Below are 125,283 nucleotides of genomic sequence, written 5' to 3'. Positions count from 1 at the left end.
TTTTTTACCATATTGATCTTATTTTAACATAATTTCCCCTCTTCTAGAAAGAGATCGAGTTTTCCCTCTTACATGGTAGAAACTATCTAGGGTTTTCTACTAGAGGGAGAAAACAAATACAAGTTGACTGACAGACTCAGTGAAAAATAAATAAAACCTAAAAGGCACTGCTCGGTCTTGCACAGACATCAAAATGTGCTGAAATGTTGCTTTCATTAGATATTCATGTCGTGCCTGATTTCACAGACATGGAGAAGCACACCACGACACCGAAATGCAGCCATATTATAATCCATTCCAATACTTTCATCTGGGTAAATAAATGATACATGACTAGTCCTTCCATGGGACCATCAAGAATACTTTTTTTTATTTATTTATATTATATATAAATATATCAATCAGTTTTTTACATATCTTGATTAATTTTCACAAATTTTAAAATTAATAATTATTATATTAATAATTACAGAATTTGAACTTCAGAAAAAAAAACTAGCTTTTAATTTCAAGTTGCTACCACTGAGACACCTCGCATGCAAATTGTTGGGCTTGTGATGTTCTTCGTTATCAAGACAGATTTAGAGCATTTCCTCTTGATATTCCCAGCTGATCAAATCTATTAAATTTCCTCAAGTCCATTTCTTTATTATGCTATATATCAACCCGAGAGAGCGGCCAGCTAGAAAGGTACGCGAGGACCGACAAATTTGCAGTTGCCATAACCAGATTTCTCGTCGAGGGCGAGCAAATCCATACGTGTTTTATTCTCGTATATACTGTATTCATTGCTGTGACTTGTGTTTACGTGCAATCACGGACATCAATGTTTAGGAGACAGTGAAGGCAACTTACAATCTTGTTGACCATCCACGACCCTGTCTACCTTCTTGTCTCCTTGTTACAGCCTTTGTTTCCACTACTGCTGATTTGATCACCCCCTTTTTCTCGTTTCCTCCAAGAGCTTTGCATTACATGGCCAAGGGTAATCGTCCTAACATTTCACTTTTAATTTATGCAAGATTCATCCATAAACCAGGACCTGTCTTCGCAAGTGAGTGTATTTTTCACGTAATATGGTTGAATTGTGTCCTGTAAGAACATGGAAACGTTGAATCGAGAGTAGGGTTTTGCTTTTATAAGCTTTTCTCTAGACAAACGAGGCTTTTGATACCCTCCCTTCTCTCCTTTCCTAGCTTTCTTTGTCAAAAGAAACCAGCAAAAGTATCGACTGTAGCGGTAAATTAATGTTAAGAATCAAAGCATTCCTTCTTAGACCCATTGGTATCTCCATTTTTCTTTAAAAAAATGGAAGGCCTTCAGCTGATACGTTTTATGATGATTTTTTTTTTTTTGTAATTTGTGTCATATTTCATCCAGTAAAATTAAATTCATTCCTGATTGTCGTCCAGGCCTTCATCAACATATTGCATTCAGGAAAAAATAATATTTTTTCTCAATTTTTTAAAGGATTTAAACGGGAGATGCGGATGACAAGACAAATAGAAAATTTCCACTTCACGAGGGTTTTTGTAGAGTTCGGCGATTCAATTTATCATGTAAATGCTGCATGTTACGATTGAAGTTATGGGTCACCTCTCTCTGTTTTATTTTATTTGTTTATATAACTGATGAAATGAAATAATTTTTACCACAATTACGGGTGACTTCAGGACAGGACAACAGTTTAATTCTGTTTCAAAGCATGGGCGCTTATGGGCTGTGATTGTGATACATGATAATATAGTAATAATTATTTTTTAAAGTATTTTTTATTTTATATTAAAATAATATTTTTTAGTTTTTTAAATTATTTTTAATATTATATATTAAAATATAAAAAAATATTAATTTCAAGTAAAAAAATAAAATAAAAATTAAATTTTTTAAAAACAAACAATCTTCCAACAGATCATGGAACCATGTAAGAAGAGGAACAATTGTCAAGCCCCCTTGTATGATGAATACGTATGGCTTGGCTTGTGTTCTTATAAATATGGTGACTTTTTTTAATGTTCGTGGTCCTCTAGGGTATGGGGTTGCTAATTATGCGGGCCCATTAAATGGATTTTGATGCTTACTCGTATTTACTCTCAAGAGATAAATATGAAAAGAAAAGAGAAATTGTGAGAGAAAATAAAATACAAATATATTTTTCATTTTAAATAAAAACATGCTCATCATTTTTTAATAAATCTCGAATTTGATTTTTTATTTTAACATCTATCTCTCTTTTTTCTTTTCAAAAATAAGTTTATAGAGGAATTGCATGCACTATAAAATTCTCTTTCAGGTCCTTCATTTATCATCTTAGATCATATTTGTTTTTGTGTTTTAAAAATATTTTAATTTAATTTTTATTTTTTTATTTTAAATTAATTATTTTTGATGTTTTCATATTATTTTAATATGCTGGTATTAAAAATATTTTTTTAAAATAAAAAATTTATTTTAATATATTTTATTTTAAAAAATAATAACAACCAGCTTATTATAACATTATAGGCATTTAGATTGTGAGCTGGGCCGCATTTTTTTCCCAATAAATCTCCGAACTAAGCCCATTCGAAAACTGTCGACAGAAGCTGGACCATGAGCATGCGTGCTGGCTACAGACCAAAGACAACAACTTTCTCCCATTGGCCCAATGGACTAGAAATTGCGCAGCCCAGATAAGATTCTGAGTGTGGTAACGGTTGCTTTTCAAATAGCTTTTCGTGCCGAAAAACATGTTAATAATATTTTTTTTCATTTTTTAAAAATCATTTTTGATATCAGCACATCAAAACGATCCAAAAAATACAAACCGCATTCAATTTTAGTAAAAAAAAAAAAACAATTTGAATTTTTTTGAAAAGCCCCGCAATGCCAAACAGGCACAAACATGAAAACACATTTGAGATGATCATAACAACAGATTTGCGCAATGCACACTAAGCCTGATCTTAATCTCACTGGAAAGAGAGGGTGCAGTGCGAGAAATATGATGAAAATATATCTTAATCGTGTTATATTATTCTCGGAGTCCCACGAATAAGAATTCTAGAGATAATTACAGAGATTCGAAGGATAACTATATTATCAATACATTACTCGTAGAATAAGAATTCTTTGGATATAGAATTTAAAATTAAATCAAACACTTCATTCTTTTGGTCTTTGACCTAAAATCCGTGGGCAGGAAGGAAATAACGGTAAGATGGCCATGAAAAAACAAGAAGCTTCCCCGCCAAAAGTACCCCACTGCTTCACCCAAAATTAATCCGGAACCTAAAAGGATCCTTACTGCACGGACTTAAATAAGAGGGTTGGGAACCCGAAAGGCAAAGGAAAGAAGCATAAAAATCCTGACGAAAGAGATGTTTACAGAAGGAATAAGAAGAAGCGAATTGTCAGCAGCCACAACAACAAAACGATCAAAAACTTTGAATAATGTCTCTGTGAGTATGGATGATCTGACGGATGATCTGCTGCTTGAAATTCTACTTCGACTTCCATCCGCAAAATCTGCCATTCGTTGCATGTTGGTCTGCAAACGGTGGTGTTCTTTAATCCCTACTCGTTCTTTTATTACCCGATTTAAAACCCACCATACCAATGAAAAGAAGAAGAAAATTTGTGATTATGATGCTGCATACCAATGCCCCCTCAGTGTCTTCATTACTACAGAAATTGAAGATCCAGAAGATGGTATTGTTTTGATTACTCCCAATGATGAGCTGGAAGAGAATCTATACACATTAGAATTTCTTCCGAAGAAAGAAAAGTACGTTTCTGTTAAGGCATCATGCGATGACTTACTATTCTGCCTGGCAAGTGACGAGAATTACACTGTCACGAATCAGTATATCTGCAATCCCTTTACAGAGAAATGGCTTCTTCTCCCTCCACCTCCCAAAAGAAGCAGCTATACGCCACGTGGTCTGTCGGCTTTTTCTGGGCTGGTTTGTGAGCCAAATTCTCCGGTACGGGATGTTCAAGGACAAGAATATGAACCGCGGTTTAGGGTACTGGAGTTTACTCCAATATCAGAGCTTGATGCTTGTATGGATGTATATTGTTCTGAAACTGGAAAATGGAATGAAGTTATTCTCTCCGGTCGGCAGTACGACTCTTTCCTCAATGTTGTTTCACATGATGGAAAGTTGCATTGGTACAACGGCAGTGATGTTGTCACTTATGATCCCTTTGATGGTGGTCAAACTATTTTCATTGATGGATCTGAAATTGTACTCTCACGGTCTGACCCTTGGATCAATCGTAGTGAATGTCTTGGGGTATGCCGAGGGTTTTTGCGGTGCATGCGGTTGGAATATGCAGTTGTTGGCGGTGATGATGATAATTTGAGTGTTTGGGAGCTCAAGGACTATGAGAGTAGAAGAATGATCTTGACACTCAAAATCTCCTTTGATAACATGATCTTCAAGGACCCTGACCTTCGCCATGTTAGCATGTCATCTATGAGTATGTTCGCTCCAGAGGCAACAGCTTTCCACCCAAACAATAAGGACGTGGTGTGCTTATTCGTGTTTCCCCACTTCATCTTGTGCAACATACAAAGCGGAGAGTTCGAAATCATCAATCCGTCTCTATACGGAAAAGAGCAATACGCCTACAAAGTCTTGCCAATTGCGCTCCCTTGGTGGCCAACACCAGTTTCAACGATTCCATAAAATGCATATCTGTAGTGATGCAGTAACTTTAGTTTTATCTCCTCTCTTTTCTCTTAAGCAGCATCCAACAGGTGTATTAATTAATTTGATCCATTTCTGATTTATGAATTGAGGTTTCGACTATGATTTATGCTATGTTATACTCTTCTTTTAGTACCAGGTTTCAAGACTGACAAAATATTTGCTTTCTTTCAATATTCGAATGTGTTCTAAATCTTCTCATTTAGTAGATTCTACTGCATTCTTTCAGTTTCATGCTTATGAGATTGTAAACTTCTCTGTTGGTTCCTTGTCTGATTATGTTCGCGAATCATCATTTTTTAAGGCAAGAATCTGAAGCCAACACCATAAATTGATGTGCTGTTGAGACTTCCTAGCTGTTAGCATATATTTTCAGCTACCTTATTCCCCTTTCTAGATTTTACAGGCCTTACAATCTATTGTATAATATCTCAAGCACTTGTATTTTCAGAGTCCGTTGGCTGGATATGGTCACCTTCTCAATACTTTCCTGGAACCTTACGTCTGCTGATTTTCATGACGACAGGTTTTTGGAGTCTAGTTAGACCTTGTGCCGTATTCATAGTTGAACTTAATTCCCATTCTTTCAGCAACCATTCACTGCGAGAATTCAGACATTCCAACTCTTACCACTGTTACAATGATGCGCTCCTAGAATCATGAACAAGAGGAGTAAAATCTATTATATTTTGCTAGGGGTGAAATTCTAGATATAAACATCGTCCTAGATATATACCCCTCGGGTAATAAGAAAATCTCAGGCACTGTTTAATAACATGGTAGACAAAAGAATTTTCTTACGTTGTATAAAAATATGTGATCGTCTGACAGAGTTTATCCACTAATGAAGACAGGGTGTGGTTTTGCTAGACAATTTGGCAGTAGCCAATATCAGCGTGCTGATTCAGGTACAACGGCTCCTAGATGATAATGATGGTTTGAAGCTTAGTGCGAGTGAAAGGAAGCAAAATCTTCCAAGCTCTCCAACCTCATTGGCAATGATTCTGATGGAGTGAATACTATCTTATTGATCTGCTGCTAAACAATTCAAGTCTCAGGGGCAATATAACAATTCAAACAACGCGAGAAAAGGGAAGAAAACGCCTCAATTCAGTGTTGTGACTTGAACAATCCCAACATCTGCTGTAAAATCAAAAGCATAACCGCCTTCTCTTTCAATAACTTCGGGGTGATACAATCACTTGATCATAAGAATTTTTGTTTCGCCCAAACGGCCAAAATCATTTGCCAAATTGATATAGAACAGGCATTGGATATAGAAAATTCACGTGAACTATACAAAATGTATGCCTAATAAAAGAGCTACGTGCATACAGAGGAAGAGATTTACAAGATTTCTCACAATAATTAAAAAGCCAGACAGACGTCGTTGATCATCCATCACCACCTGTTCTGTAAGAAATGCTGACGGAGAGCGGTGCAGCACTGAGAAAAGGGACCCCTAGCCTTCAGGAGCGGGAATTTAAAGCAACTATCTGCCTGAAAGTGTCCAGGCCAACGTTAGTCACAAGGGAAATAAAGGTGGCCGAAAGAGCAAAAGTGCCGTTACTATAGAGGCGGCGCCAGCAAGAAATTGCAGTTGAACCACACCTGGAGATGAAGCACCATGGCTTCGTTGGTACATCGTAGTCTTGTTCACAAGTGGGAGCTCCACCCCATCTTTTCGCAACGCCAGCAATTTCTGGCTGAAATTTAAAAAGGAAATACTTGAAGTTTCCTGATACAGGGCTGCCCTTTCAGCGTAAAATAATCAAATGAAAGTGGTTTAGCCATTAATTGGAAGCCACAGCTTTCACATTTACATCTACAAGGTGGATCGTTGCTTCTAATGATCCATTCCAACTCTAGGTTGACCAAGATGGTAACTTTTCTACAGAGAATGATTGATAAAACTGTTCATGTTTGCTGTCAATGTGGCAAACAACAAACATAATCCTCCAGTTCAACCCTGAACAGCAACACAACTAGGACGATCTTTAGAGTACAGGTAGGCTAACATGTTTGTTTCAACAAGTACTTTCAACTCAGAAGTCAATTGTTCGAATGCAACTAGACTAATTCCCATGTACCTTCGATGGAGACGATTCTACCACAGCATTTTCTTTCCAAAATGATTGCTCAATTATGCTGTCAATCACTCGCTCAAACTTTAGCAGATTTACCACGACCCGTTGACTAATTCTAGCACATTATGACCAGTCCAAATTCACATGCCATCATTTTTATTTTTTTTTGTTAGTTAACTGGGTTAAATCATTATTGGTTGCTAATAAATTGTGTCGTTTCAAACATTAATTCGGCCCATCATTCGTCACTATCACTCCTCAATTATAAACTCCCTGGCTACTAATCATATCCACAAACACAAATCCGAAATTTCTTGAACTTGACAGATTGTCAACCCACTGCCATTACTAAAATTACTCAACTATCCTCAAATAAACATAAGATCATCAAACAATATAAAATCATTGACGAAGTTAAATTAGTAAATTTACCTGGTATAAGGCAATGGACAAAATATGATATCGTAGTCTGTAGCGGCACAGGTGTACGTGCTGGTCTTGTCATCATACGCGTAGCTATAGGAGCGTGGGCAAGCATGTTTAAAAAACAAGGAATACACGGATGGTCCACATGTCTCGGGCGTAGCATACCCCTCACTGCAACAAAATCTCGGGTCACCAAACGCTTCACAAGCGCTTCTACACGCCACCGCACCCTTGCCGCCTGTCGCGGGGGACAACCTCAATTCCTTCGGACACGCGCCATTCAAGTCAATCAAGCACCCCGTCGCGCCACAACCTCCGCGTGTCACTTTCTTAGGGATAACCAGCATAGGTAAATTATAACCGTCCACTAAGCTGACATCATAAAAATCTAACCCATCAGCACCGTTCAAGGTAAACTCCGCCAACGTGGCAGGTGGTTGGGCCCCACTACCTAAACACTCAACTTTACCAGACCCGCAATCACCTGTGAGACATGAAAATTTGCCAGTCCGATCTTGGGAGCAAAGGGTCCGACCCCAGACCCGACCCGACCAAGATCTTGGAATCTTAACTGTTCTTGATTTACCGCTATTGAGGTAAAACCCTGTAGTAGGGAGTTGTGCTGTCCCTGCGCCAGATAGCAAACCAGGCCATATCGTGTGCCTACACTTGTTGATGAATTTGAAAGTAATCGGTTCTACTCCTGCAAGAAGAACCAAGAAATCAAGAAACTGGATTAGTTTAAAAATTGGAAGATAAAAAAAGAAAATGGGTTCATGAAGTTAACTGGTAAATTACCAGAGAAAGAAGAGAGGGAGATGAGAGTGAAAAGAGTGAGAGAGAGAAAGAGATGATCCATGAAGGATTGGGGAAGATCAAGGAGAACGGGGAAAGGAGAGGTTTTTTGCGTTAGAGAGTGAGTAAAGAACTTAACTTTATTTCTTGTCAAGGGTGTGTGAGCTTGTGACTTTTTTGTTTTGTTTTGTGTGGTCATGGAAGATGACTGTTAACTGTTTAATATTTGGTAAGGTTGTAAATTTTATTTTGTTTTGTTTGAAATGTTAGAAACATTACATATCAATTTAAAAAATAGAATAATTTTTATTTTATTTTAAATCTTGGTTTGTTTTGAATTTTTTAATTAAATTCTACTTAGAATATTCAAGTTTCATTCCACATATTTTGTTTCTATTTTTGAAAAGCTATTGAATTAAATTGAATCTTGTTCAATTTAATTAATTAAACCATTCAATTATAAAAAGTTTTTTTTTCATTACTATTTTCATTAAAAATGATATGAATTTTTTAAAATTAGATTTATCGCTAATATATATATTTATATTTATGTTGTTTTTTTTAATATTCATACTTTGTAGGAATTTGAGCAAAACAATGGATGTTTTAGATTCTATTAGCCTTGATAACATTGACCTAACTTTATATTTAAAATATTTTTGTTAAAACATTTTACTTTCATAATATTTTGATATTTTATTTAAGTTGAATTACTTTAAGTTAATATCTATTTAATCTTGACTATTTAGAAATATTTTAAATTTTAAAATTATATTTGTTTGATATTGTATTTGTATTGCATAATTTATAATTAATTTATCTTTAATTTAAATTATGTTTGTTTTATATATATATATATATATATATATATATATATGAACAAGTACAATTCCGAAATGGCACACCGAAATATTTCGAAACTGAAACATTCCATTATAATTAAAAAAAACAAAACACCTACTGAAATAAAATTAACAACTTTGATATTTGGTTGCTTAGTTTACAATTTTTATGATGTTATTGGGCATGTGGAAACTATTAGCAAGAAGTAGTGGTGGTAAAGGAATCCCTACAACCTGGGCCGGCTAGGTGTTTCAAATGCCGAGACTCAAGGCCCTTGTTTGGTATCTATGTCTTTTAAAAAGTATTTAATAATGTGATGAATTGGATAGTGGTTGGTTTTTAAAGTATTTTTTTTAATAAATTAAAATAATTTTTATTTTATTTTTTAAAAAATTATTTTTGATATCAGAACATAAAAAATTCGTTAAAAATATTCTAAATTATTTAGAACATAATTTCAAAGAGCACTTAAACCTTTTACTTTATATTTAAACCAAAATAGCTAAAAAATCATTGAAGAAAAAACAAAGGTTAGCAAAGAACTTCATGATTCATGCTTTATTTTTCAGAGATACTAATGTTTATTTTCAGAGATTTATGCTTCATTCTTTTAAATATTTGATAATTGTTCAAGGAATTTATTTAGGGTTTTTTTTATTAGATAGAAAATTATTTCTTGAACTTAAGTACAGTGGACTAGACTCATAGCATAAATATACCGAAACTAGCACATTATCGATCATGAGATCATATGTTGGTAATTTGTGTGGAATATTGTCAGATTGATTTTATATTTTAAAAATATTTTTAAAAAAAATTAAAATTTTTATATTTTTAAATAAAAAATATTTTAAAAAATAATTATTACCACACTTTTATTACTCCTATATCAACATAGGATTATCCAAGTATCTAGCATGCCCTAAATGTCACTAAACCTCATAATTCATATAGTGATCTGAGCAGGAATTCAAGCAACGCAAAGAAAACCAACAAGACCATGGTTGCTTGTACAGACAAAAACCCATATTAAATATATCCCATTTTGTATCAAAATCATTCATGTGGGCACGTTTTAGGATATATATATATATATATATATATATTAGATCCTCTGTTCAATCAAAGTTCAGTGATCGGTTTTTACTTCTTGTGATCCTCGTTACACACACAAACGAAAAAAGATAACGTTAATTCTTGTGAGAATTACATGGAAATAGAGACAGTCAAGGCACTGTTAATACCAATAATCTGTCACGGAGTATTGATCGGAGACTGTACCTCCGATCACCGGTAAACAGTGAGCCGGTGTTTTCTGTCATGGTTTCAGTTTTAAGTGGGGAGTTTGAAGGCCAGCTGAATAATGGTTTGAGTGAGGAGGGAATAAAGCTATTTGGGCCAGGCTATAGAGTTGGCGATGGGCGCTTCTCTTAACTACTCGGGCTGTAAGCCATCAAGTTTAGGCCAATTTCTTTTTAGATTACAGCATGTAAATTAATTATTTTTTAAAATATTTTTTATATTAAAATATATTAAAATATTTTTTTATTTTTAAATCAACATATTAAAATAATTCAAAACATAAAAAAAATAAAATTTATTAAAAACACGAGTTGGCTCACACACAGCCAGAAGATAGTAAATTATAGAATTAAATGATAAATGAGTTTGCTTTACATGTCATGTAAGAATTTTTTATATTAAGAAATTTAGGTGAAGTTTGTAATATAAAAAAGTAACTATGAACGCACTAGTTGGAGTAGGATGAATTACCTATCAAAAATTATAATTTTTAAAAAGTTGAAAATAGACGTGTAAAGGATTATTTTAGAGTACTTTGATGATTAAAGGAAAAAGAAAAGTTCCAAATATGAATTTTTGTAAATTGTAACCATGAACGTCATAATGACATTTGAAGATGTAGTTGATTTGTGTTTGAAAACTATATTTTAGAAAGTAGCAACAATAATAATAATGGTCAAATCCAAAATAGTATTATAAGTGTGACTGTATAAAAGTAATAATGACAATTTAATCCTCACTTGATAGATAATAATATGATATAAATGTTATTAAACTTAACCTAAATCTAAATAAATTGGTATATTATTATTGAAATGTTTAGATATTTATATTCTATTTATTATGTTTAGATTTTAGTTATCTATATAAGCATTCATTAATAGTTGATTAATATTTAATATTTAATAAAAAATAAAATGGGAATATATATTTTTAAAAAGTGTGTGGGTGTGTGTTTAGGAAAGGGAAAGAAAAGGGGAATATAGAGTCATATCAAAGACCAAGAAGTTCTAATAAGACACAACGAAATACTTTCTTGTGCTTTGGACCCAAAATGCAGCTTTAATGGGTAAGAATAGGGGCACAGAGCGAACATGCCACTGGCTGGCTCTTTCGATATAGGATTCTTGGATTCAAAAAACTGCTACCAAAATGGAGGCCATAAAGGGAAGTTTGCATGATGGTGTTTGTTGATCAATGGACTGGGAATCGACGTGGGCAGCTGATGCTCAAGTGATGGAGTTGACCACGATTACAAATCATCAAATCAACTAGGGCAGCATCATCCCAAGTCAATGTAGTTTCTAATCCCATGCCCCTTTATGTGCCTAAAGGCGAGCAAAGGTATGATTTCTGATAAAAGAAAATCAAAACTCAAAAACACTGTTCGTTGTAGAAGGAGTTGAAGGCCTAAAGTTTTAAAAACTGGGGACCTCAATCATTGCTGAAGAGGAATTATATGCAGAATTCTTCAAAGAAAATCTCTCCACATCCGACCAAGAAAAAAAAAAAACAAGAACTAGATAGAAGAGAGGTCATAGGATGTGAATATCCAGGGAGTTGATTATAAAACATAGTATCTTGTCTAAGGTGGCATTCACATCATTGAGAGAGGATTAATGTTTCAAGTTAATAGATGATTATGATTAACTTTCCCTTAAGCAGAAACAAAGCCGTTGTGTTTTGTATCCTTACTGCTGTGAAAATCACAGCAAAGGATGATTATTGTTCATCATAGGTCATAACTTTAGCACGACGTATCGCCATTGTGATTCATTTGCTTTTTGCAGGCATGGCGTGCTAAATTCCATAACATGTCAATTCTAGATCATTAGTTAGCTTGTCTCTGTGTCCATTATAAGGATGGTTTGAGCCATTTTGGAAAATTTTACTGTCGTAAATGAAAATTATCACAGAAAATCCAATGATACATCTCTTGTCTAATGGCCCCCCAATTTAGCGACTGCAATATACATTTCAAAGGCACAGTTTTTGCACAATCAGCATGCGATGTCCATACATGATACATGGTGTTCGTTTCAATCACAGGACATTGTAGGACCCTCCATCTTCCTCTCATGTCTCAAGTGCTCGATCCATCTGTTCGAGAGAGAGCCCTGGAGCAGCTTATGAGATGAAAATTATTTCACAGTTCAAAACAGTACTGTCTTCGATGTGATTTGGTAGGTTCCACAAATTTCCCTAGAAAATAAATATTCTGGTGACAGTAGTTTACTTCTCTCAGGCAGGGAGTGAATAAAAATTACAGCTGCACGCAAGACAGTAGATGTTAAACTAGCTACTACTTAACCTTGAGAAATGATGCCAGAAAATGGTCAAGAGCCTTCACCATAGCTCCCACAGACAAAGCGAATCCAGATTCATTTGAATCAAATATAGATAGACACATCAGAGATTATAGTCTCTGTACATTCGGAATGCTTGGATGTTCTGGTGGAGGACAAAGATGACGCTAAATGCAAACACGCAGGCAACAGTATATGGTGCTTTGCACCACACACCATTGGTCAAAGGAGACACAGTCCACAGAGAATGTTTCTGGTCCCAGTTACTCGAGAGCATGACCGCTACCACGAATTGATAACTATGGAGAGCCCCAACAAACCCCATGAATATGTTCCACAACATCAACACAACAAAGCTCTTTTTTACACCTGGAGATGTCATGCCTTTTTCTTGATAATTTCAGCAATAGGTGGATGGGTATTTTTTTTCTAATTAATATATAAAAGACAAAATAATCATGTTGTATAATCATGAGATGAAAGGTAATCAATAATCTCTCCAGGCGACTCCTTAAAATTCAAAAAGAAGGGGCTGGTGAAGAAAATACTCCTTAAGGAGGAGTGGAAAATGTACAGTAGGGATTTTGAGCATAATTCTTTGGTACGTCAAATAATTATATTTCTCTTTCATTTTCTCTAACACCACACCTCCTGTTACTTTTTTAAAAAGAATGTAGTGCCATGGTTCAGCACGCTCTCTCTCTCTCTCTCTCTCTCTTTTCACTCTTTTTCTCTCGATTTTAATCCCTGTTCATATACAGTTTTTGTACGAGCATGCATGTATACACATGCTATAAACTCTACATGCTTGGCAAAAGGTTCAAAAATACAAGACGTGTATATTGTTAGTGTACGTAGTATACTCTACAGCTAGGGCTCGAAGAGGTGAAGAGAATCTAAATGATGAGAAACGAGAAAAGTGTAGAGAAGAATGCCATCAGTCAGTGAAGAATACTGGCAAATATCCAGAGAATTAGAACAATAAAATAAAGGAAGGCATTTTCCAAGGACACATGATCTAGCAAAGCCTCCACATATGGTCTATGTATTTGTCCTTAATGTTTAGGATTACACAAGTAAATAAGTCTCCATGTAAACAAGGGATTTTGGGGTTTGGGCTCGGAGTAGAGAGAGAGAGAGAGAGAGAGAGAGAGAGGCTTCTCGAGTTTACAAAGCTTGGAAGGCCATGTGCTAAAAGCAGCTTTCTTCTTCTTGTAAAGCGACCACGCCCGTTTGCCTGCAATCATGCGGTCTACTTTGTTATAATTTCTCTTCACATATTCCCTCGCTTATTTCCTTTTTTAATTTTTTCTTCTTTCAACCCTCCCCCTGTGCGCCTTGTTCTTATACAAATAATTTTTTTTATACCACACTTGCTTCCTATTTACCAATGTTATTAAACTCATAGCTTAGTTAATTCAAGATCTAATTATGTGGAATAATTCAAGTTAACTTAAATTAATTTAAAATAATATCATTTTTTTTAAGAATTAAAATGATATATTTTAAAAGTTTCTTTAAAAAATTAAATTAGATCTTAACCGGGTTGATCAGATCATTAGTTAAATCAACTACAATAACTCCAAGTGTAATTTCTACCTCATAACCCTTATCAACAACCTCAAGTAATGGATTGAGTTGTGATGCCACCGATACAAATAAAGAATTAGAAAGATTTTTATTCCTTTCCTGTGTGTGAAAAATATGGAATATTTAAAAATAATGGTGCATCAATTCATGCATAGTACATGTGAAAAATCTTGTACCTTGTGCACAGTCCATGTGAAAATTTATGTTTTAAAATCTGAACACCGTTGAGCAATATTAGCACCAATGTGCCGACATGAATTGGCCAAAATGCAACTCCATGTAAGAATAGAATTATGGAGATTAAATTAACTATAGGTTAAACTAGGCGTGTACAAAATGACAACAATAATCAGCTCGGGAAGCGTAGAGAACCACTCGTGCAGAGAAGCCACCCACGCTCTCCAAATAATTACGCTTTAGAGAAAAGCAATTGTGTTGTAGAAAACAAACAGAGGTAATAGATTTTTGTAAAATCAACTTAGTGATATGTGGAAATGTATTTGTGATTATTTTTTAAAATAATTTTTATTTAAAAATATATATATATATATATATATTATAGTTTTTTAAAAAAATTTATGACGTCAATACATTAAAATAATATGAAAATATTAAAAAATATATTAATTTAAAAAAATAAAATAATAAAAAAAATTTCAATTTTTTTTAAAAATACTTTTGAAACACAAAAATAAATAGAGTTTAATAAGCAATATTATAAGACGGAAACCGGCTCAATAAAGTTAATCCAGTACCCGATTAATTCAGGTTTAACTTAAAATGGGTTTAAAAAATTATATAGGAATTAACTTAATTAAATCGGGTATAATTTCACGAGTTAATCAAATCAATTGGGTGGAAGAATTTTTTTTAAGAAATCAAACTAAATTTTTTAGACTTGAATTCACCCTCTAACATACAAAATCAACTTAATGACTCTGCTGATTATACGATAATTGTAGATCAACTCATATGTACTGCTATTAACTTAACCTCTAAACTAATCTTAGAGCTTAATTTTAGTCAAATAGATCATAATTGCCGATTTGCCAGGATCACGAAGAAAAACCAAAATAACAAAAAGGGGCTCAAAAACCATTATATTTCTTCAAAAAACACAGGAACTTTAAAGCTCCAAAAAGTTGATTCGACTCTCTTCCCAAAACCCCGGTTATCTAAAATACCTTTCAAACACAGCCTTTCCCACCCCTCAAGAACTCCTCTCCTGTCTTGTATATATAGCACCTCTACAATATGCTTCTCTTCACTTCCATTTCCATTTCCAATCTCAAAAACCCTTCTTTACTGTTTACACTCTATCTTTAGCGGTGCTTGCTACTACTATATAAAGTCACCACTTGCATTAACAACGAGTGAAAAGTAAGTGAGAGTGAGAGAGAGGAGGAGCCAATGGCTACTGATAAGGCTGTGGAGACAGTGATAGTAGGTAACTATGTGGAGATGGAGACTGAAGGGAAGCCTAAGGACATGAAAGCAAGGTTTTCCAAGTTCTTATGGCATGGTGGTTCTGCTTATGATGCTTGGTTTAGCTGTGCTTCAAATCAGGTTAATTTTCTTTATTCCCTACAATCTTTCTTTCATACTTATAGGAAATTAATGCTTTTCTTGACGAGTTTGCTTGTTTTTTCGTTTTTTTTCCCAGGTGGCTCAAGTATTGCTTACATTGCCTTACTCATTTTCTCAACTAGGGATGCTATCAGGCATCTGCTTTCAGCTCTTCTATGGGTTGCTGGGTAGCTGGACAGCTTATCTAATTAGCGTACTCTATGTAGAATACAGAACAAGAAAAGAAAGAGAGAAGGTGGATTTCAGGAACCATGTCATCCAGGTTAGTTGATTGCTAATTTCAACTCTCTATACAAAAAGTACAAGACAGAATTTTCTTATACTCCTACAACTTGTTAATCCATGTCCTAACACGGGTTACCATGTTTTTCTGTGTATTAATTTTATAATTCTCAATACAACAGTGGTTTGAAGTTCTTGATGGCCTCCTTGGAAAGTATTGGAGGAACGTGGGGCTGGCTTTTAACTGCACTTTTCTTCTGTTTGGATCTGTAATTCAACTCATAGCTTGTGCAAGGTAACTGGGACTCTAAACACGAAACCTGCCCCTTCTTTAACTCTTGCTTTTAACTTTTTCCTCGTTCAATTTCAATAAAATATGGGACTCTCCACAGTAAAGAATCACCAGCCTGACCATTGGGTTTCTTTAATTTTTCTGCAGCAATATATATTACATAAATGATAATCTAGACAAGAGGACTTGGACTTACATCTTCGGGGCTTGTTGTGCTACCACAGTGTTTATTCCTTCATTTCACAATTACAGAATCTGGTCGTTCCTTGGCCTCGTTATGACTACTTACACTGCTTGGTACCTCACCATTGCTTCCCTCCTTCATGGCCAGGTAATTGGCTTTACACTTACCCCATTTTAATTTATTTGTTCTTGACATGCTTTAACACACCATTTTAAATACCAAGTACGAAACAAAGAATGCATGGATTTTCATGCAATAGAGCCATGACACGTTTCCCATCACCTTAGGACAACCTGTCCTTCACATGTTCGTTGTCTTTGAACTCTACAAGACCAGATCCTTGTTGTCCTATTATTGTGTTGCCTTAAGCTCTTAATTAATAGTATAATGCGTTAATGATGGTCATTAACGGGGTGATCATGTGTAGGTGGAGGGTGTTAAGCATTCGGGTCCAACCAAAATAGTTCTATACTTCACTGGGGCCACAAACATTCTCTACACATTCGGGGGACATGCCGTTACTGTGTAAGACAAACCTTGATTTATAATTCGTGTCTTCTACGTTATTTACAAAATTAATGTTTCTACTTTTCTTTGAATTGTGTTTATTAATGTCTTTGCGTTTGAACTTGGCCATAAATTATAAAAGGAAAATAAGAATGAAATGTAAAAGGGCTTAACGTCATTGTGAAAATGACGACTCCTTCACTTGCTAGGACATTATCTGACCAAGCGATCATCTAATGACCAACCTCTGTGTATGAGCTTTAATGGCTGATTTTTTAATACCCGAGTTGCCCTCCTTAGGCGTGGGAGGCAAAAGGTCTCTGTTTCACTGGGAACCCTACGACATGCTTTTTAATGTAGAAAGCCAATCATCTTTTCTATCTGTTGCTCTTGCTTTTATTATTAGAAGATGCCAAGAGGGGTCCGGTTTTATCAGAGATTCCTCTGTGTTAGATTTATGGTTGAGAGGTAAAAAAGTAGAAAAGATAAAAGACAAGATTGTCCAATGCCTCCTTTATCTCTCCATTAAAGCAAGAAGAACCTCATTAATTTCAGATGTTATTGTTGTCCTAGCTAGAGCTTGTCCTCAAAAGCCTACAAAAATGATGACTGATGGGATCTAAGATCACTGCTCTTGTAATTAGGCTCTTCACTGGGTTACAAGTGATGAACAAAATGGGATGTGGTAAGAACCAAAATAATTTTACCACTTGGTGAGGGTAAATTTAATATTTACCCGGGCCAGAAAGAAATATGGAGGCCCGCAGAAGTATCATGTTTGTAAAAATGACAGTAGAAGAAAATCTCAGTAGCTTGTGTCCCATGATAGCGAATGATTCCCTTCCTTCTTTGGTTTGATAGAAATGTTATCATGAGTCCAACAAATTTAACTAAAGAAATGAAGTTTTGGTGAGACAGGGAAATAATGCACGCTATGTGGAAGCCTCAGAAGTTCAAGGCCATATACTTACTGGCTACTCTGTATGTTCTGACTCTGACACTCCCTTCAGCAGCAGCAGTATATTGGGCATTTGGTGACATGCTTCTCAATCACTCCAATGCCTTTTCTCTTCTCCCAAGATCTCCCTCCAGAGACATGGCTGTCATTTTAATGCTCATCCACCAGGCATGCACGTACACTTTGCTTATACGTATATTCATACACACATACGTAAATAAATAAGTAACAAAGTAGTATTTGTTTCGTGTGTTTGCAGTTCATAACATTTGGGTTTGCCTGCACACCATTGTACTTTGTGTGGGAGAAAGCAATAGGGATGCATGAATGCAAGAGCTTGTGCAAAAGGGCTGCAGCCAGATTGCCTGTGGTTATTCCCATTTGGTTCCTAGCTATTATCTTCCCATTTTTTGGACCCATCAACTCCACCGTTGGATCACTCCTGGTTAGCTTCACAGTCTATATCATCCCTGCCCTAGCGTACATGTTCACCTTCAAGTCATCTGCTGCGAGAGAGGTACTCTGCCTTCTTTACATTCTGCCAAGTAGTACTCCTTTACTATCCATCTCATCGATTCGTACTAAACCTAAACATGGAGAATGCCCAGCTTTTGTCAGACACCATGATGTCAAGGTTTGACTGTACAGAGTCAGCGAAAGAATCAAAACTCGTTAATTAATGTCGACCAAAAGAATCATTAATTAGGGCTAATGCAATGAGTAAACGGCAAGAAATGCAGATGGTAGCGTGTGGTCACATTCTAGCAGACCAGACCCGGACCATTCTCCTAACCAGATAATGATATAATTAGGATCATGTTGTCCAAGCCATCTAATGCCATGATACTTTAACATTCAAGCCATTCGAAAATGATATAATTGGCTTGCATAAAGGAACGAGATATGTGCTGCACCACCGAGGCAGAGTATCTAGCCGTACCTGATTCTTCATATCTTGTTTGTACTCTATTAAATTGTCTTGTCTTGATGGACCTTTTCTATGTCGTACAGCTACAAAAATACGCGGGACCCTGAGTCCCCAAGAACAGAAAGCTTTTATGCTAGCCCTTATGATCCGATTCATTATTGACCCAGAATTGCAATTTGGCCATTGTGTAACTCTGTTTTTGTGCTTGCAGAACGCGGTGGAGCAGCCACCGAAGTACATGGGGAGATGGGTAGGGACATACGTGATGAATTCATTCGTGGTGGTGTGGGTGCTAATTGTTGGGTTTGGATTTGGTGGATGGGCCAGTGTTACAAATTTCGTACACCAAATTGATACTTTTGGGCTCTTCACAAAGTGTTACCAATGCCCACCTCCAACAATGGCGCCATCGTTGCCACACCTTAATGCCACGGCAGCTCCTCCACCTCTCCACCACCCACACAACCTTACTCACAGCCCATGATTTTAGCCACTTCGAAGATTGCTAACTCCAAAGTTCTCGTAGTCATCTGGATTCCACCCCTTGATCAAGGGCCTTTCCATCTTAATCAGCTTGCTTGGTAGACCATGGACAGAGAGGATAAAAAGAATCACAACGTGGTTGGCTAGTCAAAATTGTCATGTACTCATAAACATACAAATCCCATCCTACTTTCGTCATAATTCTGTCTTTATCCTGCTTTAGAGAGTTGTTATGTGTTCTAAGGAAAAAAAAAAAAAAAAACGTCTGTATGAAATTTTTGAATGTGTACTTTTTTAGCTATGAGATGCCGAAATGTTTAGCACTCCAAGATTCTACTTTTAGCCCTTGTCGTCCTCCTTTTCAACGTTATTCTGCAAGAGTCAAGAAATAGTAATTAAAGGTTTTCTCTCCTAATTAGAGATCTTAATCTGAGATGATGAATAGTTATTTTATGTTGGAAAATCTCAGCAACACATCGATCGTCACTTCGATAACATGCATACAATCATGCCGAGTAAATGGTGTGTTGGATAAATAAGATCGGAGACGAAATAAAGCCACTTTCATTGATTTAGTGAATCTTTTATTTTATTTTTTTATTTTTTGCTTTCTAATTAATACCTCGATTAGTTTTCACACACCAAACCCAAGTATATGAAGACGGAGACCACAATTATGGGTTAAAAAGTGATGTAGATATTGAATAGCCAAAGAAATTGTTATTGCCTTCCAAGGTTTTTTGAAATATTTTTCTGGTTTTTATTTTGTGACCTTAGAAGCTATTTTATGAATTGCAATAGAAAAAACAACAAGTACAGTATTAGAACATATTTTTTTTTTTTTCAGTTTTAAGGATAGTAGAGTAACGGATAAAAAAATATATATATAAACTATCATATCAATTTAACATTAATGTTTTTATTAAATGAAGTTATTTTATTATTTTTAAAATTTTCAGAGTTGGCTAAATTAGTTTGATCAGGTCACACATCAATTAAGATAAGTCAATCAAGTTTCACTAAATCAATATAGTTTCTAATTTAATTTAAAATTTAATTCAGGTTAATTTTCAAGTTCATGAATTTCTAGATCTACTTGTTGAGTTGGGTTTAACATTGATTGTCAAAACTACACTGTAATAATTCTTTTACATGATATCATCCTCATGCTTTCATCTAAGAATTCTTTTTGCAAGACCCTTCTAAAATACAAGTTTTATCCTTATATTTAGGGGTTTGTTCAATAAGACCCTTCCTAAAGTTTATAAATTATCTGCTTTCTTACCGTTATACTTTTTTAAAAGCCCCCCACCCCTCTCCTGTATTTCACTCTAGCTCAACCTCTGTATACTGTTACTAGAACTAAATAAGTCGTTAGGATTTGACTACATTTGACATGAGATAAACAAAAAATCACTAAATTCAGCCATCAAGTGAGAATTTAACAGCATCCTTCTTCAATTTTGGAGATAAACCACTCGAAAGATCCTTATCATCATCTACTATCCATGCTGCCTCGTCACATTAGCTAGTCCATTCTAAACTTCCATGGCAGGATTTAGTGTCGCCTTCAATTTTTCATCTCATTGCCTCATCAAACCTCTGCTCCCCCCCTGCAACAAGACATGGGGGGTGCTTAGATCGATCGTGAAAATGACGTGTCAGGCAACAAAGTCACGACCTGTCACTTTCTATGCAAACTATACCAAGCTCATTCCATGATTATAGCAGGTGACTTGACCTGGTAGAATGCCAACCAGACAAGTCCCTGGTGATTAAAAAGAAGAGAAAGATGGATAAATGACGTAAGGATTGAGGCTACTCTTGCTCAACTTTTCGAGTGAATAAGGCTGCTAGAACTATATGCCATGAAGTGTCTGATGTGGGAATCTAATAAAAATCTGCCACTATTTATAAAGGTTATAATAGCAGAGTCACAGAGGTGCTCAAAGTTCCCTTTGATGACAGACCTCGATCCCTTTATAAGAGCATGCGACCTCCATGAAAAAAAAAGCTTCATGTCTTTCTGCAAAGGGTGGTTAGGTTCTTGCACGGTTTCCTCCTTTATTCGAAAGACAAGAAGACAATGGTGTACGTGAGGGAGACATGCTCTTTGGCTTAGTTCTTGCCTATGAAGTGATTTAAAAATAGTAAATCCAGTCATATTTAGTTTAATTATCGAGATAAAATGTGTCTTTTGGCCCTCGAATTTAGTTTCTTCTATTTTGAAATTCAACCAAAGATAAGTTAATAATACATAAGAGGACATGAATAAAAACCCGGATAGAATCTCAAGCCCAATGAACGTGTAATATATATGAAAAAGGTTTTTCTTTTCCATAGTAAACTTTGGTTAATTTAATCATTAGCTAACCCGTTTAACTACTTTCTTAATAAGCAGATTAGCCATCTTTAGAGCCAATCACCTAACCCTATTAAGGAGATGATTAAACATATTAAAAACTGAATTAAATTATACTTATTCATCATCCACTACCCGAGGCAAGGAAAACATGAGATTAGAAGTTCAGAGCCTCTATAAAGCAGCTAAATATTCAATTGTTTGGAAATGGAAATATATTAAGGTGTGATAAAAACGAATCGAGTAGAGGGAAAATATGGTGAAAAGATTAGTGAATAGCAATGTCAGAATCAGAAGAAAAAAGAGAAAGAAGAGGAAAGATAAGAAAGGTAGAAGATCTTCAAATCTCAACGTACTGTTTCCTGTCTGTCTTTAACAGTATAATCTTTAATAGTATGACTTATATGCAAACACACCACTCCAACTTCCAATTGGGCCAATACAAGATGAAATGAACTCCAAATCTGAAGAGATATGATTGTGATTTTTTTCCATATAATTCATAATTAGATTGAAAAGAGTGAAAAAATAACTGAGTATTTTAGTTCCCTAGAAAGTCAACTTTCTCAATGGATGGGAAAAAAAAGATCTTTAAATCAGAATCTATTTGCTGTAAAAATCTTTGTAAAACCCGTTATTCAGTAATTCGTGGCCAGGTAAATGCTAACCAAACTCACCAGGCATTAGGGGCTCTGCAGTAAACTATATTTTTTAGGTTTGAAAACCAAGTATTTGCCATCCTTGACGAGTTTTATTCGCACCAAATTTGATGTTTTTTGGTGGCGATTCATATATTCTGAAGTGCATGGTGGCTATTATATCTGTCTTGGCAAAGAAGAAAACACATCTCAAGAATGTGCAAGCAAAGCTAACAGCCAGCCCACTTAACCCAGATACTTCATCTCTCAAGGTAAGAAATGATCGGCAGTCTGGTGTAGCCAAATGTCATGGCAATTATATTCTCCAAATGATATGTTTATGGAAACCCAGTCCTCGAGACCTAAAAGCCCAGCAAAGGATTTGAAGACCGAACTTGGGCCCTTCCAAAATCACAACATTGACTTGTTCCAAAATATCACCAAGCTCAACAAAGAGAATTATGCCTTGCAGTAAGGGAGACCTCCCCGGTGAGGTCCACAATAATCTGTGATAAATGGTTACCCATAATAAGCCCACCCTAGAGTTTTTTTTTTTACCCTAACCACAACAGTGAATCTTGACCAAGAGAGCACCACACGTTACAAAGAAATGAAAGCAAGCACCTCTGGGCATGTATGGTTTAGTAATTGACAGCCTCAGCAAATGTTCGAAGTTTTTTGCAGCATGTTCAGCATTTGAAAGGATGCTTCCAGATGCCACTCAAGATTGGTCACCGCATTTATTTCCTGACCAAGAACCAGTGTGTTTTGGTCCCCATTCCATCATTACAAGGAAACCAGATGAAGCACAGCAGCAAATGAGCAAATCCCACCACCAAACTCACTGAATTGGTTCCCATTATAAATCCCACTCCGATAAAGGCAGCTTGGTTGATTTATGCAAAATTATTTCACCGACGGAGAAAAACTTGGTTGCCATTTCTCAGGTGGAGTTGAAGGTTCATTCTTCTTGCCATGAAACAACCCATCAGGCCAGCGCTGCTCCTGCAACCCGTTTTCAATCCCACAAGCATAATCTAATGGAACTAATTAAGCATTGTATCTTGGATTAGCGGCTAATCAAAGGAGTGAGTGGGATCTTAAAACGAGTAGACCACCAGTGGAAGCGTGGAACCACACAAGATGGTACTGCAAAACAGGGAGCTCCCATAATTGGGGTGAGCTTTGCATTATTCGAGAGCTTTATGCACTGATGTGGTTCAACCTTTCCAAGAGAGAGAGGGGGGAGTAGTCTAAATAGCCCCCCCTTCAAACCTGCAATTTGCGCCCACAAGACCAAATAAAGAGCCAATAAAAATCTGAGGGCATCAAAAGTTGGTCATTAAAGAATACATTTCCCTTTCATGGCTCTTGAGAGTCTAAAAAGCAATATATCAAGCAAGATACAGAGATCAAGAAGCGTCGCAATCTGAGGATAAAATAAAAAGATTAAGATGCCAATAGAGCTTGAATCAAACCAGCATGTATATTCATATATATTGTGTATAAAAACAGTGAGAGATTACAGCTTAGAACAAGATAATTGTTTCCTTCACCAAGATCCAATCCCTCTCTACTGCCCCCTACTACTTAAGACCTATCACCATCATACCGATTTGAAACCTTCTAGCAACTTGAAACCAAACAGACAGACAATCACCACCATTAAAAACCTTAAAACAACATCAAGACACTTGGATAGAGCAAGGAACCCATTAAGCCCAAACACTAGAATGAGTCGCCGAGAAAAGACCACCTAAAAGACAACACCACTAAATGCAAAAGCAAAGGTAAAAGAGGTGGAAATAAATCAGTAAAGAGGAAGACTTGATAAAAATCAAGTCTCCCTTTTACTATTTCCACTCCATACCCTAAAATCAACGCCCACTATTTGGACACTCCCTGGCAAAATGGCCAGTCCCGCCACAGTTGTAACACCCTCCTCCACCTCCTCCACCGCCGCTTCCACCACCATACCTTCCACCACCTCCACCGCCGCTTCCACCTTGTGGACAGTCCCTGGCCATATGCCCCGACTCCCCGCAGCTATAACAGCCTCCACCGCCGCTTCCGCCATACCCACCACCACCACTCCCTCCGTATCCTCCACCACCACCTCCTCTCCGACCGCCTCCATAACCTCCACCCCCATACCCGCCGCTACTACCTCCATATCCTCCACCACCTCCGTAGCCTCCACCACCTCGGCCTCCGCGGCCGCCGCCTCCGCCGCCATAACCACCACCACCATATCCACCACTGGATCGGATGCCCTGAACTGGGTTTCCACCAGGAGCAGTGACATTAGCAGCCTTGGTACGGCCATCGTCAGAGCTTTCAATCTCAAACTCAACCTCTTCGCCGTCTCCAAGGCTGCGATACCCTTCAGATTTGATGGAAGATTGGTGAACAAATAGATCATCACCGCCATCATCAGGGGTTATGAAACCAAACCCCTTTTGGTCACTAAACCATTTCACCTTCCCTGTTTGCCTCTGATCGCTCATGGTGTTTTCTTGAAAACGAAAACCCTAATCTTGAAAGAGAGAGAAACAAGAAAGGGTGTGTGGTTTTTGGTTGTGTAGGTTAGGGCTTATTTATACAAGGGGGAAGCGAGTGACACGTCGGATTCTTGTTTTGAGAATAACAAAGAGACGGCTGTTAGAGGAGATCAAATGGTTGGGGATTTTTGGTTGATGGATTTGTGACCGTTGATCAACAATAATCAGAAGAGATAGTAGGGGTAAGTTGGGAATAACGAGTTTATTTATTAGAGGATTGTCTATCACATGTATTTGTTAACGAGTATTCATTGGGGTATTTTAGGAATGGTACAGGGTTTAGGGTTTAGTTATTGTACCCGACTCTGGGTTTGACTTGGAAAAGGACTTTGGTTACTTAATTATCGAGTTTGCCAGTGCGTTTCCTGATCACTTTAGGTTTATTAATTCTCTCAAGAAGAAAAAACCTCGTTTCAGTTTTTTTTCTTTTCTTAAATTCTTGGTCTTGATTCGGTGGAGAGTATGACAAGTTCAACAAAATCAAGAATTAATTCAACAAGTCACCTTGAGTTAATTAATTATTTAATTTGTAATTAATATTTTTTAAGTGACGGGTTTGAAAGCATGGTTATAATGCTCGGGCGAGGGTTCGGCTTAGAAAAGAAATTAAAATACTAAATTGTTAGGTCAATTTTATTTCATGTTTGATTTAAAATATATTTTTGATTTTATCTCAATGAAGTTAACAAGGTTATAAATTAATTTGTTGAATTATCTAGATTTGATCAGATAAATATTAAAAAAAAAAAATTAAAACTCAATTCAAATTCAAATTAAAACTCAGTTCAAATTTAGCTTTGAGAGGATTTTTTCTTAATAAATTTACTCAACCGAATCAAGATTGATAACTTGTCGAGAAAGAGAGTAGAATCGAACTTTGTACTAAGAAGTGAAGGAAAAGTGAGGGAGTAATGCCCTTTGCATGCCTGGGTAATAAAGAGAGCAACGAAAAATGATTATTTTTCTTGGTTTGTTAGAGAAGCAAGTGGGTGGTGTGATTACGATTACTGCGTGTTAATTATTGAGAAACATTTATCTATAAAAACTATATGGATATAATTGGTAGAATAATAAAAAAAATCAAAACATTTCTTTTACCAAAGATAATCCTGAGAAGATGAAGAGGAATAGAGGTGAAAAGAATTGATTCGATCCCCTTCCATTAAAAAGTTTCTCCAACAAAGATTATGTTTTAGATAATTAGTTGATTTATTAATATTGATAATCAAATTTATTTTTTCTAATCAAAATAATTGGTGGTCAGTGCTCGGTGTCTGGTAAGCCAAAATAATGTGTAGCTAATACCTGTAAAAAGTTATCTTTAATAAATCTAAGTATTCTTTAATGCTTAAGTAATTGTCATTTTTGGAGAAAAAACCATGATATTTTAGAAAAATACTTCGAAAATAATATGTTGTTGGGAATAAAAATGTAAAACCTCCTTCTTTTAAGTACTCAATGGGTATTTATAGCCCAATAATTCTTACTTTTAGTGGTAATGAGACCTAAGAAGGCATATTTATTTGATAGCATTGAACATCTTTTATGTGCAAAAAAAAGGAAAATCTATGATTCATCAGAATCTTGTGATCTATTTTGGAGCCTAGCAATATTCTTAAAGTTGTCTGCACTTAGACTTAACCATTCTTAAAGTCGTCTGCACTTGGGCTTAGCATTTGGCTAAGCCTATGGATTATTGGGTTTGTAACCTCGCCCAACCTATATATATCTAAGCTCAATACTCGACCGAGCCTAAGAATATTGGGTATGATAATTTCTTGGATCCATGTATGTTTTAGCTTAGTACTTTATTGAGCCTAGGGATGATTGGCTATCGCCCTTCCTCTAATTCTTTTAAAATGAGAATTTAGATTAAAAAAAAAAAAACATGTTGATCTATCAGTAGCCCCGCAAATCTTTGTACATTCAACACACAAAAATCTTTAAAGTTTATTAGTAGTAAATAAGAGTGTTTTTCTACCTTTTTCATAATATTTATATGTCTTATACATAATTGGTTGGATTCTTATGTCCAGGTAGCTCATCTTTATTGAAGGAGGTGTCCATTGAGAAATAAAAGACATTTTGCATTTAATACAATAATTGATTGGATTTATGGAGATTTGAGATAACATGAAAGGTCACTCCATCTAACGGTGTGGGCAAGTGATTATTTCATTCATAACTCTGATTATTCTTGCTCTCAACTTTTCTTTTACTATCTCTCTTTGTAACTTTTAAGAAACAATCTAGTGAAAAACTCTTGAGTCAATCTCGATTTAATTTGAGAACAGACTATCATCTTAGGTATTTCCCACAAGAAGATCCTTTTCTTCTTCTTTACTTTGAATAAAAAACATACCAAGAAAAAGTTAGATTAGGGATATTGTTGTCTCTTATGAGGAGTTTTGGTTGCAACATAAGATCATGAGAAACAACATGGGATAAAGGTCCATCAGATTAGGCCCTATAATTAGAGGTGATAGAGCCCTAACACCCATCTCAAGTGAGAGGGGAGAATAGTTCTCCCCGCATAAGAAGTCTTTCTCTCCACTAATGCCAGTAAACTTCAAAGGAGAGGAAGGTTGTCTCAGGCCCTTGCAGATGATGCCCCTAGTACTCCAAGTGTAGAGGACATTGAAGCCCCTAACACTCTAAAGGCTATTCATGCTTGCTTTCTATGTTTAAGGAGTATTTTTTATATATAGAAAAAGGCTATGATATTTTAAAGAGAGACTAAAAATAAATATATAAACAAAAATGAAGATTCAAAACCTTTTTCTTTTAATGATTCAATAAGTCTTTATAGCTCATGATTCTTATCCTTTGATGGAGAAGAGAATTAAAAAATTACATTTCCTTGATAGCATTAAACATCTCTTATATGTTAAAATGAAAAAAAAAAAAAAAACCAACTCATCAAATGAAAAATATACGTAACTCTTTATAATCTCGCAATCCAACATGAAGCCTAACAAGATTTTTGGAGGCATATGCACCCGTGTTCGATGCTTGGTCGAGCTAGATAATAGTTGGTCTAGTAGCTCATGAATCTTGTAAATGTCTAAGGTTAGTGTTTGGTTGAGACTACAAATACTAGTTCTGGCAGCTCACAATACTTGAAGATATTTGTCTTAACATTTACTGAATTTAAGGATATGAGATGTACGAGCTCGTTATATCTTATTAGAACATTTCCTAACCTAATTGTTTATTAATGTGTGATTGGATGAAAGATAACTTGTATTTTTTTAAGTAAAAAGTATATTTATTTAGTTTTTAAAGATATTATTTTTGCTTAAAAAGTATTGTAATTTTAAGAAAAATCATTGCACCTTGAAGTTAGACAAACCATTACTAGTGGTGGAATTTTGAGTTTAGATGTGTGGTTGAAGGTAGAAGACTAGTCAAAGGTGGTCAATTGACAGTCAAAGCATGTGTTGGATTGGACTTATCAACGAGGGCTTGTCCTTCTATTCCATGAGGCAAGCTTCAAACTTCAATGCATCATGTGGGAAGAAACAGTGTCATTAATTAACTTTACTACTCACAATCCTTTTGTTTTTTTTGTGGTCATTTTATCCTCTCTCTTTTTTCTTTCTCAAGTAGAAAAATTAATGCCAGGAATCCAATCATAAACTATTTTCTCATAGAATTAACGGTGATCCCTGATATAGCCTCTATTTTTTTCACTCTGCCTTCTACTGACCCAATAATTTGAGAGTTATAGATTTTAAAATAATGAGAGCCAGAAATTTGCCTGTAAATCTCGAACCCTATCCAGGACGAGGGCAGAGAGTGGTCAAAGTGTACTATTTAAGAGAGCCAGGCTCGGTAACAGAGCCAGGAAGGAGCAGAAAGTTGTCAAAAACAACCTTTTACTTTACACGGAAAATAAAGGACTCTCCCGTTCCCAGCCATGTTCTTTTCGGAGAAGAGCTAAAAGAAGATTGGTGGTAGTGTATTGTTTGGCTCCTCCACCGTCGTAGAATAGTTTATCGATTGTCTATTACTGTGAAAAGATGGCACATTTCTTTCTATTTTGATTGTCCTTAGGCACTAATAAAATGTGATAAAATCAAGGAGCCTTCGGCTTGAAGATGAGTTTTTTTTTTTTTTTTTTTTAGCACAGACTAGCCCGGTTGAGGATAAATTTTTTTAAAAAAAACTTGTCATTTATGTTTTTAAAAATTATAATTTATATTATAAATTTTAATGCGTTTTACAATTTATTCTATTTTATACTCATAAAAAATATAAAAACATAAAACAGTTAAAATATATAATATTACGAAGAGATTTGCAGATACACTGCTTCCTTGTATACGTGTGTGATCTTTCCTAGTCTGTACAAGTCTTTCTATTTTATTAATTACTGTTATTATTTCAAATACAACATGATATGTAATTATTTAAATCGCAAGAAGAAAACAAATTACAGAGAAAAATTTACATTACATTATTTATAGTTTAAAGTTTGTCATATATTATTCATAGAAAAACGAATTTAAATCTGTAACTCGTCGAAGCTAAGAGTTACTTTTTATGCGATGCCAGAAATACTCTAAATGTTTTGTTTGTGGTGCCATGAGACGTATCTATCCAGATTCTAGGCTGCTTTAAAAAAAAAAAAAAAAAAAAAAAAAACGTTAACTCGGTTGCCACTTCTCGAGAGGCTGGCGTTTTCAACCGTGCTTGGAGTTGAAAGAATAAGATACCGAGTTGCTTTGGCTACATTCGGTCGAAAGCGTTGTGACTGACCCCAGATGGTAATCAATTCCACTTTAATGGTATTTGGTAAAAAAAAAAAAGATGGAAAAAAGCGTTGATAATTCAGGAAATTATACGAAATCTATTCCTTTTTTTCGCCGTGCAATGCTATAGAGCACACAAGATACACTAAATAGTATTTGGCGACATTACATTATGAGTTTCCCGAATTAATTCATCAGCCCCACATCCTGCTTTGCTTCTACGCAGTCCAATTCATCAAATATTTCAATCAATTGGCATGCTCTCGATTTGGCCTCTTATTGGCCATGATCTATTCCTTTTCTTTTCCTTTCTTCTTTTCCTTTTCCTTTTCTTTTGTTAAAAAAAAAGGTGTCAGCTAGGTCTGTCAATAGATCAAATTTTAATCTGAATTTGATCGGAATCCGATACAATTAAATGGCATATAATTTCTATGTTTGGAGTATGATTACAATCCGAATCCATTAACTCATTTATTAAATTGATCAAATTATAATCAACCTCGATCTAGTCCCATAGAAATCCGATATGAAATTAATGTGACAGGATTTTTAATAAATACAATATCTTAAAAACATATATATAAAAAAACAGATATAAATACGGCACTGGGTCTAGCTTTAGCTCTAGGGTTTATTCTTGTATGAAATAATAATATATTTATTTTTAACAATCACATTATAAGTTTTTTTTCTCATCCCTTTTTAAGTCTCAAGATCAATCCTGTAAGAAATAAATTACAACGTCTTGATTCAATCTGAAATTTTTATCCATTCCAGGACTGTTCCTTGTAAATCACTAGGATTTCCTTCCATGTCATTCAAGTTGAACCTTGAATAAGTACTCTTTTATTTTTTCGATACTTCTTGTCTAATTTAAATTAATCATGACCTTTAATTTAAGTTTTGATAATTTGATCTTATTCTTTCTTTAATGCTCAGATGTTTAGATTTTTTTTATTTAAATTAACACGTGAAATATTATCATAACACATATATATATATATATATATATTAATTATTAATATGAATGTTCGGGTCAGCGTATATCTCGACTAATTCCACGAGTTCTAAAGTTAACAACCATGTAAGCTTCCAGTGACTATTATATTAACAATTACATGACTGGAGTCTGAGATCACATAAAAAATAAATACTTTAATTATAAATTTTTACTATTAAACTACCTACTAGATGGTTATCCCAACATATTTTCTCATGCATATTGTGGTTGAATTTCACTTTACATCATAGTATGATTTTGAATGTAGTGAACGTTTTCTGAAAAAAGAAAGAAACGAATTGAAAAAAGTACAAAGGCATCCTCAAGATAAAATATAAAGGTGGATGCTGTGTATACGTATTAAACCTTACTCGGAATGTACGCGGCTAAGAAACGAGATTGTGTGTTAATTTAAATTAACCTGATAAACATTAAAAATAAATAAAATAGGTTATATGGGTTAATCCAAAAAAACCTTTTAGGATCCGGATCAACAATTGAAAAACCCATTTTGAATTTATAAGATCCAATTCAATCCGTTTTATTAAACAAATCAGATCCAAATCCACTGTCATCCCATTTGAACATGCCCCCCTTAACAGCCCTGGTTTTCAATGGTTGCAACGACTCAATCGGACCCTGTGTAAAGAAGTTTTTAAATATTGTGATGATAATTATTTTTTAAAAATATTTTATATTTTAAAATAATATTTTTATATTTTTAAAATTTTATTTTTAATATTACTATATCAAAATAATTCTAAAATACATAAAGGCTAAAAGTCAATTGGACTTGAGTAAAGAGTGTCATCCAGTCTTAGAGCGTGTTTGATAACGTAGTAGTAGTTGCTTTTCAAATAATTTTTCGTACTGAAATACATGTTAATGATATTTTTTTTCATTTTTTAAAAAATTATTTTTGACATCAGCACATCAAAACAATCCAAAAAATACAAACCACACTCAATTTTAATAATAAATTTTTTTTTAATTTTTTAAAAACACAGGTTAAACCGCCTTCCCAATCAACCCCTTAGATTTGCTTGTTTAAAAACTGCAGCATCCGACATGTAAATTCAGAAACCAATGTCTAGTATTTTCGGTAGGGGCGTACGTGACAATATTTGTTTATAAAAATTCTATTTTGGCTGAAAAAAAATCAATAAATAAACAAGGCAGGTTTAGTGATGAGTTTTTTATATAATCATAATACAAGAATTCTACACTTGACTCCACGCCTAATTCCATCTTCATAGAGTTAGATTTTTTTCTAAGCTTTAATTTAATTAATTCATAGATGAAACTTGATCTATTGATGTATAATAGTAGACTAACTTCCCTATCCAAATTACAAGACACTCTAAGTAGAAAAGAAGTGCTGTAATGGAGGACCACTTAGATCGTATTTGAAATTATAGTGAAGAGTGTTTTTTTAAATATTTATATTTTAAAATATATTAAAATAATATTTTTTATTTATTTTTAACATTAATATATTAAAACAATTAAAAAAACACTAAAAAAGTATTAATAGAAAGCTAAAAAATATTCATTTTTTATGTCATAAACAATAACCTTAGAAGTAGAACAAGACTCTGGCTATAATTGTATCGTAAATTATTTTACGTGTTGCACTGTCTTGAGATTTTCTAAAATATTTCTTAACTAACCTCACATTAAGTTTTTTTTTGTTTTTACATTTTAAAACTGTTTTTTTTTTTTTTTGTTTTAAAATAATATTTTTAGGTGTTTTTAAATTATTTTGATGCGCTGTTATCAAAATAATTTTTAAAAAATAAAAAAAATAATATTTTAATATATTTTTTAATGAAAAATACTTTAAAAAATAATCAATACTTTAAAAAATAATCATAACTACATTCTCAAACAAAAATAATATTAAAATTTAAAAATAATTATACGCTGTTGACTATTAATAATAGGATGATCATAGTCAGTAAGAATACCGAACATGTATTAAAAAAACCCTTTATTTAATCATAAAAATGGAAAGGAAAGGTCATGGAGGAAAGGGGAAGGAGGGTTCCAAATTATGAAATTGACCACAGGTAGATAGCACCCAGGAAAGCAATGTAAATGCTAATAACAGTGGCTAGAAAAGTTATCTGATGCCATTGTAAGAGATCTCGAAGCAAAATTTACTAACATTCATAATGAAATTTGACTATAATATTAAAAAATAAAAAAAAATCCTTACATAATTTATGAGTGCCTTTTCAATGAACTGAAAATTACGATAAATTTCAAGTGTATGCCAACAAATAATTCGGCGGTGGTTTTAATATTGGAGCCGGTGCTCAGAGTTGCCACCAACTCTGTCAATCTATAGCCTTTCACTAAATTTGATTAAGTAAACTCCAGAAAATAAAAATAAAATAAAATGATACTTCTCTTAATAAAAACAATTCTTAGAGTTAATCGATGAATTATAAAATGATCTATAATCCTATAACATGTACTCTTTTCAAAATCAATTATTGAGCGATATCAGAACTATATATATATATATATATATATATATATATATATATATTTATTTATTTATATATCAATTAAACTTTGTTCATGGTCCGGCCCTCGAGCAATTATTTTACTAGGCAATTTTCTCAAGCATCAAGACCCAAACCTAGGACCAGCCCATGAGTACTTCTATGACCCGTTAACCTTGTTTCTGCAAAAAAACCTAATTGTTTTTTCTTTTCTATTTTCAGGATGAACAACCTAATTGTTTAGCTCGTTAGCATGTCGATGATGAATTTTAGAGATTTGTAAATTATGGGAGGCCATCTATTCAAATCAATGGGCATGTGGAGAACGGCTTGGCCTCGTTAATATTATCATGAATAGGTGAGGGTTGTTTTATGATCATGAGCATTTACAGAATTTTGTTTTTTATAATATATTTTACTTAAAAAAATATTAAATTGTTTTTTTAATGTTTTTTTTATGGTTTTAATGTATTGACATTAAAGAATATAAAAAAATTATTTTTATATATTTTTAAAATTGAAAATATAGTTTTAGTTTACAGTGAAAAACAATACAATAAAAAAGTCAAATTTCTACAACATCAATATGCACTAATCAAATCCCTTGCAACTCCATGCGATCATCTCGAGCCAGGCTCCCATATTTCCAAATTAACTCAAAAGTTAGCATGTCCAATCTCATGGATTGTTTAGGTAGAGTCTTGTCACTATCTCCATCGAACAACACAGTACAGGGTACTCCCGTTGAATTTCCTTGTGATAAATCCTCCATGTTTTGTTACATCTTAATGATTAACTTTGACATTTGCCATAGCAAAATGCCATTTAACATTGGAGACTAGTTTCTTTCTGTCAGAATAGGGAAATTTGGTCAAGAAGCAGCCTTTCTACAATAATTTATGTCCTTTTGATGAATACTGGTGATACTTGCTATCAGCCTTACATCATGAACAAATCATTTAGACCTTTTCTCAAATTGGACGGGCAAGCCTATGCCCTTACTGGCAACAAATTACTTAGCAAATGATGTATATGTTGCCGAGTTCGAATAGCAGCTTTCCGCATGGTTGGATCATCGCAAAAGCAGTGGTGGATGTTGAGTACTGGTGGTGTTGGTGGTCCTCGGTAATCGCGGCAGCGGTGATGGTGACACAGTACTTGTTATCAGCTATGGTATCACGGCACTAAGCGGATTCTGGCGCCTGATAATGAACCGTACTAATTTGACATCAGAGTGTCATTCAAGTAAAGAAAAAAGAAAAGCTATCATTCAAGTTTTTGCATTCTAAAATTTGAACAAGGATGGGATCTCTGCTTTCACAATTTACCCTGAAGGTTCGATGCCAGGTTGTTTGACCTCAGGGCTGAGTTCCTTTCTAGACAAGCCTCAGTCGACAAGTATACATAGAACAAAATGGAAAACAAGCTATTCAGTAGATGATAATAAGAAGATGTTGGTTAACAATTGAAATAGAATGCAAGAAGCTTGTCCTACAGGCATTTAATTAGGTACCTTCCCGAGCAATTAGTTACCACAGCATTAATGATAACAGTGATACTAATTTTTGTGAGGTGTAAGAGAACAAAAACAAGAAAAAGATAAAGAATTTCATCATATTTCCTGAAATAATTATTGAGTTAATGGAATCCTCTCGATCCTCTTGATTGATACAGTTCCAATCTACTCTTTGCTTCCGGCAACAAAGACTCGATTTCGGGCTCTCCTATCAAATGAGCCTGCTTTGTTGACCACTCTAGCACAATAAGGACCTCTTCATTTGCAAGAATCTCACTGTCAGGGCAATGCAATGAAATGAAGCTTAGGAGAATCAAAGAGGGAATTTGAACCATTTGTTCACCGAAGTAAACAAGTTGAATTAGGTGTTTGGCACCTCCTGCAGCAATAATAGCCTTGGAGTGAGTCACACAAAGGAAATTATCTGACGACACGAACTTGTTGAGGGCAATTACTGCCTCCATAGTAACCTCAGGTTCCCTTTCATCCAATAGCTTCACCAATGGCCCAATCATCCTAGTTTCTGTTGCTCTAAAAGTCCTTGACAAGTTGCCAATAGCCTGGACGCATGGTGTGAGGAGGTCCGAGTCTGCTTTCTCAACTACTTTTAGTAATTGGTCGACCACTGCTCTGGCCGCAGGGGATGAAGGTTTGAACGAAGAGTGTCTCAAGTCAGAATTTTGTTCAGCTACCGCTGTGATTTCCATCAATGCCATTGCTGAATAGTATTGAACTTCGTCGTGACCTTTCTCTAACAAAACTGCAAAGCATAAAAGCGCTCTAGACTCTGTGATGGTACGGCATATGGCGACATTTCCCCTTGCTAGTTGCCAAAGTGCTCTTGCTGCCATCGCCTTCATCTGTGCTTTTGTAGCAGGATCTTCAAATTCCCTTCCTTTGATGCTAGTCCCGGCCAAAGACAGATGGTGATTATGCTGTTGTTTCGGAATGCTGTGGTTTCCTTTTGCAAGGTTTGGATGATTGTAGTTGGGGTGATGCGTTGAGAGGTTTTGAGTTTGGGTTTGGGTTTGGGTTTGTGTTGGCTGGGTATTGCTTGGTGTCTGACTTCTCATTGCCATAGTATTGGTCACCACACTGTGCATCTGGCTAGGATTCTTGTTATCCACTGGATGGTGAATTTTTGTTGCTGGTTCATCTTCCTCAGGACTAGTACTATTACTGGCCATCACAGCTAAATGAATCGACATATTATGCTTGCTTGCAATTGAGTACTTACTATGTTCTTGGATCGTCTCAAACGCAAGATGACTGACAAGAAACCGAATAGTGTTGTTTTGCGCAAAATGGTCTTGACATTTCGGATGATGTGCAGCCAATTCAGAAACAGCCCAGGCCACCACACACTGAACTTGCATGTGGCCTTCTTTGAGGATTTTCGCAAACACATTGCAAACCCCAGCATTCACAATCTGTTCGACGCTCTCTGGATCACGCCCTAAAAGCCCAATAGCCCTAGCAGCATTTTCTTGACCTTCCATTTTGCCTTCTTTAGCCAACTTCAACAATGGTGCAACTCCACCTTCCTCGATAATCAACTTTCCATACCTGTCATTATCTCTAGCCAAAGAAACCAATGAAGCTGCAGCATCCGATCTATCTTCTAAGCTCCCTGTAAAAAGTATTGCAACCTGTTCCCATATAAGACACAGAATTGGCTCATTGGCAGCGATAGGAGGCAGGCCTAAATACTCATCATCGCGATCAGCAGCGGAAGCTGATACACGTAGGAGCCAAGAAACATCTCCTATTGAATTCTCTAGCTGCATCGAGATTTTTCGAAATGCGGCAGCAGGGCTGATCGTGAACATTCTTCTCATTATGTTGCTGGCGCGGCATTTGACAACAAGAGCGAGGGCCTTGTCAAGAACTTGTTCTGTACCATCGATGATTCGCCTTGTTGGACGTTCATAAAGATCATTGCTGGCACGAGCGGCTTGTCGTAAAAGCCCTGCTAGCTTCTCTGTTTTGGCTTTGAGTTCTAGACAATCTTGTTTGAAAGTTTGTGCCTCCTCTGCCCATTTTGTCACTTGGTCTGCTAATTGTATTGGCCTTGCCAAGATCTCTTTCACAATGTCCGCCATGGTCAAAGCAGACTAGATTCGTAGAATTCTAATCAACCAGCCTTGTTTGAAAATAATCCACAATCAATGAGTGTTGGGAGACACAAGGGTCTCGATGAACTGGTTCGCGTGTCCCTAAGACGAGCCGATTGGTTGTGGACACTTTATGATCTCCATGCTTCGTGACTTTGTTTGTATCCACCTTAGGTGGTGGTGGAGGTGCTCATGGTGGTCGTTGTGGTGGTGACGGTGGTGGTTGGTGAGTTTTGTGAGAGGAAGAGAGGGGAGAAGATGTAATGGTCAAACGTCATTTTCTCCAAGTTACGTTATATATAGGCAGTGAGTTTGGTTGGCAAGGTCTTTGTAAAGCAATACATGCGACAGTGATACCCCAAGGGCATTGGACCACCCTTGATTTTTTTATTTTTTAAAGTGAGATAATAATAATAATCTAAATAATAGTAAATAAACTTAATCATCACTAAAGCCCAGCCTTAAACATAAATTAGACAGGGAGAAGCTGGATCATAGTGAAGGTGGCAATTGCTCCCTTGATATTTTGTACTTTCTCCTTCAGTACTTTTCTCCCTTTTCATACAAGTCCAAAATAAAATCGCACCAATGCACCTTGTCTAATAATTTACCCCCTTCAACAAGTAGTTCTAGCTTTGCCACAACAATTAGGAGATAAAAGAAGAAGAAGCAAACATCAAACCAAGGCATAAATTGGAGAGAGCTATCTTTGTATGTGATTGCCATAAATGATCTCAGACAATTTAAGGTCTCTGTCCCTCACAGCTTGTAGAGCTCGGATTTCAACTTGTGAGTTTGGAGGATTAATTAATCCAAGGACAAGGCTTTTCATTTTGGATCACCCTCGATAACGGGCATTGTAATTTATAATTCCAAACTAATCACCTCACCACATACAGAAACCTGACCATCCAAATTCCAACAAACTAGCCAGTTACAGAAGAAGTTATATGGAAAATGTTATCTGCAGTAGGGCCTTTCAAATCCTTCTCATTTTAGAGATGTTTTAACGACTTAATGTCCATGAAAATAACATGAAAATCGAAGCAAGAGTAACACAAACATAATCCAGATTCTTTTTTTATATGTTTTATGGTAATTGAATCTGAGCTAGCTAGGGCTTAGGCAATACGTGTGGTGCTAGAGCTACTGTAATTGGAGTTGACCAGTGGTTGTCAAATATTTGGATTTTTATACAGCAATGTTCCATCCAGAACTTCATTCTGAGCCTCACTAGGAACTATCAGGTTCGAGTCAGTTTTTTCTCTGGAGCCGGATAGTTTTTGCGTTGAACACTTGCGTTTCTGGGTTTTTTTTATTGGTTTGACAGTCGGTTCGGTTAGCTCGAGCCGACTTGCGCAATCAACATTCTATTTTTGCATTGATAGGCCGTGTTTTGGGAGTAATTTTGGGCAACATCTACATTAGATTTTGCAAGAATCAATAACTTCAGGTGTGCGAACTTGTCCTGCCGCTGCAAGGAACAGTGAATCTGGAAAAATGGGTCATACTTACCATAAGTTCGGAGCAGTAGCGGACTAGGGGGTTTACGGAGATTTTTTTTTTTAAAAATTAACTTGATTAATTACAAATATTAGTGGAATATCACAATTTTCAAAAATTAGTAAAATATCACAGTTTATACACGTGTCACAATTCACGATTGAAAAACATAATTTTTTATAATTTATAATGACATTGTTTTAAAAATATTAAATGGAAAAGAAAGAGAAGAGAAAGAAAAAAAAGAAAAAAATCTTAAAAACACACCAAAATTCTAAAATCAACACTATTAATATAAAAAAATATTGGTAAAACAAATTCAATAATACCAAAAAAATATCAACAACAATGATCTAAGTGGATTATTCTTACAATAAATGGGCTACCTTTTATCTATATATTTAGATAGTAAGTGTGACCCACCTGAGGTTAGTGTTTATTATTCACTAAATTTTTTTGATGATATTAGTAATGTTATAATTGGAGTTTAGATATATTTTTAAATTATTTATTTTTTTATCTCTTCTCTCATATACATTGAGTATTTTTTAATGGATATTATTTTTCTAAATAACACTAAATTATAAAAATCATGTTTTTTAATGAAGATACGTAGAAACTAAACTACTTCACTAATTGTATCTTCAATTGTATTATTTCACCACTATTTATTTAAAAGTAGGTTAAAAACCAAAAATAGCCCTTTACAAAAGTAATCAGAACAGAACTAAGATGCACATGGAAATCATGTACTACTAATGGTCCAAATTCCGAAACCTATTTTCCCTGCTTCGGTGCTGTTTATTTAGTCTATCTTCATTATTTCAGCAGCAATGGCTAATAATGGTTGTGCACAGTAAAAGTAGAGCTGATACATTCCCAAGGCAACATGTGATATAGACATTGCATTAATGTCCATTGTATTCTATAGCAAAGGTTATTTCTAGGAAGCTGCAGAAATTCCGACGTCTTTTCGACCTACAATTTTCTTTCCTTTTTTCTTTTTTTGTGTCTTGTCCTTATCTTTGACACTAAAAAAAGGTGAAGATGGGAAGAGAGTAGCGTCCTGCTCAATGCTAGACAATAGATCTTAGTACATGCAAAAAATCAAAGCCTGGTTACTTACAGATTAGAAACACTGTTCTTATGACTTTCATGATCGAAGAAGAGAGAGGGGCCCAGACTAGACAAGGAGGAAACATCTGTTTCAACAATTTGTTCAGCTTTAGGTAATCCAGTAAGACCGTGGTCCACCATGCTACCCGTAGGCCAAATTTATTCGTGAAATGCTATGATCGAGTGGGATATTGAATTAAATCTGTCTGCTATCACCAGTTTAGGTTTCGAGGGCCACCTAGCTGTCTGTTCCTACACCAGATGATATCAGAGTTGGACGCCTTAGTTTGATCCCTTGTAAAGAGGGAATGATACAGTAGCATCGTCGATCTTTCTCTTGGAGTGGAAATCCTAGCTAGGTGCTGATCAGGCCCATAATGGGATGAAGTGGTCTACACAAAAAGACTAAAAGACCCATTGAATTTTCAATCGAGATATTATGATCCAGTGAAATATATATAGGATTAAACTGGGTTGCTGCCATCAATTTAGACTTTCAAGAGCAATTGACAGATTGTTCCTGTACCCCTTGTTCTTTGCCAACGTCAAGATCTAATCAAGAGAATCTTAGAATGGGTCATACTCATAGCAGTAAATAATTCACGAGAATAATTCATGCAACATCTTCGAAGGCAGGATTTCATTTTTCGTGATATGGGAGTTGATTCTTGATTTTCACGTGTCTAGGCAACCTGAACAGAAATTCGTAGTGGAATATCACGAACAATAGAAGATGAAAAAAGCTATACTTGTTATCAACGTTCAAGATGCTGCTGTTGTCGAATTATATATTAAATGTTTTGGCGTCAACAATGTGTGGAAGCCGTACCTGTTCATAGTTGAGTTTCAAACAAGCAATCATTACAATACATAAAACAAGTCTTTAAAGCCTTAAAACTTACTCAAGCACATGTTTTTGTCAAGTATTTAATTGCAGGGATGATCAACACTAGAGGCTGAAGCATTTTATGCTTCAACAGAAGGACCCGAAAGCTGCCATTAATTGATCTTTCAGTTGTCAGCCATGCAAGTACTAATACAAGTGATAAGACGTAAATTCTATATGAATTTAGTAACAATCGAAGGCAATGAAAGTTCACCTTCTTCTAGGAAATATGAGATTATTGCAGATGGAATCTAACTCAATCTGATAAGGTTTTACCCACAGCCAGTGCACAAGCTGGAAGAGAAGTTTAAGCACAGGACATACGCCATAATTCTTTCTCCAAGACCGAGCTAGTAGCAGGGTTTGGGCACATACGTTGCTTTACTTAACTGAGCCAGTGATCTTGCCCATAACTTTGCTTGGCACTGTTTATCAACGTGGAAGCATAGGCTCTCGCTAGAGTCTAGAATGATTCATTTATCACGAGTTAAAGATAAAATCATTTCGCCGACTATTCAAGGCAGCAGTTCATATCAACTGATGCAAATGGGGCATTTTTTTATAACTGGTATATGACATTGTTGAGCTTTCTATAGCAGAAAGAAAAATCCTTAGAAAGGAATTGGCAGCAGATGATCATGAACAAGAGCCCTATTGGGTCGAGGGCCTCTCAAATTATTGCAGGTTCGATGCCATGAGTGGGGGAGAGAGGGGGCTACTGGTTGCTATAACAAAAAAGATAATAAGGATATGGTTGGAAATTAATGTTCTAAGTTTCTTACATTGCTAATTTCAGGCATGCGGACCTCTTCTCCGCTCGTTTCCAACAAGCATCCTCTGTAAACTGCAATGAAGATTCCAAGAAGTTGAAGACAAACCAAAAAACAATCACAATGATGGACCTCTTTCGTCTTGTACGATTTAGATATGTCGCGTGCACTTGAATTCTACCCATTCCAAGGCAATATTCACAGCAGTTTTTCAACGCCCTGCCAACGCTTTCGAGTTTCAAACGTGGAACACGCAGTGGTTAAGACTGTCTTCATGCATGTATTGACACAACATGCGCCATCAAATCAGGCTAGTGCATAAGCAATAAGAGGGTTTTTTTCTGTCTTTCAATTCATCGGGAGGTTTAAAAGATCTTAATATCAGATTTAATCATTGAAAAAAAGCCATCGAATACACAACTGTTCTATACAAGGCAAGCACTTGTAATTTTTAACTTAGAGACCCAATTTATCGTGACTTCATCGTTAATCTCTTGAAGAAGAATGGTGCTAAATGGGCTCGGGAGTTTTTGAACTCATTTCCTTGAGCAGGTAGGGTTTTTTGGAACTAGCCAATCAATCCCACCCATCATTCCAACCCTTCTATTCATGGATTTCTGAAGAGATGAAATCATGGAACAGAACCTCAAATCTCTCGCAAACTCAGGTTTCCAGCTTGAAGCGTGGATCGGGCCTCCATATTAGGTCTGAAACTAGTATCTAACTATTGCAGGCTTAGTAGTAATGGGCTCCTGCTACAAATCTTTCTATATTTGCAGTCTATGATCTAGCAACTGTGTAGAACATGCATGAATCCACGCTAATAAACAATGATAATAAAGCAAAAATGAATGATTACACACACACAGACCGACGGAGAAAAAGCTAGGTGTCCTAAAAGATGGAGTAAACTGTAATGTGCCTTTTAACTAGTTGAAAGAAGTGGATCTCGTTAGGAGTTGACAAGTGTGTGGATTTTTTAAATTTAATTCCACGCCATGACCAGAAAGCAAACTCCATTAGTTGTATATAAAAATACTGATGGATGTTGATGATAAGAATAAATATTTTTTTTATCAATTTGGTCAAATTAATAAGCTTTTATATTTTAAGCATCAGATGTTCAAGCAACATGGAGGACCTAAAAAAAGCCAACAATTCTTTTCATTTCATTGACAAAGCTGCGCCAACAGTAACAATGATTTCCGTGCAAGACCAAGCCAATATTATTTTTTTGCTTGAGTTTGTGTGGTTATAGTTATTTTTTAAAGTATTATTTATTTAAAAATATATTAAAATAATATATTTTTTTTATTTTTTTAAAAATTATTTTTTATATCAGAATATAAAAATAATCTGATAATATTAAAAAATATATTAATTTGAAGTAAAAAAATAAAAAAAAAATAAAATTTTTTAAAAACATTTTTAAAATAGAAAAATAAACACCTTGGAAAAAACTAGCTGCTATCCCGCCCAATTTTTTTAAAGAATGGCTGAAGAGAGCCTATTTATGTTAGTATATTTTTTTTATATAAAAAAAATTATCACCAATTATTCTATACATATCATGAATTTTTTCAATGTTGAAAATATGACTAGTCATCATTTATAATATTTTTCAATATTTTTTTATTATTAAAAAATCAAGATTTAAGTTTTTTAGCTATTAAAAAAATTAGTATATTTTAGTGTAAAAGCACCAAAAAAAAATATAAAACCTCCATAACTCTATTTTGCAACCCCAGCATCCACTATAATCAATCTAAAAACTCAAAGTTAAATTAAATTATATTATAACAATTTTTTTGAATTATGATATATTTTTCCTGACCCTCCTTTAAGATAAACCAAGTGACACTAGAATTGAATTTTTTTTTTTTATGATAAGAACATTATTGATTAAATTTTTTTTCACTTCTTCATTAATTGACTCTTTCTCATTATCTCTCTTGTATCTCAAATTTAAAGGATTGAAACATGACATAAATAAAGTTTCATGACTAAATTATGAATAATAAAAAGCATAGGGATCAAAGTGCAACAAATCTCTGTCCTTGTTCAATGAACAGTGTGGTGAGCAGTGTTTTATGAATTTGCGCACAATGTTTTTATGCATAGTGGGAGGTTATTCTATTTTAGTTCACAGTGTTAATACGAGAAGTTTACAGATTTTTTCTTTTGTGTTTTCTTATTTATTAAGTTGGAATATTGTTTTTTATAAGATATTATTTTAAAAAATATATTTCTAAGTAGTCTATTTTCTCAAGTTTACTTGATTATTAAGTTTAATATTCTCTATGAATATGAATAGAGAAATATATTCTTCATAATATCTTGGTCAACTCCCATAAATTTATATTCTTTTCTACAAATTTATCTTTCAAGTTCTTTACTTTTACTTTACAAATTTATCCTTCTTTGTAACTTTATCTTAACTTTGTAAAAATAAAAAAAGAACAAAGAGCTTTGACAGGTTTGATTATGCAAGAGATGAAAGAATTAATTAATTATTAAGCAACTATTATGGTGCATGACTACTTTATTTACTGTTTTTATTTAAAATTTTCCTTATCGTTTTTATTAGAGGTGATCATTTCTGGTTCGGTTCGGTTTTTACCCAAAAAAACAATCAAACCTAAAAAAAAAAAAAAAACCCGAACCGAACTGGACCCGGCCCAAACTGGCCGGTTCCGGTCTGGTTTTTTAGCCAAAAATCCGGACAAAACTATATGTATTTTTTGGGCTTTTTTTAACCTTTAATAGGCTTTTTAATAGACAACTACTAAATGCTTGCAAATACCTAATCTGCAAAAGAGGCAAGTTTACTCCTGTATTCGTTGCAGTAAACTCCAAGAGTGGGATTGGTTGTGAAAATAATCCAAAGAAAATGATTCAAATGAGCGTTCTTTTAACCTTACTGAAGAATTCTTGAAGTAATTAGCTTTTACTGTGTATCCCGCACCAGCAGCTACGGCCACTACCCATAAATCCATAACCAGCCTTTCTCTTAACGAAGAAATCAATCAACATACCAGTAGCTAATAGCCAATTCCACGGTCCCCTCCAAGGTCTTGACACCATCTGGTCAGTTTCAGGATTTTATACAGTCTCACAGCTCTCTGTTTTTCTTTTTTCTTTCAATTCCAATCAGGATATGCTGAATCGACTGTCCTTTTTTGTCGTGTTAAGGCTGGCCAATCACAAAAACCCAAAAAATAAAAGAAGAGTTGCCTTAAAATATTTATTGGTAAATCAATCACATAAATAATTGAACCACCAGTCAAGTAACGACTATAATATATATATATATATAAGCAAGTCAAGTGAGTCTCAGACGACAGGTGTTGCTAGCATGTCAATGTTATCATGTAGTTGATTGGTCATCTTCGAAGCATAGCATCTTTCACACAAAGCTCACACGTTGCATTGATTCATAATCTGGTGCCCAGAAGTGGCCACCCGCTAGCAACGGAACAGGACAGCACATGAGAGGAGGACCCCGAAATGTAATAACAATTTGTACATTCCTGTTTGAATTACCTAGGTTGCTCGAACACCAATGAATCTGTGTTTCGGATAAGGTTATTATGGAGTTAGATAAGATTTCAATTTTGGCCAAATCCTCACCAAAAAAGTCTAGTTCAGCTGGTCTATTGTGTTGCCTGACTTTTTTGTACTGAAAGGTTATCTCTTTGAAACTCTAATAGTGTGCCTGACTGTAATAGGAATCAATGAACTGGGTTTTAGCTGTTCTTCCTCGAGTTCTTGCGTGTAAAATTAACATATATTCATAAAAGGTTCCAGTATTAGCCAAAAGTAGTGTAATTCCTTTTAATTAAAATGGTTTTGATCTCAAAACCAGAAGGTATTTAAATACTAGTTTTTTAGCAGCAGTGGTCGATGAACGTTAAAATTATTATTCAAAACTTGAATTTTATAAAAGTAATAAGAAAATTATTACGAATGTGTTAAATTGATGTAGATAGCTTACTTATAATTTGATTATAACTCTATGAAACTAACACGAAAATATAATGCTGTTGAAACCCAAAAAAAGAACAAGAGGGAAAAAAAAATCGCTTTCCCGACATCGGCATGTGGAACCAAAAGACTTTCTCGTCCTGTCATTATTAGGATGTTGTTTTCACAAGTTTCCGTAACTGAAACTATCTTGATTTTGGGGTTTACATTCTCGAACACATGGCTCATATCCTAATATCCCTGTATTTGAAATCCTGCTCGAGGGAGAAGGGAGATCTATGAGTTCAAATTCATCAAGATAATTCGGAAATCAAGGATAAAATAGAACTTGGTATTCATTCGAACTCGGGTGTATCATGGCAAATTTCTATTTTATAAATGTATGTTTTGTTTTCATAATTAGTAGCAAGTAAATTAGATTTGATAAGAAATAATGCATCTAAATGTAATAGCTGAATTCGAGTATCGTCCGAGGTTCGGTCTTCATGAATTTAGATATATAAGCCTCGTTCAGGTTTATTCTTCATAGAATGTCAGGAGCTCTCTGTCCAAAAATACTGCCTCATTGAGTACTATTGTCCCGGAGAATCCAGCATGATCCATTTTTACAGAAAAGCTCAAATTCCATCCATCATCACCATTTGTAACTTACATGCACAGAATAGGCAACCTTAAAAAGGGAGCAAAAAAGTTACCGACATATATCTAGTTTAGTGATACTCATTTACGTGATGTGGAAAGATAGGATAGGATTCGTATATCGATTTTTTTACTTTAATACATTACAACTATAAATAAATAAATACATAAATAAAAAGGATAATGGCTTATCAAATTATAAGCAAAAGGTAACATAAGACATCCACATTAAAGTATATGTCCATTTCTACGAAGTACAAACTAGTTCTGGCTTTCCCCTGTTCTATCTCCTCTGTTTTCATTCAAAAGCATTGACACGCAACAATAAGAACAGAGTTTAAGGGTTCAACACCCATTTTCATGCTAGCTTAATCACTAACGTTACACACGTACACTATGGAAATATGAAAAGGACAAAAATAACTACCAACACTGGTCAGTCTCCCAGTTCCTACTGGTATAGCCAGACGCAGCTGCCATTGTTGCTGACCTCGCTGAAGAAGACCCAAAAGGCCTACGGTTTCTATACAGATCTCTATCATATCTTTCACGTTTATCAGGGTCCGATAACGTTGAATATGCTGCATGGATTTTGATGAACTCACTGGCTGACATTTCTTTTTGATTCATAGACACAGCATCGGGGTGGGCAAGTTCTAAGGTTGCCAGTTTTTCTATAAGCCCCGCAGGGCCTTTATTTCATGGCTAGTAGTATTCATTGGAAGCCCTAGGACTTCATAGAACGAGGAAGTTGTAGCCATTGAGTCAATGCCCACTTTTGGTCTCCTGTCAAAAAGATGCTACGAGTGGATATGAATCGAGGATGGTTTGTTTGAGGTGGTGATTTGGGGAAATGAAGCGGAAGAAGTTGCAGGCATGGAAGGATTGGATAGAGGAATTTTGTGACGGCTAAAATGAGAGGGGATGCGATGGTCTATATAGAGAAGCTATGAGCCTGTGAGGATTTGGCTAGGCTCTCTGGTTTTCTCCATTAATGGTTGACATTTGCTTGCCTTATCCATATGATCCTGTCCTGTGCTGACTCAGCTTACTGTTTTTATAGATAGGCCTTCCTTCTACCTTGGTTCTTGGAACTGTTTTTGGAAATACGATTAAAATTATATTGTGTAAAATTTTTTATTTTTTTTTGTTAAAGATTTAATATAAATTTATATGTTTTAAATAATTTTTGATGTGCGGATATAAAATTAATTTTTAAAAAATAAAAAAATATTATTAATATATATTTTAATATAAAAAAATTATTTAAAAACTACTGTTACCCACACTAACCAACATATTCCTCTCCTTCTTCTCTCACAAAGTAGCGCAGGAACTAAAACACCTAAAAACATGTTCTCCATCGACGCCGGGGAACTTTTGGTTGTGGGATCCTGAATATTTCTGAAGAATGATGCATTCTAGCAATAAAACAGAACAGGATTTACTTTGTTTTCAATGCTGGATTTGACTCGTCGATTTTCACTTTTAGCTGTGTTTCATGGAGCCATAGGTTATGTCATTTTCATACGTGTATCTAGCTATGACAGTCATGATTATTTTCACTTTTTTAAACGTGTTTAGAATGTAGTTGTGTTTTGTTTTAAAATATTTTTATTTAGAAAAATATACTAATAATATATTTATTTTTTAAAAAATTATTTTTGAGAATCAGCACATCAAAAATAATTTAAAAATATTAAAAACATATTAATTTCAAAAATAAAAAATTTTAAATTTTATAAAAAAACGTTTTTAAACAACAATCCCAAACGTTTCAGAGATGCTAATTTATCATGTACTGCTACACAGTTGATGCTAGTGTCCCTTTCTGTCATTCTTGTTGGGAGACAAGCAATAAACGAACACCAAAATCCCACACGTCATCTTATCTCATTGTTCAAATTTAATTTAATATGCTTTTCTCTTGGTTTAGACAAAAACATGGGAAGTTTTTACGGGTGTTCTGGTAAAGTGATCTATAATTTTTTAATGAAAAATATTATTAAAAATATATATATTCTTTTATTTTTTTAACATCAATACATTAAAATTATCCAAATATATCTAAAAAATCATCAATTCAATACTTTTTCATACTAGAAGACAAGCAATGGGACAAACACTAAAATCCCATGTGTTCTCATTTTTCAATTAACTTAATATCCACTTTTCTCTTACTTTAAGCAAAAATTGGCTACCTGTTTATATTTTGTAGTTGTACATGTATTTTTAAATAATGCCATATAAATTATTTTTTAAAAGTATTTTTTAATTAAAAATATTATAAAACAATGTTTTTTTTTAAATAACTTTAATATATTCAAAAACCTCAGAAAAAAAAAAAAACACTTTAAAAAACATTAATTTAATTTTTGATAGAGTACATTAACCAAAGGCCTAAGGCCCAAGTAGAAAGTCTTAAATGCCTAGACCCCAGCTCAGGAAGAACAGCTAGCCAGCTCTGTGCAATCTAAGAGCACAAAACCATCCCTAAATAGTCGAAAGCTCGGAGAGGCAGAAATAAAGTCTCGACTCGAAAAGCTTCATAAAAAAGGACTAATCATATAATAAACTCTTACATGCAATGCTTTTAACTCCAATGTATATTGCAAGAGCACAATTCTTCTATGCTTCTCACATAGCCCATCAACCTGTAGAAATTCATTTCAATTACGGAGCTAAAAAGCTTAGTCCAAAATTGAAAATAAAACCATTTTCTACTTGCTTGTCTAATTTTATAAAGAGATAGCTAGTCTGAATCAGGAGTTTTCTGAATCAAGCATAACTACACTCCTGGAACAAAGCCGAAAAACCTAAAATCATGAAACATAGCGAAATATAATGATCAATTAAAATCATGGAAAAATCATGGCCTCAACTGATTGATGAGCCCAAGATGTAGCATGATCCTAGACCTACAAAGCCCAAGTTGAACCAATCCAGTCCTGCCAAAAAGACTCGTCGTCGACAAGAACAACTCTCTTCTCTTCTCCGTGAATAGTTCTACTCTCTAAAAACTCTAAAGACAGAATGGTAAGCAAGAAGGACAGGAGAAAGAGACCCGACACCATCCACCCAAAAAAAAAATACTCCGATAACCCACCTGATTTTGTTCTCCTAGCTTCCCTCTATCCATCTTTCAAGGATTTTGTTTTCTACTCGCGTGACGGTCGACCCAGAATTGACTGGACCAATTTCAACTCGACCCGAGAACTGACACGGGTCCTGCTCCTCCATGATCATGGCCTCAACTGGTAATAATCATTTCGACACTTTAACGATACAAATGAAGTTTTTGTAACTTTGAGCAAGACCCTTGTAGTGAAAACTGTGCAAGTTAAAATCTTGAGGTTCTTTTGTTATTAACGAACCATAAAGATTGAGACTTTTTGCGAGTTTTAAGGTTGTTTGGTCTGTGAGCCTGGTCGTGGTTGGTTATGCATGCATTATAGCTTCTATCTTATGTGAATAGAAAACATTATAGGTGTTCTCATTTGTTTCTTAGGTTCATATTCCTGCAGTAATTAGTTATAAAGACTTTGCCTTTTTTTGAACGTTAAAGTTCTTATTTAAGGTTTTTTGGTTTATGAGGTTTTGTGTTAATTAAGTGTCTTTTGTGAACTGAACACTCTAGGTGGATTCCCAATGGACACTTATGCCCTACGGTGCCGAATAGATCAAACTAGGTTCATTGGATCGAGGATCTTTTTTCATCTGAGATATCATTCCAAAATAATACAGCAATGGAGATATTGTGAGAGTTTTGATATAGGCACTGGAGCTAACGGCATTTACCCTCTGCTTGCGCTCTCTCTTCTTGGAATGGACTTGATTGTTGGGGTCAGGTAGCTTTTTCTTTCCTTTTTGGGTTGTTTGTGTGAAGCAGTGTTGTTTTATAATTATGTTGGATGAATATGTTGTGATTTTGGATTTTGCAGATGTGACTGCTGTGGCACTAGAGTGGGCAGAGAGAAAAATGTTAAAAGCAATTTTGCTTAATTTGTCAACCCATGTTTGCTTGATCAAAGTTTTTATGACTGACATGTTGAGTTCTTGGGCTATTTTTGGCACGAGTCTACTAATTGATAATCCAACAATCAGACGAAACTCTGACATAAGTTTCATATAGAAAAGGCCACTCTCAGCTGAATTTGGTCAATTTCAGCCATGTATAATCATTTAGAGATTTCATGAACTCGGTAACTCAGTATGGTTTTCTTGATAGGTTTACCACCATGAAATTTTAAGATAGGATGCTTAATGGTGAAAGCTAGTACCATCTCTATAGTTCATAGGTTCACACAACATATGGGCCTGATGAACTAGATAGACAGAGCTAACCTTTTCCATTATGTATCAATCCTTAAATAATTTCAATGGTGGTAGCCTATTGAGAGGAACTGAGAAACATATGAAGTGCAAGTTCATCAAATCTCTACAAACTCCCGCATGGCTGAATCAGACCGAAATTAGTTGAGACATGAGACTTTCCTTTTTTCTTGCGGAACTTGTGTCAAAGCTTTCTCTAATTGTTGGATTCTCAATGAGAATACTCCCGAAAAGGATTGCCGTTTTGATTTTTCATAGTTGGGTATTATAAACCTCTTTGGACTATTTTTTGCAGGAGTATTCTCATTGATAATCCACCTACTGGTGGAAACTTCGACGTGCAAATTTTGCAGAGAAAAGCCCATGCTAAACTAAATTGCATCTGATTCAGCCTTGAACAAGTTTTTAGGGATGTGATGAAGTCAGACCTTATATATGGTGTCTTGATAGGTTTCCACCATGGAAAAAGGTGAATGTAGTTTCTTACCTGTCTAGTCAGAGGTTGATACAACTGATTGTATACCGTAGGCTTAAACAGTGACAAGCTTTTACTGAGTTGTAATGTGGTGTTGGTATGCACATTATTTTCCTTTTAGTGTCTGTATCCCAGGATTTCTTTGTTATTTTCAATCCTCTATCATCATCAATTTGCTATGCTGGCCTGCCCTCTCTCCCATTATAAAATGATTTTGACATTAGGCAAATCGTCTATGCTGGAAGTGGTGTGCATTCATGGAAAGTTTTCTTACAGTTTCAGTTTGAATAAGAACTGTGGCGATAGCAAGTGGACCAAACCTGCTTAACATGTCAACCAACAACACCTTGTAGGGTAAAGTGGTGGTTTCTATAATAGCTTGTTTTCCTTTTCGATTTGAAAACTCCTTAAATTTCTTCATTTTACAAAGTAGTTTTCTACATGTGAAGGTTTGATTGGGCAATAACAGTGACAATCCAGCTCAATCCATCACATGACAAGTATCAGCATATTCCCAGAGTGGGCAGGCCTTCAAAGGTAAAAGAGCAAGGTTAGAAAGAACAAAAAGGAACAAGTGTGCCAACCACAACCATATACACAAACCATTTATACATCATAAACAAATAATTTAGCATACGTGTAAACAAACGAACAGTTTACCCCATTAAGGACAATGGAGCAAATTTCATCCACCCAGAAATTAATTACAAGAGATGATGACTCGTAATAAAACTCTAAAAAATGGAACAAGAACTCAAGAAAAATAGAGAAATTTTAAGCCTTACCTTCAACCCTTGCCCGTGTCAATCCAACACATGCATCAACAAAATCCTCATCAATAAAATCTGTGGAGAAGATCTGCAACTTATCAGCACATCCCTTTGAGAAACACTGTGTTATGAACAACCTAGCATATCCATGAATCCGGTTGGTCACAGGTTTAACACATACAATTGGGTTATCTGCTTGTGGTGTAACAGTATTCTCCACTCTGTAAAAGTATTTCCTTGACGAAACCGGTGACTGTTCACTCAAATACTTCATGTTGCTTTCAAATTTTGTTGATGGCAAATCTGTGTCAATCCAATTGTCTTTCAAATAACCGGCACTCCACAACGGGCTTCCATGTTTCGGAGCTGGTGATTTCCTTGGCTTCCATACACAGATTACCCTCTTCGGTAACAATTCCGCAATTGTTTTGCCAAAAACACTATCGTCCTGATCGATCAGGTATTCTCCAAGCTGTTCCTCCAAGTACTTGTCAAACTCTGGAGGATCCTCATGGCCAAACTCCGTCCTGATCTCAAGAATTACGATCTCTGACTCAGTTTCTAACAAGAATTTCTTGAGGTCTCGAATAACAACATCAACACTATATGTTGTCAGGATACCATGGCAGACCCGACGGTCTTCCTGAACCCGAATGTCAAAAACTCTGGTGCCTACACAGAGCTGACGGTATATGGACAAAGACTGACATTGAGCGAAAGGACGAGTGATCAATGGGATGCCAATCCTATTAGAAGCAGAATCATGGGTTCCAGGCCATACAATTTGGTTTGTGTGAAGTTTCTCAGGGTTGAACCCAGCCATCCAATTATTCCTGTCTGATGGACGATAATCAGAACCTGGATATGTTTCTCCAGAGCTTTCCTCAAGATCAACCAAAACCTTCTTCTCAGTTAAGATTTCTTTACGCCTTTCAATCTGTTTAGAGATCTGAGAACCCATTTTTCTATGTCAGAGATGATGATGAAGAAGAAGAATGTTGAGTTCTTCCTCTTCTTTTTTTTTTTCTTGTAGTAGGCACGGCACATCAGGCTTTATTGCACATGAAAAGAATTGGTTTGTGGGTTTTATTGCGCAGCATTGTAACGTCAATTGGATGTAATTACCATCCAGTTGAGACTTCTGGGAATATAAAAAACAGATTAGGAAGATTATTTATTTGCTTCCATTGATATTTTCTCAACAATCTTGATTATGACAATGACATGCTTTTTTTCTTTGATTTAGGTGCTTGCATCGCTTGCATTATTGGTGTGGAGTTATAATCGAGATATTATTTCCTTGGTTGGTCCACCTGTGTTGCCTTCCAAATTTGTTCTCGAGGTTTGTTGGTCTGCACAGCTTTTTCCACTCCTCTACGCAAAATCTGTTCTAAATCCACCAGGGTAATAGAGGTTTTGCCCTTGATAAGCTAACACATGGCAGCAAAAACCACAGTTCCTTGTACCAGGCTCAATCATCCATATACACCTTAGCAAGTATATATGGTTTAACCAATAAACGTGATTAGGGGTTTAATCATGTCCATAATTTAAGGTAATTGTCCTCTTCCATGAACTTTATTGAAGATGAAAGGAGTGGGCCATCTCTTAATTAAAAATCATGGATCATCTCTTCCCTCTTAATCAATCAATAACTATTTTCTTCGCATTGCTGATGCAATGTAGCATGGCACCTCGTCAATGATGTCCTTTCCAAGGTATATTCCCATCCTTATCTTCTCAGAGGCCAGGAAACTCTTTCATTCAAGAGATCAGGCAATCAGATAACCACAAACAACTGCTTCAAATAAAACGAAATAAATAAAAAACAATAGATAAAGGAATAAAAAATAAAACGTGCTATGCTCGAAAAAAGTCAAAAACAGATACCAGCTCCATAGCCCACATGGTAACACAACTAAACGAGTTGAAAGGCATCCTTGAGATAAGTGGAAAGAAACTAGAAAGAGATTTTCTATGAAAGTATTAACAAGTCATCTGGAACTTGATAGGAGACAGACTACGTCCTCCCTCCTACCTTGCTAGAAAATTGCTATCTCTTGTCTGAATAGAGATGCGGAACATGAGAATACGGGGACCAAAGACATGCAACTTCCATGGAATCATGTTACTGCTGGTATAAAGTGTAAAAACCATAGACTCACAGACTTCATAGGAATCCAAAGCATTGCAAGATAGATGTAATTCTAAGAAATCAAGGAAGGTAATTGGCCAGTGTTTGAAGCAATGACGAGCTTGTAGCTCAAATTATCAACAACAATAATTATTGATTAGGCGTAATATCTACCTCCTCTTCCATCTTTGGAGTCTATTTCACTGACTAAAATTCTGCAGTTCCTTTGAAAATCAATTCATGAATATGGATGAATGAACTTGCCAGAAAACAACAGAACAACACAACAGTGCCCATCTCATTAACATGGAGAAAATCCCAACTAATTAAGAAGGTAAGAAAATGAAAAGGTAAGCTAGTGTTTGACAAGGTAATCGAATGCCTTTGCGTGATAAGAGCTGAAGAGAAGAGACTGCTTGTGTGATCTGGGATTGATCGGAGATGTTGATGAAGGGTTGGGTTATGCAAGGAAGGTTATTGGCGATGCGTCGTTTGGTAGGATTGGAGTGAAGTTTTGAGAGACTAGAGGGTTTTGGTGGAGGCAGAGAGGGCAATGAAGAGAGAAGGAACCGTGTGAGGGTGAGCAAACAACGTGTCATTCTTCATTGACGGGGGACAAGGAGATGGTGGTGGTGCTCGCGCTTTGGGTCCGGTTAGGTTGGCATCGTTGGTGGGTGAAGCTTGCTTGCCTTTCTGCAGCCACAATTCATTGTTAGCAATTGTTTGCAACTTGCAATATATATTTTGATGCACTTCTTGTAGAGTAATGCACCGTTTTCGGTTCTAGCTTTTTAGGCGATGCACTGTACAAAAGGGCCATACAGAGATGAAGAAATTGGCTCCATTTTTTGTATTTTGCTCACTTTTCAACTTGGTTTTGGTATTGTGTTGTGTGATTAACAGGTCTAAAACCCAACACTTTGGCTTTATCATTAGATGCCCTTTTCTTGTCTTAAAGCATCTAATGAATGATAAAGCCTAAAGATCGGCTTTTACACCTAGTCAAACTGGACTGGAGACACTTACACGTTGCTTAGGCCATCACAATAGGAAGACCAGCTCCATGATCAACACTTGACCTGCATGTTATCAGGCATGAAAAAAGAAAATGAAAAACAGACGAACATGAATTTCTTACACCAGCAGCCACAAGCATTATAAAAGCAGTTATAGCCAAAATACTTTGCACATTCAAACCAGATACTCTGTTTATGCACAGAATGACAAAAGCAAACAAGATATTTGAAAGCACATCGCAAACAAGATATTTGAAAGCACATCTTACTTCGCTTCCATTTTCTGAGGCTTTCTTATCATCACGGCTTTGTTCTGGGCTCCATCTCGTGATTGTGCACTCCTCAACAGAGTATCTCTCCGAACGAGATGGAGAGATAGCACCGTGACCATTTCTGTCAACATTCAGAATTAACAACGTTTTTGCAACACTTCCACAAAGTCTAATAGTGCAGTGGAAATCAGACCACACCCTCAATCTCCCAGTATCCCCTTCTGATAAAACAATCACAGCATATTCTGAATGTACCAAAGATGGATGATGCCGGTAAGCTACAAAATCCACGCCATACTGTAATCCTGGCCTGAGAACCCAATTTTTCATACGGAGATGAGAATAAGCCTTATAAAAATCCGGGAATTTTTCCTTTTTCAATTTCATATACAACCACAAATCTAAATCATTTTTAACAAAATTATCTTCACCAGCAATCTTTAAACATTTTAAAGAATAACACAAATAAAATGCTTCCTCCAAACCCAACTGAAACCATTGCTTATCTTTCTCAGCTGTGATGATGGGTTTACCAAAACATGCCCGTGTGAGAAGCTCAGTCTGTTCTGTTCCCGCTGCAAGAAGCACACTACAACCTGAGAGTGACGCGCAAGCATTTGACTGAAGAAGAGAAGATTGAAGCTGTGAGACTATTTCTGACATGGGATCTGCTAGTGCTTTAGCTTCTGCTCCTTTTCCTTTCCATCTTGGCCCCATTTTTTTAAGTATCCTTTAAAAATCTGAACAAATGAAATAGATATATAACCTTTAAGAACCAAGGGACAAAAAGGGAATAAGGTTTGTGGATTTTCTCACTTATCAAAAAGAAGAATTTCCTGGAAAATTCGCCAGAAGAACTGGTGGGAAGAAAAAGAGAGGAATGGTTGCGGCCAGGGAAACCTTAGGTTTTTCTTTCTCAGTGCTCATCAAATTGAGAAAGCTCGGCTACTTTTAAAGTGTTTCAGAGTTCGAAGGACTGTTTTACCCTGAACTAACGGTCAATTATTAAAGCATATTATTCCAAGAGTACAAATTTCTCTCGTACAATATTACAAACACTTTATAAGCATAACAATGGTCACCACAATGTACGTCCGTATGAACGAAATTATTGAAATTTGAATCCATTTGGGTAAAAAAGTACTGGGTCTTTTTAATCCACTTAATTGCCGATGAATATGAACTCATTTCCTAATTTAAGAGACTTGAAATATGTGCTTTGTTGTATAAGGTAAGCTAGTGTCTGACAAGGTTAGTGAATGCCTTCGCGTGATAAAAAGCTGATGAGAAGAAACTGCTTGTGTGAACTGGGATTGATTGGAGATGTTAATGAAGGGTTGGGTTCTGCAAGGAAGGTTTTTGGTAATGTGCTGTTTAGTGGGATTTGGGTTTAGTTTTGAGAGACTAGAGAGTTTTGGTGGAGGAGGGAGAGAGGGCATTGAAGAGAGAAAGAACCATGCAAGGGTGAGCAAACGATGCTTTCATTCTTCATTGACAGTGGTTAAGGTGGTGGTGGTGTTGAAGCTTTGGTCCAGTGATGGCATTGTAGGTGGTTAAGGATGGCAATAGATACCCACGAGTTAGGTTTTGGTACTATTCATACCCAATCCAAAACTTGACAGGCATGGATTTAGATACTCAAACCCAACCCCATCAGCTCTCTCGAGTATATATCATACAATTCAATGATGCAAATATATACCATACATTCATTCCAACAAAGGAAATAAAATTCTTAATATCACAATATCAATCCATGCTGGAGACCAACTAATTTGTGTCCTCTGCTTCTCACAAATTTCTTCTTGACTTTTAATCAAAAGTGATAAAAAAGAAAAGCAAGCTTTAAATGAAATGGAAACGGCTAGCAACAACTCCCTTATTCTTGTAAATAAAATAATGTTTTAAAATTACAATCCTTGGTACAAACTCGAATTAACCTACTCCTCTAGTTCTCCATATATAAGGCTCTACAGCTCATTTTATTCCATCACAGGCTTTTTGAAATCTTTCTTCTCTCTGTCCTTTAAGCTATAAAATTTCATCCATAGTTGATATTCCTACTGAAACAAGAGCTGTTGCTAAAGGAACAGCACATCTAAAAGGAGCTTATACCCATGAAAAGGTTGAATACAAGGGGCATGTTATATTTGACTTTGTTTTGAGGCTAGGTGCTGTAATAGCAGCTCTACCTGCCGCTGCCACAATGGGAACTAGCGATCAGACCCTTCCCTTCACTCAGTTCTTCGAATTTCAAGCCAGTTATGATGATCTTCCCACTTCTCAGTAAGCCAATCTTTTATTGATCTTTAGTTAATACCAAGGTTAATATCTGCTTACCAGTTTTAGATACTTGGATACCACATTGCAGTTTTCACCATGATTTCTTGTCACACAGTATTGAAGCATTAAATTTAGATCATAGAAAACATCTTCAGAACTGACTGGGGAATTATTGATTACTGCAGGTTCTTTGTGATTACAAATCCATTAATTTCTTGTCACACGTAACTTAATAGGGGTGGTTCATGAGTCTCATGACACATGCAAGTGACTTAGTTTGAGTCTCTATCATCTAAGGCTTTAGCTGTTCATTTTTCCTATATATTGAAGCTATGAGCTGTTACACCGAAGCCACATACAGAAATGGCTCAAAAGTTTTTAGCTTTTTCTCCAACATTTTCTAGTGACCAAAACAGATCAGATTCAACCTCCGCACACCCAGATGGGAACAACAAAATCACACCATAACTTGCAAAAACGTTACATTTTGTCAGAAACTCCGACTCTTAGCCTCAAAATTACAAGACCTAATCCGAGCTATTGATTCCTCATTTTCTCAGCAAATCGTAAAACCAAATCTGACCTTCTATTCTTTAGAATCTCCAAAAAATAATTAAGAACCAAAAATCTGCTCTATTTACCCAAATCAATCATCTAAACAAAAAAAAAATCCATCTAATCGCAGGTACCATAACACGTTAAAATCGAACAAAACACAGAAAAATTAGAAACACATAAATCTCAGCAGATCGAATAAAAAACAACAATAGTATCTCTTTTCAGTCAAACAAGAAAAATCTAGAAAAAAATAAATGGATGACACTTACTAGCTAGAAGTTGCTGCCTTGCTGGAGCTAGGAAGGGCGGGCTGCCGGAGGGAAAGAGTGAGAGAAAGAGAGTGAACTGAAGTGACTAGTGAGGTCTAACGGCTGAGGAAGAGATTTCACTGTAATTTATACACACACACACACTATGGCGCGCGCGCGGCGCGCACACACGAAAGGGTGTGTTTGGGATAAAATTATTGAAAATATTTTTTTATTTATAAATATATTAAAATAATTTAAAAATATATAAAATTAATTTTTCACATAAACAATTTTCAAAAGAAATATATAAAAAAATATATGTTTTTAAATTAAAAAAATAATTTAAATTTTAGAAAAAAAACTTTTCTTTTATTTTAGGTTGAAAATAATTTTTATAAGTCGCAAGAAATTAAAAAATATATTGTTGTTTGTTAATTGTATTTTTAATTTTTTATTATTATATATCTTTTGTTTAGATTTTTTTTAAAAATTTTATATTTTAAAATTTTATTTTATTTTATTTTTATATCAATTTTAATCCTTATTATTTTTATTGTTATTTTTTTCTTATATTTTTTTAATTAAAATTTTTATTTTATCAGATTTAATCCTTATTCTTTTAATCCTTATTTATTTTATTTGAAATATTTTATAATTTTTTTTAATTTAATTATTTTTTTAATTTTTTTTTATATGTTAGATGTGGTATCTTTTTTTATTTATATTTATTTTATTTAAAATAATTTATAAAATTATATTTTTTTTCTTTAATTTCATCCTCCATCAATATTGTTATATGTCAAATTTAGTTTATATTCTTTTAATAAACTTGAAAAAAAATTAAAAACTTGAAATTTTAATTTTCAATTTTTTTTCATAATATATAATCAAATATTAAAAAATATTTTTAAATTTATTAATAATTATCAATAAACTATCAAAGTTTCTACCTCGTGCCTCGTGTTTTGAAATAAAACTACGTGGATTCTTTTCTTCCCTCCCTCCCATTTTAATTTATAAAGTTGTTTTGGGCTTGAAGCCCTATATCTCATTTGTAAAATTGTATCTTGATGAGCCCTGTAATCATGGGCCATTATTGTTGCTCGACAGATAAGGAAAAGAACAGAAAAATATTTGCCTTTAGTGGGAGGGGAGAGTATAAAACGGGGTTACGGGAGGTGAAGAAAAAGGATAACATCCCCGCGCTCGTATTCTCAACCTGACAACTCTTATCTCCTTCACCTCGCTTCTCTTCTACTGCTAATTAAAAGACACAGCTACTTAGCTTCTAAGCACTTACTCTGTTAATACCAAGAATACACACTGTCTTGAAATCCTATGTTAAAAGAAACAAAGAAAAGTTTTGTTCTCTTCCTTTAAGGACTCGGAACTTTCGTTATACACAGCATCCAACGCAGGTAAGTTTTGTTTCTTTTATGTTTCGTTTCTATGGCCTTTGCTTTCATTTCTTCCCAGAAACACTGATAAAACATTCTTGAGACCTGATTTTTTTCATGGGGTTATCTGCTTGTGATGTTTTAAATTGAATTAGATATCCATGGTTTTACTTGCCTTGATTGGTTACAGTGAATTTTTCTTCTGATTATTGATTCTTTGTAGTGTTCTTTGGTGTCATGTTGTATTTTACTATTAAAGGTGTCTTTATTTTGATTCATTTATTGCCATTGAGTTGGTTTTGATTGACGGGATTTTTCTTTGTAAGGAATAAAAAGAGTTGTTTTGTGATTATATGTCGGTCTCTCTATTCAATGGTTTCGTATTTGATTTTGTTGGAACTTTGATTTGCAGGTAAAGATTGTTGAAAATGGAAAATGGAAATGGAATTGATAGAGTTGTCGATGCGACGCAATTAGAAAATAACATCAATGTCAACAATGAAGTTTCTAGGGATAAGGTGGAGGATAAATATGATGTTTTGGGTGGTGCGGTGGAGGGAAAAAATGAGTTGTTGGGGGATAAGATAGAGGAGAAGGTTGCGGTGGCGTCCAGTGAATTGAAGGATTCGGAAGATGAGGTTTTTGTGGAGGCACTTGAGTCACCCGAGAAATTGCATGAAGAGGGAGTGAAGTTTGAGTCAGATGGCGGTGTTGAGAGTGTTGGTGACTCGAGTTTGGTGGTTGGGAATGCAAATTTGGATGTGGGAAATGAAATGGAGAAATTTGAGGCACATGAGTCAGAAGGTGGTGATTCTGGTTCACTAGTTGCCATTGAGAAATCAGATGTGGGAAGTGGGATGGACAAATTTGAAGAGCCAGTTTTTGTTCCTGCTGAGCCTGGTAATCCTGAGGGGTTGACTGAGGTGGTTGGTGAAGAGAAGGTGGTGGATTCGGTAGGTGGAGAGAGTGTCCATAAGATTGACGAGGGAGGGACTGTTGTGGAAGTGGAGGGCAGTATGTTGAATGGAGGGGCGGTTGTTTCTGAGATTGTTGGTGATGGAGGAATAGAGGCTTTGAAGGGTGAGGATGTGGTGAATGCTATGCAGAAAATTGAATCAAGTGAGGGGATTCTCCCTGAGGATAGTAAGAGAGAGGAAATCAAAGAGGATGGCTCGGTTGAGCTTCAAGACAGAAAAGGTGAAGGACTTCATGAGAATCCAGTGAAAGTTGGTACAGAAGATCAGGATGATAAAAGTGGGGAATTGATAGGGGATTCAGCTGGCCTTGATTCGGAGGATGGGATTCACAAGGGTGAGCATCCAAAGGGCATTTCAGCAACTGTTGATACAGAACACAGAAATGCCAGCAATGGAGACTTGAAAGATACTATAGCTTCAGTGGATCCAGAGCATCATGAGCAAACTCCTGAACTGACAGCTACTTCATCTGTCCCATCTACAGCCCTGGAAGAATCAACGGTGGTAGCGGAAACCGTAAGCTTAAATTCTTTAGATAAGTTTGTGAATGAGAAAAATGAAGACATTCAGGCTGATACTGCTAGTTTGAGAGCAGAGGATAACAAGGATTCTGAACCAGAGCGTACTGCTGAAAAAGGTAATGATGCTGGCCAGAACAATATTGTGTCTGAGCACCCTGAAAGGATTGCAGAAACATATCAAGAGAAGCAAAACAATCCAGTAAATAAAGAAGGTGAAAGTCAGCGTGAACCTAAGCTTCCTTCTTTATCTCGAAAATCTTTGAGTCCTCCCTCCCATTCCCATCCAGCTGGCCTTGGGCGTGCTGCCCCACTCCTGGAACCTGCAACTAGGGCAATGCAGCAGTTGCGTGCTAATGGAGCCATGTCTCATATGCGCTCTCAACAGCTTGATGACCCTACTAATGGGGAGTCAGAGGAGCATGATGAGACTCGTGAAAAACTGAAGATGATTAGGGTGAAATTTTTGCGCCTAGTGCATAGGCTTGGCTTGACTCCCAAAGAAACTGTTGTGGCACAGGTTTTATACAGATTGGGAATTGTTGAGCAGCTGCGAGGGAGAAATCGGGGTCGCATTAGCACCTTAAGTTTTGATCCTGCAAGTGCCATGGCAGGACAGCTCGAGGCAGATGGGCAGGAACCCCTTGATTTCTCCTGCACAATTATGGTTCTTGGAAAGACTGGAGTTGGAAAAAGTGCCACTATCAATTCGATATTTGATGAAGCAAAGCTCCCCACCAATGCTTTTCAATCTGGTACAAAAATGGTTCAGGATGTTGTGGGAACTGTTCAGGGGATCAAGTTACGGGTCATTGACACACCAGGCCTCCTTCCTTCCGGGTCTGGCCAGCGACAGAATGAGAAAATCCTTCACTCAGTGAAAAACTTTATCAAGAAAACTCCTCCAGATATTGTGTTGTATTTTGATAGGTTGGACATGCAGAGCAAGGATTTTGGTGATTTACCCCTGTTGCGAACCATCACCAAGATATTTGGTCCATCTATATGGCAAAATGCAATTGTTGTCCTCAGTCATGCTGCTTCTGCTCCACCTGATAGTCCACAAGGTACCGTTTCAAGTTATGAAATGGTTGTAACTCAACGTTCTCATGCTGTTCAACAAACAATTCGTCAGGCAGCAGGTGATATGTGGCTTGTAAATCCCGTTTCATTAGTTGAGAATCACTCTGCATGTAGAAGAAATAGGGCAGGGCATAGAGTGTTGCCTAATGGTCAGGTTTGGAAACCTCAATTGTTGCTACTATCCTTTGCATCAAAAATCCTCGCTGAAGCAAACACTATATTGAAGGGGCAAGATAGTCCACCTAAGAAGCAATTTGCAACTCGGTCAAGAGCTCCTCCTTTACCATACCTGCTGTCATCTCTTCTCCGGTCAAGACCACAAGTTAAGCTACCTGAGGAACAGTTTGGTGATGAGGATGGTTTAGATGATGATTTGGACGAGTCATTGGATTCTGAGGACGAGTCTGAATATGATGATTTACCACCATTTAAAAGTTTAACAAAAGCCCAGGTGGCAAAGCTTACTAAAGCTCAGAAGAATGCATATTTTGATGAGTTAGAGTACAGGGAGAAACTTCTTATGAAGAAACAGTTGAAGGAAGAGAAAAGGCGACAAAGGATGATGAAGAAAACTGCAGTGGCAACCAATCCTCTGCCTGGTGACTACAGTGAAAATGCAGAAGAAGAAAGTGAAGGTCCTGCATCTGTGCCCGTTCCCGTGCCAGATTTATCCTTACCTGCTTCTTTTGACTCTGATAATCCTTCCCACCGGTACCGTTATCTTGATAACTCCAATCAGTGGCTTGTAAGGCCAGTTCTTGATACACATGGTTGGGATCATGATGTTGGCTATGAAGGTATAAATGTGGAGAGATTATTTGTAGTTAAAGACAAGATTCCTGTATCCTTTTCTGGCCAGGTAACGAAGGACAAGAAGGATGCCAATGTTCAAATGGAATTTGCAAGTTCTATAAAGCATGGGGAAGGGAAATCAACTTCACTAGGTTTTGATATGCAGACTTTAGGGAAGGACTTGGGCTATACTTTACACAGTGAGACAAGGTTCATTAATTTCAGGAAGAACAAGGCAACTGCTGGTCTTTCGGTTACTCTATTGGGTGATGCCTTATCAGCTGGAGTGAAAGTTGAGGACAAATTGATTGCTAATAAGCGGTTCCAAATGGTCATGTCTGGTGGTGCAATGACTGGTCGTGGTGATGTAGCATATGGTGGTAGTCTGGAGGCCCAACTGAGAGATGAAGATTATCCCCTGGGTCGTTCGCTATCCACTCTTGGACTCTCTGTTGTAGATTGGCATGGAGTTCTAGCAATTGGTTGCAATATACAATCTCAGGTTCCTATTGGAAGGTCTACAAACTTGATTGCCCGTGCCAATTTGAATAACAAGGGTGCAGGACAACTCAGTATTCGCATAAATAGTTCAGAACACCTTCAAATAGCTTTGGCAGGTCTCATTCCTCTATTGAGGAAGCTTTTTGATTATCATGAAGAAATGCAGCTTGGACAATGAAGAAAACTGGGTGCATCTTTTCCTGCAGTAGCCAAGCTGTGACAGGAAACGCCTGAGTTCGCTACGTTGGGATGGTCATTTATAAGAATGAGCAAACCTAAGCTTTTCTTTTTGTACCTCTCCTGTTTCTGCCGTTGTATTTCAACATCGCGTTACCTTGATAACATTCATTGTAGCAGTTTTGTTAGATATTTTCATACGGTGGTTTTTGTTCCCTCTACACTACTGAGCCAAAGAATGCTTCTTGTTCACTCGTGCCTCTGTCAAGCTATTTATTCCTTCTACATTGGTGTGTACAGTTGTTCATCTTTTCCAACACGTGCATTCACCATCTGTTACTATTTTCTTCTTTTCTTTAGCTACACTAGTTTAATATTTTCGCTGTCCGCCGTGGAAAGTTACCCATAGGTTTTATCTTGGAATTGTGTGGTGTTAATCCTCACTAATCAATGGCTATTCCTGCTTTCTGCCAAGTGCAATTTTACTGATGCCTGTGGCCTGCAGGTGTGCTATCAACGTTCACAAAATCAGAATTCCGGTTTCAAAAATGCTGTCTTCAAATAATGGTTCCAATTCCAATAGATGACATCATGGCAAGTTCCAGACTAAGGAAAATCTAAATGCAATGTTAATGCAGCTTGGATAAGGGGACTAAGAATAGAGTTTAGTGATGAACATGGTTCTTTTCTTGCAGCAAAATCTGTTTTCTGCAGGAATGTCCCTAGAACTAAGTGATGGAGGCTATGGCTATATAGGGAGCGCTTTGTTGGGAAAAAGATGATGGCTGGAGACTGGAGATTTTCGAGATGGAAACTGTCTCGAGCTGATTCATGATGTTCAACAGACGACGGTGAAGCCCTTCCCCGTGGATACAGGGAATATGATGTTTTGTAGCTTAGGCACTTTTGTTAGATATAAAAGATTAAGTTTTTGAGCTGAAATGATATTAAAATTTAAATAACAAAACAGTCATCACTCAAAATCTCACCATTGCCACCATTCTCTTAAGCTTTTAAATTAAACTAGATCTTTGACAGGTTTGTTATAGTCTGTATTTCTTACATATTCATTGGCTTGTTCAAAGAGTGGCTCGTATTCATGGCTAAACAGGGAAACAAGGGAACCATGTTTACTTTTGTTGATACCTTCACTGTCTGCTTCCAATAATCGGAAAAGGCCAACAAGAACCGCACTGACCCAGAAGGATTCTCATGTCCATTACTAGCTCGACCAGTTTAAAATAATTCAGGCCCTCTCTGCCTGTATAGACACCACTGGTGTGTGTCAGTTCTGGCGAGCCTTTGAAAAGTGGATATTTTCAATTTAACTTTCACGTCAGTTCTCCATTATATTTTTATAGATTGAACCCAAAATAATAACGAAAAGGGCCCCTCGTCATCATACGCGATGTACTGGCATAGTAACCATGCGTTGTCGCAAATAAATTTATGAAATTTGTTTAACACTTTAATTAATTTTTTTAAGCTAGTGAAATTAAAATAAATATAGTTTTTTTAATTGATTATGTATTTTATAATATTTAATTTCATGCATGGTTTTAAAATCCGGCTCGGTCCGGCAGATTAACCCGAGACCCAATCTTTTATATATATATGAGACTGAAATGATGTCATTCTAATCTTTTACAGTTACAAGGCCAAAACGAGAAGAATTAAAAAAAATCTTTAAACCGATTTTAGTTGCAAAGAAGAGCAGAGGAGCAGAAGACTCTTGAATCCTCGATCGTAGATTTTGAGAATAAGGTTAGATGAGTTATTGTTATTTATTTATTTATTTATTTTTGCCTTTTCTTTTCTTTCTTTTGTGCCGCTGTTTCAAATCCTTGATCGTTATTTATTTTGAACTTGCAGCTCTTTACTATAACAGTGGCACTGATTTTTCTCTATTCTCACACCCACAGGTTGGATTTCATGTTTTTTAGTTAAATATATATCATGAATATGTTTGACATTAATAAAAAAAAAAAAAAACAGACATACAATTAATTATTTACATACCTAAAGATCTGTTTAAAAAAAACAATAATTAAATAAAAAGGAAAGAATCGATAACGAAAGGGTGCTCCATATTGAAAGAGTGGTTAATTTTAATTAATCAGTGATTTCATAGCTATTAATTAAATCTTATCATTCTCAACTTGAAAGTTAATTTTTATTATTATTGTCTCGCATTAACGTAATCTTGAACATCAAAACATTCCGAAGAATCATGGTGGAGTGAGATATGATCAGCTAAAAAATAATATAAACTAAAATATAATAAATTATTAACTATCAAATTCTTGTTATTTAGAAAAATTTTCCCTTTGCATGTTAATCTAAGGTTAGTGCTGGTTTTTTTTTTATATATAAAAAAATGATTTTTTTCCGGTGTTATTATCATTATTTTTTGAAGACTATAAATCTTAAATTGATGAATTATCAATCATCAAACTTCAATTATTATTGCAAAATTTTATAATTAATCATTTTTCTACGAGTTTTCATGAAGAATCATTATTTTTTATAACATAAATAGTTATTTTTCTAGTAATTTTGAAAAAATAATAAAGAAAATTTCAAAATTATAAAAAATAACCACTGTTTATTATGGAAAAAATTTATAAATTATTTATAGAAAATTGTTATTGAGAAAATATAAAATAGTAGATAGAAGAAAAATTGCAAAAAAAAAGAAAAGGATCTGACACGCACCAGGCTTGATGGCAACTAGGCCTCAGCACTGAGGCTGCACGCATCCAGCCCGAGACATTAAAATAATAATAAAAAAAAAAAAAAAAAAAAAAGCGATGGATGACACTATGCCTTCTTAGCCACCAATAGCATGGCAATAAAATTAGTTAAAAATAATAAAAATAAAAAAAGTGATGCCGTTGTTTTTCATGACTATCTATCGTTAAAAAAAACTGGGGTAGTTGTTTTTGACCCTACACACCATTCCAAACACATCCTAAAACCATTTCAAATAAATGTATATATTTTAAAACACGTTCTAATCAGCCCTAAAAATCTAAAAAACCAAACTCCCCCGTCTCCTACTACCCTGTCTCTCCGATCTCCCTACATCCAGGGACCTTATTGTAATACAAATAAAGTTTAGAGATTGTTTAGTGCAAACCTAGGAATTCCATAACCAAAGTAACAATAAAATGGGTTTTTTTGGAAAGCCGACACAGTGAAAAAGCCTAAGAGAGTGTTTGGCATTGCGTTTGTAACTGCGTTTCGTCAAATTTTGAAATTTTTTTTTTTTTTTTTTTTGCTAAAAAGTCGGTTTGTACTTTTTGGAATGTGCCAAAAATGATTTTTAAAAATAAAAAAAATCATTGGCAGCACGAAAAGCTATTTTGACACTCACGCTATTAGAGCGTGGGGAGGCTTGCCTAAAGCAAAACCCATTTTATTTTAGCTTTTTTATAATATAATTATAGGGCGGGTCTCCCAAAAAGGCCAAGTTGAAACAAAATTGAATCACCCTATGCTGGCTATGTAAACGAAGTGCTTGATGTAATATGGAAGCTCCGTGATGGATGGCAGGCTAAGAGCTTGCTTCTTGTGCATGGTAATTTCTTTCTTTGCCCAAGAAAAAAAAAATCCAAGCTTCTCCCCCCCCAAGAAACAATTCCCTCGAACTCTACCCTTCAACAACGATTCTAGGTTTCCAATGAACGCTGATAGTCTTGTGAGTTGAGTTGCTTCGAGTGCAAGGAAGAGCTGGTGAAGCTTCGTTTTTCGACTCGGAATTCATAATTAAGTGTATTTTAATCAATCTTTTTATGTATATTTAAAAAAAATCAAATATTTCTTGTAGAGTTCACGTCATTAACCAGCATTTTGAAATAGGTAGAACACTGCATTTTGAGTTCGACTTTTCCTTCTTCTTTTCCGAGGCATGGATTAAGTTAACTCTTGATAACATGGTTAATAAATAATAAACTCTTTAGCCACGAAGAACCATCTTACTGACCGACTAAACAGACTTTGAGACGGGGATAGTTTCGAGCGATGGTGCGATATAGTCAGCTTGAGTTCGAGACTCAACCCTAAAAGCTCGAAGTTCAAACAACCTGAGTGATATGTCCGAAACCACTTTTTTTTTTTTTTTTTTCTCTATGGACCCTAGCCTATCTACATTGTTTCGAGCCAGTATAGTGAGTTCAAGACTGCTTTGCTTTGTTTATTTTTATATTTTAAAATAAAATTGAAATTTTATTTTTATTTTATTTTAAATTAATATTTTTTTAATTTTTTTAAATCATTTTAATATGTTGATATTAAAAATAATTTTTTAAAAAAATAAAAAATATTATTTTAACATATTTTCAAATAAAAAATACTTTAAAAAACAATTATAATAATACACTTTGAACACCTTTGCTCAAATTTCAAACAAGCTAGTGATGTACGATACTGCTAATTTTTTTATTTTTATTTTTCTCTTTGGACACTAGCCTGTCTACATAGTTTCCTAATTTCTCATGGACCACCGAGCTACCTATCCGAATTCCCTTGATAAGTTCTTTACATTGAATCTCCTTGATTGATATATAAACATCAAAGTGTTTTTGTCTTTGCCTGTTTGTATATTTGACGTCAGCAATCAATTCCTTTCCTCTTTTTTGCCATTATTGGACTCTGATAATCTACAGTGAAAGCTATTCCCGAACCAACTGAAACTTTTATAATATTTATCTTTTCCTGTACAGTCCAGCCTTTGTTACTAAAAAGAAGAAAGAACTTAATCTTAATTCTTTGTAATAAATTAATTATTGGTGTCAAATTAATCTAGATTTTCGTATATTAATAGTGTTTGGAGTTTAATATATAACTGATCTCATAGGTGATAAATATTAATTCATTAATGACATAAAACAAAAAATGCTATAAATTAATTAGATGAACACAACAAATATATCCTATTCAATATTGATCTAGCTAGCCGGGTCACCATGAGGCAGATGAGTAATTTATTTTATTTTATTTCATTTCAAAATCACATAAAAATGTTTAAAAGTCAAACAGTAATTATTAATTAACCCTTCGCCGTATGATAAATCATAGATCTAATTAATGAAAAGCAATTAAGCCGTGACCTTGTAACACACATATTTTATTGTGCATGTTAACCTATACAATCATGATCATTTGTCACTCGCATGATCAATGCTTATTGTTTTTCAATTTAACAAGCAATCTTAGAACATTATGTAATTAAAAGTGTGGTTATTTTTTAAAATATTTTTTATTTAAAAAATATATTAATTTTTATTTAAATTATTTTTAATATTAATATATTAAAATAATTTAAAAATATCAAAAAAAAAATATATAATTGGCACAAGAGAAACAAGACAATTGCTAACCTATACAATCATGATCATTTGTCACTCGCATGATCAATGCTTATCGTTTTTCGATTTAACAAGCAATCTTACAACATTCAAAAGGTAAAAAAAGGTGATCAATGGGCACAAGAGAAACAAGACAATTGTCAACATGTTTGTTCTTCATCACTAGTCTCCCTCGCCAATCAAATCACCTCAAACTGCCCCAAAAATGTCCTCAAATCTCCTCAATCGACACTCCACATGTCGGGGTCGGGTCTCTGCCAGAGCCTTTTTTTCATTTATTTTATAGTGTTTAACGCATTAAGTCGGTTTCTTACCTTTTCATTTATTCCGATTGAAAAAGCATTCTAACTTTCTATTGTTATTTTGAAGTATTTTTTATTTTTATTTTCTTTTTCATAATAATATATCAAAATTATTAAAAAAATTAAAAAAATTAATTTAATATATTTTTAAAACAAATATTTTTTTTGAAACATAACCAAACATAATTGTAAATTCAATGTCAAACAAACATTAAAACTCATTTCTATTTTCACTAATTTAAAGTCTTGTTCGGAAGTGTAATTACGATTATTTTTTCAAAGTATTTTTATTTAGAAATATATTAAAATAATATTTTTTATTTTTTAAAAATTATTTTTGATATCAGTACATTAAAATGATATGAAAATACTAAAAAAAATTTAAAATTTTAAAAAAATATTTTTAAAACACAAAAATAAACATAGTTTAAATTTATATTCAATGACATTCTAAACTAATTATTTTATCATATTCAATCTTGAGTAGCTAATACATGTGTTTGAAAACGTAATTAACTGCTTAAATAAAATGGAATCAACGTATTAATAATAAAATCTGGATTGAGAATATTAACTATAAATGAAAGTAGGGTCCATGATACACTGTTAAAAACTTAAAACAACTTTTAGTAATGAAACACAATATTTAGGGATCAGATTAGTAAATGGACAGATACAATCTGTATTAAAAAAATTAAGAAATAAAAATTAATTAAGAGTTAGTAAGATTTTTTAAAAATATTTTTTTATTTAATATCAATCTATTAAAATAATTAAAAACACTAAAAAAATATAATATTTTTTTTAAATAAAAAATATTTTTAAAACACATGAAAAAACCGAAACAGAAACTAAATAACTCGCGCTCGCACACTTGACTCCTAATTTTATACAAGTAAAACCACGTCAGCAAGATTTGGGGTTCTTCAACGATAAAATCAAAGCAATCAATGAAACCCCGATAAAAAATTCTTCCACCGTCAGATGAAAAAAAACTCAATAACTTCAAATCTCCACCGCCTGATAAAAAATTCTTATCTCCTTAATTGTTAATTCACCTAACTTGGTAAACCATAGCAGCTGCAGCCAGTGCCATTATACATACAGGATTCGTTCACTGGCTCTCTATCTGAATTCACTCACTTTATCTCCATAGAAAACAAGGTAAGCAAAATGGAAAAAGGTTTTCCTTTTCTCTTATGGTTTTGTTTATTAATTATGACTTTGTATTGATTTAATCGCATTTTTATGTTTGTTTTTCATTTTTGTGCAAAGCCCTAATGGAAACATGTTGAAGTTGCTTATTGAGATCTGAAAGTTTCAATTTTGGTTTTTGTATGGATTGGTTGTTATAAAAAGTTATAATTTTTGTGTGGAAGATGGAAACTTTGCAATGGGTTTTTTTTTTTTTATTATTATTGTTATTGGTTATGCGACTGGCTGTGATGATTTTGAAATTGGTTTTGTGTTTTGATGTTATGGGTTTTTTGTGATTTAAGGTTTTGAAGGAAAAAAAATGGAAAACGGGGTTGAGAGAGTTGTTGTGGAAGAGAAAACCAATGTGGGAAATGAAGGTTTTGGGGATAAGGTAGAGGAGGAGAGAGTTGTGGTGGGGTCTGATGAATCAAAGGATTTGGAAGATGAGGTTTTTGAGGAGGCAATTGAATCACATGAGCAATTGCAGGAGGAGGAGGAGGAGGAGGAGGAGGGAATGAAAGTTGTGTCAGATGGTGGTGTTTTTGAGAGTGTTGGTGATTCGATTTCAGCAGTTGTTGATGAGAGCTCAAATTTAGGAAACGAGACAGAGAAACTTGAAGAGGCTATTTTTATTCCTGCTAATAGTGGGAATCCTGATGAGTTGGGTGGGGTTGTTGGTGAAGAGAAGGTAGAGGATTTGGTGGGCGAAGATAGTGTTGATAAGATTGATGAGGGAAGGACTGCAAAGGAAGCTAGGGGCAGTGAATCAAGTGGAGGAGAGGTTGCTGAGATCGTTGGTAATGGAGTAACAGAGGTTTTGAAGGCTGAGGGTGAAGGCGAGGTGGATTCTAAGCAGGGAATTAAATTGGATGAGGAGATTCTTCTCAAGGATGATGACAGAGAAGAACTGAAGGAGGATGAGTTGAGCACTGAATATCAGGGGACCAGTGGCAATTCAGGCACGGGGCAGAATTTGATAAAAATGGATGCTGAGCATTTAGATGAGAAAAGTGGGGAATTGAAAGGTAACGGAGAGTCTGCTAAGGAAGATGGGAACAATGAATTGATTGGAGGTGAGGAGGTTTCTGAGATTACTGTTAATGGAGAAACTCGGGCTTTAAGGAGTGAGGGTGAGGTCAGTTCTAATCAAGAAATTGAGTCAAGCAAGGAATTGAATAGTGATGGAGATTATGCTCTGGAAGTGGGGGACAAGGAGACGAGTGGAGATGCGGGGGTTTCTGAGATTGCTGGTAATATAGGAACAGAGGCTTTGAAGGGTGAGAATGAGGCTGATCCTAATCGAGAAATTGAGTTGAGCAAGGAGATTCTTCCTGAAGATGGTGACAGAGAGGAACAGAAGGAGGATAATGGGGAGGTGTCTGAGATTGCTGGTAATATAGGAACAGAGGCTTTGAAGGGTGAGTATGAGGCTGATCCTAATCGAAAAATTGAGCTGAGAAAGGAAATTCTTTCTGAAGATGGTGAAAGAGAGGAACTGAAGGAGGATAACGCGGAGGTGTCTGAGATTGCTGGTAATATAGGAACAGAGGCTTTGAAGGGTGAGTATGAGGCTGCTCCTAATCAAGAAATTGAGCTGAGCAAGGAGATTCTTTCTGAAGATGGTGAAAGAGAGGAACTGAAAGAGGATAAGTTGGGTTCTGAATATCAGGAGGCCAATGAGTCAATTAATATATCAGGTGATCTTCAAGGTGATAAGAGTGAAGGACTGGATGATAATCTGGAAAAAACAGATATAAAACATGATGTTGAGAAGAATGTGGATTTTGACAGTGCAATAGTAGGCCTTGATGCTGGAATTGGGGTTAATAAGAGCGAGCATTTCAGGGACACCTCAGCAGTTGTGGATACAGAAAACCATGCTGATAGCAATGGGAAGTTGAATGATGTTTCAGCTGTTACAGCTTCAGAGCAAAATGGGGAAACTCATGAACTGAAAGCTGCATCATCTGTCCCTCAGACAGTCATGGAGGAAGTAAAGCTGGTACCAGGAGTTATAGCCTCATCTTCTTTAGAGAAGTCAGTGACTGAGAGAAATGAGGAGATCCAGGCTCATGCATCTAATGTGCGAGCAGAGGATAACAAGGGTTCTGAAGTACATCATGCTGCCAACAATACTAATGGAGTCAGCAAAAGCACTACTGTGACTGAAGAGCCCAAGGAGAAAGCAGACAAGGGTCAGGAGGATAAGCAAACTACTCCAGCAAATATAGAGCGAAAAATTAATCATGTACCCAAGATTGCATCTTCATCTGCAAAATCTTCAAGTGCAGCTCCAGCACCTTCTCGTCCAGCTGGCCTTGGGCGTGCTGCCCCACTATTGGAACCTGCACCCAGGGCAGTCCAGCAGCCTCGTGCTAATGGAGCTGTTTCTCATACACAATCCCAACAGATTGAAGATCCTACAAATGGGGAATCGGAAGAGTTTGACGAGACTCGTGAAAAACTTCAGATGATCAGGGTGAAATTTTTGCGACTTGCACACAGACTAGGGCAGACTCCTCATAATGTTGTTGTTGCTCAGGTTTTATACAGACTTGGATTAGCTGAACAGCTGCGAGGTCGAAGTGGTGGCCGCGTTGCTGGTTTCAGTTTTGATCGTGCCAGTGCCATGGCTGAACAGCTTGAGGCTGCCGGGCAGGAACCCCTTGATTTCTCCTGTACAATTATGGTTCTTGGAAAGACAGGTGTTGGTAAAAGTGCCACTATCAATTCAATATTTGATGAAGTGAAGTTTGGCACAGATGCTTTTCAATTGGGTACAAAAAAGGTTCAGGATGTTGTGGGCACTGTTCAGGGGATAAAGGTACGGGTCATTGACACACCAGGACTTCTTCCTTCATGGTCTGACCAGCGCCAGAATGAGAAGATCCTTCATTCTGTTAAGCGCTTTATAAAGAAAACTCCTCCAGACATTGTGTTGTATCTTGACAGGTTGGACATGCAGAGCAGGGATTTTGGTGATATGCCCCTCTTGCGTACCATCACTGACATATTTGGTCCATCTATATGGTTTAATGCAATTGTTGTCTTGACCCATGCGGCATCAGCTCCACCTGATGGCCCAAACGGTACTGCTTCAAGTTATGATATGTTTGTCACTCAGCGCTCACATGCTGTCCAACAAGCAATTCGTCAGGCAGCTGGAGATATGCGACTCATGAATCCTGTTTCATTGGTTGAGAACCACTCAGCATGTAGAACTAATAGGGCAGGACAGAGAGTGTTGCCAAATGGTCAGGTTTGGAAGCCCCATTTATTGCTGCTCTCTTTTGCATCTAAGATTCTTGCTGAGGCGAATGCACTTTTGAAGCTGCAAGATAGTACACCTGCAAAGCCTTTTGCAACTCGATCAAGAGCACCTCCTTTACCGTTCCTTCTTTCATCCCTTCTCCAGTCAAGACCTCAAGTTAAGCTGCCTGAGGAACAGTATGGCGGAGAGGATGGTTTAGATGATGATTTAGATGATTCATCAGATTCTGAGGATGAATCAGAATATGATGAATTGCCACCATTTAAAAGTTTGACAAAGGCTCAGATTGCGAAGCTTACTAAAGCTCAGAAGAAGGCATATTTTGATGAGTTAGAATACAGAGAGAAACTTTTCATGAAAAAACAGTTGAAGGAGGAGAAAAGGCGACAGAAGATGATGAAGAAAATGGCTGCAGCTGCAAAGGACCTGCCTAGTGAGTACATTGAAAATGCAGAAGAAGAAGGTGGAGGAGCTGCATCTGTTCCTGTTCCCATGCCAGATTTAGCCTTACCTGCCTCTTTTGATTCTGATAATCCCACTCACCGGTACCGTTATCTTGATACCTCCAACCAGTGGCTTGTGAGGCCAGTTCTAGAAACTCATGGCTGGGATCATGATGTTGGTTATGAAGGTATAAATGTGGAGAGGTTGTTTGTGGTTAAAGACAAGATACCTCTATCTTTTTCTGGCCAGGTAACAAAGGACAAGAAGGATGCCAGTGTTCAAATGGAATTAGCAAGTTCTGTAAAGCATGGAGAAGGAAAAGCAACTTCACTGGGGTTTGATATGCAGACCGTGGGAAAAGACTTGGCCTATACTTTACGCAGTGAGACTAGGTTCAGTAATTTTAGGAAAAATAAGGCTACAGCTGGTCTCTCGGTTACTCTATTGGGTGATGTCTTATCAACTGGAGTGAAGGTTGAGGATAAATTGATTGCTGGTAAGCGGTTCCAAATGGTCATGTCTGGTGGTGCAATGACTGGTCGTGGTGATGTGGCTTATGGTGGCAGTTTGGAGGTCCAACTGAGAGACAAAGATTATCCTCTTGGTCGTTCATTATCAACACTTGGGCTTTCTGTCATGGACTGGCATGGAGATCTTGCCATTGGCTGCAATTTACAATCCCAGATTCCTATAGGACGATCTACAAATTTGATTGGTCGTGCTAATTTGAATAACAGGGGAGCTGGACAGATCAGTATTCGCTTAAATAGCTCAGAACAGCTTCAACTTGCTTTGATTGGCCTCATTCCTCTTTTGAAGAAGCTAATCGAGTATCCTCAACAATTGCAACTTGGACAATGAAGAAAAGTTTAGGTTATACTTGCGAGGAACTTCTGATGTCGCCATCTGGTGAAGGTCATCGAGTAATGCGAGTGAAGTTACAAGCTGCTTTTGCCCCCCCCCCCCCCTCTTTTTGTTGGAATCGGATGACATCATGTTGTATGATATTAGTTGTCGTAATTTCTTTGTTAGATATTTTCTTAAAGTGGTTTTTTCTTCTTATCAAGCCACTGGACCAATTATTGCTTCTTGTTTAACCATGCCTGTTTCTAGAATCCATCTAGTTTTCTTCTCATATGGCTGATGAAATAGATTTGCATGGTAACAAACTTGATCGCTTGCCGTGTATAGTCCTCTTGTTCTGTCAGAGCTTTCTCCACCGACCTTTTTTAAAAAATAATGAGACTATTTACATATATATTATATTTTGATGAAATAGCTAGCAAGTTGCGGTTCTATGGTGTAGTGGTTAGCACTCTGGACTTTGAATCCAGCGACCTGGGTTCGACTCCCGGTAGGACCTGAACTTTACTTTTTAGTATTCCCATTAAATTTGATTTCTTTCTTACTAAATTGATTTTTATAGTTTTAGAAAAATCAGTTCAATTTAAATTTTGAAGAAAAAAAGAGAGTGAAAAATTTTAGTTTTATAAAAATTATATACATATTAATCTAATAATATGCACAATCTTAATTAATATAGAAGTTAATTATTAGTGCAAAAAAATCAGTTTAATTATTTTTTGAACAAAAAAGAGCGATAAAATTTTACTTTTATAAAATCATATATATTAATGTGATTAATATATCACAATATTACATAATTAATATTCAAGTTCTTAATTAGTGCAGGTGTAACAGATTAAGAAGATAATCATCATCGCATGTCATTAACTATATATGTTTACCAATAAGATAAGACTGAGCCCACCAATAGTGGAGATCAACTCGTTTAATATATATACACGCAGCCATGTTCATGCAAATTCACGTATTTCTACTATTCCAATTCCTTATACTTCTTCTTCAATCAATTTAGTCACAGCCTTCTTAATTTAACCTACTGATTCCTTTGCTTTTAGTTTTTTGTTATGTCAATTAATATGAAATGGACTAGGTTGAAAAACCTAGGGCAAGGTTCGTATGGAACTGCTTATTTAGCAATATCGACATTTACTAATGAATCGTTTGCCGTGAAGAACGCAAATCTTGAAGATCTCTTAAACTCTTCAGAAGGAGAGGGTGATCTTCGAAAGATTTCCCGGTACTCATGAAGTTGATGAGTGTTACGGGTATTGTGTGAGTAAAGAAGGTGGGGGTGTTGAAGTACAATATCTTGTTGGAGTATGCTCCGATGGGCTCTCTTCTAAACCTGATGAGGGATTGCGGAGGTAGGATTCCGGAGAGCCATGGTAGGAAAGACACGAAGATGCTACTGAAGGGGTTATCTTGCATCCACAATAGCGGTCACGTGCATTGTGATCTTAAGCCCGCCAGCATTCGGGTTTTTCCTCGTCAAGTTGATGGATTAAGATTGCTGATTTTGGGCTGGCTAAAGAGCCTGGAGAGGATGATTCGGATATGCTGTTTCATATGTGTCAATACCGTGGGACGCCGTGCTACATGTCTCCTGAATCTGTACAATTTGCTGAGATCACACCGGCTTTGGATATATGGTCTCTTGGTTGCATTGTTGTTGAGATGATCACTGGACGGGTTGCTTGGGGAAACTTGGATTCGAAAGAGTTGTTCAATAAGCTTGTCTATGGGATGAATCTCCAAAGATTCCTGAATACATGTCAGAGAGTGGAAAAGATTTCCCGAGGAGGTGCTTTGAGTTAGATCATAGGGAGAGGTGGACTGCCGATACTCTCCTGACTCATCCTTTCGTTGACGACGCGCCACTGCAGCCGGTGGAGACGTACACTGAAGAATTGTTAAGCCCCTGCTTTGCGTGTTGTCAATTCAGTATTATGTGAAAATTAGGTATCCTAGATAGGAAAGATGCGTGCTTGCAGGTTTGGTGACAACATTTTGTTTTCCCTTTTAAGAACAGGTTTGGTGTAAATATCTTTTATATAATAAATAAAAATGACCTTTTTCTTTCTTTTAATACAAGTCTTGTTAAGTTATACGATTGATTCTATTTTATGCCAAGTTTCTGGTGATTATCGGGCATAAAAGGAATGCTTGCAAGAATGGAATCGCTGAAATTCCCCAGAGCTTGTCTTGTTTGAATGGAATTGCTAAAATCTTGGATGTTCTGGAATCATATATCTTATCTGATTAGCCTTTCCATTTTTAAGTTCAATAACCAGACTAGTAAGTTTGGCATTGTAGTGGAAAAGTACTTTTTAAAAAATTCAATTTTTTTTTTAAATTAATATATTTTTGATGTTTTCAAATCATTTTGATATGCTGATCTCAAAAATAATTTTTTAAAAATAAAAAAATATTATTGGCATACTTTTTCTGAATGAAAAGTATTTTGAAAATGAACAACAACCACACTCTCAAACACTCTCCAGGCATCGAAACACCAGCTGCATATATAAGGGAAGCTGCAAAGAGACTTGAGACCTAAAAAAAAAAAAAAAAGGAGGAGAGAAAAAGTTCACAGCAAAAACTCCCCTCAATACCTAGTAGTCTCAAATCACTTTGCTGCTCCAATACATCTGATATCCAAAAAACAAGATACAGAGGAACAAAAACAAATCAGATCCAAGCAAGAACTTCAGACTCTGTGGACAATCCTTGTTTTGCCTACCGATCTGCTACATGGTTGGCTTCGTGAAGAAAGTGAGTAAAAGAGACTGTCTCAGGTTTCGAGATATACCTTAAGATTGCCAGGAACAAATGATTAAACTTCCAAGGTCTGCTTGCTGGATTGTTCATCCGTTTAGACACAAATTCTAATCTCTGAACTGTTTCTGGTTCTAAATGCAGTATCATGATTTGTTTATCATCATCACCAAGTTGAATATTTTTTGGACAGGAATAAATTATTAATTGGTATTCCTGATCTGTTCATCATGTTGATGGACATGCTTACAAGATGAGACGGAGAAGGGAAGCAACATTAATCAAATACTACCGATCTAAACACTATTATTACTAAACAGAACAGCAGCAATGCCAATCAACAGTTTGCTACACTTGATTTTGGCTTTGGTTCCTTCCTCAAATTTCGTGGGAAAAGAAAAGGTGGTTGTATATCCTTTTGTTTTCTCATGAATAATGAAAATTGCCTGTGATGCAAGCTAGGAAACAACAACTCTATGAATATGTTTTTGGAACTAAGTTTTAATTGTTGGATTACTCTACAAATTTCCATAATTTAAGATCAAGCCATTCATAAAGAAAAAAGATCATTAAGTTTAAAATTTTGAAGAAGAAATTTTAACAGAGTGATGCATAATAATATATGATACATGTGCGAATATGTTTACAAGTGGAAGTAATGAACACACATGTATGGTGCTGCTGCGTCAAGTATCATAGCCTAAGAGTAGGTAACCAACTCATGGCAAACCACATTGAGAAAAAACACGACTACTCTCTTACGTAACAGTGAAGTAGCATCTAGTGAACTACTGTAACATTGTAGCCTACAATGGCATCGCCGGTGGTAACGTCAAGCCAATAGGTTTGTGCGACGGCATAACCACGTGCAAACCGGAATAGGCCGGTTCCTCCAACAATTGGCATCTCACGAACAGGATTCATTGCCGGATTCTTACCAAGGAGGCTAATGCAGCTACCATTATAGATACCATCGGTGAATGCAAAGTTCATGGCCATGATCAAGGCCAATTCATTCTGCCCTGCCGACCCATAAATCCCCTGAGCTCGGCCGACGGGCTTTGAGCTCGGATCAGGCCCTTCTGTCAAGGGATCATCAGCCATCATGATAGAACCGAAGAGGGTGGGGGATTTGTTATCTGCACTTGGTTGAGCAACTTTAATGGCTGTAGGATTTTTGCCACTGAGGATGTCATGGAAGTAGAACTGAAGGTTTGTCACATTCTCCTTTTCAGCTTCAAGTCTGCTGGCCCAACTCTCTGCATTAGTACTTTTAGCCCATTGCATTACTCCCACCAAGGAAATGACCAGCAAAACTAAAGTCGCTTTCGCCATTTTCTTTCTCCTTTGTCCTTGCACAAGAAAAACAGGGAGGACGGTCTGTGAGAGAATAATACAGGAAGGTGTGTCTTGGCTCTGTATTGATGCTATTAGAGGTCTTTATATAGGACAGCTTAATTAACACGAGATTCAAAAACAGGTTAACTACATAAGATCCCATCGTTATGAACTGTAGGTTCACGCGTTTACTATTCTGCAAATTAGAGAGAACAAAACAATGCCATCTGTGAATCGATAGGTCCAAATGAAAAATGCACCGCCTTTGTCTTTTTGGTCAAAGGCAGCTCTGAGTCCTAACCATTCCATGACATTTTCATGGACACGAGGGTTAAGGGAGTAGGTGGGTTGGTTGTGGTTAAGTGAATTGATTAGTTGGAACAAAAAGGAAAAAAAGAAATTGTGATTAGAATATGAACATGAATGGCTGTATGAGAACTACTTGCAGTTCTAATTACAGACTCCACCATATATACTCCTTCCCATCTGCATTTCAACAATTTAGGAAAGAAATATACAATAAAGGGAAAATTTCAGCAGGTTGGCTGGCTGTACCATGCATAGATTTAGGATCCCTTCTTCAAAAGAAAGAGCTCTTATTACTTGCGTGAGCGCGACTTGTGAAAATCAACCAAAATCATTGGCTATATCATGAGAAAATTCTCTCTTTTCATTCGCTGTACCCTATCAATTTGGTTCGGCAAATTCCATTAAATTGTGTGAGACAATACTTTCTGACAATATTAAAATAATGTTTTTTTATTAAGGTTTTTCTTTTTATTTGTTCTTCGCGTGTAAGAAGATGGCAGGCATCTAGTGAAGTGAACCATTCCAAACGCTGAATCACGAAGCACAGACAAATTAAAGGTATTTGATTCAACCATTATTAGACACCTTTCATTCGATCCATGTGATGGCAACAATTTCCCAACAGGTTTTCGTTTTGCGGTGTGCTCTAGAATTCCCGATGAGAATATTTGTAGCTAATTAACTTACTAATGAATCAAAGTGACCTTATACTCGAGAACAGCATCACCATTAGTAGCATTGAAATGGCTAGTTTTGACCTTGGCAAATCCTCTAGCCATCCTGAACTTCCCTCTTCCTCCAACCACCGCAACCTCGCGATCAGCCTCCGTCACTGGATTCCTCGAAAACACGCTAAATGAACTTCCTTTGAGCTTACCTTCTGTAAATCCAAAATCAACACACATCACTATAGTAAATTTACTGTAATCTTGGCTGGATGATAAATAGAGCCCTTGTGCATTCCCTATAGTCTTCGAGTCTGGCTCAGGTCCCGCTTTAAGAAGATCATCAATGGCGTATACGCTACCAAATGGTGTTGGTGATTTGTCACCTTCGGTGCGATTAGACCCGGCTACCTTGACAGCAGAAGGATTTTTTCCAGTAAGAATGTCGTGGAGGAAGAAGTGAAGGCGGGTCACCTTCTCCTTCCTGGGGACATGCCTGCTCTTTGTGTAATATTCACCATATGCTGCTGGAACGATAGCAAAACAGATGATCAAAGCACAGACAAAGGCTGCCATTCTTGCCATCTTTTTTTCTCCTCTCGAAATATTGTTGATGAAAGATCAAGAACACCTTTAACCATTTTTATAGGATTTAATTATGTGCTACATGATAGTCATTTATTTCTTGAAATGTTACCGTTTTTAACTGTTAGAATAGATATTGATTCAACGCATTTAATAGTCCTAACAAAAGAAAAATCAATTTTTAGTAACAAAATCCATTTATCCGAAGGAAAATGCACAAATCCATACAAGGCAATCAATGAAGGATTTGCAATTACAATATTTTGCAGGGAAAATTGTAGGTCTATCCTTTTATATATGGAATTTCTAACATATCCTTCATTATTTTGGATATTATAATATTAAATTGAATACATGACTGATTATATATATTAATTTAGACAAAAAAAAGTTAATAAAAGGATAAATTAAAAACTCAATTATTTATTAAATTTATAGCTAGAATGATAAATGAAAAGGCCATTTTCCTTAATTCTCAAGTGCAATTTAACTTTTCATGGTTAAAAAGGAGATAAAAACAAATGGAGTAAATGCTAATTAATCTCATCAAAAGTTTCTTTCAGAAATAATTTCCTTAAAATTTAAACCTCATATGGAATTTATTGGATTCACCTAGAGCAATTCAATGAGATTTTTTGACAAGCGTTTTTGGGAAGAATATTGTTCATATGATTAGCTGCTGTAATTTTGTTTTGTTTTTTTTGCTTGTTTGCCTGAAATATATATACTTCAATTGATAATTGGCTTTCTCTGCTGCTTTATTTGCTTAGGGATGAGCATGATCTTTGATTGTATCCCCTAGTTGCTACTATCTCTATGATTTTTGCATTAATATTTAATAAAATTATAATATGTCACATTTATGTCGAGAGATTGCTACAAATTTTCTTTTATTTTCCAATTTGCCCTATCATTCCTAAATGATATAATAACCCTAGCTTCTTTTTCATAAGCCACACAAATCTATTAAAAAGCTCCAAATAGACCAAAAAAGCCCATTGACGAAGAGTACAAGAAGCCAGCTAGCTGCAACAGAAGGCAGCAATAGAGAAGCTGACGGGAAGCAAGGATACATGACACACCAAAGAAAACCAAGGCAAATCAGAAAGCAAAGAAGACAATACATAGAGAAAATCCATGTCATAAACCCAGAAGGAATTGCCTAAGGAAAATGGAATCCCTTCTGTAATTTAACATCCCAATTTATTTCCAAATAAATCGGTGATACTTGCCAGATGAAAATAACCCCATGTCACTCAAGAACCAGAGTGACATTATACTCAAGAATAGCATCACCAGTACGTAGTAGCATTGAGAAAGCTGGCGTTGATCTTGGCAAATCCCTTAGCCATCCTGAACTTCCCTCTTCCTCCAACCACCGCAACCTCACGATCCCCCTCCCATACTGGATTCCTTGAAAACACCGCAAACGAACTCCCATTAAACCTACCAGCTGTAAAAGCAAAATCAATGTACTCCACTAGCTATACTAACTTTACTAGCATCTTGGCTGGATGATAAATAGAGCCCTTGTGCTTTCCCTACAATCTTCGAGTTCGGCTCGGATCCCACTCTAAGAGGATCATCAACGGCGAATACGCTGCTTGCCAAATGGTGCTGGTGATGAAGGAAGAAGTGAAGGCGAGCCACCTTCTCCTTCCTTGGGACATGACTTCCCTTCGAGTAATATTCACCATCTGATGGAGCAACAGCAACACAGATGATTAAAGCATAAACTAAGGCTACCATTCTTGCCATCTCAATGTTTGCTTTCCCTTGGAATTTTTTATTGCAAATCAACACCACCTGTATTTATATGGTATCATGCCGGTGCACATGTTAAACCCTAGTAAAAGTCCTCCTCCTCTAGATTAATAGACACGTGATGAATCGTTGATCTACTGGTTGATAATCATAGGCAAATCTTTTCATTGTTGGAATTTTGGGACACATATCCATCTCCTTTGTGCTTAGAAAGTAGTTGTTTCGGTTCCATTCGATATGTAGGAAATATTTTATATTAATTGAAAAATCGAAAAAAAATAACACGCATTTCATATCATTTAAATCTTATTTTACATCATTTGAGATTTCAGATGAATTGAACCGGATAAAAATGCTCGAAAAGCCCCGCTAGTCGTTATATTCTATTATTTTTCTTTTTCTTTTTTTGAGTTTTTAGCTTAATTTAGATTTTATGTTGTTTTTCATGATTCTGATTTTCCAACCTTGTTAAGATTGATTTTTAACCTATTTACAAGGTTGTAAAACTCTTTAAAAAATCAGAGAAAAGCATCATGCGAGAGAATATGAATTAAGTTCTTATGGTGAAAACCCTGTGTTGTTTCTATCGCATTATTTACATCATTTAGGATCCTCTTTGCACCGGTCGTACAATGCAATCCAATAATGTCCAGGCTTAGGAACAACTTGAATACAACCACTTTATTTGGGGAAAAAAGAAGAAAGAAAGCTGAAAGCCGGAAAATGAGAGCTGAGAAGAAGCGGATCCCAGACAAGCAAACAAATAGTGAAAAGAACGACTTATATTTCAAATAAAATATTACGCTGTCAATCACATTTGCTATGAAGGAAGCATTGAGCACTGACTTACATTTCAAATAAAATAATATGCTGTCAATCACATTTGCTATGAAGGAAACATTTATTTCTTTTCCAAACTAAGAATCATGGAAGGAAAACAAGGGGTGAAAATGAGAACCATTAAAAAGCCTATTTGGCAGAGAAAACAAACTATCCTATGCCTCTTCTCCTATGTCTTTTGGACATCTCAACATCCTGTAGTACAAAATTTCAACTTCGGAAACACAACAAAAAAAAAAAACTATTGATGTAGCTGAAACATGAATGCAATGCAAACCAGTAGTATCCACTCAAACTCAACTCTGCACTTGGTTTGTCAAGTTGTGAACTAATGGCAGATCATCAAGCCAGTCAGCATAAATCCGATTTATTTTCTTCTGTCCTTTCCACTTTAATAAGCATTTCTTACCTTGCTCCTCTTCAATTAAACTAGGCACATTCACTGTCATACTTGGAGACACGTTATTAGGAAGAAGAGGTGGTGGTGCTTTAGTCAAAACAGAGCCTGCATTTCCTGCTTCCACCTCATTGCGTCCACCAGGAGCTTGTAACTCTGAATTCAATTAAGAGTTGGAATCAATAAATATAAATAAAAATTATCCCATCAATGATGAGTTTTTTGCATCTTTTCTAGTGGACACGATTGTGTTCATATGATGCAGCACACAGTTCGTATAGCTCACTCATATCCACATATATGCAAGCTTGAGACCAACTCTGTTTCTCTTTAATCATAGAACTAGAATTGAGGGGGGCAAAAATTCACTATTACTGCTACACCACATAGAACAGGTTCTAACTAAAAACTGAGTTTATTATAGAGTAAAAAAAAAAAAATTATATTAGTGATGGATGGTTTGGCAGAGAAAGAATAAGACAGCCTCATAAAAAGTGTAGAAGAAAGAAGCAAAATCACGACCACAGGATGCCTTGATCCAGTTAAATATTAGTTTCAGAAGACTCAAAGTCCCAAAAAAAACGACTCCTTGAGGAAACGAAAAAGCTACATACTAAACAAATATAGTGTGCATATAATTAGGAACTGGTTATAAGAGAACTGACTGGTCAAGGGATCTACCTCCAGAAAATGGAATTTTGAATATTAGCTAGCACAATAAGAGTTCCTCTACGCAAATGATAGGCCTTTAATATTCAAGCAAGAATTATCCCTCAATACAAAGACAGATAATTTAACATATCAGAGCAAAGCCATTATCCCAGGGACACTTGATCTGCAAAACAGGTTTTTTAAACTTAAACCCTTTGATTTATTTTTATAAGTTCAGGTGGAAGTCACCAGGCTCCCGAGAAAAATAGATCAAGACATTCATCGTTCAGTTAAAGCCTATTTGAAACAAAAAGGAAAGAAAATGAAGAACTCCAATTCAAATACTACTCATCAAAATTTAATCAAACTATAACTAACAATTATTCTTCGTCATCAGTTTACATTTTATGAATGCAAATTAAGATACTCAGACGGTGATCTTTGAAAAATTATGGGTGTGACACTACAATTAGTTCCAATAAATTTAAAACATAACAAAGATTCTCAGTTCACAGATAGAGAAATAACAAATCGATTTTTTTTACCCTTAACAAAACTCTCATTCTACCCCTCATTCCTTAGAAGCTATCAAGATAACAAAGAAGTTCCAATATTTAAGAAAAGAAGTCAACATGCAAGGGAGAAACTAAAGTGATAAACACAAGTTAAATATAACAATGAAATACAACTTAAGCAACAGAAAGTACCTGCTAGCCCATGAGCAAAGTGGCATTTCTCGCCAAAGGGGCATTGACCTGTGATCTCCCACTTAGTACACAATTTTGTCTTCCAATAAACAGGCTTTATTATATTTGATCGAGAAGCATCTGAAACAGCATTGTTTGCCGGCCTATTAACTTCAGCAGCATTAAACACACCACTTCCATGGCCCAACGCCTGCCCTGTAGTACCAATACTTATTGCAGAACTCTCCCTGAACCTCCCCGTGTCCTCCCTGAACTTTGATGGATCCTCATGAAGGAAATTACACCTGTCACCATAAGGACACTCTTCCCCATTATAAAACTTCTTGCACAGCTTCATCTTGTGAATTATCCTCTGATCATCTTCCCAATTGGTCGCTGTTGACCTATCCTCTTCACTACTTACACTTACACCCACTAGTTCCTTCCAATTTGGAGGAGGCTGCCTCAAATCTTGCATTCCATGAGCAAAGTTGCAATTCTCGCCATTCCTACAAGTGCCAGTCTTAAACTTTGCACATACTCTTGTCTTGAAAAAGATGTTGGTTGTTCCCTTGTGGACTGGAAGGTTGTTTGTTGGTGGCGTCCTAGAATTCATGGATTGGTTGGGGTTATCCTCAGAGTTTCTTGGCCTTTTATAAGGTGGTTGGTGGTGTTCAAATTGCTCATTGTTATTCATTACAAATTGAGGCCACACACCAATAGCATCACTGCCTGCTTGATATGAGGCCTGTGGTGACATAAAAGAATCATGGGAATCAGGGTAACTCATATTTCTACAATGCAAAATCAAACTTATTCAGAAGAATTAGCAAGCCTCAAAAACCCTTGATTTATGATACTAGACTAACAAAACAATCAACAAAGATGCAATCTTTAACACCAAGCCACAAACTTTTCACTAAAGATAAGAACTTTTGGTTCGGTGCTGAATCAATGAATCAAGATTGAGTAAAGAAACGAAAACCCAGATGGATATTGGATTAAAACCCAAGAAAACTGAAGGAAATCGATAGAATTTGAGACGGACTTGAACAAGTAATGAATGGTAGATAAAAGAATATAGGCAAAACCCAGAAGAGAATAGCTTTAACAAACAGGCTTATATACAGAGTCCGGACATGAAAAGGGAACTAAACCCTAGCCGCCAAATTGAGATGATTCAGATTTGCTAGGGTTTTTGTAATGTTATATAGGTGATTCTTATTTGCTTTTAGGAGGCAGTCTGAGTCAAAGTTTTTAAATGTGAAATAGCAAACGCCTTTTTGGAATTTAATAACCATCCTAATTAATTCCTTTGTTTTAATTAACACAAGATTTAGAATTGCTGATGGGCCAGCCCTTACGCCTATTTTCTGGATGGAAATTTCCATACCTAGAGAGTAAGCCTGTTGAAATTTAAGAAAATCAAAACCCAGGCCCAAACCATTTTAATTTACAAAATTCTTAAAAAAATAGATAATTACAAAACAGATAATTTAACACGAGGCATTTATTAGGCCAGCTTTTTGAGTTTTGACACCTAAAGAGTTGGATTTTAGAACACGATTTAACAAGTTGAAATTCTTTCTTTTTTTTCGTCAAACCATGAAACATCAAATTTCTTTTGGAATTAGGTCTACATAAAATCCCTCCACAATCCAATGATGATGATGATGATGATGATGATGATGGAAAAAGGGAATGTTATAGATACCCTTTTGAAGCAATACTCCTAGCCATCAGGATAACTTTGGACCCCATTATTCAATGACATGCAGACAATGGCTAGTTTCCATTTCAGAGGAGAAATCAAGACAAGTTCAAAGACCGCAAACAATCAAGGCTTTATTGAGCTTGAAAGTCAGAATATCTTACGAGCAACTACGAGTTAATAATATATACAAGGGCCTTTTCCGGTTTTAAGGTGTCCTGGATGATTTTCTGAATCAATGCAGCAACTTATCTCTACCAGCACAAGGGGAAAAGTCCTTGTATACAAACCAGTCATCATTAGTATGTTACAAACTTCCAGAAAGAAATTCTGGAGTCATTTGAAAAGATTCAAGAAGAGGAGGCTCTCTCATCATTGTAGCTTGCTCAAAGTCATAAGCAATCTCAATTAGCTTTGGTTCAGTATCTTTTAATCCACCAAAACAGATCCCAAAAGGCATTCCATTGATATCATATCCAGCTGGGACAGTAATCCCAGGGTATCCACCAATTGCCAGCACGGATGTGGCACCTGAACCTGGTGTCACCATTGCATCCAAATTATTTTCCATCATCAGTTTCTCAAAACCATTTTGTGAGAGTTTTTCCATCAACTCTATAGCTTTCCTTTCTTTCTCTCCAATGCCATTCGTCTTCTCCGCTGCCATGAATGTATCCTGACCATACTCTTTATTCTTCTCCTGCATTTAACAGAAACATTATAATCAGCTGGGCTTTCTAAGGCCAGGTGTAACAAAGGAGAGAAATATAGCACTCACTAGATCGGGGTTATTTTTGTTGAAGGCTATAATATCAGCAAGTGACCAGACTGGAGAAATGATAAGATCTTTCAGGTAATCATTTAAGGAGAGTTTGAACTCGGCCATCATTAGTGTCAGTTCACCGCTTCGTGATGGATTGACAATAGTGTTTATGTTTGCTATCTCAAGATTGTCCACTACAGTGGCACCTCTTTCCCTACATTTTTCAAGATCAAATGCACATCATATAAACTGGACTAGAAAAAGAATAAAACTTCATATTGAAAACCATTTATGCCTAGTTCAATACTTTACCTTAATGTGTTCAGATGATGCTCAAAGATAGGAAATATAGATTCATTCAACAACTTCAAAAATGGGTTCCTAACTATGCCCAATATCTTTCCTTTGAGCCCGTTTGGATTGAGGAATTGCTTGTAACCACCAGCAGGTATGAACTTGGCTGCTCTTTGTGTTGCCTCATAATCTCTTGGATCAAAACCCACAATTACATCTAGTACTCGCACTGCATCAGACACTGTCCTGGTTACAGGCCTGCCAGTTCATCATTGAGAAATTCATTCTTTGCTAGAAGATTGCAGATGTTATGGCTTAGTCCTATAAGAGTTATTTTGTCAGGTTTGTTACTGGTTAGGTAATGATCAAGAAATATGATCTTACCCAATGGTGTCTAGGCTAGGCGCAACTGGAATAACACCAGCACGGCTAGTGAGACCCACAGTGGGTTTGAGACCTACAGCAGAGTTATGATCAGAGGGACATATGATGGAACTATGAGTCTCAGATCCAAGTGATACTGCCACCATGTTTGCGGCTACTGAAATTGCTGATCCACTGCTTGAGCCACATGGATCCCCTGTTACAAGGTAAGGATTCTGCATGTTTTCACATGTCAAGCATTGACTTCCGTTAGGGACTACAGACTTTTTGGTTAATCCTAGTATTATTAGTCCACGTGTGCTTCAAGAAACTGGGCACAATAACAAGTTCTCATGTATCAACCCAACCATGCAACCTTGGCATTGGTAAAGGGATTCTCATCATTTTTGTGTATTTTGATTATTGCAAGGTTCATTGTTGTGAAACTACACTGCAATGCAGCCCTCATTTATCTAGGAAGAGATAACCTATCAGGATATATAACATAAGATTACTCCTGAAATTATTTACTCATAATTGTAAAGAAATTCAGAAATTAACATTATCAACATTAAACGTTCCAACATATTAATAGACAAGCAATGTGCATTTTTCCAGCCAAAGACAGACCAGACCATTCATGTTGTGACAGTGGCTAGCACTATAAAATGCTATTAACCTCATAAAAAATTCAAGTGTAAGACTAAATAAACTAAAAAAAATATTTGAAGACATAAAATGAGAGAGCTTAACCACTCCTTGTCCAGATCTTGCACACCAACCATTAGGTACATGACTTAAAGAACGAAACTTGTACCATTCACTAAGACTAGCTTTTCCCATTATAACTGCACCAGCCTTTCTCAACTTCTCTACAACGCTTGCATCTCTGGCCACCACTGAACCCACCAAAGCGTAGGATCCAGCTGATGTGTTCAACTTATCTTTAGTCCCAATCGTGTCCTTTAACAACACTGGGATCCCATGTAAGTCCCCTAAGCTTCTCCTACCCCGATTCTCTCTCCTTTCTTCATCAGCATTTTTAGCTTGATCACGTGCATCTGGGTTGACTTCTATAATCCTGTGAAGCAGGGGATTGAGGGTTTTGATTTGGTTTATGTAGAAGTCTACGAGTTGTGTTGACGTCAGTTTACTTTCGGCGAAGGCTTGTTGGATTTCCTCTATGGTTGATTCTGGGATTGTGAAATTTTGGCCATTGACTGTGATGAATATTAAGAAGAGGAAGATCAAGGGTGGGACAAGGGAAGAAGAAGGGAGGTTGACCGCCATCTGTCTGCGCTCTAGAGAAACTTTAGTTTCTAGAGAAATTTTGGGCTTAGGGACCCAATGAGGAAAGCGAAATGGCAAGGCCATTTAATTTTTAAGTATCAAACAAATTAAAATAGCTTAGAGGTTCTCTGTAATTCAATCAATCTCACATTTGTACCGTGAATTGCTAAAATGTATCCATAATGCCTTTTAACTAAATATGTAAATATTTAATTAAATAAATTAATAATTATTTAAATAAATAAATAAAATTATTAATAATAAAAAGAATAGAAAAATTAAAAAATAGAGGCAAGTCAAAATATTTAACATTGTAATACGAATCATTTATTTAATTGTATTTAAAAAATTTATTTATGAAAATCAATTTGTAATAAAAATCAACAACACATAAAATTTGTTGAATAAATAAAAAGAAATTTTTTTATGCAAAGCTGCATATATTAAAATTTTTATAAAAAAATAAATGATTTTATTTTATAAAATAATTTTAGTCCATATAAAAAAAATAAAAAAAAATTATAAATAAACCACAATAATCTCAAAAAAAATTAAACAATCTATATAATGAAAAAAAATTCTTATTTCAAAAATGTTAGATAAGCCAAAACAATCACATAGAAGAGGTATTAATCAAAACACAAATGCAAAAATTATTTTAAAAATACATATAACAAATAGTAATTTAAAAAAATTATATATAAAAAATAGAAAATAAAATAGAATGAGACCAGGTGTTGTGGGCTTGGCAAGCCAGGGTCAGCACCTGGCCCACAAAGAAAGGCCTCGTGCAGGGACTTGTAAGTCTAGGCCCACACAAGCGGGACTTTTTTTTTAAGTGAATAGGACAGACGTTATTCGCCCTATTCTTTCTCAAAATAAAAAAAAATAACATACTTGTCTTAGCAAATGACACATTGTCTGTAAATCCCAAAATCTAGCCGCTAGTATGGCTAGAAAAATAGGGCTCTTTTTTTTAACCTTAAAACCAATTTTAAACCCATTTTTTTACCCAAAATATCTAGAAAACACTATAGAAATCTTGTTAAGCCAATACATGATCTCCAAAAACAAAACAAAAAATCGCGCCAAACCCCGAAATCAACCTGAAACTAAAAATCTTCCCAAGCTCATATATGTTTTTTAGGTATTTTCAAGATAAAAAAAACACATAGTCTTAACCCCCTCTCATCATATGGAATCTTTTAACATAAATATAGAATGTTTTGGTGGCTTAAATCTTCCCCAACAATAATTTTCTCTCTCTAAGCCAAAAACTGACAATTTTTTCTCTCTCCCCCACCCAAAAAATGATTAAGAAAGAGAAAAATAAAGTTTGGTATCAAAATGTATTTTGTTAAAATTGTAAGGACCAGTCACCCAATAGCTAAAAAAGATGGGGGGATGAAAATGAAATTTTGAAACAAATTTCAAGGTTATCTTATGTTACCCGTGTTTTTTACTTGAGTCTCTTATCTTTTCAATTGAACCTTCACCCCCCCTAATTAAAAAAAAAAAGAAAAAAGAAAAAGAAGCAATTGGGCTTCATTTGTGCTTTAAAGGGCTCAATTGTGTAAATCAAAATTTTAAGGATCAAATTAAAAATTTTCAAATATCTCACTGTTACAATTCCATAGTGAAATGTGAGAGGGATAACAATAAAGATGCCTATAGTAAAAGAGCCATGCCTTTTATATTATAAGTAATCAGGTGTGTAAATATTCATTTTGATCTCTTAAATTTTAATTTTTACATTTTTTATCTTTGTTGTTTTTAGTTTTGACATTTTGGTTTTATAACTTCATTTTACTAAAGTTTTAGTTCTCGACTGTTAAAAAAAGATAAAGAAAGTGATGTAGGAGTTTTTTTATCAATCATATGTGAATTTATTATATTATGACCATATTCATAGCTTGGTAGTTATGCATTTAAATAAGATAGACAAATACAAGTTCAAGAAGAGGTTTCGTCGCAACAAACCACCTACTTGATAAAAAAAATACTCATAACTTTTATATCTAATTATTGGATCGACTTAATTTTTTAAGAAAAATCTATAAGTTTTGTTTTATAATAGATATGCTTTTTGTAACTAGCCGAGATCAAAAAGACCTTCAATACCAATTTTGATATTTTCTTGTTTATTTCATAAATTTAGCTTATTTTCCAGGTTTTATGTTATTTATCTATTTGAATTAGAACTTTGATTATTCACATGTAAAGTAAATAAAAGACTTATTTAAGAGGTTGTAATCCATTTTTCGAGGGTAAACTATTGTAAGAGAATTGTTTAGTTATAAAACTGTAAATTAGGGTTTTTGTGTGATTCCATCTTCTAAAGAATCTCATCTTCTTTGTTCTTTGATTCTTATTCCTTGGCTTTAATTGTATTAGAAAGCCAATGGAAAAAGGAGGATACTGTTAAAACAATCCAAAGAAATACAAAAATAAAAGAGAAGGAGGCTGAAGTTTCATTGATATTGCATGATGTGATCACAATAATCTAAAAGGAATAAAGTTAATCTAAATACAAAAAGATTATATATAGGCTAAACTTAAAACAAAATAAAAATATTATTAAGGTATCAGTACCTACAAAAAATAATTAGTATGGATTAGATTGTGTTTGATTTTGAGTTTTAGAACATATTAGAAGGTGTTTTAAAGTTATAAATTGAATTAACTTAGATTATTTTTTTTTCACATATTTTTTAGTTTTAGGGAGAAAATAAACAAGACGAGGAAGACAGCTTTAGTTTGAATTATATGTGCCTGCAAAAGTTATGTCCATAATGTCAGCAAGTACGTGTACATATATATATATATATATATATATATATATATATATATATATATATAGAGAGAGAGAGAGAGAGAGAGAGAGAGATGGAAATCCTTGGGAATCCCAAGTTTAAGTGACTTAAATTGCTTTTCGAAACCTTAATTTTAGTGAGTTCTTTCTTTGTTTTGGATAATATTCAGAGAATAACAAGAGTTCTCAAAATTTTAAAGCAACAATTTTTTTCCTTTGTGCCAGGGATTATCTAAACAATCAGATATCACCCTTTCTAAATTGCATTCACGCTGAAAGCATCAGTTCAATGTCAACAAGAACCTGTCCAAGTATCTTTCTTGATATTCGACTAAAATTGTTTACAAACACTGGCTTGGCATCTAAAATTAAATGAAATCCTCCAATCTCTCTTGTTCCGGCGAGTTACAGATCGGCCAAATCTATTGGCTGGACTCTAAATCAGAGAGGGAGAGAGGAGATTGAAGATATGAAATGCAGTAGCAAATGTTTATTTCAAAACGTAGTGGGAAAACTTTGGGCTCAAGTACAAAGAGAAGGACAAGGAGGCTTGCGAGACAGTGTAGCCTGCTCAAAAGAATAAGCAATCTCAATCAGCTTCGTCTACATGCCTTTCAGTCCCCCAAAACAGATACCAAATGGCATTGCACTGCTGCCATACCCTGCTGGAACTGTAATTGCGGGGTAACCTCCAATAGCTAGCACAGTAGAAGCAGCTGCACCGAGTGTCACCATGGCATCCAACTCATTCTCCTTCATCATTTTTTCAAATCCTTCTTGTGACAGACTTTCCATATGCTTCACTGCCTTCATCTCCTCCTCTCCGAGCCCATTTGTCTTCTCCGACTTGATAAGTAGTTCCTGACCATGTATGTCCAGGTTTTCCTGAAACAGACAATGGCATGTATGCCATCTATTAAATCAAACGCAGAAACATGCAGGAATCTCCTCGTTGATAGGGAAGCACAAATTGAGTGCCAGATTATTTTGTAAATTGATTGAGAGCGAGTTAAGTTTCTCAGCCAACTTCATTTTGCTTGGCAAAAAAGCAAAAAATCACTAAATTCAGAAATAACTAACCAGTTCAGGATTATTGGTGTTCAAAGCTATAATGTCTGCCAGTGATCTCACAGGAGATTTGACGAGCTCTTCTAAGTACTTATTGATGGTTTCCTTGAACTCAGCTAGCATCACCAAATCTTCACCACTTTGATCGGGATCCATAATGACATCGATGTTTGCAATTTCAAGATTATCCACTACAGTTGCACCTCCTCGGCTACAATTTCCAGGGGTAAAGTTTTGTAACACGACTGGAGTATCAACATTGATGTGTGTGATTGTGTCCAAGTTTATAGGACCTATCTCTGCTCGTGTTCAATACGTACCTCAATACTTCCAGATGGTGATCAAATGTTGATACAATCACTGGATCCTTGAAATATGTCTCAAATGGATTTCTGACTATTCCCAGTCTCTTTCCTTCGAGACCATCTTTTTTCAGAGACTTTTTATAACCATCTGCGGGGATAAACTCGGATGCTTCTTTCGTTGCTTCGCAATCTCTTGGGTCAAAACCAACAATTGCATCAAGCAAATACACAACATCTGATACTGTCCTGCATATAGGCCTGCATTTTCATTTCAACGAAAAATCATCGGATAAACATCTGCAAACCATAAATGGCAAGTTACAGATCAGTCAACTAATTTATACTTAACACCTATACTTAGTTTTGCTGGTTTACTCACCCAACTGAGTCCTGGCGGGATGAAATTGGGATCACACCAGAGCGGCTGGTGAGTCCGACAGTTGGCTTGAGCCCAACAACTGAGTTGTGATCTGATGGGCAGAGGATAGAGCCATCAGTTTCAGTCCCCAGTGATACTGCCACCATGTTTGCAGCTACAGATATTGCTGATCCACTGCTTGATCCACATGGATCGCCCCCTTCCACATATGGATTCTGCACATCCCACATAAAAATTGATGCATTTTCTATTATTGTCACACTTGGTAATTGATCATTGCACAAAATTTGAATGCTTGAATTAAAAAAAATCAAAACAGCAGAATCGGTAATAAAATTTAACAAACAAAAGACAAAAGAAAAGAAAGAGAGCTCAACATTGAGGATTCCTTTATAAATTTGTTTTCCAATACTTTCTATCATACTCATACATTTAGCGATCAAGATTAGAGGTAATTGACTAAATTAAGCCTACGGTAGAAACAACTCGAGAAAATCTTCATTGCGATGTATCATCATTCATCCAGTTCTACAGTTATAAACCATTGGTTTGGGCCACTAACAACGCAAATGGGGCAGTCGCGACGAGCACATCTTGCACTATGAGGGTAAGTAGTGTCACAAATTTATCAAGGTTTATAACAAGTTACTAACTACAATGAGAGCATAAAATGCAGAACCAAAAACATAAAGGGAAAGGGAAAGAAACTAACCACAGCTTGACCTCCTCTAGCACACCAACCACTAGGAATGCCATCGGACCTAAAATGACTCCACTCACTAAGACTCGCCTTCCCTAAAATCACAGCACCAGCATTCCTCAATCTCTCCACCACGTGAGCATCACGTGCAACCTCGGACCCCAAAAGGGCATGGGACCCAGCAGTGGTGCTCAACTTATCTTTTGTAGCAATGTTGTCCTTCAACAGCACTGGGATCCCATGCAAGTCCCCCAGGAACCGCCGGCCCTGATTTCTTTCCCTTTCTTGATCAGCCTTTTCAGCTTGATCTAACGCGTCTGGATTGACTTCTAGCACGCTGTGAAGTAGAGGATTCAGTTCTTGGATTTGGTTCAAGTAGAAGTTGACTAACTGTTTTGAGGTTAATTTGTTTTCAGTGAATGCTTGTTGGGTTTCTTGGATTGTGGCTTCCTTGATTGTGAATTGTGAACCTTTGACTGTGTCCATGATGCTTTTTAACGGTGCAGAAGAGAGGACCGTCGGAGGGTTTTGTTTTCCTCTCCTCGATGACTATTATTGACATGGAGCAGATGGAAATGCTTAGCTTTATAGTGGCCGAAGGTCAACGTGTCCGTCAAGGCTACGGTACGGTATGGTATACCTTCTCTGCCAGCCTTCGAACTCGAAACCATCCACTTGTGCATCAGCATACAACCCATAAAAGATTAAGTTATAAGAAGGTTGTCAGTTCTATTTCATTTCGTTTAGAATGATGGAAACATTTTATATTAATTTAAAAAAATAAAATAAAATAAATAAATTTTATTTTATTTTAAATCTCGGATTTGTTCCAGATTTTTCTGCTAAATTCCGCCTAAAATATTCCGGTTTCATTCCATATGTTTCCATTCCGCTCTTAAAAAGTCATTAAATCAAATTGAACCTTATTTAATTTAATTAATTAAACCATCCAATTATAAAAAACTCTTTTTCATTACTATTTTCAATAACAATGCTATTAATAATAATATTAAAAATTATTATTACTATTTTCATTAACAATAATATTAATTTTTTAAAATTAGATTTATCACTAATATATATGGTTTATATTCATGTTATTTTTTTCATGTTTATACTTTGTAGGAATTTGAGCAAAATAAAAAATGTTTTATATTTCATTAGCCTTGATAATATTGACGTAACTTTATATTTAAAATATTTTTGTTAAAACATTTTACTTTCATAATATTTTGATATTTTTATTTAAGTTATCTATTTAATCTTGACTATTTAAAAATATTTTAAATTTTAAAATTATATTTGTTTGGCATTGTGTTTGTATTGCATAATTTATAATTAATTTATCTTGAATTTGAATTATGTTTGTTGAATATATATATATATATATATATATATATATATATGAACAGTACAACCTTGAAACTGCATGCCAAAATAATTTAAAATTAAAACATTTTATTTTAATTGAAAAAATAAAATACCAACCTTGATTTATACTTCATTACTGTTTCTTTTATTGTATGTGGGCATTCTTCAGTGTAGACAGATTACAAAGAACTTGCTGCAGCCGGCGCTGGAACGGATGGCCTGTTCATTTGGTTTTATTTTTATAATATTGTTCAAATTAAAGGTAAATACTCGAATTGAATTAGAATTAGATTACCCTTCTTTGACATCGTTGTAGCTCTCTAGTTGTTGTGGACAGACCTTCTAGATGGTTGAATCATGTAGAATGAAACGAGCTCAACTAAGCTATCTCAAAAGCCTAGCAAATACGCTTTCAAGGGAGGATCTCTAGACGTTCTGATACTACTATACTAGCCCTACAGCGGGCACTATCATCATGACATATATATGGTCTCTGTTGTTAAAATGATTTTTTTTTTCATTGAAGTGCATGTAAAAAATATATTATATTTTTTTTACTATTAAAAAAAAATCATATTGACAATTTAGCTCTTTTAAATAAATAGATTCTGTCATTGGTTTATAGTTGTTGAACTTTAATTTCAAGGATGACAGTGAATCTGCACTCACATTATCATTTTGAATTCAAATTCAAGAGGAAAAAAAATCTTGAATTTAATTTTAGTGAGCAGCGAGGGTTACTTTGGCTGTTAAAAAAAGAAAAAAAGCTTTCTACTTGACTGCATTCAATATTTCCTAATTGAGCAGCATTCTAGCCGTTCTTGCCATCACACTGCATTTTAGTTTATTTATTTTTGTATTTTAAAAATATTTTTAAAAAAAAAAAAAAATTTTATTTTTTTATTAACTTTAAATTAATATAATAAATTTTAAAAAATAAAAAAATTATTAATATATATTTTTAATATAAAAAATTATTTAAAAAATAACTATAATTATACTGTGAAACAAGCTCACATGTGGGAACGTGTCAATGTCTTTCTGATGCCCACAGAACAGAGGCCTCGCGCGGGCCAACTTCAATTCCTAAATTGCTTGTTCATAATCAACTGGCCTTCGGTCGTCCTATGGTACTCGTTTCTCCACTTCCAAACCAGCTCTGCCTTTTATTTGATCGTAAAGGCCCAGCTCGCATGCGATCCTGTGTCCCCATCTCCACAAACCTGGAATAAGATGCGTTCTTTTATAGAGCTGTGGACAGCCCACGCAATCGATTTTGACCACAGAGTGGGGAATCCTCCGAAAGAAACAAGCATCGACAGTCTCATGGGTGGCCTGAGGAATAAAATGGGTGTAGTGGGTTCAACTATTCTTAAAACTCCACAACTTGGAATTTTGATCTAAGGTCTTTCTTGGACGTCAGCAATTGCTAATTTAGGGATAAGATCATATGATTCCACTGAACATTTTTCTATCCAAAACAAGCTCCAACATGTACTGCTAACATTTCCAAGAAGTGTCCTGGAAGGGATGGACGCCAGCATTCTATTTCTGTGTGCCAACAATTTGTAGTGTTCAACCCAAAATACTAAATGCGTAGAGTTTTTGCTGGAGAATCTGTGGTCTTGTAGATGCAACTCTACCAGAACCAGAAACACAAAGGAACTTGAAACACAAGCTTATTTCAGCTATTAGTCTGAAATCACACTTTTCTATGGCTTTAGATATTGTCTCGAAAAAGACAGTGGAGATATATCATAGTATAATCAAGACATATCTAACAAAACCTGCATAATATCATCAATTTTATATGGGAATAACGTGCGTTGCCTTGTTTACTGGAGCATTTGTAATAGAAATTTACAAACATAAGCTTAATGGTCAAGCATTTGTAATAGAAATATACAAACATAAGATTTAATGGTCCAGCACTGAGAAATATCAAACGAATCGATGCGCATGCTAGATTTCCAACAACCAAAATCAGCACTCAGAATGAATAGAAAGGAGATGAACAGGTAGTAATGTAATAAAACATATCCTGAAGTTTCAACCCAAACTATAAAACAAGCTACAAAACCAAACCAGTGTTAATTACTTGTAAGCCTACCAAAATTGTCTCAACACTGTTCAACAATAGCAAGAGTCCTGGCAAAACTCGCAAAATTATAATGGAGAAACAACACCTTGGACTACCGATAAATTATAAATGTTCCTACTCTTTTCTTTTTCTCAATCCTCAGCATTTCATTTGCAAAAACTCCATCTTCAGTTTCCTTCAGCAACTTCGTCCTCGGTAGCAAGCCCATCTTCAGCATTATTTCCATTCTCAGTTGTCTCAGCACTGCGTTCAAGGAAATATTAATTTCACAAAATTAAGCAGTTCATTGCATAACAATTCATACATAATCAAAGACATGCAAATGCCTAAAACTCTAAACTTTCACATTTGATTTGAAATAGATTTCATTCAATACAATTTGAGTCAGGCAGCAATTAAAATCAAACAAACATGGCAAACAGAAACCATATCATAGGCCAAATACTTTTCCAGTAGGTTTTATTATCTGATATGGTAAGGCCAGTTAATACTTATAACAGTTTTAGGAGACAGGAAATCCATCTGACAAATCTGCATAACTAGAATATCCAGAGTGAGTTGTGCTTATCACGTATATCAACCTCTTTAGCACAAACTTAAAAGTAGAGAGTTTTTATAACTTCAAACCACACAATTTTGCACATACCTAGCAATCAGCTCCCATCCACAAAGCTAACACCAATTGAGATTGTAATCCAAATTCTTAAGAATATGAAAGATTCCCTTTCTTAATACATGAATTCCAAAAGCGGAAATCAAGAGTTGTAATTCACACAGCAATCTCATAGATTTCTCTAAAGTTATGAAGAAAATCGGTTTTAAAATAAAAGCAACACATAAAGTTCGGTAGCTCAGTTCCAACTTAGCAAGTAAGAACATGAATGCAGCAGGAGGCCCTGTCTAATCAGGTTTCGCATGAGTTCCTACAATTTTGACAGCGCAAAACAGCTCTCAAAAACACTAAGACAGAAGAACCAGAACACACTATCTTATCAGGTTAACATAACTTTTCAGGCAGTGATCCCAAGTATACACAATTCAAGAGATACCAACTCCCTCCCAATTAAAACAAGATGCTCTAATTCTGCCCCACAAACAAAAACTAAACCAAGCATGAAAGAACACCAATATACCATCTAAACTAGACTAACATCTCCTAAGCAACTAATCAATCAAAGATCTAATAAAACAAACCTCTGTGGACGAGAACCAGAATCAGCAACATCAGGCTTCCTCCAACTTCTCTCATTGCCTGAACCTCCACGACCAATCCCAAATCCCCTTTTTCCAAAGGAATCGCTTCTCTCCACATCCTTACTTCTCTCACTGCTAATTTTCACAGACTCCAACTTCTCATCAATCTCCTTATGATCCATCCCTTTCTCCTTCAACACCTCCTCTCTTGGTCTCGCGTCTCCAAACGGGTTTGACCCTTTAGGCTTCTCTACCGCCCCATTCCCATCACTGACAGGCAAAGTTCTTGGCTGCAACTTCAATTTCGGCCTCTCACCAACACTGCCACTGTTAAAACTCTCATCTTTTTTCCTCCCCCAATTATCTGAATCAGCAGCACCACCACTAAACCCATGTCTTTCTCTCGATAACGAATCGTAACCCCCTCTCCTCTCAAACCCACCATTATTCGCTCCTCCAAATCTCCTTGGCCCATCATTCGTTGTCTTATTAGAAACCCAGCTAGCCGATTCATCAGCTTTTGATTGGGAATCGAAAAACGAAGATCCCCTCTCCCTTTCCCTCCTCTCGTATACATTCCCTGCTGGGGATTTTTTCGTTTTCGACCAGTCATCAATCTCATCCGCTCGTGAAATAGCAAATTCCTTACTCGACTCCCTATTAGAAACCCTAGAGTTTCCGTTACCACCACCACCCCATCTCGAATTCGATTCTTCTCCTCCGTTACGATAACTTAAACCATACGATTTAAACCCGCCGCCGAGGCGGGCCCTGTCGAGCTCTTCAGCGGAGCGTTCGCGGGGTCTAGTTGGGAGATTGAAGAGATCAGGCTCGTGACTCGACTTGGCCAGAGAATAATTAGAAAACTCAGCAAGAGACAAGGTTTGGTTTTTTTTCTTTTTGGGTTGTTTGGTGGCGGCGGCTGCAGCTAAAGAAGGGAATTCAGCAACGCCACCGAGTGGTTGAGCGGCGAAAGTAGATGCTTGTTGGGATTTTTCGTGTTCTTGCTGGAGTTCAGCTTCGTGTTCTTCGGCGTCTAAAGCCCACGCACCGGGTTTGCTCCAAGGAGAAGACACTGTTGCCGCCATGGTGAAGTTGCCGTTTTCGCTCTGATTTTTTTTCTGTCTGCAAAGGTTTTGGTTTTGAGGTTGTAAAGATTGCGTGCATTGGCAGCGGAAAGGTAAAAATAAGGGGGTGGGTTTGATCGGACGGTGGATAATGGGTGTTGGAGATTCTTGGAGTATTTGATGGTGAGGATTAGTTCGTATTCAGAATTATATTTATATCTGTGTATTTTAGCATAAAATTGGGTTGTCGGCTGTTTTTAAAAATATTTTATTTGAAAAGTATTAAAATAATATTTTTAAAAATTTTAAAAATTTATTTTTAATATAAAACATATTTACTTGGAAAATATTAAAATAATATTTTTTTAAATTTTTAAAAATTTATTTCTAATATAAAACATCAAAATGATTTAAAAATAATAATTAAAAAATATATAATTAATTTGTAGGGAAAACAAACTTATAATGTGGATTTTTCTTCAATAAAATATAAATAATTTTAACATGTTAAATTTTCTATTGTGTTAAGTAAACTTCAGTTAAGTTAACTTATGTTAATTTAACCCAATAAAAAAATTAAAATGATATTATTTTTTTTAAAAAAAAGTCAGAATATGCTTCTACTGAATTGATTTTTTCTCTTACACCCGAACCAAGTTGAAAGATAATCAATTAAGTCTTGAAATAATTTATTTTGCCCGGTTTAATAAATGATATTAAATAGTTTTAATCCCTAATCCTCACGTGAATCTATTGTTTCAAATTACATGAAACATTCTTCCTCTCTTTTTATCATGTTATATATAACACATGATTACTTGATCAGGTAAATATTTACCATTTACAAATTCATTCTTTAACATATAATTTTTTTAATTCATTTTTATATGTTTAAATAATTATTTGATCTCAATATATTCAATTTAACATATATATATATATATATATATATATATATATATATATATATATATTATTGGAATCGAAAACATACTTGTATCGTCAGATTGTTCATTTGATAACTAGCAGCATCTTTGCCACGACAATTTTCTAGGCCATCTCAAATTCTTAATTAATGTAAACGACAAATACATTGAAAAATAAAAATAAAATTTAAAAAAGAGGGAATTTCCCTGTACTACTTCACAATATATTATTTATTAAAATAATACTTGTTTTAGCTTTTCTTATTTATTTTTTATTTTATTTTTATTCTTTTAATATTATATTTATTGGAGATTAAACTTCATTTATTTTTTTTAATTTATTTTCAATAAAGATCATTTTAAATAAGCCATACTAGAGTATGCTGATGATTTTTTAATGGAGTCGCCAAAAATTTATAGAAACAATTTTAATCACTTGAAATTAAACAAGCACACATGTACAAATATATAATTTTATTAAATATATAACAGAGTACAATCTCTATCTAAAGTATTCTTTCAAAAGAATAAGACAATCCTATGATTCTTCTATTATATTTGATGTATGATGACTTTATTTATTTGAGAAATCAAGTCAAGATTTGTGCTTACGCAAAATTTGGATTTGTATTGTGAAATGAAATATATGATGACTTGATGCTTCAAAGATTATATTTGATTTGTCTTTAAAGTGTTGTTAAAAAAATTCTTATGGGGCGTTTTGAGAAATCCCGGGACATAGCATGTGAATTAATAAGTTAATTTGGGTTAAATCGAATCTATTTAATATATTGTTGTCTTAATATTTATAAAAAAAAGTCATCTTGAATATTTATTTTGAGTCAAATTATATTTTTTACCTGTCATCAAGGTTGTTTTTAGATTTGTCAAGTTAATCAGGTTATATCATATTAATTCTTAAATAATTTAATTTTTTTTATACTAAAAACAATATTAGAAACACTTAAATATTTTATTTAATTTTTTTTAAAAAAAATTAATCTAACTCAAAATGCAGTCCGGGACGGTTATCAAGTCACGACTAGAATAGCTCTCAGATCCCAGGAGAAGAAACATAGAACTTGCCCACTAGCTTGATCATCGTGGATAAATTTTCCAAAAGCTGAGAAAACAATTTACGGTAATCTGATCTTCTTGTTTGTTGCAGCTAGTAGCATTTACATCACTTGCTCCTTCAAATCTGCTACAAAACCCCTGAACTCAGATTTATTTTTACTGTTTTTCAAGCTTAGAAATCTCGAGAATGCTTCATTGTAATTCGAAAATTCACCTGTAAAGATTCAGCGACGAAACCAGCTGTGGGATCGCCGAATTTGGACGGATCCCAACTCTGGTATTCAGATCCAAGTTCCTCGAGAGATCAATGGCAGCCTAGTCTAGCTCCTCGTGTTCTTACCAGCTACAAGACAATGATCAGAAATACACTTACAAAGAGAATCGATGAGAAGTTCCCATGAAGAAAATACGAGCACCAATATCTACAAGTTATGAATAAATTAATAGATAATTTGATAACGTGTTGATAATTATTTTTTAAAATATATTTTATTTTATAATATATTAAAATAATATTTTATAATATTTTTAAAAATTATTTTTAATATCAATTTATCAAAAATAATTTTAAAACATCAAAAAGTTAATTTGAAACAATCAAAAAAATAAAAAAAATTTTTACTAAGAATAATTTTAAAACACAAAAAATTAAAGTTAATTTTATTTAAACAGTGCTTATAATACAGAAAGATAATGACAAAAAATCCTAAATCTAGATCGGTTGAGCTCCTGCAGGATGACAGCAGCCTTGCACTTACAGCAGTCTTGTTTGAATAAGTAGTAAAATACAAACAGAAATATCTAAACAAAAGAGTTATTCCGTACAACTGAAGAGGGGACAGCTAAGTAACGTGCAACGTGCCTCTATTACAATGGGCATGGTTTACATGTTAAAGAACAATATAATCACTTTATAGTTCATGTTCATAGATTGATTATTCTTTAATAAGATATTAAAATATAATCAATTAATTAATTATAAGTTTAGATTTTACTATTTTTATTCAATATAATCACTTTGAATTGAGTGCTCTAACTACCACGTAGCTTGTCAAGAAATGACACTAGACACGTCAAGAAATCGAACCTCAGTATTCATAGTTCACGGCAAGCTGGCCCGGACACCCGGTTATCAAAAAAAAAAAAAAAAAAAAAAAAAAAAAAAAAGAAATGACATCATAGACACTTGAGGATCTTGCTCAGTGTGTCAACTGCAAAGCTTGTCTTGTGACTGTCCCGGTCATCCCGCAGTGCCTTACCTGTCTACTAGGCTGCAAGATGTTCAGTAGGCCCGGAGATTAGTCGCTTAAGCTGGCCCGGACATCCGAGTTATAAAAAAAAAGAGGCATCCATAGCATACTTGTAGCCCAGTGTGGAAGGATCTTGTGTCCTTCTTCTGTACCAGGATTCAAGTTTTATTTGTGCATGCTTGTCATCCCTGTGGTACCTTACCTGTTTACTGGGCTTGCAGGATGTTCAGTGGATCCAAGAATTAGTCATGGTGCGTGTAAGCTGACTCGAACACCCCGAGTTACAAAAAAAAAAAAAAAAGGCATCCATAGAAGCAGCCCTGTATTCAAACGTCTCCTCACTCTGCAAATACACCTTGACCTTGGTTGCTTTCTTGCTCCAATGGCCGGACACCATCTTTTCACACCCCAGATGAAGCAAAGAAAGCTCATTGCTCATCTGAATTCCTGCAAGGAGTGACAATCCCACATTCCCACTGTCACAAACTCAAGTTACTAGCAAATTTTCGCATCAACGAAGCCAGATGGGACACTGCTACTAATCAAAGCACGGAAAATGAAGAATAAGCTACCTTAGATGCCAGAGAAGCAACTGAATTGAAGGGAAAGTAAAGGGGGTTTATCAGATACAGTATCAATCATCTGCTTCTAAATCATAGCAAGCAGGTCCAAGCACTTCAATATGATTCATTAGAAGATACCGAAGCACTTCAATGGCGAAACAGAGTTTTAATGTCATCTGCCCAACACCGACAACCCTCTTGGAAGGAGTAAAAAACGAGGAGAAATGGGGTCTGTAACGCATTTACCTCAATATGAAATGTATGATTATTGCTGAAAGAATAATGATGAATCCACATAGCCCAGAGGCTATGCTGCTCACGCTTTGGCCAGACCAATCCTGCAGCAAGCACGTGATGGCAAACAGTACCTTGAGCACATAGGATCCTTGTAATTGTAAGAAACAGTAGTGTGTATATACACAGCGGAAACTAATCCTAGTGGATGAATCGCTCAATTCACCTTGAACATTATTGCACTGGCAATGATGGTCAGAGCTGTAAAACCCAGAATTCCTCTTTCCTCCAAATCTCGAATTTGTACATTAAAATGCTAGCTTTATAACACAAGCATGTTAACAAGTTGTCATGTTTTCTCTCTCTCCCAATTACATTGAAAATCTAGACAGCTTGAGCTAACTCTAGTTATTTCATGTTTTTTTTTTTTAACTGAATTGTTTAGCTAGTTGATTTTTATTAATTTTTTTATTTTTATTTTTATATGATAATATTGATTTCACAGACAGGTTAAGACCTTATAAAAATATCTAGAAAGTATCTTATAATAATTAATAATAATAATATAGTTTATTTTTTTGACTAAATACTGTCATTTATTTATTTTCTCTGATTTTTTTATAATTATATTCTTAAATTAACTAAATTTAATAAAAATATCCAAACCAAAAATGATCCATCCCGAATTTTATTGTTTCTTTAAGAATATTATGATTGTTCAAATATTTTTTAATATTAGAAAAAACAACGACATAGTACAGTACGGGTAACTATCAGGTCGCAGATTGCATTAATCGCCATCATCGAACACAGTTTACTATAAGTTCGGTAAACCACTGTCCCATACAAATCTTAGCTTACGGTTAGAGAATGTCCTCCTCCTCCGTATGCACTAAAAGCTTTTAACCCCATCATGCCAATGACAGAAAATCAAGTCCTCAACCAAAAAAAAAAATTAAAAAAAAAACTTATTTGAAGCCCATTTACGTACTTGACTAGTTCAGACTATACAAATGACAGAAAATCGAGTCCTCAACAACTCCCTGCCGACCATTGTGTGTTTGGAATCCCCAGCAACTTCCTGCCGACCAATAAGGGTGTGTTTGTAAATTTAATAGTAATGGGTTTTTAAAGTATTTTTTTTATTTTTAAAAAAAGTAATGAAATATAACCTTAAAACCTAGCCTTAAAACCTAAGGCAATGGCGGGACGCCACATCCAATGGGTTTCTCATCCACATTTCAAAAGGGGAATAGCGTTGGAAGATATTTTCCACTCCACGAATTTTTCCACATTTGAACCCTTCTTCCTCGTAATTGTCATTTCTACAGGACGATTGTCACTTTCACAAACACCATCATGCAGACACAACATCTATCTCCTCTCGTCCCCTTATCTTTCTCCAACGCCAAATAATCAGGTACTCTTCTGGGTTCAGATTCAAAAGCTCCAAAACCAAATAAATTAAAAGCACACTAGAACGATCAATTTCACAGATTATTGGCAAATTAAAAGGTGAAGATAACGCAATCAAGAACTCCAATAGATACTAATAAGGTTATCTTATTTATGGCAGCTCGATTTCAGCACGTGAAAGCATGGTGACCACCAAAACCCAAGAGGACATTAAAACAAAGGCCTCGAAAGTAAAACATAAAACACCCAAATCCTAGACCACTAAAACACACACCCAATTACTAGATAGGACCCAACATCAAAGACACGGCCAGACGACATGTCAATCAATGCCCTCTAAGAGAGTTGACCACAGTCCGCAATAACAACAGGCTTGGAAGTCTTGCCGCTTCCAGATCCAACCTTCTCGATAGCCTTCACCACATCCAAGCCTTCAACAACTTGACCAAAAACGACATGTTTCCCATCAAGCCACTCCGTCTTGACAGTGCAGACAAAGAACTGAGATCCATTGGTTCCTGGACCGGCATTAGCCATAGATAGCACACCAGGTCCAGTGTGCTTCTTCACGAAATTCTCGTCAGCAAATTTAGCTCCATAGATCGACTCACCGCCGGTACCATTTCCGGCAGTAAAGTCACCACCTTGGCACATGAAGTTAGGGATCACACGGTGAAAGCTTGAACCCTTGTAGTGAAGTGGCTTACCGGACTTGCCAACACCCTTCTCGCCAGTGCAAAGTGCGCGGAAGTTCTCGGCTGTCTTTGGAACAATATCGGCGAAGAGTTCCATGACGATCCGACCGGCAGGCTGGCCGCCGACGGACATATCAAAGAAAACCCTGGGGTTTGCCATTATGAGAGAGAGAAATTAGGGATTAGCCTTCTAATTGAGATTAAATCAAGGGTGATTTGCTTAGGATTTTTAGTGATATGGGGGTGTTTTTATAGGGAGAGAAGGTGGATTTAGATCGTCAGATCAGGACACGTGGAGGGACCGAAGTGGTCGGACTTCAACTGTGGTTAGGTTTGTTTTGACTAGGGTTAAGTGAGGGATCCTAAGTGGCATGTGCTGTTTGGCTTTATTTGCGCCGTGTAGAAACGGCGCCGTTTGGTGGGGCCTCTGATTTCGTTTGGATATCGGAAGTCTTTGTTAGGATTTGAGGGGATAGGTAAATTGTACAAATTTCGTGGATGATGGGCCACGATTAATGTTGGACCGCGATTTGATGGAGAAAAATCTGAGATAATCTAACGGTGGAGATTGTTTAAGGTAGTCTCATTGATTTTGATTTCAAATCCCAGTAAGATTAGATTGTGCATTAATGATCCTAATGGTAGGTGATTAAATCACAATTTGGGTGTGGTTGAATCATATTTTTTATTTTTTTACAGATTTAAATTATTATATTTGTAGTGTTTTCTTTAATATATATAAAAAATACTTATATTCAATAAACAAATCAAAATCATATCAATAAAGTATGGAAATATTCAAAAAAACATGGTAACTGAAAGCTATAATTAGGCAGGGTGGCCTACTAGCACTGACGAACCTGTCCATTTACTAAGCTATTCAACCTAACCATACTATTGTTAAGGGATACTGTATTTAGCTAAAACAAAAAAAAATGCCAACTTTTTCGAACGTAGAAGCTTCTAAGAAACATTTGTTACACAAGATAATGCAAGTGTCCTTTTTTTTTTTTTTTTTTTTTTGTGAAATTACAAAGAAGCCAGTGGCAGCTTAAGTTTACCCGATTAGCTGGTTTACCTTGGTCTGAAATCTGGTCAAAGCATATCAGTTTGCGCCAGACTCCCCATTTGTTATTATTTCGTTGTGAATAAAAGTGGAGTAAATTTAATTTTATGTTTTTAAATTATTTTAATGTATTGATATTTTTTAAAAAATATTATTTTAATACATTTCTAAATAAAATATATTTTCAAAAAACAACCACCAACACCATCACAAAATCCCCCCTAAATTAATAAATATCAGGTTCATTCCTTTAAAATTATTCGAGATAGAAGTATATACAGTTACAAATATTTTAAAAAAATACATAGATGGAGGATGTACACCCCCGGAATTAGTTTGACATTTACATGATAGTGATATGATTTTGACATTATTCAAGGTACGAATCACCTGGGACCCATTCCCGGGATGAATAGCATTACCATCGGCTTATAAAAAAGAAATAAAAAGACACATTTCTCCTCAGGAATTCCAGTTACTTTAGTAGCACAGAAACATCTTTGACAAGACATAATAAATTTATCTTTAAAATAAATTTCTGCAATTTTTTCGAAGATAGTTAAATCAAAAGCTTTGTATTTACAGCAATTGACTCGCCGAAAATACATTCTACTTCGAGGCATCACGCATGCAAAGGGGACAGGGTCCCCTCCAAGCACAAAAGAGAAAAAACAGTCCCCTAGATCAATCCATTTCCCCACGTGATCACAACAGTGCATATCGTGCAACATGATACCTTTAGATCACAAAAGGAAGATGACTACAGGACAAAGCAAGATTCATGATATTTGGGACCATTTTCATGTTTTTTGCGTGATATGTCTCAGCTGAAATCGACGAACCATGAAAATCTAGGTGATAGTCGACGCTGTATGGTTCCGATAGTGTACAAATGTTAATAATGGCTTGCAGAATTTTTCATTCTAATCTTAAAAAAATCTTGGGCATGCCAAAATCTGATATCTGTACACAATTTTCATAATCCGTCACCAACCCAACTAAGCTTACCTATTAGTGCTTCACAGGAAACCTTCGGTCTGTAACAATCCAGGATAGACAAGAGATATTATGTGTTTCAAGGATGTCACTGATGCTTTTATGAACGTATGCCCTTCCATGGCTGCAAAAAGTAAAATAAGGCAATTATAGTAAATCTAGAGATTAAATTTGAACGACAGTTGGCAGTATGAAGGGACTCTTACCTTTTAATAACAATTTCACTTCCTTTGAAAAATCCTCCACGCGCCCTAACACAGGTCTTATGCCACAAATCTGTAAAACGCAGAGCTCCAAATACAGGGCCATCTCCATTATTTGTAGTAGTAAGAGACAGACTGATTTGATACCAGGATTCATGTGCTTTGATTTGTTTGAACCACAGAGTTCAGAAACAATTGCGACTGCTTGATCCTGCATTTTAAATCATAACAGGTCAGACCAAGTATCAAAAGCATAGAGTTTAGACAGATTTATACATCAATAGAAACACAGAAATCACTCATTGATTGTGGAACTTCAATTTTGGAAGACTAGAAATTTTGGCCCGGAAGTACCAGCAGTCACTACTGCAAAAGTACGCCCTGACCTTCAATTATCTCAAACCATTCACATCCCTTCAATGAGAGGAGTGGACTCGAAGATAATATAAGAGCACTGAGCACAATTTTACCTGCAAGCCATGCAATAGCTCTGGCATCGGCAGCTCAGGAATCTGAGCAAGATCAACAAACCCCATTTCCTCGGACCTTTTAGCAGCACCTTCTGCTTCCATAGAGAGATATTTCAAGAGAAGAAAAGCAATCCTGTAGATCTCCAGGGCAACCAAGTCTGAAAAATATGTTGGAGAAACTGGATTGGTAATTTCAGTTGACTGTCCCTTGACTACAAATGCACTGCTGTTGGCTGAGAAAGCAGAAGACTTGGGCTTTGACACACAACAGAGAGGTGAAAGAGCAAACCATCCATTCTTGCTGTTTACAAATGATGGTTTCTTGCAGCACTCTAACTCCTCTTTGAGGATAGGAGCGCATAAGAGGGGGGCAGTTCTGCTGGAAGATTCTCCAAAGCGATGAGTTCCTCGGCTAATAAAGGCTAATAAATGAATACTTTTCTCCCGCAGCTCTGAATCCATTTCTTTCATGACCTTAACCCATGACCTCCAATGTCTAGCTAGCGCACACATCAACATGAGAGTATGTTCTGTTTCTTTAAGAGCACTCAGAGAAGTCTCTGTCTTTTTCGCCCGTGGTCTTTTCTTGTCATGACTATCAGATGGAAAGTCAGGTGCACTGAGATAATAAGAAATCAGATCAGCTTTCTCTGAAAAAACATAAGGTATCACGTTGTCCAGAATATCAGTATAAGAAGAACTGTCTCCTAAAGATTGAACCATAGCTACGATCACTGCCAAGCCAAGGCCCCAAATAGATTGAGGCTTTTCTATTTTTTCAGAAGACTTTAGGAAGCCACTATCATTGGTCATAACTGTGGAAGGCCCAACATCTGATGCATCTGCAAACAAAGCTCTAAGTGATGAGAAGAAACCAGCACTAAGGAGCATTTCAGCACCTCCTCTCACACGTGCCAGAGTCAGAAGGAACTTCAATGTAATTGGAACAGATGAGAAAGAACTTTTATCATGAACTTTCAGAATGACATGAGGTAATTGGAGATGTTTCTGTATGATGGGGAACCAGGTGTTAGGTGTCAAAAAACTTGTCAGTACTAAGTCAATGGTAGCCAAGGAGAGGGAACAATGCTCAGTAGCTGTGATGCAATTGCACAGGATAGGTAAAAGCCCCAGACAACCATTTGAAAGCTCAGCAAATTCTTCAGATTCCTTATCTGAAGTATTACTAATCTCCAAAGTGAAAAGAAGCAGCATGAGCAGAAGCTTCATTGTTTTTTTAACCCCAGTAGCAGATGACCTGAAATCACCCAGCAATTGGAGGCCAGAACCTGACGTTTTCAAGACAAGTATACAAACGGATAAAGATAGGTTGCTCTGCGCAGATTTCATAAGATGTAGAATTAATTCTGCTAGTGCAGCAAGGAAATCAAGAATCTCTTCAGAGGCATCCAGAACTGGAGCTAGTGATTCCACTGTGATGCGAAAAGATTTGCATATGTTGTTGATGCATGAAAAGCAGAGTTGGTCAGGAATCTTCCCCTCAGCAGTGCCCTTATTCTCTGGTGACTACATGGGAAAGAAAATACTAATCATTTCAACAAGCAAGAAATTCTAAAAGCCAATTTTTTTTTTTTAGATTATATCCATAAAGGAAAGAAGGATAAACATACAAATAAATAAGCCCTTAAAAAAATGGCTAAAATAGTGGGCAGTTAACAGATGTCAATGCCGGATAGCCTGAAACCAAAAACTTTCTCAATCAAAGAATTCATGACTTCAATCAATAGTGTTATAACAAACTTTTCAAAGAACTAGCAGACTGTTATAAAAAAATAGATGCACCATAGACACCATTTTGGCATTGCACTCTTTACTATCACATACAGACTCCAAGAAGTTCCCAAAAAAAAAAGCCGGTGTTGCATATTCAAACAACTAAGTTATCTCTCAAAAAGATAATATAATTAATGCAACATATTTTTTAATAAGTTAAATGTTAGGTAAAAACACCAAACTTTGAGGCAAGTGTTCAGTTTTTCAAAGCTTTGTGTCCCCAGCCAACAAAAAGAATAAAAAAAACAGCATCTGTCAAGCCCTGACAAACTGTTAACAGATCCTCGTCATCAATTCAATATTGCAAAATTAGAAGCTGCAATAAATAGCAGTGATAATTCAGATACTCACATTATCTTCCCACATAGTCAGGGCAGTTAGCAATGCTTTCAGTGCAGAAAGCTTTGAAGAAGCTAGTAAAACCATTGAATTTGCATCCTGGAAGCACTCCAGCATAGTTTGTGCAATTGCTTTTGAATCTTTCCAATCTGTATAATCCCACATATTTAATCCCAAATCTGATCGTATGCGCATAAGGTCATACAAGTGAATATCTTTGGTGTTTCCATAATGATCGCCACCGTACTTGTGTTGATAGCTCAGCAAACAGTTTGATTCTACCAGATACTGACAGAGTTCCTTAAACGGTCCAGGACCAATTTTACGACCTTCTAGCTCTCCTTGTAGATGATGATAGAGATCGTTGAGGATCAGACCTTTTAGTTCCTTTCCTTCGCTGAGAAGATAGTGAAAAATTATAAGAACTCAACCTATTAGGTTATAGGTTCAAATGAATCAAAACCCAACCCAAATTTTCAAACTACCAAAGGAGTTAAACCATTGGTGATGTCACATCAGACTTTGGAAAAGATTCCATTGGAAATAAGCATTTCAATTCATACAACCACAATCCAAGACGTATAGATTTCTCAGTTAAGAGTGATGCATTAAAAAGATGTCAAATAAAAATGAAACCTGTGTTGACATTACCTGTAACGCTGCTGAGAGTATTGTGCCAACAATTCAGAAAAGGCAAGCTGACAGCTCAACTGTTAATTCACCAAAAAAAAAAGGATGCATCGTCACCTTAAAATAGTTGGATAGCAAAGAAATTGGGATATTCCTGTTAAGGAATAACTATAAGGACCTCTCGAAGGGATTGCCGATGAGTTATCAACGTAGAAGTGAATGGTCATTGAACAATCAACTAAATAGAAAAAAATCGCTTGACCAATTAAAGACAGGATCATACATGTTTAAAAGTGATCTGGATCTTCTCAACCAATGATACCGACAAACTTCCTGCATTACCAATCACTAATTTCCCCATTGCATGGACAATGAACAAACTGGCAGCGACCTGCAAGATGCAGAAGACAATGTAATTGTGGATTGTTCCTTTAATGGGTGTTTCCAGAGGGGTTTAGATCCTAAAATGGTTCACCAAAGATAAATGATCACAACAACAGAATTAAAAGAACCAAAACTAATATAAATAAATAAAAGAGAAATTTAAAAGGGACCTTTGCACGATTAGATATTTCATTGTCATATTCACAAGAAGCATATAAATTGATCAGATTGCCAAAAATCGGTCTCTTCCACCAGCTTGCCAAGATATCTTTCAACTCACAATCATTTACTGATTTTGATTTTTCTGTGCTTGATGCCTTATTATTTCTCTCCAATTCAGACACTTCTTTTAAGACAGACTCAGCATGTAATAACTTCTTCTTCAGGAACATGTCATGTGCCATCATTTCCAATATCGCAGATTGACATTGATATTTTAATGCCAAGCTTTGAGACTGAGTTTCGGCGACATTCTCAAAAGGTGATGCTATTGAGCGAGCATCTGATGAGATACAATTGGACAATTGTTTCCAGAACTTTCCAGAGCTCTTCAGGCACTCCAATATAGATATATAATGAACAGCCCCTTGCCATAGTGCCTTGAGGAAATCAAGAACAGTGAACAGTACGCGGGGATTGCTGGAGATAAAGAAAGTTTCGACAAATTATAGCAACACAGTTTATGAAGATGAATCATATCAAGCATGCTAAACAAAAAACATTATCTGAACATCACAGAGATAGTGGTTTGATCAGTGTGAAATAGCAAGTTTACAGGGAATTTTTCAGCACCAATTTAGGATTTACAGAAGGAACTTGTTTGGTTGCAGAAAAACATTTACTTATATTATCGCTGACCCTAATTAATCGCCTGTTTCTTCTCTTATCCCTTCTTTCACTTAAATTTCTGCTCCTGACAAGTTCTGTGTTTATTCCTTAAGCTCATTAGCATAACTTCGTGTCACATCAAATAGTAAAATTCCTGAAAAATAATGACTGATCTTGTGTGAGCAAACCTGTCAATAAATTCGTTTGATCTTTCAACATATTGCATAAGCCCATCTAACAGACTTGATTTCTTGGAACACAATGAACCATTTGAAAGTTCATTTATAGGCTGCTTTGTGCCACCACCATTACTCAACTGGACCTCTGTGTCCTCTTTTAGGGAAAAAATAGCAAGAAGATAAGCAGGCTGCAACAGAGAAACCACCAATTAGCAACAATGTAGACAAGTTAGATAGCTGTTATTGAGATACTGGACTTATGTTCACAAAATAAAAGCTAACCAAATATTTTCCATGAGGAGGTAACTATCAAGACAACTGTAAATGACTATGACTTTAACAACTGACAAACTTGGTTTTGAAAAGCATAAGAGGTTATTCTTGCACCCCCATTCTTTCCATGAGAAGAATACATGACAAAAGGATTGCAAAGTTCAGTGACAGAAGTCCAATTTAAGTGGCAAGGAATAGGAAATAAACCAACCAACGCTAAACTTGTTGACTTCTGCACAGTGCAGCATACCTGAGAACGAGCTGCATAAGTAAGCAGATTGACTGTAGCAACAAATAAATCTTCATTCCATTCCAACTGCTTAACTAATGTGCTTTTAACAAAATGTCTCATATCTGCAATCTAAACAAAAGCATTTAATCAAAATTAGGATAACAGCAATCAAATGCAAAAAAAAAATTGCCCGCTTGAGATGCCAAACCTGCTTATCATCCAGACCAAAGCATACATTGCCAGACAAATATGGTTGCATATAATCTGCTGTTGTAAACAGCATAGATAACACCTTAGCAGCACCCACCTGTACTGCCTGCATATAACATAAAAATGCAAAGATGAAGAGTTATTTTCCATATGATCAATTGAACATGGAACACAGATATTATTGAAAATTAATGTGTCTGATAATGAACAAACACAAAGTCAAAAGGATATAGGCAACTTAATATAGGAGACCAGAAAAGCCATGTTAGATATAAGAGGTGAATGTAATTACTATGAAAGAAAAAAAGAATTTAGCAGGATGAATTTCAATTCCATACAGGAGACCGAGAATATGATATCAAAGATACAGCAGCTGCAACAACAGGGATTGGTTTCATAGTTGATGACAGCACTGATAGGTGAAAGACTGGAAGATTCGGTGAGATATCCTGAAAAAATAACACAAAAATTATGAAGTGAGTATAGAAAGATTTAAATAAAACATGGGTCATTAAGATCTACAAAGCAGAAAAAAGTACGGAAGTTGAAGATTCATTTATTTTATTTGTTTTGGAGCATGGATTAAAGGTTTGTAGTTTATTAGAAATTTCTATTCAAAGTAACAATCACGAGAACTTGGGAAGACATGTATCAATTTACTTCACATCATATACAATGACAAAAATTTATAACCCTAGAACAATACCTTACAAAATTTGGAGAGCATCATATATATAATATCCAAAGCAGAACTAATAGCAAGCTGACACCCTTCAATCTCCTCCAGTTCAACAAGACGGCTGACATAAAGATTCTGTTCACAAATATGCTTATTTAAATAGTAAGCAAACAAAAGCAAACCAACTTCTCACTACTAAGGAAAACAATGGAACAAGACCAAAAACATTGTCTTACCTCTAAGGTTTGCTTGGTTGTACAAGCACGATGAAAGAGTGCATTGTGGATGGAAGAATCATTGAGTAACATATCTCGGATTACCAGGGCCAATTTTTCAGAGAATGAGACTGATGTGATGCATGCTTTCATCACTTCCAGTACCTAAACAGTGAAAACATCATTAAAAAATGATTCATATAGCATCTTTTACCTTCCATAGAAACACCAGCACCTCTGACTCCATTTAAAAAAACATACTTGGCATGTCCAAAACACTTAAAATTCAGCTAAACCAAAGAATCTTCAGATTGGAAGAATGAGTTTATGATAACCATCACAACATGAAACCCCAAGCAACTTCAGGATGCAAACTTTTTAAACAGAGAATTGCTCCTATTCCCGATGTAGGATAACAGCTATGACATACCTCTTGGACTGACTATTGGAAAACATCAGATTTGCTCTTTACATTGTTTCTCTCTGATCATGGAATTTCACCTCACTCAAAATTTTTTTAGGTATTCTAGGAGAACTACTCTCCCATTCGCATAAAAGCAGAACTGTGGGGTTATCATGGTGGGTCCCACCTTTTATGTGAGAGGATGAGTAGTACTCTTGAATAGCGAATAATTGCTCGCCCCACCTCTCGAAATATTTCATATTTCTTGAACCCCTATTATAAATAGCTTCAGCCAATAATAAAGCAGGAAAAAAGCCATACACTCAGGGAGTGGGAGAAGCTTGGGTCCAGCCACTCTAGGTCCTTCAGAAATTTCACATAGGGTGGCCTGGCTGCTCTCAGGTGGCAACCTACACTACTCAGCAGACTAAGACTTCTACCATTTCAACATACAATGGCCCTAAAAATAGATGTGAAATATGTTCAAAAGTAGAAACAAGGCAACTATGGGAACCAATTAATTGCAGCTGGCATAAAAATAACACATACCTTCAGTGTTACTTTCCATCTAACATGCTTCACCTTGTATTTCCAGTACTCATGATTAACGAGAATATACTGCAGAGAGAAAACGACCAAGGCCAGAACCAGATCATTCTCTAATCTTGCCTCCACTAGCTGCATGGTAAAATCCAGCACTGCAAAGGATTACAGCATGCATGTCAGATAAAAAAACACAGGGAGTAACAGACTTAGAGTAAGGCTACGATAGAGAAGTATGAAAATTTATGACAAAATCAATAAATAGAATTGCTAGTAAACAAGAAGATACAAGTTACATGTTAGATCCACACAAATCTAAACAGTAAATACGTAAATTAGTGCTGCAGCTGCAATAATAGCACTGACATGATAAGAAAACCAACCATTGACATCACAAGCATCGCAGATTAATGAAAACAAGGAATATGGCATTATCAGAAGAGCAAAGTGAAAATGTAAAAATGCTAATAATTCAATAAGATTTCTCTTAAAAGTAAGAGAGAGATGCACAGCTATTTCAATTTGCTATCTCCCGTATTGGTTGTGATCAGATAATCATCTTGAGATCAACTATGGCTGTATGATGTAATTGTAAACCATTTAGTCGGGCTGAAAAGTAAAAGACAAGCAATCACAGCTTTTGCGGATAGAGAGCTTCTCTCCTCTCCTTCATGTGCATAGCCACATTATCTAACCATAATCATGTTGATTTATTTCAATTGTTCTTATGTTTAAATCATCAGAAATGGTTATGTCCAACTAATAGATTGAAACAGCAACTTGGATGCCAAGTTTAAGATTTAGTCCTATCACGTCTATTATTGACAGTGCACACAAAGTGTCTACCATAATACTAAATGCATCCAAAAGACAACCAACCATCCCGGTTCTCTGGGACAAAGACACTGAGCATAAAAAGGAGGGTATTCTAGAGAAGAACCAAGAGAGAGAGAGAGAGAGAGAGAAGAAAAAAGGATGCGCCACCCATCTTACATTTAGGAAAGCTCAAAAACTGACATATAACAGCTTCCATAATCAGATAATAAATCCAAGCAGAAATCACAAAATTGAAAAGAAGCTAACCATACCAATTATGAAATACAAAATACAGTTAAGAGATAAACCTGATATAGCTAATGGTTTGTCATAATCATTTTGCTCGGAGTCTAGTAATAACATTTTTACCAGTTTCCCCGAAAGCAACCACGATCCACTAGATCAAAGAAGGTGTAGGCAGAATCAGAGAACATCAAGTCAGTATAATGAATAATAACCCCTGCCAATAGAAAATGCAGCCTGACAAGAAATTATGAATAAACATAAAGGCAACCTTAAATCAATTACTAACATCCAAGCCCACAAACTTCAACACCACTCCCCCACTGGAACCCCATGCCCCCTCTCTTTCCGTAGAGAGTGGTGCATAATTGAGTAAAGATAACAGTTAGATTTTATCTTATAATCAAATATATGGCTAGCTCAGATAAACAGGAAGTAACAATTCCACACTATTACAGTTCTATAATGCAGTACAACCTAGCAACAGAATCACTATCCTTTTTTTCTTTTTAACTTACAAAATATATCAAACCCATATGACAATGAAACTATAAAAAATTGCAAAAGTTGGGCTATCTTTTTTTCTTTTATAGTTAAAAGAATCAAACTTGTGTGATTATAAATAAAGTGAATCCTATAAAAAAGGATTTCAAAAGGCAGGTAAAGAATCCATGAATATCAAATACAAGCATTCTTTAACACAGGTATGCATAGATCTACAGGTTTTACCTTGATGGGCCATCACAGCCAACTTCAAAGGCACTTGTCTTCCAAGTCGCATCAAATATATTTGCTTTCAGGACAACAGCAGCAATATGAGATGGAGCACTAGCAAAAGAGGACAAGGAATATATACATTATGACTGAGGTTGCAGCAATGAGTTTGGTTACTGATTATAAACAATGTTCAGAGAAACATAAATTTAGCATAACAAAGAAGTAAAGATACACAAGATTTTTAAAAGAATGTAAAATGCATCATTCAGTTACTGCAAAAACATAGAATTCCCTGTATACTCACAAATGATTAAAGAAATCACCAATGAACACATGATAGGTAAAGAGAAAGAACAGTTGAATTACCATCTCAACATACTTGCTAAAATACTGACACCCATGGACATTACTGCAGCATTGCCAGAATTAGAAGATGATTTTTTTATCACAGCACAAATGACCTCAACTACCCTACAGAAAAAGTGAAGGAAAATCTACTTGATCAGAAAAGATAGAGGCAAATTGGAAATATAGCCATCAAGGTATCAGATAATAAAATGAAAACATAAAAGAAAAAAAAAAAGCAAAAGGAATCATGCAGTCAGTTACCAAAAGTTCTTTTCCATCTGCTCATTCACTCCTGCGGCTTGAAGATAAAATGTGTTGCCAATTTCCATCATTGTAAAAGTTATGGCCTGCACATGAATATGTAAGAAACATATCTGGTTAGGGGAAAAAATTGAAATCCAATCCCATTCCTTGCCAATATCATAGACTAGTTTCTAAAGATATATCAAACATGAGGCAGCCAAACCTTAAGAAATTTACCGTGTTAAAAGACACTAGTCGGCTCAGTAGGTCAAAAGTAAGAAAAACTTCCTTGTTGCTCTCCAGATAAAGCTCATTGACCAAACGCAGGAGCAAGACAAGCACCCCTGATTGTGCATACTACAAAAATAGATGCATGTTGGCAAGGAAGGGGCACATAATAGAGATTGCATTGAAACACATAAATATCTTAAGACTTTGCTCTGCCAATTCATATGTTTATGAAGAATCCTGGTCAAACAAGCTCTCTCAAAAAGAAACTCCATTTTGACATTTTAGGATCCACATGCAATACAAAATATTATGATTTACAAGAATTAGTGAGTAATGTGAAGAAAGAAAAAGCAATTCTACCTACAGCAATAAGTCATGCAGATGTTATGAACAAAGCCAACACTCGTAACCACCATCTAGTGAATAAGTCAGTAAAAGGTAAGCAAAATTAGCCATTTCAAAGGAGGAGATGTATAAAAAGCAAATATCTATCCCTGTCAGTTGCAGCAACAGTGGAATGGCTTTCTCCCAAAGTCAGTTACAACTCTGGGAAGAGTGCTTGAAATAAGTGATTTGCACCTGGCCTGATTGTTTGCTAATAAAGAAGATGCTTATGAAAGTAGGTAGCAAATCAAAACATAATTACACTTCGATGCTGTTTCTTAAAAATTAGAAAATGACATTTTTCTTTCAGATATGAGTACCCTGCTTGCCATTTAGAAAAATGGAGATAATAACTGCATAAGCACTTAAGAAAATCCCCCTCCCTGTTTTACCCTACAAAGACAGCGAAAGACTGCAAAAAAGCCAAGAAGAAAGAAAACAGATTTACAACATCACAAATGCCATCTTTATTGTTCTTCAGTTGTTCAACTACAGCAACAGTAAGAATCCCAATTGGAAAACCCTTGTTGCAAAATCTGAAAGGATACGGTCATGGCACACAATTAGCAAATACTAAAAACATTTATGAACTTCAGCATTTACCTCCCAACGTACAAGAGCAGTATTCCCATCAATAACTTTTAAAACATGTCCACGAGTTTTACTAGGAATTATTAAACTGTCTGCCCCAGGAACATGCAGTGGCAGTTGAGTTTCAACTGCTTGAGAGGCGCTGTCAACCAGGGACTCGCTAGTAATTTCAAATAAGGAAGATACACCAACATATTTATCAAGAAAGTTATACCTGTTGACAACATGAATAGACAATGTATCAGTTTGCAATCACTGAGCTAGCGACTTATCGTTGAAGCATATATCTGCCCATCACTTTGCTCACCGTCCCACATTACCATTAAAAAAAAAGGCTCCCATGCTGGGCAAATCAAGGACATTTTACTAAAGTAAAAGGATCTCCAAGAAAAAGAAAAAAAATTCCAACTTACACACATTCTGCTGGCCAACTTCCTTCACAAAGGGCTGATAAAAGACGAACAAATTCTGCAGTCCTGAAGGGAAATACACCTTCCAAGTTGCAAAGAAGACACCGAATAGGACCATCAATAAAACTTTCCTTGTCCCAAAACTGAATACAAAGTGACTCCTGCAGAGTTAATGGGCAAGAGTCTCTTGAAGCAGTGAATTGTGAGCAATAAATATGATCCAAAAAAAACATAGCTGGCTGTATGATAATAGCAATACACAAACCTCTCCCCGATATATTTTACAAAGGATATCCAGTATAAGACTGAGGGTGCTGTCCTCTAACTGCATCAGGGAGAATATTAAAAATAAGAAACATGTTGATTGAGTGCTCAAAAACCAATTAAAACAACCTACACATGCAATTACCTGAAGATTAATCTCATAAGATGCAATGAATGCAGAAATAAAGGTTCTCAAGACACTTCGATAACCAGCAACAGGTCCCTAGAGAGAGAAAAGACACAGCATGTAACAGCCAAAGAAAATGTAAGCTGGCATTATTAACCTAGACACAAACACCAAATTTTTTTGTAACTTTATAACTCATCCCATAAACCCTAAAAGCCCCAAAGTGAGAATAACCTACATCTGATTCCTTCAACAAATCACTTTCAAGAATGTCGACAAAAATACTCAGCGATGCACCTTCAAAGGCTTGACGAACATAGCCAACATGATCAATCTCCTGGAAACAAAGATAAGGTGGAAAACAGTCAGCATTGATAGTATGAACACATAATGCTCCAATAAAGGAACATTTGAAAAACTGCTCACCATTAGCACACTATTTTCCTCACTTCCAGGAAGTGATGAAATTAGACAGAGACAAACTGCCCATGCAAGAATTAGTGGGCCGACTTCTCTCGTTCCAAGCGTAACAAAACTAGATATCAACACATCCATCTGTTGGATATCAGTCACGGAAAACACAGAAGGACCCTGCCTGGGAAAAATGACAAAACAAACATTCTAACAATTAGCAAAAGCACATAAGTAGACAAAATGAAGGGAAATGATACTTTGAAAAGGATAAGGTAGAACTAACAGCAAGGTAGAAACCTGAAAGGTACTCCATCATGCACCAGTTGAAGAAGATTTTCAAGGTCCAGGGTTTCTATAAGAATAAGTAGGAGCTGGGTGCTAGCATGATAGGAAGACTTTAGTGCTTCAGCTGAGATTGCCAGCTTTCCAAAGTTATACGAACCAGATAAGATCCCCTGTGAAATGATGTTTATGAGACATGATTAGGATAAAAAAGGGATATGGATATCAGTTCCCATAAAAGTTTAACAATATACCTTGTAAAGCAAGCACAACTTTTTCCATTTTTCACCATTACAAGTACAAAGTGACTCGTAATAGAGCAGGAAAAGAATGTCCAGAACCAAATTGTCTTCAATCAGTGTCTCCTCAGCCCACAAAGTGAAAAGATCAACATCCTATAAAGTATTCCGAAAATCAGCATCTAATGTTAAGGGTCATAAATGCAATAGCTGATTGGAAGAAGAGAAGCAGATATCCATTTTATCACCAGTAAAGCCCTTTGCAGACACCGAAAGGTACACATTAAAAAAGAAGGAATATATGATGACTAGCAAAAAAATATTATCAATCAGAAACTCTGGTCGTTTAAATATAACAAGTTTAAGAAACAGAACCAAGAAATTATTTCTAAAGAATAAACAATTTGGTAATAACCCAAAACTAAATACCCTCACATCTACATGTATATACAACTAATTCAATACTGATCTTCTTTCTAAATAACCATATTTTATTAATTAAATTGAAAACAGCTTCAAGAGTGTCCTACGGGACAACCCTATCATGTTCTATAGTACTAATATTGATGCTGATATTGGAAACTTATTTCATTTTCTCCATGCTCGTGGTATGAGTGCATTGCAAATCAACCTAGTTGCTTTTGCTTGAGTAAAGGGATAACCCATTTCAACTTGCTAATTACCTGCCCCATGTCTATGTAATGTTCCTGGTAACTACAATATATATATATATAAGAATCAGGCACAACGCTGCAGAAACAGGCACCATAGTATTTAAATTAAATACAGGGAGAACTACTGGCCTACTCCACGGTAATCTCATTTCCTAGCATGTCTGTATGTATCCCACAAATCAAAGGATGCAAAACAACTGACTGCAACTCAACCCTATCAACCCAGCAATTCTATGTGCCCAAACACATAGCATATTATTTGAAATCAAGTAGGATGTGAAGAATAAAGCAACATCCACCATGTGAATAAGTTGATGAAGCCATATTGTCATGAAATAGACTAAAACAAACAACATTACAATCATAACAGGCATGACTCAAAAGACATCAACTTTTTATCAAATATACCATTTGCTCAGGATGACTGGAGGATAAAAGGTCCTGCAAGACAGAGATTAATTTATGTTCCAACCCATCTGAAATCAACTTTGCTGCTTCGTCCCTTACAACATTTTCTTCTTTGGAGCAAATTCCAACATACACTACACCAAGCGGCATCACAAGTATCAGGTTCGTAAGAATTCTCAAATCAGCAAATCACATAAAAGATTGTTACTCAACACAGGGAAAGTATTATGGTCCAATTTTTTTAGCATTCCATGACACAAAAAAAATGAACCATAAGAAATGGCGAATGAAAGAAACTTAGAACTAAAACAAGCGTGGTGGGACTTACAAGCATGCATAAGAATTCGCCTGGAACACTTCAACAAGCATTGTCGCTCAATGTAGTACTGGAGCAATACCTTCAAAATAATAGGAAAGAAAAGGAAAGAAAAACCAAACACCTGTTAAAAAACTGATTATCAATCTCAACAAGCAAACATATTACGCATATGAATCAACTCAAAAAAGACTGGTGCAAACTACATGGAATTGGCAAAAAAAATATAAGATTTCAAATGCTCATGATAGTGGACTATCAAAGAACAAGAAATGTAATAAGAAAGTGAAATATCACACCGGGAAAAGTAACATTTGTGATCAATCAGCAAAAATTGAAAAGCAGTAGCTGGGTTGCAAACCCAGGAGAGCTTCATGTCCTTGCAAAATGCTGACAAGTAAAAGAAATATATTTGTGTCCGTAATCCTACCACTATCAGAAAACTTAATCACAGAATCAAATGCAAATAACTTGTCTCTAAATGTTTAACTGAAACCAAATGAAACAATATAAAAGCAAAAGCCAGAAGGCTACAAACCACATGAAGACAGTCTTCAACCATTGAATCAACCGCTAAATCATCACATTCAAGAGACCTCTCAACAAGAATATACGACTGCACCTCATCTAAACACTGTAACAAACACAGATTTAAATCAATGATTAAAAAAATAAAAAATAAAATTCATAATCAATACTACATTTTACTCGAAATTTAAAATAAGCTAAGAAAAAAATAAAAAAATATATCCACAAAAAATGCTAATTTCGCTATAAAAATAAAATAAATAAACAAAACAAAAGCTAACCAGATAAGAGCTAATGTGCAAAGCTTTAACTTTCAATTCAGGCTTGACAGTAACTTCATGAGATCCAATCTTGATTATCTCCGAATTCAAAACCTCTCGTGAATTCGCATTCGGTTTCTTAAATAGAGAAACAGTTTCCACAAACCATGCGTGATTGTCCTTCAACTTCTTCGCCTACAGAACAAAAGAATATTCAAATTGTAAGCGCATAAAAAACAAATAGAGAGGGAGAAAGGAATAGGTGGTTACGAGGTGAGGAGGGAGGTCCGAGGAGAGAGAGGCGTTTTCGAGGTCCGTGAGGATGGTAGTGAAAGAATCAAACCAAAGCGAGGAATCGACGGTTTTAGGGTTTGACATTGAAAGAGATTTCTGTAAATTGGAATTTTTTCGAAACCCTGAAGAGGAAGGAGGAGGAGATTGGAGAGGGTTTTTAGTTTTTTTTTTTTTTTTTTTAATTTGATTTTGGCGCTTTTGGGGTTTTTGGAGTAAAGAGTGAAACTGGGGGGTTTAGGGCTTTGTAATTAATTTAGTAAATGATGATGTGTTGGTTGATTTTGTGAGCATGGCTGTTGCACGGACAGGAAGTTGCTTTCTAAGTTAATTTTTATTTAAAAATATATTAAAATAATATTTATTTATTTTTAAATTTTATTTTTAATATTAAATATTAAAATATTTTTTTAAAAAAATAAAAGTTATTAGAAAGTTATTAAAAAAATAAAAGTTATTAGAAGCACCTATCAACCGACTATCAAGAATTCTCTAAAAAAAAGTTTGTTTATGGGCTGATCTTCGGCCTATTTAGTGAAGAGCTTCTTCTTGGGCTTAGAATCAGGCTCTCTCGGAATTTAACGAGATCGAACCCAGGGCACAGGTCGCGTGATGAACCCTTCCAAGTTCCGAGCATAATTGTTAAATTCAGTTTTACTTCAGTATGGTTAAATTTAGTTTTATTTTTAAGAATTTATTTAGAAGTGTAGTTACTATTATTATTTTTTAGAAATATATTAAAATAATAGTTTTTATTTTTTTAAAAATTACTTTTGAAATCAGCACATTAAAATATCTAAAACCACAAAAAAAATATTAATTTAAAGCAAATAAAATATTTTTTTTTTCAAAATTCAAAAAAATTAAAAACCTAAAATTTGAACTAGATCCGATTTTAAATTGATTCATATTGACTTGTTATTATTAAGTACACTTGATTATTTTTTTAATGACTCGGTTACTGCAACAACAAGAAAAATAAATAAATAAATCAAACAATATTATTTTAATTAGTTAATTCATACTGATCTGGTGATATAATAACATGGACCGTTTTTCAGGTCGAGAGCTATACTTCAAATTATATTAAATTATTAGCTAAAACTTTTAATTTTGCCAAGTCACAAATAATTAATTTCTCAAAATAAAAAACAAATGGGGATTTCTATCATGTCTTTGCTCAACTTTCACTGATTATACCTTTTTTTTGGCAATAACTTTGAATTGAATTCGAGTCATTATTATCGTATAGATTTCAATATTGCACCTTTTTTTATTCTATTAATAATCAAGTTATCTTCATCAAAGGCTCGAGAGGCGTCCAAATCAATAGAGACAGCAAACGGCAATCAAATTTGGGCTTTTACGAGCCGCATTTCTAGATAGATGGCAACTTTATATAAATTGATATAACAGTGCTTAGATGACCACAATTTCCTATATATATATATATAAATGTTGTGATTGTTCTGGTACGTATACATGTGCATTGGCAAATACTGATTAAGATTTTTGTAGCATTGCCCTTTCCTTAATCATCATTAAGAGTAAAACATATATAAATTATTCTTTTACTGGAACAAGATTGTGCAATGCAGTGAGATTTCTTTTAGCGGATATAGATATATTCTAGTTCGATGTACTTATGTTTTCCATTCCTCAGCTACTTGAGTACTCTAGTACAATCGAGGCTTGCTTTTAATTGCTTGACTCCAGGCACATGCAGAGCCAATCAAGAACACTGTTACTTCTGTGGGTTCATGGGTGTTTCTAGCTGATCAGGCCGCCAAAACTAAGTCTTGATTTTTCCGGTCGGTGCCACACCGCTGCCTATGCTGCATGCATGTGGTCCTTGTGATAATTAAAGAAAAGGTCATCAATTCTCGACTGTCAGCCGGATGATGGAAACTGCCACCCAATT

General features: G+C 35.5%; 19 protein-coding genes and 1 non-coding gene across 23 annotated transcripts; 6 read left to right on the top strand and 14 right to left on the bottom strand.

Annotated features, from left to right (window-relative positions):
* The first annotated feature begins 3,446 nt into the window (after positions 1-3,446).
* LOC140955965 (uncharacterized) lies at positions 3,447-4,673 on the top strand. The gene has a single exon (XM_073411461.1). It carries the CDS (start codon positions 3,447-3,449, stop codon positions 4,671-4,673), a length of 1,227 nt encoding a protein of 408 aa, XP_073267562.1.
* Positions 4,674-5,835: 1,162 nt separating this feature from the next.
* Positions 5,836-8,189, bottom strand: LOC118058797 (thaumatin-like protein 1b). 2 transcript variants are annotated; one of them, XM_035071553.2, is made up of 4 exons: positions 8,006-8,189; positions 7,214-7,910; positions 6,306-6,400; positions 5,836-6,194 (listed from the first exon to the last, which is right to left on the bottom strand). In XM_035071553.2, the coding sequence occupies exons 1-4, from the start codon at positions 8,064-8,066 to the stop codon at positions 6,187-6,189; spliced, it is 861 nt and encodes a 286-aa protein (XP_034927444.1). In that variant the 5' UTR covers positions 8,067-8,189; the 3' UTR covers positions 5,836-6,186. The 2 variants fall into 2 exon arrangements, with proteins under 2 accessions (XP_034927444.1, XP_034927443.1); XM_035071552.2 differs by having other exon boundaries at positions 5,836-6,400; positions 8,006-8,188.
* Positions 8,190-15,256: 7,067 nt separating this feature from the next.
* Positions 15,257-19,546, top strand: LOC118058796 (auxin transporter-like protein 5). Its single transcript, XM_035071551.2, has 8 exons — positions 15,257-15,609; positions 15,707-15,892; positions 16,035-16,147; positions 16,292-16,475; positions 16,756-16,853; positions 17,754-17,961; positions 18,053-18,310; positions 18,933-19,546. Exons 1-8 carry the CDS (start codon positions 15,454-15,456, stop codon positions 19,203-19,205), a joined length of 1,476 nt encoding a protein of 491 aa, XP_034927442.1. The 5' UTR covers positions 15,257-15,453; the 3' UTR covers positions 19,206-19,546.
* Positions 19,547-23,671: 4,125 nt separating this feature from the next.
* LOC118058795 (glycine-rich protein 2) lies at positions 23,672-24,788 on the bottom strand. The gene has a single exon (XM_035071550.2). The coding sequence runs from the start codon at positions 24,709-24,711 to the stop codon at positions 24,082-24,084; it is 630 nt and encodes a 209-aa protein (XP_034927441.1). The 5' UTR covers positions 24,712-24,788; the 3' UTR covers positions 23,672-24,081.
* Positions 24,789-33,796: 9,008 nt separating this feature from the next.
* On the bottom strand, positions 33,797-36,936 carry LOC118058794 (uncharacterized). The gene is made up of 2 exons (XM_035071549.2): positions 34,358-36,936; positions 33,797-34,231 (listed from the first exon to the last, which is right to left on the bottom strand). The coding sequence occupies exon 1, from the start codon at positions 36,645-36,647 to the stop codon at positions 34,668-34,670; it is 1,980 nt and encodes a 659-aa protein (XP_034927440.1). The 5' UTR covers positions 36,648-36,936; the 3' UTR covers positions 33,797-34,231; positions 34,358-34,667.
* Positions 36,937-50,598: 13,662 nt separating this feature from the next.
* Positions 50,599-57,779, bottom strand: LOC118058791 (uncharacterized). 2 transcript variants are annotated; one of them, XM_073411383.1, is made up of 4 exons: positions 57,667-57,779; positions 54,295-54,347; positions 51,150-53,961; positions 50,599-50,893 (listed from the first exon to the last, which is right to left on the bottom strand). In XM_073411383.1, exons 3-4 carry the CDS (start codon positions 52,093-52,095, stop codon positions 50,868-50,870), a joined length of 972 nt encoding a protein of 323 aa, XP_073267484.1. In that variant the 5' UTR covers positions 52,096-53,961; positions 54,295-54,347; positions 57,667-57,779; the 3' UTR covers positions 50,599-50,867. The 2 variants fall into 2 exon arrangements, with proteins under 2 accessions (XP_073267484.1, XP_073267485.1); XM_073411384.1 differs by lacking the exons at positions 54,295-54,347; positions 57,667-57,779 and adding an exon at positions 54,041-54,288.
* LOC118058793 (tRNA-splicing endonuclease subunit Sen2-1) lies at positions 54,302-57,794 on the bottom strand. Its single transcript, XM_073411460.1, has 2 exons — positions 57,667-57,794; positions 54,302-55,296 (listed from the first exon to the last, which is right to left on the bottom strand). Exon 2 carries the CDS (start codon positions 55,271-55,273, stop codon positions 54,302-54,304), a length of 972 nt encoding a protein of 323 aa, XP_073267561.1. The 5' UTR covers positions 55,274-55,296; positions 57,667-57,794.
* A 1,031-nt stretch (positions 57,795-58,825) lies between these two features.
* Positions 58,826-63,345, top strand: LOC118058790 (translocase of chloroplast 120, chloroplastic). Its single transcript, XM_035071545.2, has 2 exons — positions 58,826-59,066; positions 59,458-63,345. The coding sequence occupies exon 2, from the start codon at positions 59,474-59,476 to the stop codon at positions 63,092-63,094; it is 3,621 nt and encodes a 1,206-aa protein (XP_034927436.1). The 5' UTR covers positions 58,826-59,066; positions 59,458-59,473; the 3' UTR covers positions 63,095-63,345.
* A 6,421-nt stretch (positions 63,346-69,766) lies between these two features.
* LOC118058789 (translocase of chloroplast 120, chloroplastic) lies at positions 69,767-74,742 on the top strand. The gene is made up of 2 exons (XM_035071544.2): positions 69,767-69,928; positions 70,264-74,742. The coding sequence occupies exon 2, from the start codon at positions 70,281-70,283 to the stop codon at positions 74,535-74,537; it is 4,257 nt and encodes a 1,418-aa protein (XP_034927435.1). The 5' UTR covers positions 69,767-69,928; positions 70,264-70,280; the 3' UTR covers positions 74,538-74,742.
* Positions 74,743-74,967: 225 nt separating this feature from the next.
* On the top strand, positions 74,968-75,039 carry TRNAQ-UUG (transfer RNA glutamine (anticodon UUG)). The gene has a single exon. It is a non-coding gene; the product is annotated as a tRNA-Gln (tRNA).
* A 580-nt stretch (positions 75,040-75,619) lies between these two features.
* Positions 75,620-76,358, top strand: LOC140955964 (mitogen-activated protein kinase kinase kinase 20-like). The gene is made up of 3 exons (XM_073411459.1): positions 75,620-75,780; positions 75,912-75,987; positions 76,077-76,358. Exons 1-3 carry the CDS (start codon positions 75,620-75,622, stop codon positions 76,356-76,358), a joined length of 519 nt encoding a protein of 172 aa, XP_073267560.1.
* Positions 76,359-77,871: 1,513 nt separating this feature from the next.
* Positions 77,872-78,738, bottom strand: LOC118058787 (dirigent protein 23). The gene has a single exon (XM_035071543.2). It carries the CDS (start codon positions 78,651-78,653, stop codon positions 78,099-78,101), a length of 555 nt encoding a protein of 184 aa, XP_034927434.1. The 5' UTR covers positions 78,654-78,738; the 3' UTR covers positions 77,872-78,098.
* Positions 78,739-79,651: 913 nt separating this feature from the next.
* LOC118059035 (dirigent protein 4-like) lies at positions 79,652-80,206 on the bottom strand. The gene has a single exon (XM_035071844.1). It carries the CDS (start codon positions 80,204-80,206, stop codon positions 79,652-79,654), a length of 555 nt encoding a protein of 184 aa, XP_034927735.1.
* A 1,261-nt stretch (positions 80,207-81,467) lies between these two features.
* On the bottom strand, positions 81,468-81,964 carry LOC118059034 (uncharacterized). The gene is made up of 2 exons (XM_073411458.1): positions 81,761-81,964; positions 81,468-81,668 (listed from the first exon to the last, which is right to left on the bottom strand). Exons 1-2 carry the CDS (start codon positions 81,962-81,964, stop codon positions 81,468-81,470), a joined length of 405 nt encoding a protein of 134 aa, XP_073267559.1.
* Positions 81,965-82,795: 831 nt separating this feature from the next.
* Positions 82,796-85,815, bottom strand: LOC118058786 (zinc finger CCCH domain-containing protein 39). Its single transcript, XM_035071542.2, has 2 exons — positions 84,575-85,815; positions 82,796-83,372 (listed from the first exon to the last, which is right to left on the bottom strand). The coding sequence occupies exons 1-2, from the start codon at positions 85,341-85,343 to the stop codon at positions 83,116-83,118; spliced, it is 1,026 nt and encodes a 341-aa protein (XP_034927433.1). The 5' UTR covers positions 85,344-85,815; the 3' UTR covers positions 82,796-83,115.
* Positions 85,816-86,378: 563 nt separating this feature from the next.
* Positions 86,379-89,043, bottom strand: LOC118058785 (probable amidase At4g34880). Its single transcript, XM_035071541.2, has 5 exons — positions 88,438-89,043; positions 87,706-87,920; positions 87,340-87,579; positions 87,043-87,241; positions 86,379-86,964 (listed from the first exon to the last, which is right to left on the bottom strand). The coding sequence occupies exons 1-5, from the start codon at positions 88,972-88,974 to the stop codon at positions 86,572-86,574; spliced, it is 1,584 nt and encodes a 527-aa protein (XP_034927432.1). The 5' UTR covers positions 88,975-89,043; the 3' UTR covers positions 86,379-86,571.
* A 2,971-nt stretch (positions 89,044-92,014) lies between these two features.
* LOC118058784 (probable amidase At4g34880) lies at positions 92,015-94,836 on the bottom strand. The gene is made up of 5 exons (XM_035071539.2): positions 94,251-94,836; positions 93,539-93,753; positions 93,175-93,417; positions 92,867-93,065; positions 92,015-92,671 (listed from the first exon to the last, which is right to left on the bottom strand). The coding sequence occupies exons 1-5, from the start codon at positions 94,722-94,724 to the stop codon at positions 92,390-92,392; spliced, it is 1,413 nt and encodes a 470-aa protein (XP_034927430.1). The 5' UTR covers positions 94,725-94,836; the 3' UTR covers positions 92,015-92,389.
* Positions 94,837-97,620: 2,784 nt separating this feature from the next.
* Positions 97,621-100,074, bottom strand: LOC118058783 (eukaryotic translation initiation factor 4B3). The gene is made up of 2 exons (XM_035071538.2): positions 98,905-100,074; positions 97,621-97,953 (listed from the first exon to the last, which is right to left on the bottom strand). Exons 1-2 carry the CDS (start codon positions 99,990-99,992, stop codon positions 97,878-97,880), a joined length of 1,164 nt encoding a protein of 387 aa, XP_034927429.1. The 5' UTR covers positions 99,993-100,074; the 3' UTR covers positions 97,621-97,877.
* A 5,490-nt stretch (positions 100,075-105,564) lies between these two features.
* LOC118058782 (peptidyl-prolyl cis-trans isomerase 1) lies at positions 105,565-106,367 on the bottom strand. The gene has a single exon (XM_035071537.2). It carries the CDS (start codon positions 106,290-106,292, stop codon positions 105,774-105,776), a length of 519 nt encoding a protein of 172 aa, XP_034927428.1. The 5' UTR covers positions 106,293-106,367; the 3' UTR covers positions 105,565-105,773.
* A 1,390-nt stretch (positions 106,368-107,757) lies between these two features.
* On the bottom strand, positions 107,758-123,642 carry LOC118058780 (uncharacterized). Of its 2 annotated transcripts, XM_035071535.2 has the most exons (32): positions 123,342-123,642; positions 123,093-123,266; positions 122,822-122,917; positions 122,296-122,365; positions 121,968-122,101; positions 120,901-121,041; positions 120,662-120,819; positions 120,377-120,545; positions 120,189-120,287; positions 119,969-120,046; positions 119,825-119,884; positions 119,563-119,720; positions 119,162-119,363; positions 118,181-118,300; positions 117,962-118,047; positions 117,719-117,823; positions 117,365-117,463; positions 116,701-116,789; positions 115,583-115,731; positions 114,652-114,795; positions 114,443-114,550; positions 114,075-114,185; positions 113,735-113,842; positions 113,545-113,655; positions 113,031-113,209; positions 112,185-112,653; positions 111,914-112,021; positions 111,652-111,710; positions 111,013-111,397; positions 108,868-110,394; positions 108,401-108,608; positions 107,758-108,318 (listed from the first exon to the last, which is right to left on the bottom strand). In XM_035071535.2, the coding sequence occupies exons 1-32, from the start codon at positions 123,447-123,449 to the stop codon at positions 108,218-108,220; spliced, it is 5,913 nt and encodes a 1,970-aa protein (XP_034927426.1). In that variant the 5' UTR covers positions 123,450-123,642; the 3' UTR covers positions 107,758-108,217. The 2 variants fall into 2 exon arrangements, with proteins under 2 accessions (XP_034927426.1, XP_073267565.1); XM_073411464.1 differs by lacking the exon at positions 117,719-117,823.
* Positions 123,643-125,283: the final 1,641 nt, after the last annotated feature.

The sequence above is a fragment of the Populus alba genome, chromosome 9 (assembly GCF_005239225.2).
Source record: "Populus alba chromosome 9, ASM523922v2, whole genome shotgun sequence".
NCBI classification, from domain to species: domain Eukaryota; kingdom Viridiplantae; phylum Streptophyta; class Magnoliopsida; order Malpighiales; family Salicaceae; genus Populus; species Populus alba.
The sequence above is the reverse complement of the archived record's forward strand: the minus strand, read 5'-3'. Positions and strand labels throughout refer to the sequence as shown.

Bases quoted from the DNA above. Each gene is read 5' to 3' on its own strand.
- LOC140955965 (XM_073411461.1), top strand. From the start codon at position 3,447: ATGGATGATCTGACGGATGATCTGCTGCTTGAAATTCTACTTCGACTT.
- LOC118058797 (XM_035071552.2), bottom strand. From the start codon at position 8,066: ATGGATCATCTCTTTCTCTCTCTCACTCTTTTCACTCTCATCTCCCTC. The intron at 7,911-8,005 runs GTAATTTACCAG...TTCTTCTTGCAG, and splicing joins CTCCCTCTCTTCTTTCTCTG to GAGTAGAACCGATTACTTTC. The intron at 6,401-7,213 runs GTAAATTTACTA...TTTAAATTTCAG, and splicing joins TGTCCATTGCCTTATACCAG to CCAGAAATTGCTGGCGTTGC.
- LOC118058796 (XM_035071551.2), top strand. From the start codon at position 15,454: ATGGCTACTGATAAGGCTGTGGAGACAGTGATAGTAGGTAACTATGTG. The intron at 16,476-16,755 runs GTAATTGGCTTT...GATCATGTGTAG, and splicing joins CTTCCCTCCTTCATGGCCAG to GTGGAGGGTGTTAAGCATTC. The intron at 16,854-17,753 runs GTAAGACAAACC...TTGGTGAGACAG, and splicing joins GGGGGACATGCCGTTACTGT to GGAAATAATGCACGCTATGT.
- LOC118058795 (XM_035071550.2), bottom strand. From the start codon at position 24,711: ATGAGCGATCAGAGGCAAACAGGGAAGGTGAAATGGTTTAGTGACCAA.
- LOC118058794 (XM_035071549.2), bottom strand. From the start codon at position 36,647: ATGGCGGACATTGTGAAAGAGATCTTGGCAAGGCCAATACAATTAGCA.
- LOC118058791 (XM_073411383.1), bottom strand. From the start codon at position 52,095: ATGGGTTCTCAGATCTCTAAACAGATTGAAAGGCGTAAAGAAATCTTA. The intron at 50,894-51,149 runs GTAAGGCTTAAA...TTACCTTTGAAG, and splicing joins GACACGGGCAAGGGTTGAAG to GCCTGCCCACTCTGGGAATA.
- LOC118058793 (XM_073411460.1), bottom strand. From the start codon at position 55,273: ATGGGGCCAAGATGGAAAGGAAAAGGAGCAGAAGCTAAAGCACTAGCA.
- LOC118058790 (XM_035071545.2), top strand. From the start codon at position 59,474: ATGGAAAATGGAAATGGAATTGATAGAGTTGTCGATGCGACGCAATTA.
- LOC118058789 (XM_035071544.2), top strand. From the start codon at position 70,281: ATGGAAAACGGGGTTGAGAGAGTTGTTGTGGAAGAGAAAACCAATGTG.
- LOC140955964 (XM_073411459.1), top strand. From the start codon at position 75,620: ATGAAATGGACTAGGTTGAAAAACCTAGGGCAAGGTTCGTATGGAACT. The intron at 75,781-75,911 runs GTACTCATGAAG...TTGCGGAGGTAG, and splicing joins GATCTTCGAAAGATTTCCCG to GATTCCGGAGAGCCATGGTA. The intron at 75,988-76,076 runs GTGCATTGTGAT...CTGGCTAAAGAG, and splicing joins GCATCCACAATAGCGGTCAC to CCTGGAGAGGATGATTCGGA.
- LOC118058787 (XM_035071543.2), bottom strand. From the start codon at position 78,653: ATGGCGAAAGCGACTTTAGTTTTGCTGGTCATTTCCTTGGTGGGAGTA.
- LOC118059035 (XM_035071844.1), bottom strand. From the start codon at position 80,206: ATGGCAGCCTTTGTCTGTGCTTTGATCATCTGTTTTGCTATCGTTCCA.
- LOC118059034 (XM_073411458.1), bottom strand. From the start codon at position 81,964: ATGGTAGCCTTAGTTTATGCTTTAATCATCTGTGTTGCTGTTGCTCCA. The intron at 81,669-81,760 runs GTAGGGAAAGCA...TTGCTTTTACAG, and splicing joins CCGAGCCGAACTCGAAGATT to CTGGTAGGTTTAATGGGAGT.
- LOC118058786 (XM_035071542.2), bottom strand. From the start codon at position 85,343: ATGAGTTACCCTGATTCCCATGATTCTTTTATGTCACCACAGGCCTCA. The intron at 83,373-84,574 runs GTACTTTCTGTT...AATTGAATTCAG, and splicing joins CTTTGCTCATGGGCTAGCAG to AGTTACAAGCTCCTGGTGGA.
- LOC118058785 (XM_035071541.2), bottom strand. From the start codon at position 88,974: ATGGCGGTCAACCTCCCTTCTTCTTCCCTTGTCCCACCCTTGATCTTC. The intron at 87,921-88,437 runs GTTAAGCTCTCT...GAAAACATGCAG, and splicing joins CAAGATCTGGACAAGGAGTG to AATCCTTACCTTGTAACAGG. The intron at 87,580-87,705 runs GTAAGATCATAT...ATGAACTGGCAG, and splicing joins CCTAGCCTAGACACCATTGG to GCCTGTAACCAGGACAGTGT.
- LOC118058784 (XM_035071539.2), bottom strand. From the start codon at position 94,724: ATGGACACAGTCAAAGGTTCACAATTCACAATCAAGGAAGCCACAATC. The intron at 93,754-94,250 runs GTTAGTTTCTTT...TGGGATGTGCAG, and splicing joins CTAGAGGAGGTCAAGCTGTG to AATCCATATGTGGAAGGGGG. The intron at 93,066-93,174 runs GTACGTATTGAA...TGGAAATTGTAG, and splicing joins CACCATCTGGAAGTATTGAG to CCGAGGAGGTGCAACTGTAG.
- LOC118058783 (XM_035071538.2), bottom strand. From the start codon at position 99,992: ATGGCGGCAACAGTGTCTTCTCCTTGGAGCAAACCCGGTGCGTGGGCT. The intron at 97,954-98,904 runs GTTTGTTTTATT...CCTTGAACGCAG, and splicing joins TCTGGTTCTCGTCCACAGAG to TGCTGAGACAACTGAGAATG.
- LOC118058782 (XM_035071537.2), bottom strand. From the start codon at position 106,292: ATGGCAAACCCCAGGGTTTTCTTTGATATGTCCGTCGGCGGCCAGCCT.
- LOC118058780 (XM_035071535.2), bottom strand. From the start codon at position 123,449: ATGTCAAACCCTAAAACCGTCGATTCCTCGCTTTGGTTTGATTCTTTC. The intron at 114,186-114,442 runs GTATTGTTCTAG...TTATTTTTTCAG, and splicing joins TGCTCTCCAAATTTTGTAAG to GATATCTCACCGAATCTTCC. The intron at 113,843-114,074 runs GTATGGAATTGA...TGTTATATGCAG, and splicing joins TATCATATTCTCGGTCTCCT to GCAGTACAGGTGGGTGCTGC.